Source organism: Mobula hypostoma, chromosome 5, assembly GCF_963921235.1.
Source record: "Mobula hypostoma chromosome 5, sMobHyp1.1, whole genome shotgun sequence".
Lineage (NCBI taxonomy): Eukaryota > Metazoa > Chordata > Chondrichthyes > Myliobatiformes > Myliobatidae > Mobula > Mobula hypostoma.
In genome coordinates this window covers 170,755,539-170,876,097 of record NC_086101.1, presented here as the reverse complement: position 1 = coordinate 170,876,097, position 120,559 = coordinate 170,755,539, and the positions used below count along the sequence as shown (strand labels likewise).

The 120,559-nt window shown below is 42.1% G+C and overlaps 1 protein-coding gene across 1 annotated transcript; it reads right to left on the bottom strand.

The window, feature by feature from the left end:
• Nucleotides 1–17,425: 17,425 nt before the first annotated feature.
• enpp6 (ectonucleotide pyrophosphatase/phosphodiesterase 6) lies at nucleotides 17,426–86,007 on the bottom strand. The gene is made up of 8 exons (XM_063049412.1): nucleotides 85,702–86,007; nucleotides 82,050–82,229; nucleotides 75,063–75,174; nucleotides 51,064–51,205; nucleotides 41,972–42,151; nucleotides 39,856–39,993; nucleotides 31,343–31,466; nucleotides 17,426–21,844 (listed from the first exon to the last, which is right to left on the bottom strand). Exons 1-8 carry the CDS (start codon nucleotides 85,940–85,942, stop codon nucleotides 21,639–21,641), a joined length of 1,323 nt encoding a protein of 440 aa, XP_062905482.1. The 5' UTR covers nucleotides 85,943–86,007; the 3' UTR covers nucleotides 17,426–21,638.
• Between the last annotated feature and the right edge of the window lie 34,552 nt (nucleotides 86,008–120,559).

Genomic DNA, 120,559 nt, shown 5'->3' with positions numbered 1-120,559 from the left:
GGGTGGTGAAGAAAGCTTTTGGTTTGCTGGCCTTTATTAATCAGAGCATTGAGTATAGGAGTTGGGATGTAATGTTGAATTTGTATAAGGCAATGGTAAGGCCAAATCTGGAGTATTGTGTACAGTTTTGGTCACCGAATTATAGGAAGGATGTCAATAAAATTGAGAGAGTACAGAGGAGGTTTACTAAAATGTTGCCTGGGTTTCATCTCCTAAGTTACAGAGAAAGGTTGAACAAGTTAGGTCTTTATTCTTTGGAGCGTAGAAGGTTGAGGGGAGACTTGACAGAGGTGTTTAAAATTATGAGGGGGATTGATAGAGTTGACGTGGTTAGACTTTTTCCATTGAGAGTGGGGAAGATTCAAACAAGAGAGCATGGGTTGAGAATTAGAGGACAAAAGTTTAGGGGTAATATGAGGGGGAACTTTTTTACTCAGAGAGTGGTAGCTGTGTGGAATGAGCTTCCAGTAGAAGTGGTTGAGGCAGATTCTATGTTGTCGTTTAAAGTTAAATTGGATAGATATATGGACAGGAAAGGAATGGAGGGTTATGGGCTGAGTGCAGGTTGGTGGGAATAGGATAGGGTAAGAGTTCGACATGGACTAGAAGGACCGAGATGGCCTGTTTCCGTGCTGTAATTGTTATATGGTTATATGGTTATAAATGAATATTGGGAGTCTGCAGGAATATCTCATAACCAGTGGAAATGAGGGCTGTGCAAGCATGGAAGATGTGAGGGTCATGGGCATGAAGGAATTACAAGCACAAATTGCTGGCTGCCATGAGTTTCTACTGTGAATGTCTGCAAGAAAGTAAATCTCAGTCTAGTGTATGGTGATAATAAAATTACTTTGAACTTTGGGTGGTAGTTCTTTGCTAGGCTACTTCTGAACCCTAATCTCTTTGTTGATACAAAATTCAGACCAAACCAAGGATAATAGAGGTTGCCTGGAAGACTTAAGGGATTCTTTAGATTTTATAAAAATCTGATAGTTTTAATAGCATTTTTATGATAATTTCTTTTAAAATGACACCATATTACCAATACACCATTGTAGGATTTGAATTACCATTGTTCTGATTTCCTGTCCAGTATGTAATTGTATATACTGCATCTGCCTTTGAACAGCAATGGCCAATAGTGTGAACTGTCCAAACACAATGGCCAAAACAACTCATTTATTTTATGTTATGCTGACATAAGGTAAAAATTGAGATTTTCTATACCTAGGATGTTTCCTAAAGAGGGGGAGTCTATGGTCAGAGAGCACAGTCTCAGAATACTTTTGAAACATCCTTTTGAAACAGAGATGAGGAGGAATTTCTGTAGCCAGAGGGTGGTGAATTCATTGCCACATACTGTACATCTATGGAGGCCAAGTCATTGGGTATGTTTAAAGTTGAGTTGATTAATAAGGGCATCAAAGGTTACAGGGAGAAGGCAGGAGTATGGGGTTGAGATGGATAATGAATAAGCCATGTTAGAATGGTGGAACTGACTCGATGGGTAGAATGACCTAATTCTGTTCCTATGCCTTATGGTCTTATGGCCAGTGCACAGTAAGCTTAACTTTCCTTTGTAAATCCATTGGATTTCAATTTAGGAGATAGTTGAGAGGAAAATTATAAAGACAAGACCCTCCACCCTACTTTTGGCTCGAATCCAACCTGCCACTATTTTTCTCTTCATTACCACTGATGTAACAAGTGCCCCATTCAAAGAGGGGGTCAGTGCTTGTTACATTGTCTAGTTTTTCTGCATTGCTATTCTCAGGATCAGTATTGAAAAGGGTGAGTCTGTTACCAATGTGCCATACACAAATAGTGGCCAGGTGTCCTGCTGACTCATTGAACCAGACCCCAACCACTTCCAAAGTAGAGTTTTATAAAGCTGTAACAAAGTGTTCAAAAGGCTGGGGAAGATCAGGAGAGTCCATTCTGACAGGGAGTTCACTTTTTAAAGAAGAGAAGCTGCATTTTTATATTGAACATGTTTGAACGTAGCCTTGTGAAAGCTGAAGACTTTTTTTTTGAAATTTGTTTATTATTTTAAGAACTTTGTTCAAGATTTTTGGCAGAAAGCTTTTTCACTGCCGTAGCTAAAGAATGTTTACATAAGATTGGTGATTATTAATCTTTTCTTGCGAGTGCAGAAGACAATGCTCACAGTCACGCAGAAGGTATCCCTGCTGAAACGTTGCTGTGTTTTAGCTTTTTAGGGTACAGCATCGTAGCACAGTGGTCAACAGTGGCTATTATAGCAGCAGTGACCTGGGTTCAATTTCCACCACTGTCTGTGAGGTGTTTGAACATTCGGCCTGTGAAGTACAGGTGCTCCATTTTCCTCTCACATTCCAAAGGCATGCGGGTTAGTAGGTTAATTGGTTAATTAGTTAGATAGGTGGAATTGGGCGGTGTGGGCTCGTGGGCCAGAAAGACCTGTTTTATTGTGCTGTATCTTTATGGCTTCCTCACTGAAACAGACCCTGCAACTAATATACAGTGCCTATAAAAATTATTCACCCCACTGGAAATGTTCATGTTTATTGTTTTACAACATTGAATCACAGTGGATTTAATCTGGCTTTTTTTGACACTGATCAACAGGAAAAGACTCTTTCATGTCAAAGTGATCTAAATTAATCACAAATATTTAAACACAAAATAATTGATTGCTTAACTATTCACCCCTTTTAATATGACACATCTTGACTTTTAACACTGGTTTCAGAAGTCACATTATTAGTTAAATGGGGATCAGCTGTGTGCAGTCAAGGTGTTTCAATTGATTGTAGTAAAAATACACCACAGGTCCAACTGCTGGTGAGTTAGTGTCCTGGTAAAAACTATGTCATGAAGACAAAGGAACTTTTCAAGCAACTCTGTGAAAAGATTATTAAAAAGCACAAGTCAGGAGATGGATACAAGAAAATTTCCAAGTCACTGAATATCCCTTGGTTAAACTAATGATCAGGAAATGGAAAGAATATGGCACAACTATAAATCTGCCTAAAGCAGGCTGTCCTCAAAAATTGAGTGACTGTGCAAGGAAGGAACTAGTGAGGGAGGCCACCAAAAGACCCATGAAAACTCTGGAGGAGTTACAAGCTTCAGTGGCTGAGATGGGAGAGACTGCACATACAACAACTGTTGTCCGGCTGCTTCATCAGCCGCAGCTTTATGGGAGAGTGGCAAAGAGAAAGCTACTGTTGGGGAAAAAAAAACTCACATGAAATCTCAGCTAGAGTTTGCCAGAAGGCATGTGGGAGACTCTGAAGTCAGCTGAAAGAAGGTTCTATGGTTTGATGAAACCAAAATTGAGTTTTTTGGCCATCAGACTAAACATTATGTTTGGTATAAGCCAAACTCAGCTCATCTTCAAAAACACACCAACCCCACTCAGAACATGTGTTATGTTGTGGGGATGCTTCACTTCAGGAGGCCCTGGAAGAAATGTGAAGGTAGAGGAGTGCAGAAAAATACAGAGAAATCCTGGAAGAAGACCTGATACAGTCTGCAAGAGAACTGCGACTTGGAAGATTTGTTTTCCAGCAAGACAATGACACCAAGCATAAAGCCTAAGCTATACAGGAAAGTCTTAAAAACAACAAAGTTAATGGCCTGGAGTGGCCAAGTCAGAGTCCAGACTTCAACCCAATTGAGAATTGCAAAGCTGATAGAGACCTATCCACACAGACTCAAGATTTTAATTGCTGCCAAAGTTGCATCTTCTAAATACTGACATGAAGGGGGTGAGTAATTATACAAACCATTATTTTGGGTTTCATAATTGTAATAAATGTAGATCAATATGTAGTAATTTGTTTTTACTTTGACATGAAAAGGTCTTCTCTGTTGATCAGTGTCAAAAAAGCCTAATTAAACCCATTGTGATTCAATGTTGTAAAACAATAAAACTTGAAAACTTCCAACGGGGTGAATACTCTTTATAGGCACTATATGAATTGAATGCTCTTCAATTTTAACTTCTATGTGAATTGAGTGGTCTACAGTTTAAACTTCTAAAAAGCGAAGTAACTGGTTTTGGGGTGTCAGTGAGAACCACTTGTGAAGTACTGGCAGCTCATAGAAACATAGAAAAACCTACAACACAATACAGGCCCTTCGGCCCACAAAGCTGTGCTAAACATGTCCCTACCTTAGAACTACCTGGGCTTTACGCATAGCCCTCTATTTTTCTAAGCTTCATGTAGCCATCCAGGGGTCTCTTAAAAGACCCTATTGTTTCCGCCACCGGCAGCCCATTCCACGCACTCACCACCTTCTGTGTTTTTAAAAAAAAAATAACTTGCCCCTGACATCTTCTCTGTACCTACTTCCAAGCACCTTAAAACTATGCCCTCTTGTGCTAGCCATTTCAGCCCTGAGGAAAAGCCTCTGACTATCCACACGATCAATACCTCTCATTATCTTGTACACCTCTGTCAGGTCACCTCTCATCCTCCGTTGCTCCAAGGAGAAAAGGCCAAGTTCGCTCAACCTATTCTCATAAGGCATGCTCCCCAAACCAGGCAACATCCTCGTCTCATAGTCTCTGCTTCACAGCTATAGTAACTTTCAATCCTTGTCTCAGCCGAAGTCTTTATGGAGATGACTCATTCTCCTTTTCTCCTTGTGACTGCATGGATTTCCTCCAGGTGTCCTGGTTTTCTCCAACATCCCAAATGTGCAGGTTAATTGGCTACTGTAAGTTGCTTCTAGTGTGATTGGTAGGATCTGGAGGCAGCAAATGGGAAGGGGTGATTTGGGAAAAATTAATGGGGGAATAGAATTGTTCTGTGAACTAGCATAGACTCAATGGACCAGAATGGCTTCCTTGCATTTTGTAAGGAAATATGTAAACTAACTCCTTGTCTCTGAGGTGGGCCAGTAAATGTTCCAGCAGTTTTTTTTTCTCTATAGTTCAATGTTAGGTAAATGCTGTTGCTGATTTCTTCTGAAGAAGCTGTTAAGGAATTGGATGGCACAATAACGTAGCAGTTAGCACAATCGGTGATCAGAGCTTGATTCCTACTGCTGTCTGTAAGGAGTTTGTACAAATCTCCCTGTGACTACATGGGCTTTCTTTGGGTCTCCGGTTTCCTACCACATTCTAAAGATGTACAGTTAGGGTTAAAGTTGGTGCAACGTGGGCATGCTCTGAGGCCGGATGAGTGCCGACACTGGTGGGCTGGCCCCAGTACAGTCCTCGGACCGTGCTGCTGGATGTAAAAACACATTTCATTTATATTTCACTGTTTTGATGTACATGTGACAAATGAAACAAATTTTTATCTTTGAATTAGCATTTGCAAAGTCCACTCTTCCTCTGAATATTTAGTACAGTGGGTCTGCATACCATCATCTTCTAGGGATGAGTGTTTCATAACAGAATTTTCTTAACTTTTTGAGATGTGATGCTCGCTGGAGCACCAGTAGTGTTCATGGAACTGAGAAAGCAGAGGACATTCGTAAATCAGCAGAGTCTGTACACCTGGTATTATCTCCTCATTGTTTAGTAATTGGTAATTACTTTAATGTTGTAGAATGTAGAATCTAGAGTTGTGGTTACAGAGAAAGTGCAGGTAGATGAATGAAGTCCAAGGGCCATGACGTGGTAAATTAAGAGTTCATCTTTATCATAAGAGGTCATTTAAAGTGTCTTGTAACAGTAGGATAGAAACCTATTGAGACTGGTAGTAAACACGAGGAATTCTGCAGGTGCTGGAAATTCAAGCAACACACATCGAAGTTGCTGGTGAACGCAGCAGGCCAGGCAGCATCTCTAGGAAGAGCTACAGTCGACGTTTCGGGCCGAGACCCTTCGTCAGGACTAACTGAAGGAAGAGCTAGTAAGAGATTTGAAAGTGGGAGGGGGAGGAGGAGATACAAAATGATAGGAGAAGACAGGAGGGGGATGGATGGAGCCAAGAGCTGGACAGGTGATTGGCAAAAGGGGATATGAGAGGATCATGGGACAGGAGGCCCAGGGAGAAGGAAAAGGGGGAGGGGGGGAAAACCCAGAGGATGGGCAAGGGGTATAGTCAGAGGGACAGGGGAAAAAAGAAGGAGAGAGAGAGAAAGAAAGAATGTGTGTATGTAAACAAATAATGGATGGGGTACAAGGGGGAAGTGGGGCATTAGCGGAAGTTGGAGAAGTCGCTGTTCATGCCATCAGGTTGGAGGCTACCCAGATGGAATATAAGGTGTTGTTCCTCCAACCTGAGTGTGGCTTCATCTTTACAGTAGAGGAGGCTGTGTATAGACATATCAGAATGGGAATGGGATGTGGAATTAAAATGTGTGGCCACTGGGAGATCCTGCTTTCTCTGGCGGACAGAGTGTAGGTGCTCAGCAAAGCGGTCTCCCAGTCTGTGTCGGGTCTCGCCAATATATAGAAGGCCACATCAGGAGCACCGGACGCAGTATATCACCCCAGCCGACTCAAAGGTGAAGCGTCGTCTCGCCAATTTATAGAAGGCCACATCAGGTAGACTGGTAGTACATGATCTCAAGCTCTTGTATCTCCTGCTTCTTGGGAGAAAAGAGATTGAAGAAGTTGGGAAGGGTCCTTGATTATGTTGTCTACTTTCATGAGGTAGCAGAAAGTGTAGCCATAGTCAATAGAAGGAAGGCTGGTTTTCATGACGGACTGAGCTGCATTCACAACCCTCTGCAATATTTGTGATCATGGACAGAGCAGTCGCTGTACCGAAGTGTGATACATCTGGATGATCTTCTCCAGCTGTCCAGCACTCCTGTACATGTCTAATTCTGGTTTTCTGCACTCTTCCAGATTTTAACACTCCATCATCAGAGCATAAGGACAATTCTAAATTCTGATCTTTGGAACAGATGAAGACTGCTCCAAAGATAAATTATGATGCATTGTGAGATCTAGATAAGGAAATTTATTCTTGGAATAATGTAAGATTACAGGATTGTATTCACCACAAGGACTAATGCTTGTACAAAAATAGCCATTAGTTAAAGTCCATTGCTTAACATGGTTAAAAGGGCTTCTTTTAGCAAATAGCAATGATTTACAAGTCTGATGGTTTCCATCAAAGCTCTAAGCACACTAGTAAGGTCTTTGATCACACATGCTTAATTAGTTTCCACTCCAATTGGCTATGATAATGATGTTGGGACAGCTGTTCAGTGATGCTGCACATGTGGACGACTTTAATGAACTAATTTCATCCGAAGAAGTTGACTTCACACAGCACTGCCTACCCGGTGGTTTTAGGCTTGTCTGAGCCAACAAGTGAATAGCTGTGCATCTTGGTGCTTACTCAACAAGACTGAGGCTGCAGCAAATACAGCATTTTTATGTCCCAGGGAATAGAAATTAATTTTGCCTGTTTTGCTCCTGATAAATGAACTGGATGTCCAAGCAAACAAATCTCAACCACCTCATTAACAGCAAGGATGGCAAATCCAGCAGTCTGTAAATAGGCAAGGCTGTCCCTGAGTCAGGTAAGTGGGGACAAGTACTAATGCAAAATTCAAGAGCAGGTGTCCGTAAGAGCCCAGTTTTGCCAGTTCTTGTGTGTCCTAAACAGTGGTCCATGATGAGACCACTGGAGATGTTGACAAAATCTTTAAAGAATTGTTTCCATGAAATTGCATTTCCCCAAATAAGCAGTATTGAGAGTTTACGCCAGTTTCATGTATGGGTACAGCACATAAATTTTATTGCATTCAGAGTCCAGAATTTTTTGACTGGAAGAATAGCCCAGTTAGGGACTGAATCAAGATGAGATGGAGGGGAAGTTTGAAGACATGGGGTGGAGAGAAGAACAGATGGTGGGGAGAGGATTGAGGAGACAGACCGTGGTTGGTAGGGAGGCAAAATGATCCCATAAGTGGAATCCTCATGGAGCTGAAAAGACATACAGCTGGAATCAGGCCTTTCAGACAATACACGCACACCAACCAATGGGCACCTGTCTGTGTCTCTACAGTGATAGAGACCCTATTTTCACCCCTTTCTCTGGCGGTACATTGCCAATACCATTCTTTGAATGGAAATGTCTCAATCACATCACATGATTATAAACAAGCACTTGCTATACTGCATGATGCCATCTCCAAGCAAGAAACAGTCCATCCCAATGCATTTCAAATAATAATTGGAGACTGCAACCAGCTTTGTTTGAAGAAACCCCTGCCCAGTTACCATTAGCATATAACCTGCAGCATCAACATACAGGAGCACCGTTGTACTAAGATAAGGAATGCCTACTGTTCCCTGCCTAGACTGCACTTTGGGAAATCTGATCACTTGGCTGTCCTTCTCCTACCTGCAGACAGGCAGAGGCCAAACAACAGAGCTCTAAAGATTAGGACAACAAAGAGGTGGCTGCAGGAGGCAAAGGGAGGCTACAGGATTGCTTTGAGTGAGTAGACTGAGCTGTGTTAAAGGACTCTTCTGTGGATTGGAATGAATAAACCATGGTTGTAATGGGCTTTATTAAAACAGCTGTAAATGGGTGTGTCCCCAAAAAATCATTCAGTCTTCCCAGGTATGATGTCTGGAAAGCTATCTCACAGGCGAAGTGGCAATTCCAGACCAACCTTGAATCAGCAAAGGATGCTTGACAGTTGTGATAGGGCTTGAAAACTATCATCTCTTATAAAGTTAAATCAAGCAACATAGGAGACAGTAATTATGAAGAAAGCAAGGCAGCACCTCTACTTCCTCAGGAGTTTGCAGAGATTTGGCATGACACCTAAAACACTGAGAAACTTCTATACCTGTGTAGTGGAAAGTGTATTGACTGGCTGCATCGTAGCCTGGTATGTAAACACCAATACCCTTGAATGAAAAATCCTACAAAAAAATAACAGTTACTACACCTCAGTCATCATGCTCCTGAACCAAAGGGGCTATCTTCACTGAAGTTCATGGCCCATCATTGAAATGTTCCCAATGGACTCCCTTTCAAGGACTCTTCATTCATATTCTCAGTATCTATTGTTTATTGATTTATTATTATTAATCATTTTTGCATATGCACAGTTTGTTGTCTTCTGCACTCTGGTTGAATGTCCCAGTTGGGTGGTCTTTCAATGATTCTGTTGTGGTTAAAATTCTATAGATTTATGAAGTATGTTTGCAAGAAAATTAATCTGTTATATGGTGACATGTACAGTATGTACTTTGTAATAATAATAAATATACTTTGAACATTTTCAAACCTCCTGCACTTCAGACAAAGCACACCTATCCCCTCCTGCCTCTCCTCTTGACTGAAATGTTCCATCCCATGCTGCCACCTGATGAACCTCTGCACTCTCTCTACTCTCGTGTTCCTGTGGTGTGACCAGAACTGCATGCAGAACTCCATTCTAGGTCTAACCAATGCACCTGCTCTCTGATCTTGAATTCATTGTCCCTGCTAACAAAGGCAAATGTCCCATTTGACTTATCAACCTGTGCTGACACCCTCAAAGATCTATGGTCTTGTACTCCAGTCCCTCTGTTCTTCAATACATCTTGGACTTTACCATTCGTTGAGTATATCCTAGACTTAATTATGCTCCCAAAATGCATTAACTCACATTTATCTAGCTTCATCTCCATCTGTCATTTCTCAGATCTTTTCACCAACTTATTGATATCATGTGTAGCATACGCCTACCCTCCACAATCTCAACAACTGCACCAATCTTTGTACCGTGGTGTGGTGGGGGTTCACTTACAGAAATGATTGATAGAGGAAAGAATTCTCCTATGGAACTCACTGGGGGATGGAGAGGCTGATGGGTAGAATTTAGCTTTGAAGATGAGGAGTGGGGATGAGGGAGTGGTTCAATGGTGAATGGTTGAAAGGATGAATTAGCCAGTGAAACAATGTCTGATTTATGTCAACAACCAAAATAAATATCCTATGCCATGAAAATTCAAAAAGTTACTGTATCCCATGTCAGTATCCTGTGAAAAGTCCCTTTTGTACATTCGTGCCATCACCTTTATTGCATTGAGGTTCATTAACAATATAGAGGGTCCACTAGCTGCCTTTCCAGTTGCTTGGATATATACTGGTTCTAATTGTTTTGCAGTATGTAAATGTCAAACTGATTATAATACAATCTTAAATTTCTTTCAATTGAAATTTACAGTATATCACCATTTCTGATCATTGACCTCAAATAGGGAGCACCCCTTTCCTTAAAGATCAATGAAATGCTAAGCTGTTGCTTCTACAGTACACAATCACAGAAAATTGATGGATCAGAGGTGGTCATTCATCCCATCTTGCCTGTAAAGGAACCTGCCAGCCCAATCTCACCCTGTCACATTAAGCCTGTAGCCCTGCAAATCATAATCCTTCAAATAACTTTCCAAATGTAGTGTGAGTTTCTCCCGCTACCATTCTGTCAGCCAGTGAGTTTCAGAACTCTTGCACTCCACATTTTTTTTTTCTCTTATTTTTCTTATCTTTCTGCCAGTAACTTTAAGTCTACGCTGCTGGGATCTCTCTGCCATTTACTGCACATACAATTCTCACAAGTTTTGTACTCCTTAATTAAGTCTCCCCTAAACCACCTCTGTTTGCAAAGAATAACAACTTTAGCCTAGCCTTCTTCATAGCAGTCCTGACACATTCAAAGTGAGCTGCTTCAAGTTCATGGGTGTCATCATATAAAGATCGATCCTGGACCCAACATACTGATGCAATTATGAAGAAGGCATGCCAATGTCTATATTTCATTAGAAGTTGAAGGAGATACGAAATGTTACTAAAGACTCATGCAAATTTCTACAGATTTATCATGGAGAGCATTCTAACTCATTACATCTCCAGCTGCTACAGCTGTACCAATGCACAGGATCGTAAAGAACTGCAGAGGTTTATAGATTCAACCAAGGGCACAAGATCCCCACCATCAAGGACACTTACAAAAGGGTGTCGGGAAGGATGTCAGCCCAAAGCATCAACTGTACTTCTTCCTATAGATTTTGCCTGGCCTGCTGTGTTCCACCAGCATTTTGTATGTGTTGCTCGATGTTTGAGCAACAGCTTCTTCCCCTCTGCCATCAGATTTCTGAATGACCCACGAACACTACCACATTATTTTGCCCACTTTTTGCACTACTTAGTTACTCAGTTTTTTTGCTATTTATTGTAATGTTTCAGCATACCCCTAATACCCACTCTTGTATTTTGTTGCCCAGCTGATACAGTAAAGCAGAGTACACAACCAACCGTCTTAGACCATAAGACAAAGGAGCAGAAGTCGGCCATTTGGCCCATCAAGTCTGCTCCGCCATTTTATCATGAACTGATCCATTCTCCCAATTAGTCCCACTCCCCCGCCTTCTCACCATAACCTTTGATGCCCTGGCTACTCAGATACCTATCAATCTCTGCCTTAAATACACCCAATGACTTGGCCTCCACTGCCGACCGGTGCAACAAATTCCATAGATTCGCCACCCTCTGACTGAAAAAATTTCTTCGCATTTCTGTTCTGAATGGGCGCCCTTCAATCCTTAAGTCATGCCCTCTCATACTAGACTCCCCCATCATGGGAAACAACTTTGCCACATCCATTCTGTCCATGCCTTTCAACATTCGAAATGTTTCTATGAGGTCTCCCCTCATTCTTCTAAACTCCAAGGAATACAGTCCAAGAGCAGACAAACGTTCCTCATATGTTAACCCTCTCATTCCCAGAATCATTCTAGTGAATCTTCTCTGTACCCTCTCCAACATCAGCACATCCTTTCTTAAGTAAGGAGACCAAAACTGTCCACAGTACTCCAAGTGAGGTCTCACCTGTGCCTTATAGAGCCTTAACATTACATCCCTGCTCCTATATTCTATTCCTCTAGAAATGGATGCCAACATTGCATTCGCCTTCTTCACCACCGACTCAACCTGGAGGTTAACCTTAAGGGTATCCTGTACAAGGACTCACAAGTCCCGTTGCATCTCCGAACTTTGAATCCTTTCCCCATTTAAATAATAGTCTGCCCGTTTATTTCTTCTGCCAAAGTGCATAACCATACACTTTCCAACATTGTATTTCATTTGCCACTTCTTTGCCCATTCTTCCAATCTATCCAAGTCTCTCTGCAGACTCTCTGTTTCCTCAGCACTACCAGCCTCTCCACCTATCTTCATATCATCAGTAAACTTAGCCACAAAGCCATCTATTCCATAATCCAAATCGTTGATATACAATGTAAAAAGAAGCGGCCCCAACACGGACCCCTGTCGAACACCACTGGTAACCGGCAGCCAACCAGAATAGGATCCTTTTATTCCCACTCTCTGTTTCTTGCCAATCAGCCAACGCTCCATCCACGTATGTAACTTTCCCATAATTCCATGGGCTCTTATCTTGTTAAGTAGCCTCATGTGTGGCACCTTGTCAAAGGCCTTCTGAAAATCCAAATATATAACATCCACTGCATCTCCCTTGTCTAGCCTACTTGTAATTTCCTCAAAAAATTGTAAAAGGTTTGTCAGGCAGGATTTTCCTTTAAGAAATCCATGCTGAATTCTGCCTATCTTGTCATATGCCTCCAGGTAGTCTGTAACCTCATCCTTGACAATCGACTCCAACAACTTCCCAACCACTAGTGTCAAGCTAACAGGTCTGTAATTTCCTTTTTGCTTCCTTGCCCCCTTCTTAAATAGCGGAGTGACATTTACAATCTTCCAGTCCTCTGGAACCATGCCAGAATCTATCGACTTTTGAAAGATCATTGCTAATGCCTCCGCAATCTCCACAGCTACCTCCTTCAGAACACGAGGGTGCATTCCATCTGGTCCGGGAGATTTATCTACCTTTAGACTATTCAGCTTCCTGAGTACTTGCTCTGTCGTAATTGTGACTGCGCACACTTCCCTTCCCTGCCACCCTTGAGTGTCCGGTATACTGCTGATGTCTTCCTCAGTGAAGACATGCAAAATACTCGTTCAGTTCCTCCGCCATCTTTCTCCAGCATCATTTTCTACTGGTCCTATATCTACTCTCACCTGTCTTTTACTCTTTATATACTTGAAAAAGCTTTTAGTATCCTCTTTGATATTATTACCGAACAGTCCCACTTCCTTTGTAAACTCCAAAATCAATTTGATGTTCGTTACTCAGGCAGCATCTGTAGAAAAGAAACAGAATTAACTGTTTCTTACACAACTGTCTGGAGACTTCTCAGACATCTTCCAATTTTCACAAAGTATGCTCAAACAAACAGTGAGATCAAGGGCATTTAGCTCAACTCAATAATGAGAAATTGTGGCACTCTATATTTTGCCACTTTATCATACTTTCTTTTTCCCTTCCTCATACTTCAGATTGAATTCCTTTTGCTATTCATCTGCCTCACTGACCAGGCCATCAGAGCCAGAACACAGCTGTTCATCTAATCAGCTTAATCTGTACCTAAACTATAGATGACCCCGGAAGTTCTAAACAGAATTTGAAAGTTCACAAAATTAAGAATTTGAAAGTATGACCAATCTCATCAGCAAGAATTGAAATTCCATGAAAGGAATGATTTCCATCATTTATGTTCCAATTATCTGATCTGGATTTGCACCAAATACATCTATTTCTTTTCTACTTTCCTTTATCAATGTTTTGGTGGTCCTTTGCTGAATGCTGAAGCTTTCCAATTCACAAGTTTAATTATTTGTTTAGGCAAAGTTTTAAGTCTTATCCTTTGGTTTAATACTTCATTTACCTTCTCTTGATAGCCACATCTGGGCCTATTTTATTTTTAATGTATTAAAGGAATGTATGTTAACTAGAAACAATGTGTTAGTTATTTTTTAAATTTGGCTGTTGCTGATTCAAGTACCCACCAACCAGGCCATGCTCTCTTCTCACTGCTGCCATCAGGAATGAGATACAGGAGCCTCAAGTCCCACACCACCAGGTTCAGGAGCAGTTATTACCCCTCAACCATTGGCTCCAAAACCACACAGGATAACTTCACTCACCCCAGCACTGAACTGATCCCACAATCTACGGACTCAATTTCAAGGACTCTTCATCTCATGTTCTCTATTTTGTTATTATCATTTTGATTTTTTATGTATTTGCACTGTTTGTTATCTTTTGCACATTAGTGGTTTTTTATCAATTCTATTGTGTTTCTTTGTATTTATTGTAAATACCCAAAAATATGGTAACGTACAGTAAAATAGTAAAATCGTTTGCACAGTTAGTGATAAACAGAGTAAGAGGTGGAAAATTTCTTAAATGCATTTATTTTAATGCTAGGAGTATTGTAAGAAAGGTGGATGAGCTCAAAGCATGGATTGATGCCTGGAAGTATGATGTGGTCGCTATTAGTGAAACATGGTTACAGGAGCGGTGTGATTGGCAACTAAATATTCCTGGATTTAATTGCTTCAGGTGTGATAGAATCAGAGGGACAAGAGGGGGAGGGGTTGCATTGCTTGTCATAGAAAATATTACAGCGGTGCTCTGGCAGGATAGATTAGAGGGCTCGTCTAGGGAGGCTATTTGGGTGGAATTGAGGAATGGGGAAGGTGCAGTAACACTTATGGGGGTGTATTATAGACCATCAAATGGGGGGCAAGAATTGGAGGAGCAAATTTGTAAGGAGATAGCAGATATTAGTAGTAGGCACAAGGTTGTGATTGTGAGAGATTTTAATTTTCCACAAATAGACTGGGAAGCCCATACTGTAAAAGGGCTGGATGGTTTGGTGTTTGTAAAATGTGTGCAAGATAGTTTTTTTGCAGCAATACATTGAGGTACCAACGAGAGAAGGGGTGGTGTTGGATCTCCTGTTAGGGAATGAGATAGGTCAGGTGACGGAGATTTGTGTTGGGGAGCTCTTTGGGTCCAGTGATCACAATGCTATTAGTTTCAATATAATCATGGAGAAGGATAGATCTGGACCCGGGGTTGAGATTTTTGATTGGAAAAAGGCTAACTTTCAGGAGATGTGAAAGGATTTAGGAGTGGATTGGGACAATTTGTTTTACGGGAAGGATGTAATAGAGAAATGGAGGTAATTTAAAGGTGAAATTTTGAGAGTACAGAATCTTTATGTTCCTGTTAGGTTGAAAGGAAAGGTTAAAAGTTTGAGAGAGCCATGGTTTTCAAGGGATAGTGGAAACTTGGTTTGGAAAAAAAGAGAGATCTACAATAAATATAGACAGCATGGAGTGAGTGAGGTGCTCAAGGAATATAAAGAATGTAAAAAGAATCTTAAGAAAGAAATTAGAAAAGCTAAAAGAAGATATGAGGTTGCTTTGGCAAGTAAGGTGAAAATAAATCCCAAGGGTTTCTACCATTATATAAATAGCAAAAGGATAGTGAGGGATAAAATTGGTCCCTTAGAGAATCAGAGTGGACGGCTATGTGTGGAGCCGAAAGAGATGGGGGAGATTCTTAACGATTTCTTTTCTTCGGTATTCACTAAGGAGAAGGATATTGAATTGTGAAAGATGAGGGAAACAGGTAGAGAAGTTATGGAAACTAAAGCAGAAGTAGTACTGGAGCTTTTAAGAAATATAAAAGTGGATAAGTCTCTGGGTCCTGACAGGATATTCCCTAGGACATTGAGGGAAGTTAGTGTGGAAATAGCAGAGGCTCTGACAGAAATATTTCAAATGTCATTAGAAACGGGGATGGTGCCAGAGGATTGGTGTATTGCTCATGTTGTTCCATTGTTTAAAAAGGGTTCTAAGAGTATACCTAGCAATTATCAGCCTGTGAGTTTGAAATCAATGGTGGGTAAATTGATGGAAAGTATTCTTAGAGATGGTATATATAATTATCTGGATAGACAGGCTCTGATTAGGAACAGTCAACAAGGATTTGTACGTGGAAGGTCATGTTTGACAAATCTTACTGAATTTTTTGAAGAGGGTACTAGGAATGTTGACGAGGGTAAAGCGGTGGATGTTGTCTATATGGACTTCAGTAAAACCTTTGACAAGGTCCCACACGGAAGGTTGGTTAGGAAGGTTCAATCATTAGGTATTAATACTGAAGTAATAAAATGGATTCAGCAGTGGCTGGATGGGAGATGCCAGAGAGTGGTGGTGGAAAACTGTTTGTCAGATTGGAGGCTGGTGACTAGTGGTGTACCTCAGGGATCTGAGTCCAATGTTGTTTGTCATATACATTAATGATCTGGATGATGGGGTGGTAAATTGGATGAGTAAGTATGCAGATGATATTAAGATAGGTGGAGTTGTGGATGATGAAGTAGGTTTTCAAAGCTTGCAGATAGATTTAGGCCAATTAGAAGAGTGGGCTGAAAGATGGCAGATGAAGTTTAATGCTGATAAATGTGAGGTACTACACTTTGGTAGGACTAATCAAAATAGGACATACATGGTAAATGGTAGTGCATTGAAGAATGCAGTAGAACAGAGGGATCTAGAAATAATGGTGCATAGTTCCCTGGAGGTGGAATCTCATGTGGATAGGGTGGTGAAGAAAGCTTTTGGTATGCTGGCCTTTATAAATCAGAGCATTGAGTATAGGAGTTGGGATGTAATGTTGAAATTGTACAAGGCATTGGTGAGGCCAAATTTGGAGTATTGTGTACAGTTCTGGTCACCAAATTATAGGAAAGATGTCAACAAAATAGACAGAGTACAGAGAAGGTTTACTAGAATGTTACCTGGGTTTCATCACCTAAGTTACAGAGAAAGGTTGAACAAGTTGGGTCTTTATTCTTTGGAACGTAGAAGGTTGAGGAGGGACTTGATAGAGGTATTTAAAATTGAGAGGAATAGATAGAGTTGACGTAGATGGGCTTTTTCCATTGAGAGTGAGGGAGATTCAAACAAGAGGACATGAGTTGAGAGTTGAAGGGCAAATGTTTAGGGGTAACATGAGGGGGAACTTTACTCAGAGTGGTGGCTGTGTGGAACGAGCTTCCAGCAGAAGTGGTTGAGGCAGGTTCGATGTTGTCGTTTAAAGTTAAACTGGACAGCTACTGTATATGGACAGGAAAGGAATGGAGGGGGTATGGGCTGAGTGCAGGTTGGTGGGACTAGGTGAGAGTAAGAGTTTGGCACGGACTAGAAGGGCCGAAATGGCCTGTTTCTGTGCTGTAATTGTTATATGGTTACAGTATTTGTACTTTGATAATAAATTTACTTTGAATTTTTGAACTGCCACAATGTAATTTTCAAAGAACCAAAGCCAATTATTAAATCACTTTCAACATTCTTTTAAAATTCTATTATTTTTATTCTTTAAACAACCCTTAACTACGACTCGGTCATCAGTTGACTTTTTCTCATTCTGCAACACCAGATCTAAAATATAGAAAAAAGAACACAGATTTTAAAAAAAATTGTTAGTGCGAAATATACTTGCAGTATAAAGCAGTAGAAAAGAGCGAAATCCAATTTCAAGGCTTGTGTGCCTTTTCAAAATGAAATATCAATGAAATATGAAATCAAAATTCATTGTGCAAATGTATGTGTTTAATTCAACTGAATGATACAAACATTTTATGATACATTCTGCGACAATTTATTCATTCTTTTTTAACAGCTTTTATTTTTTTAAAGTTCATTTTTCAATAGGTTAATCATGACAAAATAGCACCTTGTAAATCTTGATTGGTAATGCAGACTCAGCTGTCATGATAACAACCCAGTTCATGTATAAATTTAATTAATTTTTATCCATTTAGAGTAAAAGTAAACACATTACATATTGATAAAACAGTCTTGGATACCCTTAGTAATTCAAAACCAGAGAGGGTATTAGAGATTGGTCGAGGGAATGTAGGACCCTTCATGCCTTTTCTCAGCAACTCTTCAATTTTAGACAGATCCTTATATTAAGTGTTCAACTTAGCACCTGTTCCACCACATGTTGGAAGGAGGAGGGTTTCATCAGAGTGTAACAGTTATACTGGCATTTTGATTTCAGATGTGCCTTGTGTCTGAAACGATGGTGAGTAGATTCAATCAATGTCTATATTGCCTGTGTGTCAATCACTGATGATGGGTAAAGGTTGAAGTCTCAGTCAGTTGGTAAGTTTGAGTGACCACGTTCATTCAGAAACAGAAGACCATCCATTTACACTAATCCCATTCTATTCTTGCCACATTCCCATCAACTTCATCTGATTCTACCCACTCACCTACACCATTGTGATTATGTACAATGATCATTTAACCTGTCAGCCTGCATGGCTTTGGATATGGAAGGAAACTGGAGCACCCTGTGAAAACCCAGGCAGACACAGGGAGACTGTGCAAATTCCTCACTGGACTGAACCTGCATCACCGAATGTGTGCAGCAGCAGGTTTATCAGCTACGCTACTGTGCTCTCCCGAAACCCTTGCAGTAACAGGGCAGAAGGTGTCACTTCAATGTAGACAGCACCCGACGGCAGAACAGAATCTGGGTCTCTGGACCTGTGAGGTAGTGACTCTATCAGCTGAGATGTCACCAGAGGTGTCTCCAGGCTGAGCACCAGCAGATGTTCAGAGGACAAGACATGGCAAAGTTAGCAAGATATTACCAACTCCTGGAAGGGATGTTCTGCTTTCGATTATCAGGAGGACAGGATAATACAGAGGTAAAGAAGTCACATGCTAGTGCTGATGCTCTTCCTACAGATTCTAGACTGGGGAGGGCTCTGGAAAGCCAGTTAGGGTTTGGGCTTCTTTCAGATCAATAACAACACAATCAGTTTATAGAGTACAGGGTTAGTTAGGATTAGTAAATGCAGATATGGGTTGGGAATTGCCAGCCCAAATGCCCAAACACTGGCACTCATAACAGAAATATCTCAGCATTCTGTAGGTACAGGTAGGTATGAATGTTGGCAGCCAGATCTTGATCATGGACCAATTAGATGAGCTGAAGCAGGGCAGGGAATAGCAAGTGTAAATTGCCCTCTCTGTCCAGGCCAAATGAATACAGATGTTATAAGTTTCAACATGGCAAGGGCTATAGTTAGACCAAGAAATTTATTTTTTTTTATTTTATTTTTTGAGATGCATTGGAACCTTGTATGAGGAACCTCTCAAGCAAGGCCAAAGGGCAACAATGCTGAACAGCTCCTCAGTGTTTGGCCTGGGTAACTGAAGGCAAGCAGAACAGCCAAACCAGATGACCAGAGACACTCAAATGCCTCTTCTCTCAGTTACTGTGTATGGCGGAATTGTTCCAACAACACTGACATTCAGTTCAGAATGAAAAACTTCATGGAATTCAGCAAGAAGCCCATCAGTGCTTTGGCTGCATTCAGTCCATTTATTGTTTCGATTTCTGAGGTGTGTTCTGGAGAGTTGAAGTGAAGGAGTGAAAGACCAGGAAGGGTAATCTCCATTTTCTATTGAATAGTCTTAAAATTGAAGTATTCTTTGCTACATAAAATTCCATAAACACTTGCCATCTTCTTTAAGGTGAGTTTGATTTCTTTATGCACAGTTTACTTGAAGGGGCATAAATTAGGATTTCAGGTTTTTTCTACAAACCCCTTGCCAGGGTAACTGCAATCAGCTTCTTTGCACTTGTGATCATCAGATTGTTGAACCACCCTGAAACAGGCACACTCAAGTCAGATAGATAAAGTGGAGCAACACAGAGATAGAGTGGACGTTGTACATTTGGACTTGCAGAAGGCCTTTGACGAAGTGCCACGCATGAGGCTGCTCACCAAGGTAGAGCCCATGGTAATACAGGAAAGTTACTGGCATGGTTAGAGCATTGGCTGATTGGTAGGAGGCAGCGAGTGGGAATAAAGAAATTTATTGGGATGTTGGAAGTTCATCAAGGAAACCATGAACACATCCTTGAACTTATTTTCTGTCTGACTGGTAATCTTCTCCAATGCCAACCCAATCCCAACATATCTGAACTGAGCAGAAGGTTCATAAAGCACTTGATAGTATTGTAGAGAGACAACAGATAGCTTCTGTTTGGTGATGTTGCTCTGTGAAGATGATGCTTCTTTCCTGGTTTGCCCATTCAAAGGGTAGTGTACCTATTGTCCTTTTCCTTAAACTGACCTCCTCAGGCCGTAGCTGCACATTGGTGATGTCAATGCCGTGGGATCAGAGTACCTGGTGTTTAGGTCTGTTATTGTTGGAATTGTCCATAAAGGCTGATTTATACTTCTGCGTACACTCTACGCCATAGCCTACGCCGTTGTAAGCATTTATACTTATGCGTTGGTGTGCCTGCGTCGCTCTGCAATTCACCGCCAAAACACTGGTTGGCGGTGGGCTTTCTATGCCACTGTGTTGAGTTTGTGTACTTCAAACGATGGCGACTGAAACTGAACGCATCATGTTCAACATTTATTAGCTCCAACTCCAACAAGTTACTTTTAGTGAAATTGCTGCATCGCAGAAAAGAGAGAAGACGTCGGAGGAGATGGTGTGTACGACCATTGAACGGATTGAGGCAGAAAGAGGGTGAATTTTCTGTGCTTGTCCGGCCACTGAGTGACGTGGACGAGGAAATGCATTTCAAATACTTCTGGATGTCGGCAGGTAGATTTGACGATTTGACGAGAAGTAGCAGCTGGAAATGCGATGCTACCAAGTAGACCAATCACAGTTGTTGCGGTCTGCATCGCCGCGACACGTAGTTACATTTTTGGAGAGGTGCGCATCAGGCTACGGCATAGGGTACGTGGCTACGCCATACCTACGGCGTAGATTCGACACAGAAGTATAAATTTGCCCATAAGAGCCCTTACATACCTGGCCCTGAAGTTCCTCACTTCCCACCACACCCCTCTTTATAGCTGCTCCCTGATTTGCTGAGATCCTCCAGCATTTTGTGTGTGTTGTTCAAGATTTCCAGCATTTGCAAAAGCAGGTGTTTATGATTTGCTGCACCTTAGAGTACTGCCCTCTCTTAGCCCTGCTCTAAAGCACAGTTTTAACTTTGTCCTCAAGTCTCTGGAGTAAGATTAAACCAAGGTTAAAGGTGAGTGCATCGCACCTGAGATACAGCTGAACCATTATCATAATCGACTCCACGTGAACCGGTATCGAGGGGTGTGATCTTCTCAGCAAGTGTACTTATGGCATAATCACAATGCACATTTTCAACCTTGAAAAGGAACCCTTAAATGCAGCCACCTTCATCCCAGTAGGCAACTCAGTAATCATTTGTTATTTTCAGTAATGCCCCTTAAACAATTAGATAGGGTAAATGGAAGCATGCTTTTTCCACTAAAGTTGGGTGAGATTACAATTGGAGGTCATAGGTTAAGGGTGAAAGGTGAAATGTTTAAAGGGAACATCTGGGAGAACTTCTTGACTCAGAGGATGTGTGTGTGTGGAATGAAATTCCAATGGAAATGGTAGATGCGGGTTTGATTTCAACATTTAAGAGAAATTTAGATAAGTACATGAATGGGAGAAGCACAAAGGGCTATGATCCTGATGCAGGTCGATGGGACTAGACAGATTAATAGTTTGGCATGGATTAGGTGGGCTGAAGGACCTGCTTCCAGGCTGTGGTGTTCAATGACTGATTTTTGTACTGAAGTCTTAAAATATGCCTTTGCCCCAGAAATACAAGTGCAAAGTTTCATTACAAAATTTGATGTTAGAAACAAATTGAAGAATAACCAAATACAACAATCTTGGCCAAAATTTTAATTAAAATAACAAACACTGAAAGGACTTAAAAACATATTAGAAAAGCATCCAGGCAAGTGTTACTGTCATCATGATGATACCAGCTTCTGCTCTGAGGGTCACAATGGACTTGTTTCTCAGCATTAACTCCACTTGGGACCAGGAACCATTGTTTGGCAATGGCTCGATTCCAGCAACATGACACATGATGTTATAGACATCAACCACCCTAATCGCGGGAACCTTGCGGTTCACTCTGAAATCTGAATAAATAATACAGATTAGTTTGAAACTTATTTTGAAGTGCTGGCCATTATCAAAATATTTTATAGTACTTAAGAAAAATCTACTTTCTAGTTAAGGAGGAAATTAGAGCACAAAAAATATAAAAATAGAGCACAATTAGCCATTAGGGTCTCTGAGTTTGCTCTGACATGCTGTCATAGCTGATTCGTTATCCCTCTCAACCCCATTCTCCTACCTGCTCCCTGTAAACTTTGACCCTATTAATCAAGAACCTATGAACCTCCATTTTAAATATAACCAGTGATATTAAATATAACCTCCATGCCAAAGAATTCCAGAGAATCTGGCTGAAGAAATTCCTCCTCATCTTTGTTCAAGAGGAATGTCCTTCTATTCTGATGCTGTGTCCTTTGGTCCTAGACTCTTCCACTATAGGAAGATCTTTTCCACATTCACCCAATCTAAGTGTTTTGATTTTTCAGTGGTATTTCCCTTCCATCTCCTGACACCAAAACCATTTCTACCATCGACAGACCGTGTCAGGATCATGATTTATGTAACTCCAGCAATGCTTAAAGGAGTTTGACTCCATCCAGAAGAAAATTGTTCACTAGATTGGCACCACTCAAAATATTTGCTCCCTCCTCCATTGGCAATTCAGAGTTACGTTCCATCTACAAAATGAACTGCAGCAACACAACAAGTCTTCTGAAATAATTGTCCCAAATCGAAGGCCTCTAGCATACAGGATCTCTCCTGGTTACAGCAAAGTTCTTGTTCTTGAGGTCTGTTTGTAATCTGAACAGCCTGCAAGTTGGAAATGAGCCTGTGAGCAAAGTTCACACATGGTAGAACATGCCTGCAGAGCCGGGTCATCCCACTGGAATGGACACCCTGCAGAAGCATTTTAAATCCTTTTTTTTTTTGCTATTGTTAATAATAAAGCTGATATTAATGAATTTAGCCTGAGCATAATAATGAATTTTTTTTCTTTAAAAGACAAGGTTTTAAATACTACTGACAGTTTTTAGAAAGGATACATCTGCTGGACCAGACAGTGTGACTCTAGATAGGATTTACAAGATGGTCAAAGTGTTAACTAGAATATATTTTATAATTCAATTTGACAAATTTCCAGCTGGTGTCAAGAACAATTGCCTGCAGCTTCACAACAGCTGGCAAATCCATTCCACAGGTCCACCAAATGCTTGTAGTGCAGTAGTCAGGCATTTAGAAATGTAGAAAACCTACAACACAATACAGGCCCTTCGGCCCACAAAGCTGTGCCAAACATGTCCTTCCTTTAGAAATTACCTAGGGTTACTGACAGCCCTCTATTTTTCTAAGCTCCATGTACCTATCCAGGAATCTCTTAAAAGACCCTATCATATCCACCTCCACCACTGTCACCGGCAGCCCATTCCACACACACACCACTCTGCGTTTTTTAAAAAAGAACTTACCCCGATATCTCCCCTGTACCTGCTTCCAAGCACCTCAATACTGTGCCCTCTTGTGTTAGCCATTTCAGCCCTGGGGAAAAAGCCTCTGACTATCCACACGATCAATGCCTCTCATTATCTTATATGCCGCTATCAGGCATTTGTTTGTGGGGAGGATCTGTGTACATATACAAAGAAATCTGGTACATGGCAATATATTCCACCCTGATTTTAAATATATTGCTATCCCTTTTTGGAATCTCCTCCTCTCAACAGTACTGTGGGCACTGAAAGTGCAGTTGGTCAGAAAGGAACTCTACCTCTGCTTGTGTGGGTTTCAACTGCTACTGAAGGCAGATAATGAAGGGAAAAAGGAAAAAAAAATCACACAGGCAAAATATTGCTGGTCTCAAAGTTCAAAGTTACTATATACAACCCTGAGATTTATTTTCTCTTCTGGGGAAGGTGGGACCTGTACAGATTGGATGGGTTGCACCTGAACTCGAGGGGGAGCAATATCCTTGCAGGTAGGTTTGCTAGCATGGTTCGGGAGGGTTTAAACTAATTTGCGAGGGGGATGGGACCCAGAGCGATAGAGCAGTGAAAGAATTGCATGGAGTAAAGCCAGATCTAACATACAGAGAGGCTTTGAGGAAAGAGAAGCAGAATAAACGGCGTAAAGACAGTAAGGTAGAAGGGCTGAAATGTGTGTACCTCAATGCAAGAAGCATCAGGAACAAAGGTGATGAACTGAGAGCTTGGATACATACATGGAATTATGATGTACTGGCCATTACAGAGACTTGGCTGGCACCAGGGCAGGAATGGATTCTCAATGTTCCTGGATTTCAGTGCTTTAAAAGGGATAGAGAGGGCGGAAAAAGGGGAGGAGGGGTGGCATTACTGGTCAGGGATACTATTACAGCTACAGAAAGGGTGGGTAATGTAGCAGGATGCTCTTTTGAGTCAGTATGGGTGGAAGTCAGGAACAGGAAGGGAGCAGTTACTCTATTGCTGGTATTCTATAGGCCACCTGGTAGCAGCAGAGATGCAGAGGAGCAGATTGGGAGGCAGATTTTGGAAAGGTGCAAAAATAACAGGGTAGTTATCATGGGTGACTTTAACTTCCCTAATATTGATTGGCACCTGATTAGTTCCAAGTGTTTAGATGGGGCAGAGTTTGTTAAGTGTGTCCAGGATGGATTCCTGTCACAGTATGTGGACAGGCCGACTAGGGGGAATGCCATCCTAGATCTAGTACTAGGTAATGAACCGGGTCATGTCACAGATCTCTCAGTGGGTGAGCATCTGGGGGACAGTGATCACTGCTCCCTGGCCTTTAGCATTATCATGGAAAAGGACAGAATCGGAGAGGACAGGATCGGAGAGGACAGGAAAATTTTTAATTGGGGAAAGGCAAATTATGAGGCTATAAAGCTAGAACTTGCAGGTGTGAATTGGGATGATGTTTTTGCAGGGAAATGTACTATGGACATGTGGTCGATGTTTAGAGATCTCTTGCGGGATGTAAGGGATAAATTTGTCCCGGTGAGGAAGATAAAGAATAGTATGGTGAAGGAACCATGGGTGACAAGTGAGGTGGAAAATCTAGTCAGGTGGAAGAAGGCAGCATACATGAGGATTAGGAAGCAAGGATCAGGTGGGTCTATTGAGGAATATAGGGAAGCAAGAAAGGAGCTTAAGAAGGGGCTGAGAAGAGCAAGAGGGGGGCATGAGAAGGCCTTGGCGAGTAGGGTAAAGGAAAACCCCAAGGCATTCTTCAATTATGTGAAGAAAAAAAGGATGACAGGAGTGAAGGTAGGACCGATTAGAGATAAAGGTGGGAAGATGTGCCTGGAGGCTGTGGAAGTGAGCAAGGTCCTCAATGAATACTTCTCTTCGGTATTCACCGATGAGAGGAAACTTGATGATGGTGAGGACAATATGAGTGAGGTTGATGTTTTGGAGCATGTTGATATTAAGGGAGAGGAGGTGTTGGAGTTGTTAAAATACATTAAGACAAATAAGTCCCCGGGACCTGATGGAATATTCCCCAGGCTGCTCCACAAGGCGAGAGAAGAGATTGCTGAGCCTCTGGCTAGGATCTTTATGTCCTCATTGTCCACGGGAATGCTACCGGACGATTGGGGGGAGGCGAATGTTGTCCCCTTGTTCAAAAAAGGTAGTAGGGATAGTTCGGGTAAGTATAGACCAGTGAGCCTTGCGTCTGTGGTGGGAAAGCTGTTGGAAAAGATTCTTAGAGATAAGATCTATAGACATTTAGAGAATCATGGTCTGATCAGGGACAGTCAGCATGGCTTTGTGAAGGGCAGATCATGTCTAACAAGCCTGATAGAGTTCTTTGAGGAGGTGACCAGGCATATAGATGAGGGTAGTGCAGTGGATGTGATCTATATGGATTTTAGTAAGGCACTTGACAAGGTTCCACACGGTAGGCTTATTAAGAAAGTCAGAAGGCATGGGATCCAGGGAAGTTTGGCCAGGTGGATTCAGAATTGGCTTGCCTGCAGAAGGCAGAGGGTGGTGGTGGAGGGAGTACATTTAGATTGGAGGATTGTGACTAGTGGTGTCCCACAAGGATCTGTTCTGGGACCTCTACTTTTCATGATTTTTATTAACAACCTGGATGTGGGGGTAGAAGGGTGAGTTGGCAAATTTGCAGACGACACAAAGGTTGGTGGTGTTGTAGATAGTGTAGAGGATTGTCAAAGATTGCAGAGAGACATCGATAGGATGCAGAAGTGGGCTGAGAAGTGGCAGATGGAGTTCAACCCAGAGAAGTGTGAGGTGGTACACTTTGGAAGGAGAAACTCCAAGGCAGAGTACAAAGTAAATGGCAGGATACTTGGTAGTGTGGAGGAGCAGAGGGATCTCAGGGTACATGTCCACAGATCCCTGAAAGTTGCATCACAGGTGGATAGGGTAGTTAAGAAAGCTTATGGGGTGTTAGCTTTCATAAGTCGAGGGATAGAGTTTAAGAGTCGCGATGTAATGATGCAGCTCTATAAAACTCTGGTTAGGCCACACTTGGAGTACTGTGTCCAGTTCTGGTCACCTCACTATAGGAAGGATGCGGAAGCATTGGAAAGGGTACAGAGGAGATTTACCAGGATGCTGCCTGGTTTAGAAAGTATGCATTATGATCAGAGATTAAGGGAGCTAGGGCTTTACTCTTTGGAGAGAAGGAGGATGAGAGGAGACATGATAGAGTTGTACAAGATAATAAGAGGAATAGATAGAATGGATAGCCGGCGCCTCTTCCCCAGGGCACCACTGCTCAATACAAGAGGACATGGCTTTAAGGTAAGGGATGGGAAGTTCAAGGGGGATATTAGAGGAAGGTTTTTTACTCAGAGAGTGGTTGGTGCGTGGAATGCACTGCCTGAGTCAGTGGTGGAGGCAGATACACTAGTGAAGTTTAAGAGACTACTAGACAGATATATGGAGGAATTTAAGGTGGGGCTTATATGTGAGGCAGGGTTTGAGGGTCAGCACAACATTGTGGGCCGAAGGGCCTGTACTGTGCTGTACTATTCTATGTTCTATGTTCTTGTGGGCAACTGCATTAAATACAAGAGAAACAGTGGAATCAATGAAAGATCGCACGCAACAGGTCAGACAAACAACCAGTTTGCTAAAAAAAAACTGTGCAAATACAAACCAGAAAGAAAAATAATAATTAATAAGAAATTTTAATAATTTAATACTAATTAATAATTTATTTTAATAAGCACGTAAGCACGTGTTGGCACATGGCCAAGCGGTTAAGGCATTCATCTAGTGATTTGAAGGTCGCCAGTTCGAGCCTTGGCTGAGGCAGCGTGTGTGTCCTTGAGCAAGGCACTTAACCACACATTGCTCTGCGACAACACTGGTGCCAAGCTCTATGGGTCCTAATGTCTTTCCCTTGGACAACATCGGTGGCGTGGAGAGGGAAGACTTGCAGCATGGGCAACTGCTGGTCTTCCATAAAACCTTGTCCAGGCCTGCGCCCTGGAAATTTTCCAAGGCGCAAATCCAAGGTCTCATGAGACTAACGGATGCTTATATATACAAAAAAAATAAGCAATATACAGTATGTCAAGAACATGAGATGAAGAGTCCTTGAAAGTGAGGCCATTGGCTGCGGGTACAGTTCAGTGATGCTGCGAGTTAAGTTGAATGAAGTTATTCCCATTGGTTCAAGACCCTGATGGTTGAGGGGTAATGACAGTTCCTGAACCTGGTGGTGTGGTCCTGAAGCTCTTGTATCTGCTTCCTGATGGCAGCACCAAGAGGAGGACGCGGCCTGGATCCTTGATGATGCTGCCTTTCTGCCACAGCACTCCATGTAACTGTGCTCAATGGTGGGGAGGACTTTGCCCATGATGGATTGGGCCATATCCATTACTTTTTGTAGGCTTTTTCTATACAAGGGCATTGGTGTTTCCACACCAGGCCATGATGCAACCAGTCCTCCACTGCACATCTATAAAAGGATATCAACATTTTTGATGACTTGCCACACTTTTTCAAACTTCTAAGAAAGTAAAGGTGCTGCCATGCTTTCTTAGTAATGGCACTTGCATTCCAGACGCAGGATATATCTTCTGAAACGATAATACTGAGGAATTTAAAGTTGCTGACCCTCTCCACGTCTGATTTCCCCCAGTGAGTACTGGCTCACGCACCTCTAGTTTCCTTCTCCTGAAGTCAATAATCAGCTCCTTGGTCTTGCTGAAATTGAGAGGGAGGTTGTTGTTATGGCACCACTTAGCCAGATTTTCAATCTCCCTTCTATATGCTGATTCATCACCACTTTTGATTTGGCCAATGACGGCAGTTTCCTCAGCAAATTTCGACATGGCATTGGAGCTGTGCTTAGCTTCACAGCCATAAATATAAAATGAGTTTAGCAGGAGTTTAAGTAACACAGCCTTGTGCTGAATGAGATTGTGGAGGCACTGGTATAACTGAAGCCTTCTGTGAGCAGGTGGATAATTCTGATTGCCAAAGCGAGAGGTTAAAGTGATCAGGGAACACTCCAGCCAGTGGATCAGCTTTTAGTACTTGGCCAACTACCCCATCTGGGACAGTTTGCTTTCCCTGGGTTCACCCACCTGAAGGTTGCTCTCATGGCGACCACAGAGACTGAAATCACAGGGTCAAAAGGGGCTGTGGGAGTTTATGAAGGTGCCTCCATGTTTTGATGGACAAATCTAGCAAAAAAAAGGCACTGAGCGCATCCAGGAGCGAAGCCTTGTTGTCAGCTCTGTTGCTTGGTTTCACTTTGTAGCAGGTGACAGCTTTCAAGCCCGGGCACGACTGTTGTGCATCCTGCACTGATTCAAGTTTGGTCTGGAATTACCATTTTGCATGTGAGATGGCTTTCTGGTCCCTATTTAACTTAATCACCAGACCTGAAAGCCACTGATCTGGCCCTCAGCAGATTGCGGATCTCGTGGTTCATCCAGGGATTCTGGTTGAGGAGGACTCTGAATGACTTTGTGGGGACACACTCGTCTACGACTGTTTTAGAAAGTCCATGACAACCATGGTGTATTTGTTCATATCCCCTGATGAATCCTTGAACATTACCCAGTCAACTGACTCAAAGCAGGACCATAGCTACTCCACTGCTTCCCGTGACCACCATTGTTGTCCTCTCCTCTGGAACCTTGCTCCTTAGCCTCCGGCTAGATGCAGGATGTGGGAGGAGGAGGACAGCCAAGTGATCAGATTTCCCAAAATGTGGTGTAGGTATAGAATGGTAGTGTAACAGTGGTCGAGTGTGTTAGGACCCTCAGTGGCAGGCACTGATGATAATTGGACATTTACATCTTTGGACTGTGGGAAGAAACCAGAGCACCCAGAGGAACCCATGTGGTCACAGGGAGAAAGTACAAGCTCTTTACAGACTGAGGCAGAAGTTGAACTAGGGTCACTGGTACTAGAAAGTTTCCTGCTAACAACTATACTGTTAAGCAATATACTTAGAAGTTTTGTAAGCTGCCTGCAACACGTCGCCATGTTTCACTGGTGCCACCTTCTTGTTTTTCAGGTATTTTTGTTTCACTGAAAACAGTAATCTTCACCTCCCATTTTCTCATTTAATCCCTTCCCCACCCTCCCACTTGCCACATGCCTTTCTTCCCCTCCCCCACCATCTTATTCGGGCTTTTTCCCTCCATTTCTAACAGTCCTGATGAAGGCTGTCAGCCTGGAACATTGACCGTTGATTGCCCTGGGGGAAGATGATGCCTGGCCTGTTGAGTTCCTCCAGCATCTGCAGAATCTCCCGAGTTTATTATTTTCTCCTGATGCCATTGTTTAGCAGTTTCAAAGTGATTAATTCAGAGAATTATTTCTGGTTCTGGCTCTGTTTTTGTTTTAAACATCGACAACAGCAAGGGTGACCAAGGAGTGGAGGAGAGTAGGGTTTTCATTGGGACAAGGACATCACGAGTAGAGGCAAGGTGAGCAGATCAGTAACTGCAGCAGTTGGAGAGAAGGTTGCCTGGAGCTAATAAACCTTTCTGGGATGACATTCCATCTCAATCAGGAAAGCCCACCAACTTTTTTGAGGTGGCTGAAGAGAGCTGGGGTATGCACATCTATACTCGTGTCCTTCTACAGGTGTGAGGCTGAGAGCATTCTTACAAGCAGTGGCAGGAAGGCTCTGCAACAGGTAGTCAAAACTTCCCAACCCATTACTGGACTAACCTACCCATCACTGAGGACACGTATACAGAAAAGTGCCAGGAAAAGACTAGTAACATCATGAAAGATCCCACTCACCCTGCTCAGACAGAGTACATGGCATTTAACTGCGACGAAGGTACTCTCAACGCCGTAGAGAATGACACCATTAAGAAAGTCTTTGACTACAAGTACCTCGGGTCAAGAATGATGAGTTCGGAGAAGGACATAAAGGTACGGAAGGCGCTGGCGTGGAGGGCTATGAACGACATGAAGGAAATCTGTAAGTCAAACCTGACCAGAGGGCTTAAAAAGAGGATTTTCATAGCAGTCATAGAGTCCATTCTCACGTACGGATGTGAGACGTGGACACTCAGCAAGACGATGCGAAAGTCTCCAGATGGTTGCGATACACAAATGCTCCAGATGGCTCTTGACGTGAGTTGGTAACAGCACGACGAACATCGAGCTCTATAACAACCTACCGATGCTCTCCACTAAAATTGAGGCGAGAAGACTGAAACTAGCGGGGCACTGTCTACGCCACCCCAAGATACCTGCCAGCCTAGTCATCATCTGGGAGCCCAAGCACGGGAGGATGAACCCTGGGCGCCCTCCCAAGACTATGGTCAACACGCTCCTAGAAGACAGCGGCGCAGCTAATGTAGATGAACTGAACACACTGATGAGAGAGGGAGAAGTGAAGAGTCTGTCATCGTGCCTGACGCCGGCCCCCCTAGGCCTGAGACAACGTAGTAGTAGTAGTTGTAGCACCCTGCTCATGGACTGTTTGTCCCACTCCCAGCAGAGAAGAGGCTATTTAGAATCCTTGCCAGAACCACCAGACTTAAAAACTGTCCTTTCCCCAAGTAGCAAGGCTGATCAATACCTCCACCCACTAACCCACCGACATTACTTTATCATTTCCTGTCAGAGTCACTCTATGGGCGCGCAATCTATCTATATAAGCTATCTTATGTATTTGCATTTCTTAAGTTTTTGTTCTTTTATTATTGTGTTTTTCATCTTATCGTGTTTTTTGTGCTGCACAGGATCTGGAGAATCAATTATTTAATTTCCCTTTACATTTGTGTACTGGAAATAATATTAAACAACCTTGAATCTAACAATTCCCTTTCGAATCTCCTTTACATTGTAATCTTCAGTTCTCCGAAAGTAACCTCAAATCCTTTCTCTCGGGTCTACAGACTTCCTTCACACGCCACTCTTCCAATACATACTCGATTGTTAAAATGCATTCCATTACATCAAGGAATTTTCTGAGAATTCAAATCATTTGGCTAGATTTACATGTTTGATGTAGAGTCTGTTTTGCACACCAGATAATAATTAAACTATTGTATTCAATGTTACCTGGTCCGTATGCCAGAAAGAACCCCTTCATATCCATCAGCTCATTGTCATAGCCATGCCACCCTTTCTGCCAACGGTCTTTGATCCCTGTTCCATTCCCCCAATAAGGCAGTTTTTGTATATTCTGAAAGAAAATAAAACACCTGTGACCTTGAGTTGCTACAGATTATTTTACTGTGATTAGCATTGCATAAATACATGTATAACTGAATCTCTAATTATTTCAGCAGGCTTGAAAACTACATAAAGATGTTTTTTGTTTCCTCTCTCCAAGAAATACTAGCCTGCATTTTAGTTTGGAGGTGAGTTATGTGCAAAAGGTGGGTGTCAGATTGGAAAAGTCCTGAAGTAATGTGTGTCTCTCTCTCTCTCCCCTCTCCCCTCTCCCCTCCCTCCTCCCTCCTCCCTCTCTCCTCTCCCCCCCCCCCCCGCCACTCTGCTGGAGGAACTCAGATGAATAAACATCGACTGGTAATTCATTTCCACAGATGCGGCTTGAACTGCTGAGTTCCTCCAGCATTGTGTGTGTGTGTCTCCAGATTCCTCTGCAGAATCTCCTGCGTTTATAAAGTGTAGAAGTTTTCTGAAATGTCTGCCGAAAGTTCCCAATTACTCGGGCTGGACACCTTTTGGGATGGAAAGTTGCTTAAAGATCAGAGATAAAGATTAGCTTTATTTGTCACATGTATATTGAAACATAAAGTGAAATGCATCACTTGCATTGTGCTGGACAGTCCACAAGTATCGCCACATGTGGTGCCATTGTAGGATGCCCACAACTTACTAACTCTAACCATACGACCTTGGAATGTGGGAGGAAACCAGAACACCATGGAGGAACCCCACAGGGTCATGTGGAGAATGTACAAACTCCTTAAAGACAGCAGCGGGATACAAATCCCAATGTTACAGTGATGCACTAACCATTATGCTACTGTAAGACCATAAGATATAGGAGCAGAAGTAGGCCATTCAGCCCATCAAGTCTGTTCTGCCATTCAGTCCTGGGGTGATCCAATTCTTCCAGTCATCCCCACTCCCCTGCCTTCTCCCATACTCTTTGATGCCCTGGCTGATCAAGAACCCATCTATCTCTGCCTTAAATACACCCAATGACTTGGCAACCAATGACTCATGGCAACAAATTCCACAGATTTACCACCCTCTGACTAAAGTAATTTCTCTGCATCTGTTCTAAATGGATGTCCTTCAATCCTGAAGTCATGTCCTCTTGTCCTAGGCTCCCCTACCATGGGAAATAACTTTGCCATACCTAATCTATTAACAAGGCCTTTTAACATTCGGAATGTTTCTATGGGATCCCCCTCATTCTCCTGAACTCCAGGGAATACAGCCCAAGAGCTGCCAGATGTTCTTCATACAGTAACCCTTTCATTCTGGGAATCATTCTCATGAATCTTCTCTGAACCCTCTCCAATGATAGTATATCCTTTCTAAAATAAGGACCCCAAAATTGCACACATTACTCCAAATGTGGTCTCACCGGTGCCTTATAGAGCCTCAACATCACATCCCTGCTCTTATATTCTATACCTTTAGGAATGAATGCCAACATTGCATTTGCCTTCTTCAACACTGACTCAACCTGGAGGTTAACCTTTAGGGTATCCTGCACAAGGTCTCCCAAGTCCCTTTACATCTCTGCATTTTGAATTCTCTCTCCATCTAAATAATAGTCTGCCCGTTTATTTCTTCCACCAAAGTACATGACCATACACTTTCAAACATTGTATTTCATTTGCCATTTCTTTGCCCATTCTCCTTCTAAGTCTCTCTGCAGGCTCTCTGTTTCCTCAGCACTACCTGCTCCTCCACCTATCTTTGTATCATCGGCAAATTTAGCTACAAATCCATTAATCCCATAGTCCAAATCATAGACGTACATTGTAAAAAGCAGCAGTCCCAACACTGACCCCTGTGGAACTCCACTGGTAACCGGCAGCCAGCCAGAATAGGATCCCTTTATTCCCACTCTCTGATTTCTGCTGATCAGCCAATACTCCACCATGTTGATGTTATGGCTTACTAAAGTCTCCTTCAATTGCGTAAAATACGGTAATACTTTGATATGCATATGCGGACATGCATGAACAAACAACATTGTGAACTTAGGCGAGCTGAGTGTGGTTGAAAGAGCTTTACATTGTGGATTTAGGACAGGTAGAAAATGTAGATAAAGCTACACTGAACCACAAAATGAAGACTGTCCTATCAGACGTGTCATGTCACTCTCAGTTGTATATACATTCCTGAATGATAAACATAAAGCAATTCAGTGCTACTAGCAAACTCAAACACACACACAAAAAAAAAAGAGTCTCATGAGAGCAGGGAACTAGGATCTTGAAAAAGGACGAGTGCACACACAAAGTATGCTCTCTCACGACAAGATTCCGAGGTAGGAGAAACCTGGTCATGTAGGTTTACCCTCTGCACCTGGACAACTGAGTAAGTGGATGGAAGTAATTTAATACTTGACAGGAAGATTTACCAGCCCATAAAATACAGGTTATAAAAGACATATTTGATAAATACACAGAAAGGAGAACTAAAGATGTAACACACAGAATGGTGGAGGATCCCAGCAGGTCAGGCAGCATCTAAGGAGAAGAACAAACAATCAACATTACGGGTTGAGAATATAGAGATCTCAATCCTGAGAAGGGTCTCAACCCAAAACGCCAACTGTTTATTCCTTTCCACAGATGCAGCCTGACCTGATGAGTTTCTCCAGCATTTTACATAAATTACTCTGGACTTCAGCATCTGCAGAATGTCTTGTAGTTATCAAGAACCAAATGAATTTGGCCACAGGCAATCATTCAAGGGATCCATTAAATTTTACAACTGGCAATCCTTTCTGCCATCAAGAATTCTATCTGCAGAATGACTGCAGAAAATCTGCAGCTCTCCTTTTTGCTCAAAGTCGATCAAGACTGTTTAGACTTGGCAAGTCAATGGCAACTGCATTGCTATCTGAGTTAGTGCATTGAGTATGTGCACAGGCTGGTTAAAAGCTGAGCATTACATACTGGAAAATACTTGGGAACATGAAGTATGACTGACAGTTTCTAAGTGCCCTTCGTATTCTGTATCCAGCCACCCAAAGTCAATTTGTCTATAGCTACATGAATCTAAATTATTGATCCTTCTTAATTCTACACTATTGTACAAAAGTCTTGGCTTTAAATACATTAGCTAGGTCTTAAGGTGGATAAGTCACCTGAACCAGATGGACTTCACTCTAGTGTCCTGAAAGACAGACTTCATTCTAGAGTCCTGAAAGAGGTTACTGAAGAGAATTGGTCATGATCTTTCAAGAATCACTTGATTCTGGCATGGTCCCGGAGCACTAGAAAATTGTAAATGTCACTCCACTCTTTAAGGGAGGAAGACAAAAGTGAGGAAATAATAGGCCAGTTTGCCTAACCTTAGTGGTTGGGAAAGTGTTAGAGTCCATTATTAAGAATGGGGTTTTGGGGTACTTGGAGACTAATGATAAAATAAGTCAAAGTCAGCATGGTTTCTGTAAAGGGAAATCTTGTCTGACAATTCTGTTAGAGTTCTTTGAGGAACTAACAAGCAGGGTGGACAAAGGAGAGGCAGTGGATATCATTTAACTTAGATTTTCAGAAGGTATTTGATAAGGTGCCTCAGAAGAGGCTGCTTAACAAGATAAAATCCTATGGCGTTACAGGAAATGGCTGACAGGCAGCGAATGGAAATAAAGGGGGCCTTTTCTGGTTGGCTGTCAGTGACTAGTGGTGTGCCTCGGGGGTCAAAATTGAGACCACTACTTTTCACATTATTTGTCAGTGATTTAGATAATGGAATTGATGGATTTGTGGTAAGGTTTGGGGATGATATGATGATAGGTGGAGGGGTAGGTAGTGTTGAGAAAGCAATGTAATTGCAGCAGGACTTAAACAATCTGGAAGAAAGGGCAAAAAAGTGGCAGATGAAATACAGTGTTGGGAAATGTATGACATTGCATTTTGGTAAAAGGAACAATAGTAAGGACAATTATCTAAATGGGGAGAAGGTTCAAGCTTCAGAGGTGCAGAGGGACTTGGGAGTCCTCATGCAAGACTCCCAGAAGATTAATTCATAGGTTGAGTCTGTGGTAAAGAAGGCAAAAGCATTGTTGGCATTTATTTCAAGGGAAATTGAATATAAAAGCAAGGAGATAATGCTGAGGCTTTATAAGACACTGGTTAGGCTGCACTTAGAGTATTGTCAAGTTTTGGGCCCCTTATCTCAGAAAGGATGTATTGTCATTGGTGAGAGTCCGGAGGTGGTGCATGAGGATGATTATGGGAATAAATGGGTTAACATATGAGAGTTTGGCAGCTTTGAGCCTGTACTCACTGGAACTTAGAAGAATGGGTGGGGGGAACAGTCTCATTGAAACCTACCGAATGTTGAAAAACTAGATGTGGAGAGGATGTTTCCTTTGGTGGTGGTATTTAGAACTAGAGGACGCAGCCTCAAAATTGAGGGGCGACCTTTTAGAGCACAAGTATAGAAGAATTTTTTTATTAGCCAGAGTGGTGAATCTGTGGAATGCTCTGCTACAGACTATGGTGGAGGTCAAGTCCATGGGTATATTTAAAGTGGAAGTTGGTAGATTCCTGATTGGTCAGGGCATCGAGGGATATGGTGAGAAGGCAGGTGTATGGGGTTGAACGGGACCCGGGATCAGCCACGATGGAATGGTGAAGTGGACTTGATAGGTGGAATGGCCTAATTCTACTCCTATGTCTTATGGTCTTGTATGTGCCTTAGACTTTTGCACAGTACTGTTTGTGTCAATGTGGAACAGAGTGCAAGTTTGTAAATCTGGTGGGAGCAAGGACTGTTGGGAATGGTGAGGGTGGAGCGCCATGGGAGGGGTGTGGGACAGGTGGCTGAGGTGTGCCGGGGTGGGAGTGGTGTGAGTGCAGACATTCCCAGCCTGGAGACACCAGACAAGTTCATTGGATTCCAAACAAATGGATTACAGACCGTCTCTCTGGCGCTTCCCACTCCCTCCTCTTTCCATTCCCCTTTTCCCAACAAAGATTCCTCACTCCCTGCCCCCTTCTTAGTCTCAGTCCACAATAGAGACCCATATCAGAATCAGGTCTATCATTCACATGCATCATGACTTTTTTTGTGTGGCAGCAGTACAGGGCAATACATAAAATTGCTAGAGTACTATACAAAAGTCTTACGCACCCTAGCTATGATATATGTGCTTAAGACTTCGGCACAACACTATATTCTCCTCTTTATGCCCTGTCTCATAGTTACAATGATACAGAAGGGCATTCAATACAGTAGGTTCATGCAAGCACTTAACGATCCCCATCACTCCCCTTCTTTTCCTGCGACCAGCCACAGTCTCTCTCACACATGTCCATCCACCACCTTTTGATTTTTCTTCCCAGAAATAGTGGCAAGCTTCCATAGCCAATTAAATACGAGCAATTCTTTGGCGTATGGGAGGAAACCCATGCATTCCAGGGAAATTCATGTGCTTCCAGAGAAAATGTACAGAATCCACTCAGGTAGCACGCAAGTCAGGCTGTTTCTCGGGACCTGAAACTGTTAGGAAAAGCACTAGCTGTTGAATCACTGTGCAGACCTTCATATGTATCCATATGAAGATGGAACTTTAATATGTTGAACCAGTATAACTTAATCTAACTATGGAAAAGCTAACATGCATCAAAAATACCTCTGCTTACAGTAAATCTGATATAGTTTTGTGACTAAGCTAGGTGGACATCTCCAACAAATGGTAAGAGCCTAATAAACTATTGACATAAATTCTCTTTTTTATGAAAGTTGCATATTGTTACATACCTCATGGATATCTTATGGCCGTGGTGTAATTGAGTATCTTATGAGCATGAGGTAATGGGCATGTGCTGGTGGGGTGATGTAATTTTCTCACCAGTGTGACGTCACGTGATGATATGTTCACCATGGGTATAAAAGGGAGACCCCTGGGGTGACGCAGTTAGTTTTAAGTTTAGTTCGTTATTTAATTCGTCAGATACTCAATTATGCTGCGTATTTGTCTTATGATGCAGTTTTGCTTTAAAGTGCAGTTCTACTTTCTATTGTAAGTAGTATTGGAGAGTGAAGACCTTACCAAAGTATAGGAATTCACCAAGTCGAGTAAAGCTGATATTGTTTGGCGGTTTCTGAGAGGATCGACCTTTATTGAATCTTCGTTCAAGAAAAAGTGTTCTGCATCTGAGATATCCTCTGCTAAAGCAGGAAGGATTGTGCAGTGTCTGTTCTCCAGAGGAAAAGGTCAGTTCATTTAAACCATTTTATTCCTGTCGCCATGAAGCCTGCGGCCAAGGCAGGTTCCGGCTAGGATCAGCAGTAACGTGACGTCTTCGAGGAATTATTTACTTCAGGAAAGTCTCTCCTAATTGACTGTGTAAATCTCTTGGGCTTTCAAATTTGCCATTCTAAGAACTGTGTTTCGAATTTACCACTTTAAGATCTGTTTTCTTATTTACCCTTTAAGAACTGTTCCAGAGTTGCCGTATAGCAGTTAACTTCTGGTTAAGTTAGTCGTTTAAATACATTTCACTATTTTTGAGTAAGAGTTTAATAAATATTTGTTTTTATAAAACCTGACTCAATTCTATATTCATTATTGCTGGTCAAGTGACAATATGATCACAAATAATACCAACGTGCTGGGTGCTTCTGGCATTGTCTATTTTTGCTTTAGATTTCTAAACTCTGCAGTTTCCTAAGGCAATGATTCTTGTCCTCACTTACATCTTCACTTCTGTTAATACAGGCTCTTACTGTTTGACATGGTAGTGGCAATATCAGCTGAAGGAATGCCCCACATCTGATGATAGATGAAACCTCTTGCAAGGTAATGAATTCTATAAATTAATTTTGAAGACAGTTCTGATACAGAAACACAAATTAATTTACTAATTACAAACATTTCATATGCTCACAGAATGAACAAACACAGAGCATTCAAGCTCTATTTGCCTGCCAGTATATTTGATGCTTTTATCAGGAAGGAGGCACAGGAACCTTGGGTCCCACACCACGAGGTTCAGGAACAGTCATTACCCTTCAACCATCAGCCTCCTGAACCAGTGTGGAAAACGTCACTTGCCTCAACACTGAATTGATTCCACAACCCATGAACTCACTTCCAAGGACTCAACAACTCATGTTCTCAGTATTAAATATTTACTTGCACAGTTTGTCTTTTGCACATTGGTTATTTGTGCGTAGTAGTTCATTGATTCTGTTGTGAATACCTGCCAGAAAATGAATCACAGGAAAGTGTACAGACTTTGAACTTGGAAAAAGATTCTGACTCTGCTGTTCTGAAAGATCCCCAACTGTATTAGTTTTCTGATTTCCTTTGGAGCATCACTATTGAAATCTGCATCTTCTGTTCTTTCAGCCAAGGCATACTGGATCTAAAAAAGTTTTTTTTTCCCCAGATTGCTCATCAAAAACTTCAAGAAAGCTATGATACTGCATTTTTAATGCTCCAAGGAAAATAATCCAAATAGGTTATTTTTACAGACCAAATGCAAATCTGTCAGTTTACTATAGAAGTACAATAATAAACATTATTTTGCCTTCATCATGGAGTGTTTAAGTTACTGGACTAAATGCCAGAGCTCCAGCCTAGAGATATAGAGACAGGAGATTAAATTCCCCCAAGTATCATGGTGACATATACAAAGTCATGTAATAAAATGAAGTGGAATTTTTAAAGAAGCCAGCTTGGTGTTAGAAACCATGAATCAACTATTGTTTTCAAGAGCAGTGTATATCGCCAGATGGGACACACAGAGGTGCACCCATTTGGGTTACCTAGAGAAATCGGCAGTAGCAGAACATTGCATTCACAATGGCCATAGGATTAACTTTACTGCGCTGCGCCATCGACTTTTGGGACTGCCTGGTGAAGAAAGCCATTGAAATAAAACTAGAGGAAAGTAATTTTAATGAAGATAAAGGTCTCACTCAATGTAAGAACTGGAATTCGATTGTAAAAGTAATTTTAATGAAGATAAAGGTCTCACTCAATGTAAGAACTGGAATTCGATTGTAAACAAGACGGCAGAGCAGAAATCTGATTGGATAAGGACTAACCAATCAGGAGGGATGGAGTACGGGGGTATAAATACCACCAGACTAGACATGCCCAGGTATCATCCCTGATGAAGATGGCAGAGTTTGTCATTAAAACATTGGTTATAATCGATACCTGTACCCAGCTGGAAGCCTGAGAAGAGTTTATTCCTCATATACACCGGGAAAGCACAAGATCCTTTTTCAACTGTTGTTTTGTCATAAAACCATCTGGCGCACTCATGTCCTTCAGGAAGAAACAATCTGCCTTTCTTCCTAAACTAGGCTTTAACTGGCCCCAGACCAACAATAAGGTTCACTCTTAACTGCCTCTGATGATCATATCCTGTGAATGAATAAAATAATAATACCTCACTAATAAACCATCCTGGTTGAGCGACTAGAGTAAGTGGTGCTACAAATTTTCCTCCTTTATAATGGTATCGGTCTGGAATTTCCTCTTTCTTGTACACGCTCATTTCCTTGACTTTTTTCAGGCCGTTGTACACCTGGTGAGATCAAAGAAATGATACTGATCATATAAAGTTGGTTAACTTTGGTTCACTTTATCATGTCTTTTTAAAAAAAAAAGGTAACAAAATTAACAGTTTCAATTCAAAACTTTTCTAGATGTGGGGCAATTCATTTTCAGTTATAAGAATTAGTACCTGCTGGAGGAACTATTTACAGATTTGGTTTCCTTAAGGAAGAATGTATTTGTCTTGGAGAGGATTCAACAAGTTCTACTAAGTTGATTACAGCATGTAGCTGTACCTGCAGTAGGAGCACATCTAAAATAAAGGAAGGATTAAAGAACAACACACACAAAATGCTGAAGGTCAAACTGCATCTATGGAGGGAAATAAACAGTCAATGATTTGGGCTGAGACTAGTCTTGATGAAGGATTGTTCATCAGGATGAGTCAATTGTTCATTTTCCTCCATAGACGCTGCTTGACTGGCTGAGTACCTGCAGTATGTGTGTCAGCTGATCCTGGTATCCAGCATCAGCGTCTCCGAGTACTTGAAGGGTAAGAAAGATTTTTAACCAACATTTCATAACAGCAATGTAAACAAGATGGCCATCACTCTAATCTGACCATGCAATCATATTTTATGTTGGTTACCTGGTCCCATCACCAAGTCTCTACAGTGTGGCTGTCCACAAGACACAAACTGCTGGAGAATTAACAACCAGGAGACATCAAATCCCCATAGTCTATAAATGTGTTAGTGCTCAGATTATTGAGCACTAAGGTTCTAAGGTTTCAAGGTTGTCAAGCTGAGGAGTGGTAGTGAGGATAAGCTCCCACGACCTAGAAGTGCTCCTCATGGCATGCGCCTCAAATAACCTCTGACAACCAAGTCCAACTCCTGGCCTTCTCGTGTGGCTTAGCCTTCAAGCCCGACGGAACTGTTTCTACTGACAGGAAAAGGAGAGAAGGCAGGTCCTGGCACCTTAAAACTAATGCTTTGGGTAGATGGAGCTCGTCAGCCTGGGAAGGCAGTCCATCTAAGAAGGGGAAGACTCTGATTTCAAACCTCTGCTGCTTTGTGGCCATACCCACTTATGGGAAAGGCTTTGGGAGTAAACCCTGAGGACAAATCCAGAGCTGGAGTCCCTAAGGCAGTCCGACGTTGCTTTCAACCTCGCTCTGGCAACTCCTGCGACGTCACTGGTGCCAAGCTGTATTAGCCCTTGCCCTTCCCTTGGACAACATTGGTGGAGTGGAGAGGGGAGACTTGCTGCTTAGGCAACTGCTGGTCTTCCATACAACCTTGCCCAGGCCTGCGCCCTGGAGAGACTGAAGCAAGAGTTTCAGGGCGCAGATCCATGGTCTCGCGAGACTAACGGATGCCATCCATCAGATTATTGCAGGAATGTAATACTACTAATATTTCAAAATATTGAAAAACCCAGAACCATTCTTATCAAAGTATACTTGTACAATCATGGCCAAAACAGCAAATAGGATGACAGGGCAACAGGCGAATCCACTGAGATAGGATGAAGATTTCATATACTTACAATTAATAGACAAGATCAACATAAAGACAAAACCTGGGAGGATTGCTTCAATCAAATTGCCAAGGACAATTTGGAAGGAGCCATACATGACAAGTCAATGTATTGGTTCCATAATATTATAGCAATTCCAGTGTATTTCCCTTGCAAACATTAGATTGACAAACTTACCCAGCATGCATCAAAGTTGCAGGTGAACGCAGCAGGCCAAGCAGCATCTATAGGAAGAGGTGCAGTCGACGTTTTAGGCCGAGACCCTTCATCAGGACTTACGAAGGGTCTCGGCCTGAAACGTCGACTGCACCTCTTCCTATAGATGCTGCTTGGCCTGCTGCGTTCACCAGCAACTTTGATGTATGTTGCTTGAATTTCCAGCATCTGCAGAATTCCTGTTGTATGCATCAAATTGACTAGTATTCAAATTTATCCTCAAGTGCATTGTGCAATTGTTTAATACCCACCTTGTTTAATTTTCCTTTTTGAGGCCATATGCTCACCACAGTTCCTCGATCCATCATGACCAATATATCTGTCATGTTTACATGTTTGTCGAGTTCGATAACCTTCTTCAGCCAGAAAATGTCTGTCATTCCATGATCCGAAAACAGAATAACATTCAAGTCGTCCTGGAGTCCTACTTCCTGTTAAGTATTTAAAGAGCAAGTTTTAGATTCAGCTCAACTTTCCACACATTACAAGGAAATTTAAAAGTTATTTGGTTTATAATTGTCACATGTAGCGAGGTACAGTGAAAAACTGTTTTGCATGCCATTCATATGGATTATTTCATCACATCAGTGCATAGAGTGAAAAATATTAACAGAATGACACAGGATAAAGTGTTAAAGTTACAGTGAAAGTGTAACTTTCTACACGGGCACAACTGAGAGCATCCTGACTATCTGCATCTCTGCCTGGTATGGGCCTGATACCTCCCTTAACTACAGGACTCTGCAGAGAGTGGTGTGGACAGCCCAGCTCATCTGTAGATGTGAACTTCCCGCTATTCAGGACACTTACAAAGACAGGTGTGTAAAAAGGGCCAAAGGATCACTGGGGACCCGAGTCACCCCAACCAGAAACTGTTCCAGCTGCTACCATCTGGGAAATGGTACCACAGTATAAAAGCCAGACCAACAGGCTCTGGGACAGCTTCTTCCACCAGACCTTCAGACTGATTAATTCACACTGATACAATTGCATTTCTATGCTACATTTACAGTCCTGTTGTACATGCTATTTATTATTAATTACTATAAACTGCACATTGCACATTTGGATGGAGACATAACAAAGATTTTTACTCCTCATGTATGTGAAGGATGTAAGTAATAAAGTCAATTCAATTCAATGCATTAAGACAATTAGGTGCAAGACAACAACAAGAAAGACTGTGGGAACAAGGTTCCATTATATCATACTAGAGGTCTGGTTAAGAGGCTAATAAGTCGGGTAGAAGTTGTCCTTGAGCTTGGTGGTACATACTTTCAGGGTTTTGTATCTTCTACGTGATTTGAGTGGGGGTGGGGGAGGAAAGAAGAGACAATACAATTCTTCCTTTGGTCCTTCATCATAAAATATTGGAGTAAAGCTGTGGGAAGCACTGGATTCAGGCTCTCGTTCACCCTTTACTTCTGAGTTATCAACTCAAGATGTGACATTTCATTTAGCAGAATTTGATACGTGCTCAAGATGATGGAGAAATTTCAGCAGGTACTCAAAATAAAACATGCTCAAGCACAAAAGTACCTTGGTTTTAACATTTACTCTCACCAGGTGAACTTTCATTTGAAAGGTGAATAGTAATATTCCCCAGGTACTAGAAAAAGGACCATTACTCTTTTTTTTCCCCTCATTCAAAAGCCATAGTTTCCAAATTTGCAGATGATATAAAACTTGACATTAATGCTAACAGTGAAGAGAATAACAATAGATTTTAGCCGGATACAAACCGTCTAGTGGAATTCATAGCAGATGTAGTTTAATGAGAGGTAATGTGAGGTGCTGCCTTTTGCTGGAAAGATTGCTGCTGTAAAAAAGCTGTAGGAGCAGAAAGACCCAGCACATGTATGCAAAAATCACGGATACTGGAAGGGCAGATTGAAAAAGCAGTTAATAAGACATATAAAACTCTTAACTTCATTAATGAAAACCTATAGTACAAAAGCAGAGAAGTCATGCTAAACCTTTATAAAGTAGTAGTCCAGTCCTCAATTAAAGTATTCATTTCTGGTCACAGATTCATTTCTGATCCAGAATTAAAAATAAGGAGAATGGATTCTGGAATGGGGTCTACATTTACAAACATAGATTAGCATGTCCGAGTCTGTTTTCTCTGGAGGAGAAGGCCAAGGGCATAATTCTGAGAACTCTATCAGCCTATCAGAAGTCAGGAAGGATTGGATAATGAAAGCCTGTTCCCCTTGGTGGTGCAGTCAAGAATTAAGAGGTCACAAGTATAAAATAAAGAGGACGAGAATTAAGAGTGTCATGAAAATTAAACAGAACTTTGTCAGAATCTAGAAGGTATTGTCTGCAGGTATGGTGGAAGATGTTTCACCTGTAGACCTCAAGAAGGAATGAGATAAATGCAAGGAGGGGGCCAACTTGAAAAACTATAGAGAAGGGCCAGTGGATGAGCCAACATATGCAAGACAGGTTGAATGGCCTCCTGCATTGTAACATTTCTCTCATTCAATGATTCTACCACTACAGCCGTTCACACAGTTGTGTTACAGAATAATGTGTCGCTTTCAGTGGAAGCATTTTAATACCATGTTGAGCAATACTCTGGAAACTATAGTCACAAATATAAATATTGCAAGAGATGTGTGAAAAAGCAAGAGCTCAAGTCATACTAATTTTTGCCTCTCAACAATAGTTACAGTCTCAAACAAGAGAAATTCTGCAGATGCTGGAAATCCAAGCAACACACAAAATGCTGGAGGAACTCAGCAGGTCAGGCAGCATCTATGGAAAGGAATACAGTCGACGTTTCAGGCCGAGACCCTTCAGCAGGATTGGAGAAAAAGAAAAGATGAGGGGTAGATTTAAAAGGTGGGAGGAGGGGAGAGAGAAACACAAGGTGATAGGTGAAACTGGGAGGGGAGGGATGAAGTAAAGAGCTGGAAAGTTGATTGGGGAAAGAGATACAGGGCTGGAGAAGGGGGAAATCTAATAGAGGACAGAAGGCCATGGAAGAAAGAGGGGGAGGAGAACCAGAGGGAGATGATGGGTTGGCAAGGAGATAAAGTGAGAAAGGGAAAAGGGGAAGGGGAATGGTAAAGGGTGGGGGGCATTACCAGAAGTCTGAGAAATCGATGTTCATGCCATCAGGTTGGAGGCTACCCAGATAGAATACAAGGTGTTGTTCCTCCAACCCGAGTATGGCCTCATTACGACAGTGGAGGAGGCCATGGATTGACATATCGGAATGGGAATGGGAAGTGTACTTAAAATGGACGGCCACTGGAAGTTCCCACTTCTTCTGGTGAATGGAGTGTAGGTGCTCAGTGAAGCTGTCTCCCAATCTATGTCAGGTCTCACCGATATACAGGAGGCCACATTGGGAGCATCAGACAGAGTATGTGACCCCAACAGACTCATAGGTGAAGTGTCTCTTCACCTGGAAGGACTATTTGGGGCCCTGAATGGTAGTGAGGGAGGAGGTGTAGGGGTGGTGGCGGGGGGGGGGTTGCAGAGAGGGAAAGATGTGTTTGGTGGTGGGATCCCACTGGAGATGGCAGAATTATGGAAAATTATGTGCTGGACACAGAGGCTGTTGGGGTGGTAAGTGAGGACAAGAGGAATCCTATCCCTGGTGGGGTGGCAGGAGGATGGGGTGTGAACAGACAGGCATGAAATGGAAGAGATGTGTTTGAGGACAGCATTGATAGCGGAGGAAGGGAAGCCCCTTTCTTTGAAAGAGGACATCTCCTTCTCCTCCATTCTGCTGACTTTCACCAATAACAAACCATTTCTCTAACTAAAACAATCAGTGTGACACAAGTTCAAAAATTTAGTTCTAGGTAATCACTGGTTCAAAATCTATCATCAGTGCAGTGGCAAAAAAAAATTCCATCATCTTGATCTCATATTGGAATAAATGAACTGATATTATTCTCAACAATTTCTCACTTTAACATAAAACAGATCACAAGGTCCTTCACAAAATTTACACACTATGTACTGGAAAGGTCTAGAAACATAGGAAACTTACAGCACAATACAGGCCCTTTGGCCCACAAAGTTGTGCCGAACATGTCCCTACCTTAGAAACTACAAGACTTCCCCATAGCCCTCTATTTTTCTAAGCTACAGGTACCTATCCAGAAGTCTCTTAAAAGACCCTATTGTATCCGTCTCCACCACTGTAGCCAGCAGCCCATTCCAAGCACTGACCACTCTCTGAGTAAAAAAATTACCCCTGACATCACCTCTGTACCTACTCCCCAACACCTTAAACCTGTGTCCTCTCATGGCAACCATCTCAGCCCTGGGAAAAAGCCTCTTCAATACCTCTCATCATCTTATACTCCTCTATCAGGTCACCTCTCATCCTCTGTCACTCCAAGGAGAAAAGGCCGAATTCACTCAACCTGTTTTCATAAGGCATGCTCCCCAATCCAGGCAACATCCTTGTAAATCTCCTCTGCACACTTTCTATGGTTTCCACATCCTTCCTGTAGTGAGGCAACCAGAACGGAGCACAGTACTCCAAGTGGGGTCTGACCAGGGTCCTATATAGCTGCAACATTACCTCTCGACTCCTAAATTCAATTCCAAAATTAATGAAGGCCAATACACCGTATGCCTTCTTAACCACAGCATCAAGCTGCGCAGCGGCTTTGAGCATCCTATGGATTCACAACCCAACATCCCTCTGATCCTCCACACTGCCAAGATTCTTACCATTAATACTATATTCTGCCATCATATTTGACCTACCAAAATGAACCACTTCACGCTTATCTGGGTTGAACTCCATCTGCCACTTCTCAGCCCAGTTTTGCATCCTATCAATGTCCTGCTGTAACCTTTGACAGCCCTCCACACTATCCACAACACCTCCAACCTTTGTGTCATCAGAAAACTTAACCCAACACTCCACTTCCTAATCCAGGTCTGATCTTTCAGTGATGATAGACAGGACTTGAGAGATTTTTTGTTTAAATGAAGTAGAGAGAAAAGTATGCAGAAATATTAGAGAGTAGGGAAAAGTCAGCTTTGCCTCAAGTTCAGTCTAAGAGATTAACAGTAAGCAACGGGTAGGTGATGGAAGTATTAACTAAGAGTTGAGGTGATGATGCAAACAAGGGATAAATTCCCAACAATTTGGAAGCTTAAGTAATATTGTAATCAAAATTTCTGGACAAATGAGAAGGTGGTGGGATGGAAATGGAGAACAGTATGGGGCGGGGGGGGGGGATGCAGTATCATTAGTAAAGAAGGGAAAATGGTGGAATTGTTGAATTCTCTTAAAATTGAAATTGCTAATTTTAAATTTGAGATGGATAGAATTATGTTAACTGAAGTCCTAAGAAATACAGGAAAATATATCAGTTTTTCATGCTCTGCTGCTGTAGCTTATCCACTTCAAGGTTTGTCGTGTTGTGCATTCAGAGATGCTCTTCTGCACACCACTGTTGAAACGTGTGGTTATCTGAGTTTCTGTCGCCTTCCTGTCAGCTTGAACCAGTCTGGCCATTCTCCTTTGACCTCTCATTAACAAGGCATTTCTGCCCACATAACTGCTATCACTGGACTTTTTTGTTTGTTTTTCACACCACTCTCTTTAAACTCTAGAGATCGTTGTGCACAAAAATCCCAGGAGATCAATAGTATCTCAGACACTCAAACTACTTTGTCTGGCACAAACAAACATTCCTCAGTTAAAGTCACTTAGATCACATTTCTTCCCCATTCTGATGTTTGGTCTGAACATCAACCATGTTCAGAGAATGTCTGTAGGCTTTTATGTATTGAGCTGCTGCCACACGATTGGATGATTAAATATTTTCATCAACGAGGTGTACAGCTATGCCTAACAAAGTGACCTCTGAATGTAGTTAATTCACAGGCCAGCCAAGATTTTACACACATATTTGCAAATTACTCAGCCCTTTCAGTCTGTTCTATCATTTAATAAGGTCATGGATAAGCTGATCAGTACCACCTACCCCTAGTAACCTTTCACTCCCGTGCTCATCAGGAATCTATCCAAACATCCATTAAAACAACCGAGGATTCTCCTTCCACTGTGCTTCAAAGAGCACAGACTAAGGTGAAAAAAATCCTCCTCTCTCTGCCTCTGTTTTTAACAGCAGTCCCTAGTTCTAGATTCTTCCACAAGAGAAATCATCTTCTCGACCGCTAAACAATCAAGAACCCTTAGAATTTTATATGCTACATTCAAGTTCTCTTTCGCTCTTCTGAACTCCTGTAGGTACAAGCCTAAATTATCCAGCTATCCTCTCATAAGGCAGCTTGTCCATTCCAAGTGTCTCTAAACTGCTTGCAAAACATTTCTTCTCAGGGCAGATCAGAGTCAAGAAACTGAAGATGCACCTTTCTGATCCCGTGTCCCAAAGGGGTAGGTTGTGAACAAAACCCACAGAGATGGAGGATTCTGGGATGAATGTGTTGGAGACGGGGAGCCAAGTGTACATTCCCCTCCCCCTACCTTCTTTTCCAGTTCTGATGAGGGTCTCAGCCCAAACTGCTTATTCCTCTCCAAAGATGCTGCCTGACCTGCTGAGATCCCCAGCATCTCCAGACTTCCACCATCTGCACAATCTCTTGTGCTTATGTTAGGTTGTGTTTGATTTAGGCAGGTAGTATGCTATGGGGGCTTCACCAAGTTCGAGTCAGAGTAATTTAATTTGGATATTACTCAGGAACATGTCAATAATTTAACAGTGGTAGGTTGAATGTGAACAATAGAATAGAAGTAGAAGTAGGTGATTTTAAATCTCAGCACAGGTTTAAAAAAAAGCTTCATTTTCCGAAATAATACAGTACTATATTCATGGCAAGGATTAGCATTAACTTCCAAAAACAAAATTCTTCTCAACCATCTCTGAAGGTGGTCTGGATCTATATGGATTCACACTATTAGGAAGGAGATTTACTGTTGCTGTCTGTTCTCCCACATTCACTGTCCAACTAAATATTAATCAGGTGGCAGAAATCCTGCAGTGCAACTCTTCACAAAGGAACTGCAGTAGCATCAACAACATGTGCACAACACGCAGGCTTTGCATTGAATGACATTGTCACACTGACAGCACATTGTATTTAGGTAACCAGTGTGAGGCCACATTCAGCACCAGCATCACACAGCTTCAACTCTCTGCTGGCAGTGGTACAACCGCAAATGACACAAAGCAAAATTTAAACAGTTCTCCTTCAGCTCTTTTCTGGCACTGATAACGCAATTCACATTTCAACTTAAGTATAGACCCATCACTGCTTGGCCATAGGACAATTGGGCACTGAGATTATCAGGGTCAATAGATATTACTTTGCTTTATGGGGCTGTCTCAGAATTATCTCAGCAGTATAACAGAAGGCTTGAATCATTATTTCATTGCTGAGGGACCAACTTAGTTTTGTTTCCAATGACCAAAATCAGTACAATTCAAAGACAGAGTCTGCAGATGCCGGAAATCCAGAGCCCCACATACACACATGCACAAAGTGCTGGAGGATCTCAGCGGGTCAGTGAGCATCTATGGAAAGAAATAAAGGGTCGATATTTCAGGCTGAGTTCCTCCAACATGTTGGTGCAATTCAATGTGTGATAGAATTATGGAATTATTATAGTAGACAACAAGACCATTCAACCAACTGAGTCGATGCCAGAACTAACAGAACATTCCTATCAGTCCCATACTCCCTGCTCTTTCTCCATGGCTCTGCAAATTATTCTCTCTCAGTTCCCTACCCAATTCCTGTCCAGAGACAAGAACTGATTCTGTTTTCAGAATATGGGCAGAATATTCCTGACTGCTAGCTACAAACTTATTTCATGCACAACTCCCTAGTCAAAATTTCAAAATTGGTGCCACAAATCCTTGAATCATTAGGAACAATATTGTGCCTATCAAAACTTGCCATGATCTTGAACACCTTTCGACCATTCCTCCAAGAGAACAACTCCAACTTCTCCAGTTTAAACTTGCAGCTGAGATCTCTCACTACTAGAATCATTTGAGCAATTCTGTTTCTGTCCTCATGGGCAGTATATTCCTCTCTACACTTTTACGGACATTTCTTCTCTGCACCTTTTCAAGCTCCTTTTACATCATTCCTAAAATTATACTGGCAAATAATTATCCACCCTAATTAACAAATGTGCAATAGAGGTTGAGGCTGTAAATTTATAATCACCTGTTGAAAGTTCATCAATCTGACACGTTCTCAATTTTCACACTCCACAGATGCCATCTGACCTGCTGAGTAAATTTTTGTGCCTAAGACTTTTGCACAGTGCTGTAGTAATCAATATGGAGCAAACAGCAAGTTTGCAAATCTGGTGGGAGCAAAGGATGTTGGGAATGGCAAGGTTGGAATGCCTTGGGAAGGGTGTGGGACAGGTGGCAGACACACCCAGCTCTGAGACACCAGGCAAGGTCATTTGATTCCAAACAATTGGCATATTGATCATTACAGAATGTCTCTCTGGTGCTTCCCGCTCCTTCCCCTCTCCCTTCCTCTTTCACAATCATGTCTCCCCTCTCCTTGCCTCCTTCCCACTCTCAGTCTGCAGTAGAGACCCATATCAGAATCAGGCTTATTATCACTCACATATGTCATGAAATTTGTTTTTTTTATGTACACTAACAAGGAAGACAAGAGAAAACCTAATAAATAACAGTGTAATTTGAAGTGCATGTCCACAGGTCCCTGAATAACAGCAGATAGACTGATAAGAAGGTACAAGGTATTCTCTCCTAATGATAGGAGGCATAAAATCAACCTAGTACTGTGGACAACCCTGCTCACCACATCAGGGAAGGATATGACAACACTAGGGAAAGTGCAGAAGGGAACTATAAGGATTTTGCAAAGGCTGGAAAATTATGCAATGAGCAAAGACCGTCTAGGCTGAGCTGAGCTGATTTAATTGGAACAAGAAATTTGGTGAGAGGAACAATTGATCAGCATAGATGAGTTGGGCAGAAGCACCTGACTCTATTGAGATGTGCAAAATTATAACAGGCCTAGACGGTGAGTAGATATCATTACTCCAGGGCAGAGAGGATTCTAAATGGGTGGGACGGGACTGATGTATTGGCAAAGAGCATACGAGGAAAATTAAATTCATTAAATGTGTGATGGAGGTCTGAAATGCCACAGGTAAAGACAAAGCTCTCATTACATTAAAAAGTAAAAGGCTGAGTACTTAAAAAGTCATAAATTGTATAAATCAATGATACACAAAATCAACATTATCTACAAGCAATCTGAAATTGAGTGATGCTTTTACTGATGAAGAAATGAGTCTCACAAGAAGGACACAGTTAATGAAGCAGCCACATATTTTCCTCACCTTAATTTTCATGTTCATTTTTCTTAAAGTCTCATCCAGTACTTTGGTGGCTTCCATCCTCTGCTTTGACCAGGGGCCAAAATGGTGACCTTCAACATCGTTCCGTTCATAGTATACTGCAGCCATATCTGCTTTCCCACTCCTAATCAAACAACAAATTACCATTCAGTAAAGGCAGCCTCCTTTATAGCATGTACGATTCATTTTCCAAGATCACGTATCGTGCCAATTTGCCACAGTCTTAAAATTTTAAATGTTAATTTTGGCAATGCTTCAAGAACGGGAAGATGCACCACTTCCTGTTGTTGCATGCTACAACAAAAAAAATTATGACAGTGCAGCAATCTGATCTGAATAGAAAATTTTATTCTGCAGAAAGAGGCACCAAGTTGATCTCTCTATGACTCGTTTGTAATTATGATGCCAAAAATAAGGGAAATGACAAAAATCACATATAAATGACCAAGAACCAAACCCTTCATAAACCTGGCTTAATTTTGTGAACTTGGTCACTGTGATATTGGAATTTGATTTAGAATTAGATTAGATTATGAGGACACTCAGTCCTCGTTTATTGTCATTTAGAAATGCATGCATTAGGAAATGATACAACATTCCTCCAGTATGATATCACAGAAAACACAGGACAGAACAAGACTAAAACTGACAAAAAACACATAATTATAACATATAGTTACAACAGTGCAAAGCAATACTGTAATTTGAGAAAGAGCAGACCATGGGCACGGTAAAAAAAAGTCTCAAAGTCCCGATAGCCCATCATCTCACGCAGACGGTAGAAGGGAGAAACTCTCCCTGCCATGAACCTCCAGCGCCGCAAACTTGCTGATGCAGCACCCTGGAAGCACCCGACCACAGCCGACTCTGAGTCCGTCTGAAAACTTCGAGCCTCCAACCAGCCGTCCGTCACCGAGCACCATCTCTGCCGAGCGCTTCAACCCCACCCCGGCCGCCAAGCAACAAGCGAAGCTGAGGACTCGGGGCCTTCCCCTCCGGAGATTCTGGATCACACAGTAGCAGCGGCAGTGAAACAGGCATTTCAGAAGTTTCACCAGATGTTCCTCCGTGCTCTCACGTCTGCCTCCATCAAATCTGGACTGTGCACAGCACCCTACTTGACAGGTAACAGATATTCACCACCGGAGTGGCCGCTGCGCGCTGTGTCGCACCGCCATCTTCTCCTCTCTTAATTATTCTCATCCTGTTTACATGACTACTAAAATTCTGCTACAACAGGTCACTTTCCTGTACCTTCCAAATCTTGTTCAGTAGGTCCATCAGAGAAACGTATATAATACACATCATGAAATTCTTTTCTTCGCAGACATCCATGAAAAGAGAAGTGCTCCAAAGAATGGGTGACAGTTAAAACGTTAGAACCACAGAGCCCCCCCTTACTGCCCCCCACGCACAAGCAGCAAAGCAGCAACCCTCCACCACCCCCACAAAAAACATCAACACCTTCCACCCACTGTGCAAGAGAAAAGCCCCCCATAAAGACCGCGATCTGCAGTGGACCTAAAACAAATCGTTCCACCGACACTTCAACAACACGCACACACAAACAAACAAAAACACGGAAAAAAGAGGTGTCCCCTTTCACAGAAAGAGGGGAGACAACAAAACAGCTCTCTGGTTTACGGTGTTAAAAGTTATCCCACTGTTAACATTGACAGTGTTCCCTTCTGTGGCTGAACAAGGGAAGAACAAAATTACCAAGGCTTCTTACTGTAGTGTGCTGTTGTAAGGAGCCTTGGTAATTTTATGTGTGTGTACGCATCAATATGTTGGGTCCAGGTCCGATCCTCAGAGATGTAGACACCTCTTTGATGACTGGTGCGTGTGTGCATGTTTTCCCTGTCTTACCCTTTCCACAGTCTTTGTTCTTTGGTCTTTCTGACATTGCGTGCAAGGTTATTGCTACCACTCCACTCCACCAGCTGATATATCTCACTCCTATATGCCCTCTCATGACCATCTGAAATTCTGCCAGCAATGATTGTATCGTCAGCAAATTTATAGATGGTGTTTGAGCTATGCCTAGCCACAAAGGGTGTAGAGGGAGTAGAGCTGCAGGTTAAGCACACATCCCTGAGGTGTGCCAGTGTTATCAATGAGGTGGAGATGCTGCTTCCAATCTGCCGACAATTCGATGGATTGTGGTCTACAAAATTAGGAAGAACATTTCAAACCAGGCTACAAAATAATGACTTTCTTGCTATCAAAATGCAACATAATAATTGTGAATAGGATTAATTTCAAGTTGTATGAATATCTATAAGAATAATCTGTAACATTTCACTGAGGAGGGAAGAATGTAATAGCAGCCTCTTATGGCTGGAGGAATTAAGCTCTGTGCAAACTCTAATCTTCCTTAACAGTTCCTAAGGGCCAAGTCTGCACTGTGTTCTGAAGTGACTGATAAGGCATAAATTTGACTGCAGATTGGCAGAGGGGGTAGCTGACAGGAGGGAAGGGTGGCAGTTTGTGACATGGTGCACTCTTCCTGCAATTTACACAGGACTGCTGCGTGCTCCCAATGCATGGACTCAAGGACTGGGAGCATAGCCTTAAATCATCGAATCAAATATGGCAATAGTTTACAGTTATGGCTTAGCCAACATGCAGACTACCCATCAGTGGATTCCTAGCAAATAAAGAGTTACAGTGAAAGTTTGGTAAATATCGCAAGTTGATCTAGGGCCTGGGTATAGTGGGAGCCTCTCCTTTGTACAAGGGTTCAGAGCTTGCAGTGCAAAGCAGCACAAACCGACAGAGTCCTTTGAACATGGGCCAATCATGGCTTTTTGGATGAGCTTAGCATCATTTCCATGTCCCTCCACATAGATTTGACAAGGCCTCCCCTTCTTGTGGTACTCAGCAAAAAGAACAATGATCCGCATTAAGCTATAGAATTCTGAAAATCAGTGGGAAAGCTGTGCAGATGACTACTGCTCGCTGTGAGCTAACTGGTGCACAATTAGCCATTTGTGTGCATGGCAAGAGCTTGCCAGCTGAGGAGAGAAACAGACAAAGGCTGTTGCTGATGACCAGAGCAGAATTGCAGGGCTTTTGAGTCCAGTAATGCAATCCAGCACTCATTGGTTACATTCAAACCAAAGTTTTCCAAGGGTGCTTGGCAGTACAATTCTCTGAATTTTTTTATATATATACAAAAGGAAAACCAAAACCAATAATTAACTGTTAAAACAGTGCTTTTGAGAAAGCTATCAGCTACAGCTGGACAATGATTTTTAAAAGGCCTACATTGGGAAACAAGAAGACACTGTGCATATGTTACAGGTGGCTTGCTCGTACACCAGAGCATAGTTCAATGTGAAAAGCATCTGTGAGAACAGAAAGGTTTTGGCAATCCAAATAGAGTCCAATGATATTAGCTGTCCCAAAGGCATATGACTCATACTAACAAAAATGCATTGCTAACTCCAGCATCTTAATCAGTTCTGTCATATTAATGCAAGTCAGAAATCTTGTCCTCACTCACCCTTACAATAGGACTTTCCACTGAAGGATCACCAGATCACAGTAGAGTAGTGGTTAGCATGGCATTCTTACAGGTCAGGACATCGGAGTTTGGAGTTCAATTCTGGTGCCATCTGTAAGGAGTTTGTACATTCTCTCTGTGATCGCGTGGGTTTCCTTCCACAGTTCAGGGACATACTGACCAGTAGATTAACTGCTCATTGTAAATGGTGCTGCAATTAGGCTAGGGTTATACAGGTGAGTTGCTGGGCAACACGTCTTGTTGGGCTGGAAGGGCCTGTTACGTGCTGTATCTCTAAATGATAATTTTAAAAATCATGAGCAGGAGCAGAACTCCTGCCTAATTCTCCACTTGTGGCTAGAGTACTCTGGGCAAGTTATTGATTCTGACCACTGTCCCTAACCAGAGCTTTGATTAGATGATAATACCATCTAAGACATCCTACTCCCTCTTTGTGCTGTCTCTGCATGGACCCAACCACAGAAATATTGTACTTAATAGAACAAGATGCAGGCTGAGTAGTCTATACAAGTGGCTCACCTGCTCGCTTCCAAGACTTCTCAACTCTCTGTCAAAGAACAAGATAGACAATGGGACAGAACACAATCCATTATCTGAATAGGACCAGTACAACAGGACAAAAATTCCACAACAAAGTGACACCTCATTTATCAGCTGAAGTTTTCATTTCTTCCATCACAGGTAGAATGTGACTACAGTTTGTAATAATTAACTTTTCATTTGATGTCCATACCCTGAGTATAATTAAGTGAAAATAAAACACATGAGTGGTCAGGTACTCTATGATACAGCTTGACTTGAAACCAAAAGATTTCATTTGCTCATAACATTTAATATAATATCAGATTGGAAAAGCAATATGCTAAGGAAAACTGCCCTATTCTCCCATATTTTAAAGCTGTACAAAAAAGGGGCTGGGATTTTATAGTGGTGTTACTTATCTTGTGAGCCTGATGTAGTTATCTTGTGAGCATTATGTCATTATCTCGTGATGGGCATGATGTAATTGTCTCATGATAGCGGGGTGATGTGATGTCACATGACGGCATGTTATAAAAGAAAAGGCCGTCACAGTGACGCAGTTCTCATTTTTATTTTGATTGCAACATTGTTGTTGCCGGTTGGTTGTTTTGGAGACGCCACGGGTTTGGTTTGTTACACGTTTACTTTCCCCTTACAGTCCAGTATCGGTGAGTGAAAACATTACCAGCGTTATCCGAACCCAAAGGATTGGGTAAAGTTAATGTCGGTCGGCATCTTGGGAATGATCAACCTTTTTGAATTTTCGTTCGGGGATTGTGGCATGCACATTTGAATTAAACCCCTGCAAGGCCAGGAAGGTTTGTGCAGTGACCACCCTCCAGCCAAAAGGTCAGTTGCTTTAGGACACTTTATTTCTTCGGACAAGGCATCTCTTGGCTGTGATCGGCAGATTCGTCATTACTTCGAAGGGATCGTTGTTTTGGAGAAGTCTCTCTTTAATGACTGTATAAATCACTTGGACTTTTGAATTTATCACTAAGTCTGTGCTTGGATGAGAACTGGTTAAGAACAGTTTATAAGATTGACTGTTCGATATAGTCGCCTAACTGTTAACTTCCGGTTAGGTTAATCATTTGTTTACTTTTCAATGTTTTTGAGCAGAGGTTAATAAATCTCGTGGTTTGTTTATAAACCTTGTCTCAGTATTGTTGCTGGTTCATAACAGTGGTTAAATGATGGAACTGGTAATCCAGTGGTTTGAATCAACTTCATGTCCACTACAACTGGGAAATTTAATTTCAGTTAATTCACTTCTGAAACTGTTGGTTTGTTAAAAAATCCAAACGATTCACGAACATCCTCAAGGGAGAAAAGAATTGTGGTGCCCTTAAACATTCTGGCTTCATTTGATTCCAAACCCAAAGTAATATTTCACTCTTTAAAATGGCCAAAATTCCACACTCTACTGTGAGATCACATTGAGGGTATTCAATAGTACCGTGTAAGTAAAGTTCAAAGTTTAAAGTAGATTTATTATCGAAGTATATATGATCACCTTATACAACCCTGAGATTCATTTTCTTGTTGGCATGCTCAACAAATCTATGGAATAATATCTGTAACAGGATCAATGAAAGACCGCCAAACTCGGGCATTCAACCAGCGCACAGAAGAAAACAAACCGTGCAAATATATGAAGATATAAAGAAATAAATAATGAGAACCTTAGATGAAGAGTTATTGAAAGCAAGTCCATTGGTTGCCGGAACATTTCAATGATGGGGCAAGTGAAGTTATCCCCAGTGGTTCAAGAGCCTGATAGTGAGGGGTAGTAATTTTTCTTCAACATAGTGGTGCGAGTCCCCCAAGTGTCTTGTATCTTCTACTTTACTTTACTTCCTGAGAAAACTAAAGAAATTTGGCCTGTCCCCTAAAACCCTCACTAATTTTTTATAGATGCACCGTAGAAAGCATTCTTCCAGGGTGCATCACAACCTGGTATGGAAGTTGTCCTGTCCAAGACCAGAGGAAGCTGCAGAAGATCGTGAACACGGTGCAGCACATCACACAAACCAATCTTCCATCCTTGGACTCACTTTACACCGCACGCTGTTGGAGCAGTGCTGCCAGGATAATCGAGGACACGACCCACCCAGCCAACACACTTTTCGTCCCTCTTCCCTCCGGGAGAAGGCTCAGGAGCTTGAAGACTCACACGGCCAGATTTGGGAACAGCTTCTTTCCAACTGTGATAAGACTGCTGAACGGATCCTGACCCGGATCTGGGCCGTACCCTCCAAATATCCGGACCTGCATCTCGGTTTTTTTTGCACTACCTTACTTTCCCTTTTCTATTTTCTATTTATGATTTATAATTTAAATTTTTAATATTTATTATCGATTTGTACTCTAGGGAATGCGAAGCGCAGAATCAAATATCGCTGTGATGATTGTATGCTCTAGTATCAATTGTTTGGCGACAATAATATAAAGTAATGGCAGCAAGACAGCATGATATGATGGATGCTGCATTCCTACAACAGCACTCTGGGTACATGTGCTCAATGGGGGAGGGCTTTACCTGTGATGTATTGGGCCAAATCCATACTTTTTGCCGGATTTTCCTTCAAGGGGATTGGCAATTCCATGCAGCCAGTCAATATGCTCTTCACTACACATCTATAGAAGTTTGTCAAAGTCTTGGTTGTCACGCTGCATCTCCGCCAACTCCTGAGGAAGTAGAGGTGCTGCCATGCTTTCTTTGTAACCGCACTTACGTGCTGGGCCCAGGCCAGGTCCTCTGAAATAGTAACACCTAGGAACTTAAAGTTGCTGACCCCCCTCCACCTCTGATCCTCCGATGAGTACTGGCTCATGGACCTCCGGTTTCCCTCTCCTGAAGTCTACAATCTGTTCCTTGATCTTGCTGACATTGAGAGAGAGGTAGCTGTTATGACACCATTGAATCAGATTTCCAATCTCCTTCTTGTATACTGATTCATCCCCACCTTCGGTACAGCCCACAACAGTGGTGTCATCAGCAAGCTTGAATATGGTTTTAGAGCTGCGCTTAGCCACAGTCATAAGTGTAAAGTGAGTAAAACGGGGGCTAAGCAGACAGCGCGTGGTGCACCTGTGCCAATTGAGATTGTGAGAGGAGCTGTTATTGCCAATCTGAACTGACGGGGGTCTGCATGTGTGGAAACTGAGGATCCATGTGCAGAAGGTGGCATTGAGGCCAAGGTCTAGGAGCTTATAGATTAGTTCTGAGGGGATGATGGCATTGAATGCTGAGCTGTAGTCCATAAAGAGCATCCTGATGTATGCATCTTTGCTGTCCAGATGTTCCAGGGTTGAGTGAAGAGTCAATGAGATGGCATCTGTTATGGACCTGTTGCTCCGGGAGGCAAATTGGAGCGTTCATATGGAGTTCATAAGTAGGTTCACTTGGAGTGCTAACATGATACGACCACATAGGGGCAATAAGGGAAATGGTTTTGCTGATATCCTGTACTGTATATTAAATTTTAAAAACGACAGCATTCAGCAACGCCAAAAACATAAGAGATTCTGCAGATGTTGGAAATTCTCTCTCACACACACACACACACACACACACAAAATGCTGGAGGAACTCAGAAAGTCAGGCAGCATCCATGAAGTGGGACTGAACAGCCCAAGACACTTAAACCTCTTCAGGGTAGGCCTCCCTGGAAGATACTGTGAAGAGGTTTAAATCTTCCATTTGTTGGGAGTTCAACGAAACCCACTCTCACAGTTCCCCCTCTGTGATCTCCTATCAGATTTCCGCTTCCCCAGTCTTGTATCTCTTTCACTAAACAACTTCCCAGCTCTTTACTTCACCCCTCCAACCCACACCCCCCAATTTCACTTCTCACCTTGAGGTTCTTCCTCCCCTCTCCCCCACTTTCTCACTCTGACTCATCTTTTTTTTCCAGTCCTGGTGAAGGGTCTCGGCCTGAAACGTCAACTGTTTACTCTTTTCCAGAGATGCTGCCTGGTCTGCTGAGTTCCTCCAGCATTTTGTGTGTGTTGCTTGGATTTCTAGCTTTTGCAGATTTTCTCTTGTAGGCGACAGGTAAACCCAGGTGAGGGTGAAGATGGGTGGGTGGGGGAGGGGAGATAAAGACGCTGTGGAAGTGATAGTAAGAGATAAACAGCTAAAGCAGGAGGAATCCAAGAAGAGGACAATGGACCATGGAAGTAAGGGAGAGGAGCACCAGAGAGGTGATGGGCAAGTGAGGGTCAAATCACCAGTTTATTCCCTCCACGGATATGCAGTTCTTTCAGCATTTTGCGTGTGATGCAGAAAATCCAGCTCTCTCTGGTGGGCATTAGATTTTGAAGCAATATTTCTTGTGCCTGGATGCAAACACCAGCAGTCAAATACAAATCAAATTTTCAAAAGATGATTATATAAGTGGATTTTGGGAGCTAAAGCTAGAAGTTAAATAATGTTGAATTCTCCAACTCGCAACTCCAGTGCAATTGCAGTATGCTACTTCTGAATATGTGTATATGAAGGAAATGTCAATTTCTCAATTTTTGGAACACAAATTGCATTTCTACAGCTGTTTTAGATTGACTGCTGTCAGAATTCAATCTCATTGAGCTGAGCTGCCCAAGTCTTGAAGCAAGCAAATCCCAAACCAGGTCATCACACAGCACTATATTAATCATCTGCACAATGTACAGATGTTTCCAAGACATTACGTAATTTCCCTGATGGCTTCTTCTAATTGCTATTTATGCCTTGCATTCATAGCATCTCCTTTCACACCATATCAATTTTTGTATATGATTTAAAAAAACTGATTCCATTTCAGCTTTAACATCTGGTAGACTGCAAACATGCCATCCCTGTGCTGAGCTGACAAACTTCAGCATGGAAATGGAGACAACATTTTCAATTTCACCATGCAGCTGCAATATTCCCTGACCTTTCCCCTGCCACTGTTGTAAAATCATTATGCCATTCCAAACTGGAAAATGATAAGCCCTTGTCATTCATTGGGGTTCACAATCTGGAGTCCATGGACCCCTTGCTTAATGGTATTGGTCCAAGGCATAAAAAGAGTTTTGGAATCCCTGTATTTGACAGACCCTGTTACATGATGTAGAATAAGTGGCTGCTTTCTTTATCATGACACCCAGACCACTGGGCATGCTCAGAACTAGGCACTCTTAAATCAGCCATGATGGAATGACAGGGCAGACTTGATAGAGCAGAATTCAACAATTAGATTTTAGATTATGAAGACACGCAGACCTCTTTTATTGTCATTTAGTAATGCATGCATTAAGAAATGATACAATATTCCTCTGGTGTGATATCACAAAACACAGGACAAACCAAGACTGAAAAAACTAATAAAACCACATAATTATAACATATAGTTACAACAGTGCAACAATACCATAACTTGATGAAGAACAGTCTATGACACAGTAAAAGAGTTCAAAGTCTCTCAAGTGTCCCACATCTCACGCAGACAGGAGAAGGAAGAAAAACTCTCCCTGCCATGCCCGACCACAGTCCAACTCTGAGTCATCCGAAAACTTCGAGCCTCCGATCAGCTCTCCAACACCGAGTACTGAGCACCATCTCTATCTGAATGATTCGACCTCAATCTTGGTCGCCAGCAGCAGGCAAAGCCGGGGATTTTGGGACCTTCCCTCCAGAAGTTTTCTCGATCGCGCAGTAACAACAGCAGCGAACTGGCATTTCAGAAATTTCTCCAGCTGTTCCTCTGTGCTTTCACGTCTGTCTCCATCAAATCAGAATTGTCTATGGCCTCCTATTTAACGGATACAATATCATTTTCACCGGAGGGCTGCGCGCACATGGCGCACTGCTATCTCTCCTCCCGCCAATTGGCCCATGTCTTACGGTCTTACAAATTAAATACACTAAACTTAGCACAGCAATAACCAAAATGCAGGCTTTGCCTTTGCAGGATTTGCATTACCTTATTCGTTATATCAATTTGTCACAAAATCCGTCCAATATGAAAAATGTTTTTGCTTACGTGATAAATAGCAACAAAGGTTTTCAGGATACAAAGCCACTAGCTGTTGCATCAACTGAAGACATTTAGTTTCTACTTCTGTCTTGATGTTATCCATTTCAGATTCATTAACAGTGGGTGACATTATCACAGTTGAATGGCAGTCCATTATCCATCCGGAGAAGTGTGAGGTGGTACACTTTGGAAGGACAAACTCCAAGGCAGAGTACAAAGTCAATGGCAGGATACTTGGTAGTGTGGAGGAGCAGAGGGATCTCAGGGTACATGTCCACAGATCCCTGAAAGTTGCCTCACAGGTAGATAGGGTAGTTAAGAAAGCTTATGCGGTGTTAGCTTTCATAAGTCAAGGGATAAAGTTTAAGAGTCGCGATGTAATGATGTAGCTCTATAAAACTCTGGTTAGGCCACACTTGGAGTACTGTGTCCAGTTCTGGTCGCCTCACTATAGGAAGGATGTGGAAGCATTGGAAAGGGTACAGAGGAGATTTACCAGAATGCTGCCTGGTTTAGAGAGTATGCATTATGATCAGAGATTAAGGGAGCTAGGGCTTTACTCTTTGGAGAGGAGGAGGATGAGAGGAGACATGATAGAGGTGTACAATAAGAGGAATAGATAGAATGGATAGCCAGCACCTCTTCCTCAGGGCACCACTGCTCAATACAAGAGGACATGGCTTTAAGGTAAGGGGTGGGAAGTTCAAGGGGATATTAGAGGAAGGTTTTTTACTCAGAATGTGGTTGGTGTGTGGAATGCACTACCTGAGTCAGTGGTGGAGGCAGATCCACTGGTGAAATTTAAGAGACTGCTAGACAGGTATATGGAGGAATCTAAGGTGGGGGCTTGTATGAGAGGCAGGATTTGAGGCTCGGCACAACATTGTGGGCCGAAGGGCCTGTACTGTGCTGTACTATTCTATGTTCTATGTTCTCATTATTTTCAGTCAGGCCAAAGGACCTGTTTCCATGGCTTTATGTCTCTAAATGCAACATTGGCCATCATCACAAAACAAAAACAGAAAAGCATACAAAAAGTAGTGGATACAGCTCAGCCCATCACAGGAAAATACCCCACCATCATTAAGCACATCTACAAGGAGTGCTACCACAAGAAATTAGTGAGGACACCCACTATTCAGGCCATGCTCTCTCCTCACCGCTGCCATTAGGAATGAGGTACAGGAGCCTCAGGAACAGTTATTGCCCTTCAACCACCAGGCCCCAGAAACTGCATGGCTAACTTCACTCACCTCAACAATAAACTGATACCGCAACCTATAGATTCATTATCAGGACTCTATAACTCATGTTATCAGTATTATTTATCCACTTTTTTTTTCTGTATTTGCACAGTTCATCTTCTTTAACACATTGGTTGTTTGTCAGTCTGTGTTTAATTTTTCATTGAAAATATTGTATTTCATCATTCTACTGTGAAACCTGCATGAATCCAAGGGTAACATATGGTACTTTGATAATAAATTTGCTTCAAACTTTTGAACTTTGAAAACAAACGATGGAACCTCCGTACAAATGCACAAGGTGCTAGGGAGACCACACCTGACTACTGTGAGTCTAAGGAATGATAAGTCACCAAATAGGCTCCTGTGTTTAAGGAACTGTCTTATGATCATAGCTTGAATAGTTTGGGCCTATGGTCATTGCAGGGTTGAGAGTCATTTGTTGAGGGAGCTTAACAAGACAGGCAATGAAAGAAGGTTTCCCCTTGTTGGGCAATCTAGAACCTGGGGTCACAGTTTCTAAATATAAAGTCTACTTTATAAGACTGAGAAGAGTACAAATTTCTTTTCTCAAAGAATCACGAGAGTTGTGGAGGCCAAACATACTCAGGAGTCAAGATGGACACATTTTTGGTTCAGTGGGGAGCCAAGGCATGAAGTTCAGAGCTTGTTCAGGACAGTCATGACCACATTGAATGGCAGAGCAGGGTTACAGAGCATATTCCACTTACTATTTTGTGCATTCCACAAAGCCATGACTCCTCCCTTAATGCATATTTTTCACAACTTCATGATGACATTTTTGAACAATGTCTGTAGCACTTTCCATTACTGCAGTGGAAGGGTAAGGTAATTACATTATAGGTGCTAGACTGGTGAAGACATGGAGTTAGTGCAGACGAGCACAAGTGATGGCATGGACATGGGCTGAAGGACCTAACCCTGGGTATGACTCAATGACATACAGAGGTTGTATGTCAATGTTAATCAGATATTATTATTATACATAACACACAAGCTTAAAAATGACCCATTAATTCACAAGTAGTAATCAAACAGATACCATCACTTGAGAGATATACTTTAGAAACTTGACACGGTCTCTTCTATTGACACTTGAACAAAGATGCTTTTCATACAATGTAGTATCCACTTATAGGTGAAGGTCATTGAAACCAACCACTGTATGTTGCACGCTGGGTTTGCACCATTATAAACTAAGTAAGGGAATATAACAAGTGAATATTTGTTAAATAGCCCCACATTGAAACTGCCAGAATGAGATCAGGGGCGGGTTCAGTGATCATCCTGTCACTTAACACACAGTTAAAGACAGATTTGTTCTGTCAATTGATATTTGGGGTGTCTTATATCTAGGGAGCCATCTGTCAAAACACTGATAAAAATGTTTTTATGGATAACGAGCTCAGGAGTTTTCAGATTATCTCAGCTGTTTGAAGTCATCATGTCATTTAAGATGTACTCCCATTGTAAATATATACTTCTACAAAGTTACTTTTAGACACCCAAAATGTTGAGGTAAACCATGTAATTAGAACTATAAACACAATATTTAATCACCAGCTGTTATCTTTGTGCCTAAAAACTAAAAGAGCCTCATTATAGTTTGAGCTCGTCTTAAGACGGATTCTCCAGAATGCCTTCTTGCCCTGTTTAATAAAGCCCTTTTGTATCTACAAGTGGCTCATTGACTGTCACAGCAACCCACCGTGGATCAATAACCTCATAGCATTAGACCAGAAGTAGGCACAATTGTGAGTTTGTTGCAGACTTCATTCAAATCATGCAGTATGTGTGTGACATCACTAGAAGGTGCATATTATATAACCAGTTGCCATCTTTTGTGACTTTGCTGTTACACACAAGTATCGAACATTTTGCTTCACTATAACTTCATTTTGCCTTGGACATATCCACCTTCACATAAATCATATGCTATTCTTTACTCTCTGACAATTTGGTCTGTCACAAGTACCGTACATGTGATCCCTATGTCGTAACTGTGATTCTGTAAATTGAGTATCATAGTTACTGCAATTACATACAATGCTGTCAACATTTAGGTTTGATTTGCAATTAAACCCAAATATTAATTGTCAAAGGTGTGCACTCCATAAGAAAAAAATTTGGTGTTTCTTAAAAGTAGGACAACCACCCATGGCCAATTGCTCTGATAAATGCAGGGAGCAACAAGTGCATAGTGATGATTAACAGAATTGTTGTTAACTGGCTTCAATAATCACTAACTACATAATGTGGTCTATGTGGTGAAGTCGAATGCACCGAGATTAAACTGCCAGTTTTTCAGTCTTGGTTTGTCTTGTGTTTCTGTGATATCACACTGGAGGAACATTGTATCATCTCTTAATGCATGCATTACTAAACGACAATAAAAGAGGACTGCGTGCCCTCATAATCTAATCTAAAAGATGGTTTAATTTTCCAAACTACTTGTACCATTTCAATTTACCAGGTCATTCTGCATTGCAAGGATAGCAGTCAACTACAAATCAGCACAGTCCCCAGTTCTGTGTTTCTCAAAGTGCTTCTCTGTGGATAGGTTCAGGCAATAGGTTCTGCCATGTAAATATAGTCTAACTCCCAAGTGTATTTTGTGGCCTTTCTTTCATCTCTGAAATCAACACTGATCTCCCTAACCAAAGCAACTTGAAGCAGTTTGATATGCTTTTCAGAGGCTCTTTGAAGTTGTTTTGATATGGATCTTTTAATAATCTTTACTCTCAGCTCTTAAAACACATCTGTCTCAAAAGCACACTCAGCCATGGAGTGCTATGTGCAGAGCAGCTTTTGTTTCTTTAGTTATTTTGATTGGTATGCTAGATAATCATGGCTTAGAATAACATAGTATAACCCAAATGTTTTCCTTCTTGCACAGTCTCTAATTCCAGATTCTGTCACTGACATTTCCAACTTGCAGATACACTTTTCCCCAATGGTCCCTGATCCAGGATGACCCAGTGTGCACGTCCAAAGGCACAGAGTTAGACATCACTGTAGTCATCTGAACAATATGCAAATAAGCAGCTTTGGTCCACAAGATACATTTTCAATATTATTCCGCTTGCACACACCAAGTAATTAGATTAAGCTTTGGAATTCACTGCCTATTCACTAGCTGAAGCCTTAACCTACAAATCAATTACAAAGCAAGCAGCAAGAAATATAACTCACTGAACTAAAATCAGCAGCAACTGTACACTGAGTGGTACACAAATCAGCAAATGCACTGCCAGATTGTTTATCCTGGTCACCAGTTTAAATTGCAATGTTATTTGTATGATGAATAATAGAATTTCACTACTCCATGACATAGAATAATCGGTTATTTTCATTATTATCATACCAAATATACAGTCTGAGTCAATGAGAAAGCAGCCTCAAAGAGAAAATGCACACAGTATTTGTAAGACGTACGAAGAGAGCATTATCATTAGATCAAACAGTGTAAATTATTCATTTCACAAGATTTCAATTTTTATCCACTATTCAGAAACCGTATTACTGCTGGATATTTTTAGCGGGATCTCCACTACTCCATATATACCATGGCTTCTTTGGTGGCTCTGCGTAACTCACAAGTAAAGCCTGTTCTTTAGGGTTCAGCCATTGGCCTTAGAAACTGCAAGAGCAAAACGCAGGCTCCATTTGGACTCACCTTCCTCCATGCCTGCCATAGCCTCCTTTCCTTTTCACTGTGGTCTGCATGGAGAAGCATGGATTACCTTGTTCTAGTGAACTGCTATATCTGTTTGTTTTAAGATTTGTGGGATTCCTCTGTCATAAAATAAATTTTACTGAAAAATATTTGAAATATAGATTCATAGTACCCTACAGCACAGAAACAGGCACTTCAGCCCATCTAGTCTGGGCCAAATGATTAATCTGCATTGAACCATCAATCTGCCTAGTCTCATCAACCTGCAGCTGGACCATAGCCCTCCTTACCAGTCTCATCCACATACCTATCCAAATACCTCTTGAATGGTGAAATCAACCCTGAATCTACCACTTGTGCTGGCAGCTCATTCCACATACTCTTCACCCTCTGAATGAAGTTTTCCCTCATGTTCCCCTTAAACATTTCACTACTTACCCTTAACTCATTACATCTAGTTATAGTGTCACCCAACCTCAGTGAGAAAAACCTCATATACCTCTATCAAATCTCTGCTCCATCTTCTACATTCTAGGGAATAAAGTCCTTACCTAATCAAACTTTCTCAATAACTCAGGTCCTCAAGTATCGTCAACATCCTTGTAAAATTTTCTCTGTACTGTTTCAATCTTATTGGCATCTTTCCTGCAGGTAGGTGACCAAAATTGCACACAACACTCCATATTAGGCCTTGCCAACATCTTACACAACTTCAACATAACATTCCAACTCTTGTACTCAGTACTTTGATTTATGAAGGCCAATGGGCCAAAACTTACTCTACAACCCTATCTACCTGTGACTTCCCTTTTGCAGAATTATGGATCTATATTCCCAGATCCCTCTGTGCTACTGCACTCCTCAGTACCCTACTAGTCACCGGGTAATACCCACCTGGTTGGTCCTCCCAATGTGCTACACTTTGCACTGTCTGCATCAAATTCCATCTGCCATTTCTCAGCCTGTTTTTTTCCAGCTGGTCAAGATCCTGCTGCAAGCTTTGATAGTCCTCCACACTGTCAACTGCACCCCTAATCTTGGTGTCATTCACAAATTGTTGATCCAGTTTAACACATTAGCATCCAGATCATTGATCTAGATGACAAACAACAATGGACCCAGCACAGATCCTTTCAGCACATCAGAATTCACAGGCCTCCAGTCAGCAATTCAACCATCTCCAACTACTCTCTGGTTTATTCTGTGAAGTCAATGTCTAATCCAATTAACTACCACATCTTATATGCCAAGCGACTGAAACTTCTTGACCAACCTCCTATGGAAGACCTTGTCAAAGGCCTCGCTAAAGCCCATGTAGACAAAATCCACTGCATTTCCTTCTTCAACTTGGTTAGCTATGATTTACCATGCACAAAGCCACGTTGGCTATCCCTAATCAGTCCCGGTCTATCCAAATACTTATATATCCAGTCCGTTATAATATCTTCCATTAAATTTTCCACTATTGATAACAGACTCACTGGCCTACGACTTCCTGACATATTCATAGAACCTTTCTTAAACACTGGAACAGTATTAGTTAACTGCCAGTTCTCCGGCACCTCGCCCGTGACTAAGGTTGTTTTAAATATCTCTGCTAGGACACCTGCTATTCCTGCACTAGCCTCCCACAGCGTCCAAGGGAACACTTTGTCAGGCTCTGGGGATTTAGTCACCCAAAATTGCCTCAAGACAGCAAACGCTTCCTCCTCTGTAAACTGTACAGGATCTATGACCTCACTGCTGCATTTCCTCATATCTGTAGTCTGTCCGTCTCCCAAGAAAATACAGAAGCAAAGAATCCATTTAAGATCTCCCCCATTTCTTTCAGCTCCATGCTTAGATTACCACTCTGACCTTCCAGAGGATCAATTTTGTCCCCTGCTATCCTTTTGCTCTTACTATATCTGTAGAGGCTCTGAGGAATCTCCTTCGCCTTGTCCACCAGAGCAAAATCTTCTTTTAGCCCTCCTTAAAGTGTCCTCTTGCATTTCTTACTCAAGTACCTCGATTGCTCTTGCCTGCCTATACCTGCTATGCACCTCCTTTTTTCTTAACCAGGGTCTCAATATCTCTGAAAAAAAAAGTCCGTAAACCTGTTGTACTTGCCTTTTATTCTGACAAGAACACACAAACTCTATACACTCAAAATTTCACTCTTGAAAGCCTCCACTTACAAAGTACACCTTTGCCAGAAAACAACATCTCAATCCACATTTGCCAGATCCTTTATGAAAATTAGCCTTTCTCCAATATAGAACCTCAACCCAAGGAGCAGACTTATCCTTTTCCATAATTACCTTGAAACTAATGGCATTATGATCAGTAGATGCAAGGCGTTCCCCTACACAAACTACTGTTACCTGCCATGTTTCATTCCCTAATAGGAGATCTGGTATCACACTCTCTTTAGCTGGATCTCTATGTACCGATTAAGGAAATTTTCCTGAACACACTTGACAAACTCTTTCTCATCCAGCCCTTTTACAGTATGGGAGTCCCAGTCAATATGTGGCAAGATAAAACAACCTTTTGCTTCTTGTAACAGTCTGAGATTTCTCTACAAATTTGCTCCACTAAATCTCAGACTGTAGGATGGTCTATAACGTAATCTCATTAACACGATCATACTTTTCTTGTACCTCAGTTCTTCACATAAAGCCTCACTAGACGAGCTCTCCAGTTTGTCCTGACTGAGCACTCACGAGACATTTTCTGACTAATAATGCTACCCCTCCCCTTTAAATCTTCCCATTCTATCACGCTAAAACAACAGAACCTCAAAACATTGAGCTACCGGTCCTGCCCCTAAGTCTCACTAATAGCTGCAGTGTCATAATTCCACATGCTGACCCGTGCCTAGGCTCAACCGCCTTCTTTCCTACAACACTCCTTACATTAAAATATACAGTGCTCAGAACATTAGTCCTACCATACTCAACCTTTTGATTCCTGGCCTTGTATGTAGGCTTAACAACTAGTTCCCATTCCCTTGCAACTCAAGTTTAAATAGCTCCATGCAGCACTAGCAAACCTTCCCATTAAGATATTGGTCCCACTTCCAGTTCGTATGCAAACTATCCCTTCTGTACGGGTCCCACCTTCCACGGGAGAGAAGCTAATGATCTAAAAATCTGAAGGCCTCCCTCCTGCACCAATGCCTCATACAGTTAAGCTGTATGAGCTTCCCATTTCTGGCCTCACTAGCTCGTGGCATGGTGTTGAGACCACAGCTCTGGAGGTCCTGTTCTTTAACTTAGCACCTCGCCCCCAAAATTCACTTTGCAGGCCTTCATCACTCACCCTACCTGTGTCATTGGTACCAATGTGGACCACAACCTGCAGCTGCTCAACCTCCCTTTTAAGAACACTGTGGACTCATTCTGCGATGTCCCTGACCTTAACACCCAGGAGGCAACCAATCATGCGGAAATCTTGTTGCCATCCACAGACCTCCTTTCTGTTCCCCAACCAATAAATCCCTTATTGTTACATCTAACTTCTTCTTCCCCCCCCCCACCCGCCCCACACCTTCCCTTCTGAGCCACAGAGCCAGACTCACTGCCAGAGACTTGACAACAGTGGCCTTCCCCTGTTAGATCATTTCTCCTCCTCCCCCCCCCACCCCACTCCCAACAGAATCCAAAGCTGAATTACTGTCCTTGAGGAAAAAAGCCACAGGACTACTCAGCACATGTTGCCTATTCCCCTTCCCTCTCCTGTCCATCACCTAGCTACCTGCCTCCTACAACTTAGGGGTAACTACCTCCTGGTAGTTCCTATCTATCACCCCCTCATTCCCCCATGAGAGCTGAAGGCCATTGAGCTGCAGCCCCAGCTCCTTAGCATGGTGTCTAAGGAGCAATAGCTCAGTGTACTTTGTGCTGATGTAGTAATCAGGAAGACTGGAGGTCTCCCGAAGTTCCCATATTCACACAATGAACACACCACTAACTCTAGGCCCATTCTCAGCACACTAGCTATATACCAACAGTAAAAAAAAAACAAACAACTTACTGGAAACTTACTTAGAGACTGCATCTGTACTTGCCCAAATCTGTTGAGCTAAAGCCGGACCACTCTAACACTGCTCCACTCAAACAATGGCCACTCCAGTTACACCTCCTTTTTCTTTATATCTCTATACAAGTTCCAATTTATATACACATTGAAAAGGAATTACTACAAGGATTTTTCTCCTGTGCTTTGAGTACTCGACATGGGTTCATGTTCTTTAAGCATAAATCATAACAGCTTTAATATAATAATTTTATTCTACATTATCATTAACTGAAAAGATGGCAACATAGTGTTTAAATTAACGGGTTCAAATTCAGAAGCCTAAACCATTCATCCAGAGACAATTCCAATTTTCTCTTCAGCAAGTGTAGAAATTATGTTCAAGTAATTAAATAAACCAGTAGCGGGGAATAAAAATTCTGCAATTCTTGTCTGCTCCATACGTGACTCTACACCCACCAGTGTGGCTGACCCTTCAGTTCACGGTAATTTGTGGTAGACGTTAAATACTGGCATTGCCCACAGTGTCCTCTTCCCATTAATAAGTACGTATATCAACCATGTTATATACAGTAACAGAGGAACATAATATGGTACAGAATATGCTGTGGTAGCAATTCCCATGCCAATGTTCCTTGAATCCTCACCTATGTGAAGGATTCAAAAAGAACTCAAGTTGTCAAAAGACAATAGCAAGTTTTGGTTTTACATTCATAAAAATCTAGGTCTTAGGATCACAAATCCAGTAATGTAATCACAACACCTTACTCTCCAAACAGGGATGTCTAATCTAATGGAAGTGGTACTGGAAGTCCATTAAAACTGAATGTTTCAGGGTTTTGGATCAAAATGGAAAAACAAGGAAATCACCATTCCCCTCCTAAAGAAGAGTAGTCCTTCGTTTCAGGAGAGCTAGAGACACAAATAGCAATGTGGATTACAAAATGAAACATCTGCTAGCAAGAGCGGTTCAATAGTACCATTTCTGACCAAAACAACTGAGCCATCAAGGACATGTTGAACCTCTCTCAGATCATGAGATAATCTATAGACCATAGGACATAGGAGCAAAATTAGACCATTTGGCCCATCGAGTCTGCTCCGCCATTTAATCATGGCTGATCTTTTTTTTTCTCCTCCTCAACCCCAGTTCCCCGCCTGCTCCCTGTAACCTTTGATGCCATGTCCGATCAAGAACCTATAATCTCTGCCTTAAATACACCCGGTGACCTGGGCTCCACAGCTGCTTGTGGTAGTAAACTCTGCAAATTCACCACCCTCTGGCTAAAGAAATTTCTCTGCATCTCTGTTTTAAACGGATGCCCCCTCTATCCTGACGCTGTGTCCTCTTGCTCTAGATTCCCCCACCATGGGAAACATCCTTTCCACATCTACTCTGTCTAGGCCATTCAACATTTGAAAGGTTTCAATGAGAATCCTCCACCCTACCACATCCTTCTAAATTCCAGTGAGTACAGATCCAAAGCCATCAATCAATCCTCGTATGATAGCCCTTTCATTCTCCGAATCATCCTTGTGAACCTCCTCTGGATCCTCTCCAATGCCAGCACATCTTTTCTTACATGAGGAACCCAAAACTGTTCACAATACTCAAGGTGAGGCCTCACCAGTGCCTTATAAAACCTCAGCATCACGTCCCTGCTCTTGTATTCTAGACCTCTTGAAATGAATGCTAACATTGCATTTCCCTTCATCACCACCAACTCTGCCCGCATTAACCTGTAGGGTGCTCAGCACAAGATTTATCTCAAATCTTTGGATTTTCTCCCCATTTAGAAAATAGTCTGCACATTTATTTCTACTACTAAACTGCTTGACCATGCATTTTCCAACATTGTATTTCATTTGCCACTCTCTTGCTCATTCTCCTGATCTGCTTAAGTCCTTCTGCAGCCCATCTGTTTCCTCAATACTACCTGCCCCTCCACCAATCTGCAAACTTGACCACAAAGCCATCTATTCCATCATCTAAATCATTAATATACAGCTTAAAAAGCAGTTCCAACACCATCCTCTGCGGAACACCACTACTCACTGGCAACCAACCAGAAAAGGATCCTGTTATTCCCACTCGCTGCCTCCTACCAATCAACCAATGCTGTAACCATGCCAATAACTTTCCTGTAATACTATGGCCTCTTAACTTGGTAAGCAGCCTCATGTGTGGCACCTTGTCAAAGGCCTTATGAAAGTCCAAGTATGCAACATCCACTGCATCCCTTTATCTATCCTACTTGTAATCTCCTCAAAGAATTCCAACAGGTTCATCAAGCAAGATGTTCCCTTAAATGACTCAGTTTATAATGAGATAATCTGAAGCCTTGTCCTTATTAACTCACCTATTATTGAGAAGCACTTCCAAGATAGAACAGCTTGAAATGTCAATAGTGCAGGTCCATTGGCCTGCTCATTGCAAGAGCACGTTTAGCGCATGGGCTCAAATTCTGATTTAATCAGGAGTAATTGATTTTTTAGGAGGTTTGGGTGCATTGGTATAGCCATACAAGGTTCTCTGGCATTACCTGGAGAAATCATGCAGTACAAGACTCCAAAAATGGGAAAGACAATCTTCATAGCATGGAGATTGTTATACAGTACTGCCTGTGTTACTACGTACCCCGTAACTGGGTTGCCAAACCAGCAGAAATGGATCACTCAGTTGGAGTCTGGATTACTAGAACTAAAGAAGTTTTATTAAAGAAACAAGCAACACAGTACTCTAATCAAAAGGATAATGAATGCAACAGTTCAGCAATGATAAACATACATGTACACAGAATTAAGATAACAGGATCAATCAAGCTCTATCGTTGTCTAGGGGCAAATGACCAGTTTCAAAGTGACGCAAAGTTCAGTTCAGTTCGCAGTAATCGCTGCCGTGGCGATGGACAGTGGGGGGAAGGAGAGAGAGAGCAAAACGAATGAATATTCAAAACAGCTTCCACACACAGACCTTCGCAGTCAGCTTTCGGGCGAGCCCTTTGTGATGTCATCTGAGGTCACCGACCGTGACCCCTCCGTTTCCAATACGACCGTTTCTCTGCACTGAACCTGGCACCCAGGCCAGGGTGGACACACACCAGGTTCCCGCCGATCGTGCCTTTCCACCCTGAGCATCTAAGGCTTGATCCCGCGATCAACCATCCAAAAGCTTCCCACCGACTTGTGAGAGGCGCACCGCTTCCAGGGTCTCGTTACCTCAGGTGTCGTGTGTGTCCTGCCTTAGCGAACCTGTCCCTTTTTATCCCCCTGCTGGGGTATCGCCTGTCCATCACTTCAAACAGTTCAGGGTTCAAAGGGGGAGCCACTCTTGACAGCTCTCCTTCCCCTTCATTACGCATCTCCAAATGCTGCTCCATTGTTTTCCTTATCTCTCTCTCTCCTGAAGACAGGTGGCAGACCAACTGCTGATCACACAGGACAGCTAACATCTTAGTCTATGTGTATTCTTGTCACACCTGTACCAAAGGAATCCACCTTGTGGCTCATGAAATGTGTACAGCATGGTGGGCTACCTGCTGCCTGGAATAAGTCAATCCACCTTTTAAATCAAATGTCAACAAGAAATCAATGACTGGCAGGAGCAAAGTACATTTTCCAAAGTTATTATCAACATTAAGGATGAGCACATTTCACAGCGTAAATACAAGCTGTTGTGATTGGCAACACAAGAGACTGCAGGTGCTCAAATCTGAAGCAAAAAAATAAATCTGCTGAAGAAATTCAGTGTGGCCCAAGCAGCATGTGGGGAGAGAAAGTCCTAGGTCGAAGCTTGTCTTTTCCCCTCCATGTGAAGAAGAGGCCTGACCCTTATGCCTGGGGCCAGCCTCAATGAACTGTGAAGTGGTGGCTATATGACCAAAAGGTTTGTTGGTTTACTGTGGTGGCTGTCCACCGTAACTGACAATGGCAGGGAAACCCTGTGTAGCACTGTTTTTAAACTTCCTTGGTTGCAGCGGATGATCGTGACTTCGTCTGTGCCCCTTCATGCCTTTTGCTCTCCGTGTAGCGTTGCAAAACCACCTTCCTGGCCACTGGATCTCACTGTAGAGCTCAACTGCCCAGTCCACCAGAGCTAACTTCACATGCTAGGACAGGCATATTCCTATCTTGCTGGGGTATGAGGCCCACCAGCTACCCTCACCTGTCGAAGCAGTGTACTGGGGTGTGGCTGCTCTCTAGTGCAAATAGCTACTTGGAGACACATGTGAGAGCTGAGTACCTGTCGCGGACCAAAGGGCTGCCCCAGACTGGTCATGACAAGCCCCTTCGCCAGAGGTGCTAACCCTCCCTGGACACCCCATACACCCCAGGATGGGGTAGCACCTCTGGTGAAGGGTGCACTGTATTACCATCACAAAACAACAACTTTCACGACTGATGTCAGCGACCATAAAACAGATGCTGAAAAAAGAATTGTTGATGCTGTTTTGGGTCAAAATCCTGCATCAGGACTGATTTACTTGCCTGTGCTCCTTCAGTAACTCCATCTGCCTTTCCACCAGCAGATTGCTTCTTCTTGTGATTGAAAACATGGAATGAAAAGACAGCACAAGAACCAGACCAAAAATGTGTGTGTGACTGAAGCATTCGGAAGTGGTAAAATAAACCCCATGGAATAGTGGGAAAACTTGTACTTTTAGTCATCAGTGGCCATTCAAGTCCACATTCACTTCCCTCAGCACCAAGTAGATATCCTGTATGCACAGACGACAGGCAGTTCAATACAAATGGAGCAGAAATGATAAAATATTAAGCTTCATGATGTAACTATATTAGCACTATGGGGGGAGCATATTTGGCAGAACTAACTTCAGAGGTGATAAAACACAGGGAAGGATGCTCTCTAAACCCGTCATCCAGAAGACCCCACCCAAAATAGGATGGCAAAAAATAAATAAACCAAAGAAACGATTCTCAAGTGCTATTTCAAGATGTCTTACCTCAACATATCAACAGCATCTGAAACAGCAGTCTCAAAGTCTTGGTCAGATGGGCAGTAGTAGTAATTTTCACAGTGCGTTGGCCTCACACCCCGGATCCTAACCTCGCAACCTGATAGAGAGAAAACAATTATTCTGTAGGCTTCCTTTTTTACTTTAGCTTTAGAAAGTCACTCCTGTCCATCAGAGTTGTTTTAATTAGAAGTAACATGTCACAACAATGAATGTTTTGGTCACAGGCCCAGCACTTTAAAATTCAGTGGTGCTGAGCTCTAGGGGATGGCGCCATGGTGCAGAGGAAGACAGGCAGGCCTAGGCCTAGGGCTTAGTTGGGGTAATAGTAGGGGAAAGGGGGATGAATTGGATATAGTAGCTGGGAAATTTTGACAAAAGCCAAAAGCGATTTGGGGCTCAGATGTCAGGCAATGTGAAGTGCGGATGTTTACTGGGTGTAGGTGGTAGGCAGTGTGAAAAAGAAAATTAATTCAAGTGATCGGAGCTGTCTTGGGCTCAACACATTTATGCAATTATGTTGCAGGAACACTGGCAATATACTTCATCAGGAGATTGAGGAGAATTGGTATGTCAAAAAAGACTCCAGCAAATTTCGACAGATGTACCATGGAGAGCATTCTGACCAACTACATCATTGTTTGGTACTTTGGCACCAATGCACAGAATCATAGGAGGCTGCAGAGGGTTGTAGACACTGGCAGCTCAATCCTGGGCACAAACTTCCCCACCAAAGAACATTCTGAAAGGCTGGTGCCTCAAGGTGGCATTCATCGTGCAGGAGCCTCACTAGTCGGAACATGCCTTCTCATTACTACCATCAGGGAAGAGGTACAAGAGCCTGAAGACTCATGATCAATGCTTTAGGAACAGCTTCTTCCCCTCTGCCATCAGATTTCTGAATGGTTCATGAAAACTACTACACTCCTTATTTATTATTGTAATTTACAGCGATTTGGTATGCCAGCAATACTGCTGCTCAAAGCAACAAATATCATTACGTTCATCTGTGACAACAAATCTGATTCTGATACCAATTCTACTAAAAAAAAATTGATTTAGGCAAATTTCTCACCCTTGCTCCCTATATTTAACCAATTTCCCTTGGGATCAATAAAGTATGGCTATGACTATATAAGAAAACATTCGGACATATTCAACAAAACTCAGCTCCCAGCAGTGAGACAGACATTGGAGGTAGAACTATAGTTCAGAAGCCCTTATATGATACTGATTCAGTGAGCTAGGAGCCCTGTTCATGTTGTATGACTCTTGTGACTCACTACAACCCTGAGTTACCAATCAGCCAACAATAAATTCTTTGAGGTACAATTAGATGAAAAGTCGGATCATTATTTTAAATTATTGCATAAAATATACACTGGCATGAAAGTAGATTACCTATTGAATGAAACAAAAGATTTCAATAGGGCATGTAAGAACCAGTGTGAAAGGACTTGAATCTCCAGAAAAAATATATATTTTCATGATGTGGTATCCAGGGATCAAAGGCACAAGAGGAGGTTGTGTGCTCAGACCAGTTAAGCCTAGTGGCTATTTCTGGACTGACAATTTTATGGTCATTCATCTCAGCTAATGTTACCATGTTCACCACTAAACCCACAAAGAAAAGGTTCAAAGGATTGCATTGCTTGTTTGTAAATTAACTATTTTTCTTGGTGAAATTTAGGCTCAAGACACCTATTGGATGAAAAGGCAACCAAATTGGTTGTTGTGAGAGTCACCCTCAAGTACATGATGTGACTGTTTGCCAGGTATATATAGAAGAGGTAAATTGCGACTCCAGTTGGCATGCAATAACAATCTGATGCCAGCGTGGCAAGTTATAGACTGCAACTAACTAGCTAATACCTACTCCTAAATTCAGGTAGCTAAACTTGCTCCTGTAACCAGAGGATTCTCACAAACAGTAGGACAGAGAAGATCTGCTCACAACTCCTAACTCAGAAAGGAGCAAGTAGAAATAAATGAGGGACTGGAGTAGAAGAAATGCAAGAGAACTCTTAAGGAAATCAGGGAGGGCAAAAGAAGGCATGATGTAGCAAACAAGGTGAAGATCATCTCAAGAGCTTCTATAGATACATTAAGAGCAAAAGATTAGCAAGGGACAAAAATTGGTGCTCTGGAAGATCAGGGTGATCTACTGTGCCTGGAACTGAAAGAGATGGGGGAGATCTCAAATGGATTTTTTGCATCTGCATTTACTCGGGAGATGGACACAAAGTCTCTAGAAGTGAAGCAAAGCAGTCATGGACTGTATACAGATTACAGAGGAGGTGGGTGTTTGGTGTCTTGAGGAAAATTAGGGTGGATTAATTCCCAGGGCCTGAGAAGGTGTTCCTTTAGACCCTGTGGGAGGCTAGTGCAGAAATTGCAGGAACTGTAGCAGGGAGCAGAGATACTTAAAAAAGTCCTTAGCCGCTGGTGAGATGCTGGAGGATTGGAGGATGGCTAATGTTGTTCCATTGTTTCAGAGAGGCTCCAAGAATAAACTTGGAAGTTTTAGGCTAGTGAACCTGAAACCAGTAGTGGGTATGTTATTGGAAGGTATTCTAAGGGGCCAGATATAAAAGCACAAGAAATTTTGTAGATGCTAGAAATCCAAAGCAACACACACAAAAGGCTGGAGGAACTCAGCAGGTCAGGCAGCATCCATGGAAATGAACAGTCAAAATTTCAAGCCAAGACCCTTCTTCAGTACTGGAAAAAAAGTGGGAAGATGACATAATTAAAAAGGTTGGGGGAAGGGGAAGGAGGATAACTAGAAGGTGATAGGTGGGAAAGATAAGGGCTGGAGGGGAAGGAACCTGTTAGAAGAGGATCGGTTCCTTTTAATTCTTTCCTCTCTCACCTTAAACCTAAGACCTCAAGTTTTAGACTTCCCTACCCTGGGAATCCACCTTATCTATGCTCCTCTATAAAGTCACACCTCAGCCTCCTACATTCCAGGGGAAAAAAAACATCCCAGTCCATCCAGTCTCTCCTTATAGCTCAAGACCTGAAGAAGCACTAACAATCTAAGGAATCTTTCCAGCTTATTGGCATCCTTCCTATCCCCAGGTAACCAGAACTGTACACATTATTCAAGTGTAGTCATAGAGCAATACAGCACAGATACATTGCCTTTGGCTGAATAAGTTGACCACAGTGCTCTCCTAACTAATCCTGATTTCCTGTATTCATCCCATGCTTCTCCAAAAGCGCCTCCCTACCATGTATCTATCAAAGTGTTTCTTAAGTGATATCATTATACCTGCCTCATCCACATTTTCTGGTAGCTCATTCCATACACTCACTACCCTCTACATGAAAATGATTCCCTCTGGTCCCTTTTAAATCCTTCCCCTCTCACTCAATGCCCCTAGTTTTGGACTCTCCTACCCTGAAGAAAAAATTGTTACCATCCACATTACCTATGCCTCATTTCTACAAGGTCACTCCTCATTCACCTACAAGGAATAAATACCTAGCTTGGCTACCCTCTCCCTATAACTCATGACTTCTAATTCTGGCAACATCCTTGTAAACTTTTTCCATTTTAACCGCATCTTTCCTATAACAGGATGGCCAAAAGTACTATGTACAGTTTAGGTGCGGCCTTACCAATGACTTATACAACTGCAACGTAACATTCTAACTCCTCTACTCAATGCCATGACTGAAGGCCAGTATTCTAAACACCTTTTTTCACCACCACCTTCATGTGACATACCTTTCAATGAACTATGCACGTGAACTCCTAGGCCCCCCTATTCCATTAAACTCGCTGGTGTCCTACTATTCACAGTACAAGTCCTACACTGATTTAACTTTCCAAAGTGCATCACCTTACATTTAACTGTATTGAAATACAGTTATCATTCCTTGGCCCACTTCTATAACTGATCAAATATCTCATTGTAATTTATGATCATCTTCACTATCAACACCACCACCTAACTTAATAATCAAGCCTAATCCTACTAATCAAATCATTTATATAAGTAACAAATAACAAGGTTCCCAACATCTACCCATGCAGCACACCACTAGCCACTGGTCTCTAATCAGACTCTATCTAAGCTTGTTCCTCAGAATTCCCTCCATTAACTTCCCAATTACTGATGTCAGGCTGGCTGGCCTGAAGTTCCTCGATTTGTCCTTGCTACCCTAATTAAACAACATCTCCTCAAGGGGCTCAGCCATTTCTCCTCCAGCCTCCTACAAAGTCCAAGGATGCACTTGGTCAAGTCCTGGGGTTTTATCCACTTTAGTGCACTGTAAGGCTACAAATACCTCCTCCCTGGTAACACGAATGTCCTCCACAACATCTCCACTTATTATCTTTATCTCTTGAAGTGCTTCTCAGTAAATTCCAAGGAGCTTCCCCCCCCCCACCCCCCAACAAATTCAACAGGGAACTTGGACATTTCACCAGTGACCGCACATCCTGGGCCCAAAGGATCATGAGCAAAACTGATGGCTCAGGAGTTACTCTGAATGTGCAGAGATGCAAGCCTCGTACGTCAGGACAACCTTAGCTAAGTAGTAGTGGAGTTGTCACCCAATCCACCACAATTTCTCCTCAGGATACCAAATGGATGGAACTCACAGACATACCTTTAGCACAGATCTGACATCTAAACACCCTAACCTTTCAAACTTTTAAGTAAGGTAATGGTGACTACATTACCAATTATCCATAATCCCTCTGTTTTCAGTTTAGACAGGATAATGAAACTTCAGAATCCATTTGGCAAACAGATTTCCAGGTCTTTTCCATCAACATGTTTGAGGCAAGGTCATATAATATTATTTTACCAACACATTTTTCATAGTCTGCTAACCTCTACCATTAATCAGTCACCCCTTTCCTCAGAGGCATACTTGCACTTAAAGAGTCTTCATCCCGCAAAATTCTTCTTGACGTTTTCCTGGAGTGATTTGGAACAGGAAGCTTAAATTTAACGTTAATCTGATGCACTGTTTTTCTAATGAGCTGTTCAACTTACTGCCTGGAGAATTTTAGTTTTCTTTCCATTTCTCAGAGCAAGGTTTGGACCATTTGGGAAATTACAATTTTGTTTCACAAGATTTAATGGCCTAGTGATTTTGAAAATGCTGCCTGGCCCGAATATTCCTTTCTCTGTTAGCTCCACAAGGTCAAAAGTGGAGTTGTATCGTGCAAGTCTCAAGACAAGGAGAACTGCAACATGAACTTAACATCTTTACTGATCACATCAAGTACCTGACTGTAATCCTCCCTGGCGCAATTTGAAAAGCCTTGACTCTGTCTACAATAATGAGTCAAATGCTCTTCTTGCCAGCAATGCATGTTCTACACCCAGTAAACCTAAGCTCTTCTATACCCATGTTGTTGATATCACACTATTTATCGTATTTATTTATTACATGCACATCAAAACATATAGTGATATGCTTAATATTTCCTTAATATCGAAGCACTGCTTGTGTTGATAGCCAACATACCCAAGGATATGCTGAGGGACAGCTCGCAAGTGTTGCCACGTATTCCAGCCCCAAGATAGCCCACAGCATACAACACACGACAACTAAACCCTAACCTGACCCCCAGCTCCCCACACACTGTCCAAAACCTAAAAATCAACTGAGCCACGACATTGTTGCATATTGCAGCTCAGTACCATCTTGACCAGAAGACTACACTATATTCATGCTGCACCGTACTGATCCTCTGTTCAATGTGATCTCAAATGTTTAAATACACTATATCTCAATTTTCTGTACATATTTTACAATTCATGCTCTTGACGTTCAACCCCCCCCCCCCCCCAAAAAAGTCTTGTCTTTATCTCTACAGGTACTTTCTGTCTTGCGCGTTATTGCTGTCTCTCAGTTCTCTCATTCCCAAGTTTAATCCTTATGGTGGAAAGGGAATTCTGAAGGCTGAAGAGAATGAGCAGGTGAAAATAAATCTATCTAGGTACTGTATGGGAACATAAACATCAAGAAACAGGAGTAGTCCATGCCATTTCTTATTCTTGCTCCACACTCAATCGCAGCTGATCAGCACCACTTTCCTGTCCTAACGCATATCCCTCATTCCCTTAATATCTATTTTTAATATATTGAGTAACTGAGCCTCCACAACACCTCTTGGATAATGGATTCTGAAGAGCTACCACCATCCAGGTGAAGGAAATTTTTCTTCATTTCTCTTCTGAAAATCTTCACTTTGAGCCTGATGCTGGTTCAAAACATCCCACCCATCAGCACCTTCTGTTCATTTAAATGAAATAATTTCTCATTCTTCTGAATTCTGAAAGCGAGTGCCAAATGTACTGCATCCCACTGTCTCACACTACCCAGTTCCTACACTCCGCAACCTATCTGCAGCTCATCTCCAGTCTGTTTATTCTCTCTTCATACAACCATCATGCCGTTCCAGGAATCAGTTTGGGGAAACTTCTCCGCATTCCCTCTGTTGCAAGCCTATCCTTCCTTAGAAATGGAGACCAGTTTGTCCAAGGCAAGTTCTTTACACAGAGAGTGGTGGGCATGTGGCCCAGTCAGGTGTGGTGGTACAGACAGACAGATTAGGGGCTGTTAAAAAAACTCTTCGATATGGACATAGATAATAGAAAAATATAGAGGGTTAGGCAGGAGGGAAGGGTTAGATTGATCGTAGATTAGGTTAAAAAGTTGGCACAACGTCGCAGGCCAGAGGCCTGTACTGTGCTGTAATGTTCTATTTATTTAGCCCTTGAAATCACTACAACTTCCTCAACCCCGTAACTACCCAAGTGTGTGCCATCAGTAAATTTGGATTTACTGTACTGATTAGCTTTTCTAAATCACTAATAAAAATTGTAAAGCACCTATATTCAGCACTTCAATACCTTAGTCAGTTGTTGGAACAATTCGGTGTACATTGGCTCTGCTAAATTACCCATGAAGATGGGTGGAAAGGCTGATGTGATCTGAAGTACTAACCTGGCCAGTAATACATGTAAACATTTCTGTTATTCTTCATCATGGAAACCCAGATGGGTTCCGACGCATCCCACCACATGGGGAGCCGGCTGTCTTCATTCTCACCGATCAGGAAGGACTTGTTTGTTTTCTCATCCCACATGTAATTTCCAACCATCTGGTGCACTTCACAGTGATGTCCTGCAAGGTGCACACACAAAGCATAATAAGCAGGAAGTATTCTTAATGTACAGTTCACTAGACTGTAATATGTCCATCAACTTCTGTTTATCCAAGAGCAATAATAAAAAAAAATAAACAAGAGAAAATCTGCAGATGCTGGAAATCCAAGTAACACACACAAAATGCTGGAGGAACTCAGCAGGCCAGGCAGCATCTATGGAAAAGAGTACAGTGGGCATTTCAGGCCGAAACCCTTTGGCAGGACTGGAGAAAAAGAAAAGCTGAGGAGTAAATTTAAAAGGAGGGTGGGGGTGGTGGAGAGAGGAAAGTGAATCACAAGGTGAAAGGTGAAACCTGAAGGGCAAGGTGATGAAGTAAAGTGCTGGGAAGTAAATTGGTGAAAGAGACAGGAGATCATAGAAGAAAGAAGACGGGGAGGAACATCAGAGAGAGGGAAAGGGGATGGGCAAATGGTAAAGGAGAGGGGAGGGGGCATTACTGGAAGTTCGAGAGATCGACATTCATGCATTCAGGTCGGAGGCTACCCTTCAACCTAAGTTTGGCCTCATCACAACAGTGGAGGAGGCCATGGATAGACATATCGAAATGGGAACGGGAAGTGGAATTAAAATGGGTGGCCACTGGGAGATCCCACTTTTTCTGGCAAATGATCAGCAAATAAATAATAAGCAAATTTACTGATTGTAGCTTTATGTAATCTGTGTCTTCGTTAGCATATCTTTTAACTGATCAATTTTCAATGTGTAAAAATACAAATGTATAAAAAGTAATTTTTCACACCATTCTCTGTAAATTCTAGAAACTGTTGTGCTTGAAAATCCCAGATCAGCAGTTTCTGAGATACTCAAGCCACCCTTTCTGGCACCAACAATCATTCCACGGTCAAGGTCACTTAGATCACATTTTTTCCTCTTTCTGATAGTTGGTCTGAACAATGACTGAACCTTTTGACCGTGTCTGCACGCTTTTATGCATTGAGTTGCTGCCACACGACTGGCTGATTAGATATTTCTATTAACGGGCAGGTGTATAGGTGTACCCAATAAAGTGGCCACTGTATGTATGTCAATTTGTAATGTGTAAAAATATAAAGGTATTTTTCCAACATCATCACTGATCAGTGAATCTGAAGTATATTCTAATAGACACAGAAAAATTGATCCTTTGCTGTGAGGGTTAGTAAAGTAAATGAAAATAATTATTTACAAAAGTTTTCGCAATTAAACACCTTTTGCTGAACTCACCAACTTTTGTTGAAGTCAATTGTGGAATTTTATTATGATCCTGACAACAATCAGCTAACTCAGCACTGTTCAGGAATCAAACCTGTGGACTCTGTAAATTAGCAACTACACACAACTAATTTCCTCCTTTCATCCCAGGAGCCTTGCAGATATTTAATAATTTTACTTTCTACACAACCCATCTTTTATTCATTTCCACTTAACCTGTTAGCCTTATCTAGAAGTTGTTAAATTAATGGGCGTCAGCTGTGGCTCAGTTGGCAAAGCTCGTGGGTTCAAGCTGCATGCCGAAAATTTGAAAGGCAAATAAAATCATACAGTTGTGAGAACGCTACACAGACAGAGGTGCTACTTTTAAAAAAAATATGTAAAGCTGGGTATTTTCTCAGGTATGTGCAAAAGATCTATACTGAGGGAGAGCAGGAGGGTGTTCACTCCTGTCTGGGCCAATAACTACCTTTAAAACCAAAACAGTAAGAGATTATTTGATCATTATCATAATATGCTCACTGTATTTGACATTCACATTTCAAATGAACTTAACTGGATGTAAAATTATCTGGAATATAACGGTCATGAATAATACTGTATAAATTGTTCATTTCTTTTAAACTTAATGCTAGTGGAAAGAATCCACTGAACATTTCAGCAGTTTAGGCTTCTAGCTGGATCGTCTTCTTTAGAAGGGAGTGTCTGAAAATGTATGTTGGGTTTACCAGCATCTGAGTTCCCATTCCACAGCGTTCTGGAACAGCAACTTTCCTGTAACCATCAGGTTGTTAAACCTACCAGCACAACAACATTCTTACTTCAGCAATGGAACATTGTAGACCCCATCTTTCATTGCCAATCATGGGTTCAATCACGTCTTTTTTATTGTTTGAACAATTTAAATTTATATTTTGTGCATTATCTACATCTACCTGGCTGTGATGGTGTTCATTGCACCCCTACCTCATCATATGTGTATCCATGATAATAAATTTGACTTGATGAAAGAAAGACCAACTGATGCATCTCTGATAGGGCAGGAGTGTCCGAATCAGTATCTAGACGTTATTTTAAATTTACGCTTGTAGGGGCAGAATATAACAGATGGATGTTTAGTTTATGAAGATGCTTACATTAGCGTCTTTTTGCCTGCATTCCACCCATATCCAAAACTCTTCCTATCTACGTACCAGCTCGACCGGCTACTGAACATTGTAATTGTTCACAAGTTCATCACTTTTTCTGACTTCTTCTTACCACCACGCTTCGTATGAAAATCTTGCCCCCTTTAACCCTTTCCCCTTAAACCTATGCCCTCCAACGTTAAGACTTCCCTTCGGAAAAATAATGTTAGACTAGGGGGAAAAGCCTGTGGCCATCCGCCTCATCTATGCCCCACGCATTGTATAAGGTCACCCGTCAGCTTCCAACATTAGTGAGGGATGCGCGGATGGTGTTTGTTGGTAAAATCACCGAGGTGAAGGTTCCGCCATAAACTTGGATGATTTGCATAACGGGCTTTGAGTGCCAAATAGCCTCCTCCTGTTCCAATTTTTAATGTATTTTGCTTCACCCTCAAGTCTCTTTGTCCACTGGGACAAAGTCAACACCCATCTCCTGTGTTCTGAACCCTGATATCTTCTCGTAATTCATTCGGCATTTGAGGGACTAAAAGCGAGAAAATGTTTGCGTAATTAAACCTCACAGAAACCTATTCCCACAGCAATTGCTTCTTTCACAACAATTGGGACGAACGGACGCCAGTTCCTTAATATCCCCTCTGGAGAGGCTTCGTATAATTCAAAAATTGTCGACGACGCCTACAATGATCCCCATTCAACGCTATCGGAAAAGGAAACAACCCCCAGCAAGATTCCCAATCAGGGTAAAGCGAATTCAACATGTGGTCATTTTAATCAGGTTACTTTGGCTAAAATAACCAGTTATATATAAGTTGGCAGGGTGCGTAAATATTCAACACAAATCCACGTTTATAAATAAGACATTTATAAATTATCAATGAGTACAATATTAAAGTGTAATTAAATCTATGCTACATATTATTCAACATTTAAAAGTCAATATACCATTTTACAGTTTTTAAAAAACTAATTGTATAATTTTTTTTGTTTTTCACAGATCAAACGATGGTAATCTAATATTTTTGTTTTGATGTCCCGAGCGTGTTTCCCTGTACAAAAATTAACGCCACCTCCTTTCTGCAAATCACTTACCAGTCATGAGAGAGTAGTAATTAGGATACGAATTGCTGGGAAAGTCTGGAGTTAAGTACTGGGCTTTGACGCCCATTTCTATGATATCTCGGAACCCCGGCAAACTCTCCAGCTCCTTCTCATTGATATAATCATGGCGAAAGCCATCAATCAGGAAAACGAGCAGTTTTCGGCCCGCGAGACATGGAGTGGAGAGAAAGACGATCAAAACGATGACGCTGAGAGCCGTATGCCTGCCCATGGTAATCCCAGGCTATGCCGCAGTGATGTTGGCACTGGGCAGATGCAAACTACAGGCTGATAATGAAGAGTTGATAGTTCAGCTATCTATAAAGGGAGGCGACGTGAAGCATTCCAGAGTACAGATAAAGGGGGAAAAAAAGGTTACGTGCACACTAATTTTATCCAAATTTTAATTCTATTTTAATCCAAAATTCATTAGAAAATGGGTTAACTTCTAGTGAATAAAAGAGTACATTTATATTATAGTGCAATTAAACTATTGGTCTAGTATTCCAGTGTTAGAAAAGTGGAAACAATTATTTTGGATGTCGTATTTTCTACCCAAAAAGCACAATGACATTTCATTTTTCTCTACCGAACCAAGAATAAATAGTTCAGGTGCCTGAACTCAAAAAATCTGCTAGGTCACGTGATATAGTTAAATTCTCTTAATTAATTTGGAATCCGTAATACTGACCATGTTACTAATACCCCATTTAAAAGTGCGCATCTGATTCACCACTGTCTCTTAAAGGAGGAAATCTGGTGTCACGTGCCTGGTGCTGACTTGTTTAATGATTCCCAAACTCCGACCTGGATAGTGTGCCTTGCAATCTATTCCTTTCATAGTCATAGAACACTACAGCACAGAAACAGGCCCTTCGGCCCATCCATGACAAACTATTATTCTGCCTAGCTTTTAACCAAAGCTTTATCAGGCATTAATCAGACTGCACTTCAAGTGTTTGCAGATTGTGTTTGTCTATTATTGTGACTTAGATGAAGATCAGACCACATTTTGTGAGTGATTAATGTAGAAAACCAGGTAACTGCAAAGGGTTCACAAACTTTTTCTTGCAACTTTATGTAATAGAATACGATGTAAATCATTGTCCTGAATGTAAGAATCAAAGGTATTGCAGAGTTTATTCCTGAAATTAACTTTTAATTATGAATGAAGTTTGTAGATAATAAAAAATATACCTCTCTGTACTTGAAGACCCAGCAATACCCATGACTGTGTCATCACCCACAGCTCCAATCTGCTAATTAAATTTGCTGACGATACTACATTGATAACGAGGCAGCCTACAGAGAAGAAGACATCACCCTGACACACTGGTGTCAAGAAATCAAGATCTCCCTAAATGTGGCAAAAACAAAGGAGCTGGTTGTGGACTACGGGAGGACGGAGGCAGGCTAAGCCCTATTGACATCAATGGATGTGGGGATGAGAGGGTGAACAGCTTTAAGTTCCTCGGCATACACATCATCAAGGATCTCACGTGGTCTGTACATACCGACTGTGTGGTGGAAAAAAGCACAACAGAGCCTCTTTCACCTCAGACAGTTGAAATAGTTTATGAGTCCCCAAATCCTAAATCCTAAATCCTAAGGACTTTCTACAGGGGCACAGTTGAGAGCATCCTGGCTGGCTGTATCACTGCCTTGTATGGGAACTCTATTTCCCTCAATCACCGGACTCTGCAGAGAGTGGTGCAGACAGCCCAGTGCATCTGTAGATGTGAACTTCCCACTATTCAGGATATTCACAGAGACAGGTGCGAAAAAAGAGCCCAAAGCATCATTGGAGACCTGAGTCACCCCAACCACAAACTGTTCCAGCTGCTATCACCCGAGAAACAGTACCACAGCATAAAAGCCAGGACCAACAGGCGCTGGGACAGCTTCTCCCACCAGGACATCAGACTGATTAATTCACGCTGATACAATTGTATTTCTACGCTAAATTAACTGTCCTGATGTACATACTATTCATTACAAATCGCTATAAATTGTACATTGCACAATTAGACAGAGATGCAACGTAAAGATTTTTACTCCTCATGTACGTGAAAGACGTAAGAAATAAAGTCAATTCAATTCAATCTGTCACAAACCCCTGTCCTCCACCGGAGAGCAATGAAACAATGGTGCGTCACTCACTGTGAGACAATGAACGGAGGTTTGCTGCAGTGGGAGGTGGTTTGCAGATTAGACTGAGTGGGCAGGTCACTCAGCACTGAAATACTGGGTTCAGGATTGTAACCCAGCTAGCATAGTGTGAGTGTGAGTTACTTCTGGGGACTGTCCATGGCTACTCCTTGTACAAGATTGCACTGCAGTTGCCATGGATAAATCTCCAGGCTGGGGAGATCTGTGAAAGCAAACTGATGCAAGGACAATGGCTTTCATTATTAATGAGATGAGGTGTCAAGAAAATGGTGGACAGAGGAACTGTGACAGAAACAATCCCTATTTTGAGGCTTCATAAAACATTGTTCAGACCACACTTCTGTGAGCAGTTTTACGCCTCTTATCTAAAGAAGTAAGTGCTGGCATTGGAAGGGTCCAGAGGAAGTTCACAAGAGTGATCCCAGCAATGAAAGGGTCTGTACTGACTGGAGTTTAGAAGAATGCGGGGGGGATTCTCATTGAAACCTATCAAATATTGAAAGGCCTAGATAAAGTGGACGTGGAGAGTTTGTTTCCTATAGTGGGGGAGCCTAGGATGAGGGGACGCAGCTGCAGAATAGCAGGATGTATATTTAGAACAGATGAGGAGGAATTTCTTAAGTCGGAGGGTGGTGAAACTACGGAATTCGTTGCCACAGAGAGCTGCGGAGGCATTCGGTATACTTAATGTGGAGGCTGATAGGTTGTTGTTTAGGAAGGGTGTCAAAGATTATGGTGAAAAGGCAGGAGAGTGGGGTTGAGAAGAATAATAAATCAGCCGTGATATAATGGTGCAGCAGACTTGATGGGCTGAGTGGCCCGATTCTGCTTCCGTATCTTATGCTCTAATGTTCTAATAACCCTTTGGAGCTCTGATTCTTCTTGCTGGGAATGCAGCCCGAGTGCCAGGCCAGGTTTCAGTGAAATGATTATTACTTGCGTTCATAAGCTTGCAGGTAACCCATCAGCAACTGACTTTGGTGCTATGTAAAGGCCCAGATTCAATGGAACAAGAATCCCTGGTCACTTTTCACCCCAGCCCAGCAGTACATTCCAGTGACTCTGCTTATATGTTGCCACAGTCCATTCCCTGAGCATGGCTGTCCTTGCCTCCTTAGGAACCAAGGTGAAATTTGGAATTCCTGGAATTCTCTGCAATAATGACTGAGTAAACCCACTGGAATACATAGTATGATAACTATTGCAGCTGAGCTGCTTTTCATTATAAAGAGTCTAAGATAATTTTGACTTGTTTATAGTCCATCTCACACAGCTGCTGATAGACTCAGCAGATGGCTTTTCGGATTTACTTTACAATGGCCCAGAATTTTCAGAATATACTGCACAGAATCAGGCCATTCTGAATAGCAGCCTCTTGGTAGTTTTGTTCTGTATGAATGTCCTCCCATCCTACTTCATCTAATCCTGGAACATAATTTGTGATTTAGTTTTATACTGACCCAGATCTTCCACCTAGGGGTGAGCTTACCAGCCCCTGCAGACCTAGAAAAACCTGCTCTTATCTGAAGTGGACCCTCTGGATGTAAGCCCCTCCATGTAAGCCGAGTTCTCAGCTGATTGGCCAGGACACCAGCAGCACCCTTATGGAAAGTGAGGTTTAGAGTACCTCAAATCAAAGTTGCTGGTGAACACAGCAGGCCAGGCAGCATCTCTAGGAAGAGGTACAGTCCTGACGAAGGGTCTCGGCCTGAAACGTCGACTGTACCTCTTCCTAGAGATGCTGCCTGGCCTGCTGCATTCACCAGCAACTTTGATGTGTGTTGCTTGAATTTCCAGCAACTGCAGAATTCCTGTTGTTTAGTGTACCTCCCTGCGTTACAAACACCCAGCTCATGGACAACCCATACGTAGGAGCATGTGTTTGGGAGAACAGCAGGACAGATGTGGATGTGGTAGGACTGAGGTCACCTTGTGCTAGATTGGAAGGGGTATTTCCATCTGCCTTCTCTCCCCAGTTCCCCACCAAGCCACAGCAATCAGGATCTGGGTCAAACTGACCAGAGCTGGGAGTACTGAGTCAGTGAGGTCGACAGGCAGTCACTTTTCCTGCCTCTACTCACTCTCCTGCCATAGGGTCATACAGCACTAAGCACAGAAGCAGGCCGTTCAGCCCATCTAGTCAATGCAGGTCAGCCTTTTGCCTAGTCCCATCTACCTGCAGCTGAACCATAGCCCTCTCTCACCCACATAGCTAACCAAACTTCTCTTGAACGTCAGGATCGATCGAACCTGCAACCACCAAATATTAGAAGTGATCCAGCATCCACCACCTCAACTGGCAGCTCGTTCCACACTCACACCACCCTCTGAGTGAAGAACTTCTCCATCAGATTCCCCTTAAATATTGTACCTTTTACCCAAAACCTATGACCTCTCTGGTTCTCATCCCACCCAATCTGAGAGGAAAAGAACCTGCACACATTCACCCTCTACTGTATATAATTTTGTATACCTCTGTAGCAGGGTTTCCCAAAATTTTTTATGCCCTGGGCCCCTACCATTAACCGAGGGGTCCATGGACCCCAAGTTGGGAATCCCTGCTCTATAGGATCTCCCCATTCTCCTGTGCTCCACTGAATGAAGTCTGTTTCTGTGATTCTCCCCCACACACTGCTTTTGTTCATTTCTGACATGAGCAGTTCTCAGCATGGAACTCCGTCATTACATGTGTACTGTCTGTATTGTTAGATGCTTATGCCACAGCTGGCTTCTCTGGTTGCCAAAATTTTAAGAGAGATTGAATGACTCTGACAGAGATTCAAGTTTTATCAGACGTTAAATATTAATTCAAAGATAAACCAATATTTGCAGGAATCCCAAACTTACATACATTTACAGAGTTGTACTTTGTCACTTTCTCATGGATCACTGTTTCAACATATGGGTCAGTGTTCACTCTCAAACGGCATTATCTCTCACAGATCCAGTCAGTAAACCAATTATGCGGGCAGCATCATTATATCAAAGTAACTAAGATATACTTATGTGGAGATTTTGAAGTTATTTAATATTGGGTTACATACAAATGGACACCAGATACTGACTAAAATGCATATATGTTGACATATGTGAACTTTGTTCATAAATTTACTTCAAACTTTTTTTTGTGATAAGTTAATTTTCAGCTGTAATAGCCAATAGAGACAGCTTATCTATTGTCATTTTTTTTTAGAAGTAGGCAAGGTAAATGCAATTGATTTCCAATGGACCTTTGATAAAGTACCATATTAATTAAAGGCATCCGTTAGTCTTGCGAGACCATGGATCTGCGCCTGGAAAGTCTTCACTCTCCAGGGCGCAGGCCTGGGCAAGGTTGTATGGAAGACCAGCAGTTGCCCATGCTGCAAGTCTCTCCTCTCCACAACACCAATGTTGTCCAAGGGAAGGGCATTAGGACCCATACAGCTTGGCACCAGTGTCGTCACAGAGCAATGTGTGATTAAGTACCTTGCTCAAGGACACAACACGTTGCCTCGGCTGGGGCTCGAACTCACAACCTTCAGGTCGCTAGTCCAATGCCTTAACCACTTGGCCACGTGCCCACACTCCAAAGTACCATATTACATCCAGTAAATCTGGTGAGACTCTATAAAATCAGGTGATGCTTATTTTATTTAGAGATACAGCACGGAACAGGCCCTTCTAACCCAATGAGCTACGCTGCCCAGCAACCCACCTATTTAACCCTAGTCTAATCGCAGGACACTTTACATTTATCAATTAACCTTACAACCGGTGCATTTTTGGTTTGTGGGAGGAAAACAGGAGCAGCTGAAGGAAACCCACGGGGTCAGGGGGAGAACGTGCAAACTCCGTACAGACAGTGGCGGAATTGAATTCTGAACTCTGACACCCCAAGCTGTAATAGCACCGTGCAAACTGCTAGGCTATCATGGTGTCCTATTTTTATTTTATATGTAGCAATACGGATAGCTAGCCGGTTTCAAGAGAAATTGCAGAGAATAAGGGGAAGGGTTGCTATTTAGTATGGTGTAGATGGGAAATGGAGTCTCTTGAGAGACAATTTTTATTCACAATTTATATGAATGATTTTGGAATGTATTGTAATACTAATTAATGCTAATGATGTAAGGTTAATGTTAAACATTTCCTTTATAAGAAGAATGTCTATGTAAATTTATGTGTATCCTGAGTAACATCTGAGCATATCTGTTGTCTCAGGTGTTGCATATAAAAAACATTGTTTTGCATAGAAATTACATAAGAAGAAAAGTCAACTCATTGACAGTTTTCATTGGCAACAAGGCTGAAGGACCTGTGATTTTAATTGCTGTCAGCTTGAACATGTGTGTGGGTACCACCCAAAATGAACTTTTACTGCCTTCCTTTTTCAATTCAGTGTATATTATTTCTTGCAGCTGTGTCTTTAACCTATCACTTAACTCTGCAGCTGCCAAGGACACAACGTTTTGCACTTAATTGCATTAAATTAAGTCTCTGTAAGTCAGCCAGCACTTAGAAAATCCATTTAAATTAACAGCAATTCTCAGTACTTACTCTTCACCTATACGGCATTCATAAACTGCAACGACATTAAGAATCATGTCTAAACTCATGCAATTTGATGTGCATTCTGAACCATCCCCAGCCTTATCCTATGGAGAAAAATGGATTTGCAGGTAAAACAGGACTTGGATTCACAGATAATGTCAGGAAAAAAAACATTCTTGTTCATCAGTAATGGTGAAGAATTATAGGCAATGTATAATCATCTACAATGAATGATTACATAGGAATAAAAACCTGTTTCAGAAAGTGGTATGACACAATTGTGTTCTATTGCTCAAAGCAAGAAGAAAACGGTCAATATTATGCATGGCTGAAGCAGCTTGCTCTAAATTGCTCTATGTTAGTTTTGCATGAGAGCCGAAAAAGTAGACTATTGATGGATGGATACAACTGACTTCAATGAAAAGCCCCTTAAAGGACTAACAAACTCGCCAAGCTGAGAAAGAAACATCCTGTCACTTTCACAGAGCAGAGCAGTTGATTCTAATAGGCCTCAAGACACCACAATGAACAGAGACAGAGAAGAACTTCTTTCTGTTTAAACTGTCAAAAGAGGACAATTGCCAGCATCAGTGCCATTTCAAAACTCTTCAACTTTTTTCTCACGATTAACATATGTGGTCCAGGCCTCATTATGGCTGAGGAATGCACTCAGGATGTAGGCTTGCAGCACCGTGTTCTCCACAAAGTTCATACTCTCTTGCTTAATTTGGATTTAACATCTGCAGCTCCGCAATGGATGTGTTGAATTCAGCATCAAGTTACACACTGCTATTGATTACTGAGCCAAGATTTGAAACAACCAGCAAACTGCAGTAAAAGACATATGGGAACACATTCTGTAATGTTTTATTTCTTAACCCATCCCTCACTTGCTTGATTCATACACTTCATTTTTCCTATTAACTTTATTTCTTGTTTCCTTGAAAGCATGGGACGGCCTCCTAATTACCACCCTGTCATTGCTCAAGGGAATATTGCACAGTCAAACCGTCAAAAAAATGTCATAAGTAAATTCATTATCAGATTACGTATCTGTCACCATATGCTACCTTGAGATTCATTTCCTTGCAAGCATTTACATGAAAGTAAAAAAATACAATAGAATTTATGAAAAGGTTACACATAAACAAGGACTGACAACCAATGTGCAAAAGAAGACAAATTGTGCAAATAAAAAACAAATATAAATAAATAAATGCAGAGGAGAGAAGATAAATGAGCAGATTCACGATGTTAGCAAATAAAGAAAGCCAAGTATGGAAAAACATGTTCCATTTCAACAAAACTTTTATAATTCTGAAATGGGTTTGACAGCTATCAGTGAGGATATCCTGGTCTTATCCTAGGCATACATTTTGTCGTATTGATGTTGATTGTCAATCCAGACCGTTCACACGCAAAAGAAATACTGTTGGAGGAATTCAGCAAATCAGGCAGCATTGATGAAGGCAAAAGAATAATTGATATTTTGGGTCAAGACCCTACACCAGGGCTGAGAGTATAGACAATAGACAATAGGTGCAGGAGTAGGCCATTCAGCCCTTCAAGCCAGCACCGCCATTCACTGTGATCATGGCTGATCATCCACAATCAGTACCCTTTTCCTGCTTTCTCCCCATATCCCTTGACTCCGCTATCTTTAAGAGCTCTTTCTTGAAAGAATCCAGAGAATTGGCCTCCACTGCCTTCTGAGGCAGAGCATTCCACAGAACCACAACCCTCTGTGTGAAGAAGTTTTCCCTCAACTCCGTTCTAAATGGTCTACCCCTTATTCTTAAACTGTGGCCCCTGGTTCTGGACTCCCCCAACATCGGGAACATGTTTCCTGCTTCTAGTGTGTCCAATCCCTTAATAATCTTATAGGTTTCAATCAGATCCCCTCTCATCCTTCGAAATTCCAGTGTATACAAGCCCAGTTGCTCCAATCTTTCAACATATGACAGTCCCGCCATCCCAGGAATTAACCTCGTGAACCTATGCTGCACTCCCTCAATAGCAAGAATGTCCTTCCTCAAATTTGGAGACCAAAACTGTACACAATACTCCAGGTGTGGTCTCACCAGGGCCCTGTACAACTGCAGAAGGACCTCTTTGCTCTTTGTATAGAGTGAGATAACCAGAATGGGAAATGGAAAATGAGAGAAGAAGTTTGGGGGAGGGAGAGGAAATTACCAGAAGTTAGAGAATTGATGTTCATGCCATCAGGTTGAAGGCTACCCAGAGTGAATATAAGGTATTGCTCCTCCAACTTGAGTTTGACCTTATCCTGGCAGTTGAGAAGGCAAGGCGATGGACAGACATATCAGAATGCGAATGGAAAGTTGAATTGAAATGGGTAGGCACTGACAGATCTTGCCTTTGGAGGCAGAAAGAATGAAGAAGCTCAACAAAGCAGTCCCCTATTCTGCATCAGGTTTCACTGATGTAGGCGAGGCCACCCCTTCTCCCCGCTCCCCCCAATCTGTGTCAAATCTCACTGTACCTTCGCCATTGGATTTAAAAAGATGATCCCTTCTGTAGGCTGACTATGTTTAATATATGTTCATATGATTTTTTTATTTGATCTTCCTAGAAAATTAATGATTGAACCGAGTTTAGAACATTTTTGTGTTCTCTTTCATCTCCTTCCATCCACTTCTCTTCAACACAGATTAACTGTAATTTATAAGCCTTTACCATCCTCTCTCAGTCAGCATCACTTCTCTGTTCTCTCACAGGGATTTCCTTTTATTTCTCCCATTCCGGCAATGTAACAGATTGTCTTTTCTTGAGTTTTCCTGGTACTCATGAGAGTTCATTGAGCTGAAATGCTAACTGCTTCTCTCCCCTCATACGCTACCCGATCTGCTGAGTTGTTTCCAGCATTTTCTGGTTTTGCAGATGATTTCAGCCCTCTGCAGTTGTTTGTTATTCAAGTGTCAATCCATTTTCAGTTATATTTTCTGAGCCCTGATATCTGATGTAAGTTGTCAAAGTTTCAAACCCTGGCCCTCACTCTTGAGCTGAAGTCCCGTACCAGGTAGAGATGTCCTGTCGTAGAGATTTCACATACAATAATGTCAAATTCTTCAGCATCTTATATCCGTGTTTGAGCATCACACGGGGCCACAGAGTTGAACAGACCCTGTTTGGGTTAAGAGAGGGATAGAAATAACTTAATGTGTAATGTTGATCCACTTCCAGCAAGTATTGTGCCTGGTAAGCAAAGTACGGCAATATTCAGCCTATCAAGCCATCCCCAGAGCAAAATCAAATAACCAAGAGAGCAGGTGCCGATCCCATGAGTTGAGCTGATTGCAGGTGCAATATTGTTGAATTATGTGCTTTAATGGTGCCTTTTGTGAGTGTGTGCTTGTGTCAATTAAATAATGATGCTTATATCTATTGATGATGATGATAATTATGAAGACACGTAGTCCTCTTTTATTGTCATTTAGTAATGCATGCATTAAGAAATGATACATTATTTCCTCCGGTGTGATATCACAGAACACAGGACAAACCAAGACTGAAAAAACTGACAAAACCACATAATTATAACATATCATTACAAACAGTGTAACAATACCATAACTTGATGAAGAAGTCCGTGAGCACAGTAAAGTTCAAAGTTTCTCAAATGTCCCACATCTCACGCAGATGGGAGAAGGAAGAAAAACTCTCCCTGCCATGCTGACCACAATCCGACTCTGAGTCATCCAAAAACTTCGAGCTCTGATCGGCTCTCCGACACAGAGTACTGAGCGCCATCTCTGTCCGAACGATTCGACCTCCTTCTCGGTCACCAAAAGCAGGCAAGGTCGGAGATTTTGAGGCCTACCCTCCGAAAGGAAGATGAGGAGAGATAAATGCAGTAATGCATGAGGCCAAGCAGTTCTGTATTTATATAGTTCCAGAGATGTCTTGAGTGCCTGTTTGTAAACAGCAAAAAGATTAGTAAAATTCTCTGAATTTACTCTATGATAAATAAAAAATAATTTCTCTTCCCAACAAATCTTGACCAGGCCTATAATTAGAGATGCTGATGAACTTATTCTGCAGCTGGATCTTCAACTTCCTCACAGACAGGACCCAGGCTGTAAAAATAGGGGACAAGCTCTCCTCTACAATCACTCTGAGCACCGGTGCCCCACAAGGCTGTGTACTCAGCCCCCTGCTGTATTCACTGTACACCCATGATTCCCTGCTGTACTCACTGTACACCCATGATTATGTAGCCAAGTTTCCATCAAACTCAATATATAAGTTTGCTGATGACACCACAATTGTGGGCCATATCTCGGGTAATGATGAGTTTGAGTACAGAGAGGAAATTAAGAACTGGGTGGTATGGTGCGAAGACAATAACCTATCCCCCAATGTCAGCAAGACGAAGGAATTGGTTGTTGACTTCAGAAGGAGTAGCGGACCGCACTACCCAATTTATATCGGTGGTGCGCAAGTGGAACAGGTCAAAAGCTTTAAATTTCTCGGGGTCAATATCACAAATGACCTGACTTGGTCGAACCAAGCAGAGTTCACTGCCAAGAAGGCCCACCAGCGCCTTTACTTCCTGAGAAAATTAAAGACATTTGGCCTGTCCCCCAAAACCCTCACTAATTTTTATAGATGCACCGTAGAAAGCATTCTTTTAGGGTGCATCACAACCTGGTATAGAAGTTGTCCTGTCCAAGACCGAAAGAAGCTGCAGAAGATCATGAACACAGACCAGCACATCACACAAACCAATCTCCCGTCCTTGGACTCACTTTACACAGCACGCTGTCGGAGCAGTGCTGCCAGGATAATCAAGGACACGACCCACCCAGCCAACATACTTTTCGTCCCTCTTCCCTCCGGGAGAAGGTTCAGGAGCTTGAAGACTCGTACGACCAGATTTGGGAACAGCTTCTTTCCAACTGTGATAAGACTACTGAACGGATCCCGACCCATACCCTCCAGATATCCGGACCTGCCTCTCGGTTTTTTTGCACTACCTTACTTTCCCTTTTCTATTTTCTATTTACGATTTATAATCTAAATTTTTACTATTTACTATCGATTTGTACTCCGGGAGCGTGAAGCGCAGAATCAAATATCGCTGTGATGATTGTACGCTCTAGTATCAATTTTTTGGCGACAATAAAGTAAAGTAAAGATACTCTCTGAAAAGAGATCTGTAGCTAAGATGACAATGATCTCAACACTGACAAGAACAAAGTGTTACAGAAAATGAGTAAGAAAGAGGAGCCAAGAGAATCAAGAGAAGACAAAGGGGAAAACAAAACAGTCATGCTTCTCTCCTACTCTGGATAGAGAACAAAATTCCAGTGATAGCAACTAACCTATAAAATACCCAGATTCAAGAGGCGCGACACCTGCTACTGAAAACTAAGAGGCATCTAGAAAAATACAAAAGCAACTGTGCTGTAATTGGTGGAAAATTGACTGAACAAATGCTTGTATATGGGTAATTATGTAAAAATACAAGCAAGTATAGAGAAGTTAAACTTCATAAAAATACAAGGAAAATAACAATTCTACTCCCCAATACAATAGCATGAAGCTGTTTAATGGAACCCCTTTGAGCTTTAACCCCTACTGTCCCAGGGTGAGTTTATCAGGATCAGACTCAGGTGTATTTGAGAAAAACAGATACATTTCAATGTCAGCATAGTAGGTGGAGCATATTCAAAGATTCAAGTACATTTATTATCAAAATATGGAGGTGATCTTACAAATGCTCACATGTAATTGGTGTCCTTGCATTCCTTGCCAGAGGTTGCATGCACAGTTCTATGCAAAAGGCATTGGCACGTATACTTATATTCCTAGGGTGCCTAAAGAATTATGCACAGTACTGTATTTGTCAACGTGGAGCTGAGAGAGAGTTAGTAAATTTGGCAGGAACAAAGGATGTTGGAAAAAGCAAGGGTGGAGCACTGCAGGAGGGGTGTGGGACAGGTGGCAGAGAAGGAGTGCCAGGGCAGGAGTGGCTCAGATGCAGACACACCCAGCCCTGAGACACCAGGCAAGGTCATTTGTTTCCAAACAACTGGTTTATTGATGTCTCTCTGGTGGTCCCCACTCGCTGCCCTCTTCCTTCCTCTTTTTGCAACTTTGATTCCCCTCTCCCTGCTCTCTGTCTATAATTGAGACCCATATAATTAAGAAGATGGCGGCACGACGGCAGCACGTACAGCCACTTCGCTGGTGGTGATGCCTGTTATCTGTCAAGTAGGGGACCGTGCACAATTTTGACTTGATGGAGACAGACGTGAGAGTGCGGAGGAACATTTGGAAAACTTCTGAAATGCCCGCTTCGCTGCCGCTCCTACTGTGTGGTAACCGGAATCTCCGGAGCAGAAGGCCCCGAAATCCTCGGCTTTGCTTGTTTCAGCGGCCGGGCAGAGGTCGAAGGCTCTCGGCAGAGGATGGCGCTCAGGAGGCTGTATCAGAGAGGCTGGTCGGAAGCTCAAAGTTTTCAGACGGATAGACTCAGTGTCGGCTGCGGTCGGCTGCTTCCAAGGCATCGGCAAGTTAACGGTGCCTGGAGGTTTATGGCAGAGAGTTTCTCCCTTTTGCCGCCTGTTATCGGGGACTCGGGAGTCGATCGACTCGGGGACTTTTGAGACTTTATTTACCGTGCCCATGGTTTGTTCTTCATCAAATTATGGTATTGTTTTGCACTGCTGTAACTATACGTTATAATTATGTGGTTCTGTCAGTGTTAGTCTTTGGTTTGTCCTGTTTTCCGTGATATCACTCTGGAGAAACATTGTATTATTTCTAATGCATATATGCATTTCTAAATGACAATAAAAAGAGGACTGAGTGTTCTCATAATCTAAAAAAAAACATTAGAATCAGGTTTATTATCACTTATATATGTCACAGAATTTGTCTATTTTTGACAGCAGCACAGTGCAATGCATAGAATTACTACAGTACTGTGCAAAAGTCTTAGGCACCCTATCTATATATGTGTGTGTGTGTGTGTGTGTGTGTGTGTGTGTGTGTGTGTGTATAACTCAGGTGCCTAGCTATATGGTATGTGCTCTGAATGAAATCTTGGCAGCTTGAAACAGTGGTGCAGACCCTAGCCATATGCTGAAATGGTGGAGTGAATGAATGCTTATGGCGGAGTCTAGGCAGTAATTCTCAGGTTACTTTGTCCTAATAGGTGTCAAGTTTCTTGAGTGCTATTGGAGCTGAGCTCATCCAGCAGAATTTTCCATCAAGCTACTGATGTGACATGTAACTCCCCAGAGCTATGAAAAATTGCTGTTGAATTGTCAATATCTAACCGAAACTTGTAGGCAAAATATTTAACCTGGCTTCTAAAATTAAACTATTTGTTAGAATATTAATGGCAAAGGTTTCCCAGTCTACATCAGTTTGGCGCGGTACAATCATTCAAGTTGCAGATGGCCGTCACCTCACACATATGGTTAAATAGCACTGATCACAAGGGATTTTGCAGATGCTGGTAATCCAAAGCAACGTACTCAAAATACTGAAGGAACTCAGCGGGTCAGGCAATAGAGGGAAATAAGCAGTTGACATTTCAGGCCAAGGCACTTCATCAGGACTACAAATGGACTGCTTCATTCCTTAAAGAGGAACAGATAGGTAAAAATCTAATTGAACAATATGAGGCCTTTAAATCTGCCGTCTACTTTCATTTCCTTGAAGGAGAAATTAAACCCAGAGCTCCATGATTGACCAAAAAGATGAGTAAAACAGGGTGAGAAAAAAGAGAATGTATCACACAGGGCCAGATTTAAAAGAAATGAGAACAAGGCAGATTAAAAATTCAGGAGAAATAAATAAAATAACAGGGGCAAGAGAAAAGACTGGTAGCAAACATAAAAGTGAGCCCCAAAATTTTCAGTAGGCATGTAAAAAGGGAATGGGGTGTAACTAGATCTTTTCAGTGACCAGAAAAGAAATATATTCATGGTGGGTGAGTGTTTGGCTGAGGTACCAAAAGGAGATATTTCTAGAGTCACAGAAAGGGGAAGTATAATTGGGATTCTGGAGGGCTAAAATCAATACAATATATACAAGAAAGTTATCACTGAAGTGAATAAATTGTCGGGTCCTGCTGGGGTGCAGTTAATGTTGCAGAAAGTCACAAAGAAAAAAAAATGCTCTAGCCATAATCTTCCAGACATACTGTTCATAGATTCAGAGGACATGTACAAAATTCAGAAAATTAGAAATATTACACCATCACTCATAAAAAGGACTAAGTATAAAACCAGTAACTAGATCCCAGTCAATTTAACCTCGGTGGTGGAGAAAGTTTCAGAAACAATAATCAACTACATAATTAACTGTCTATTAGACAAGTGTGGATTGATTAGAAAAAGCCACCATGGATTTGTTAAATATAGGTTGTGTCTAACTGATTTGATAGAGTTTTTGATGCAATAACAGAGAGGTATAATGAAGGAAATGAGATGATGTATTATATATGGACTCTAGGAGACATTCGATAAGCTGCTATGTAATAGGCTTGTCATCAAGATTGAAGGGCAAAGCATAAAAAGATCTATAGCAGGATGGATAGAAAAATGCCTGCGTGGAAAGAAATACAGAGTAGTGGTGAAAGGTTCTTTATTGGATGGGATGGAAGTTACCGGGAGTCAGGACCAGAACTACTGTGTTGCTTAGTATATATTAATAATTTGAACTTGGGTGTGTGTATAAGATACAATTCCTAATCTGCAGATGATGCTAAACCTGGGGGCCTGTGAAGTGTAAAGATATTAATAGATTTCAAAAAGATTTAGATAGGCTGATGGAATAGGTAGAAAGATGGAATTTAATGGTAAGAAATATGAGGCGTTATTTTTTATTAGGATTATTTTTGTAGGAAGAATGAGAAGAGAAGGTATAAACTAGAGGCATAATTCTAAAAAAGACACCACAAGAATAAAGAGAACTAAAGCTTAATTCAATAAAATTAGTGGGAGGGGTTGGGAAAATGGTTAAAAGAGCTGATAGAATTCTGGACACAGTACTGCAGAAGGGAAATCATGACGAGCATTTATAAAATACTACTTCAGTCATAAATGGAATATTGCATCCATTTCTGGGGGCCACACACTTGAACAGATGTAAAACTTTAGGAAATTGTTTATAAACCTACCAATTCCCATGGTTATCTTGACTATACCTCTTCCCACCCTGTCTCCTGTAAAAATGCTATTCCCTTTGCTCAGTTCCTTTGTCTCCACCACATCTGATCCCAGGACATTAGAGATTACCTCCTTCTTCAAAAGAATGGGGTTTCTCTTCCTCCACCATTGATGCTGCCCACACCCACATCTCCATTTCCCAGACATCTGTGCTCAGCCCACCTTCCCACTGCCTTAACAGTGATAGAGTTCCTCTTGTCCTTTCCTACCACCCCATGAGCTTTCACATCCAACATATCATCCTCGCCATCTCCAAAGGAAGGATGAGATTGATCACTTTTGATGGGCTGAAAGGCCTTTCTCTGAACCATAAACATAGAGTGATACCCGATTAATCTTCCATGTGCTCAGCTTTCTGTCTGTGTACTCAGTTCTCTCTCAGTGTGGTCTGCACTCCCTCAATGAGCTCAGTGCTCTGTCTGGATGACAGCACTTCCTTCAGTCAGCTCAGAGCTCCCTCCATGTGCTCATTGCTTCCTCAATATACTTAGTGCTCCATCTAGATGATCACATCTCTCTCAGTCCACTTGGAGTTCTCTGGGTGTGGTCTGTGCCCCTTCATTGTAGTCCATGCTCCCTCAGTGTGAACTGTGCTCCCTCTGTGTGCTCAAAGCTCCCTCCACGTGTTCAGAGCTCCATTCATGAGCTCGTGGTCTCTCTGGGTAACCACACCTCCCTTAACCTGTTGAGGGCTCCCTCGGTGTGCTCTGGGCACTCTCAGGGTGCTCAGTGACTGGTGTGCTCCCTTCTCAAATCTGCACCAACTTCATCCCGTATTTGTAAGCTGCAGATGGTGTAAATATTCACCCTTTCCCTGCATAGCTCCACTCTTAGACCCCATTGTTTGACTTGTTTCCATTAGAAAGCCAAGACCAGAGCCAGCAGTGACTGTGAGCATGAGAGCAGATATAGAAGTGAGACCACCTCACCAACTTCAATGTCCACAGACTTCTCTTGGATAGTCAGACCTCATCTACAGTGGACTTAGTCTAGAGGCATTATCTCCCTATAGAGATGGACTAAGCCCTGTAAAATGGTAGATCAACAAATATAAGGCTACAGCTGAATTCAGCTCCAGACTATTCAGATGAGGACTTCAATAGGCACGCCAGAGAGAAAGGCATTTGAGAGAAAGGCAGAAGTATGCGGTAACCAGCATGATCGATTGGCAGAATTGCTGACAATGGGCTCAAGTCTATTGTAGATAGTAATATCAATATTTTAATTTGAAACTGTAAATAAAGTGTTTTATGGAGTCTTGAATGCTGCATAATGGTGTCTTGTGATATTAGAGCAGAGAACATAGAACACAGCACAGGAACGGGCTCTTTGGCCCACAATGTTGTGCCAAAACAAATAAATCAATCATCAAAAGGCCAACTAGACTAATCCCTCATGCTCATATCCTTTCACTCTCCTCACATTCATGTTCCTATCAATAGAGGTCTTTTAAAAGTCCTTAATGTATCTCCCTCTACTACCACCTGAGGCAGTGCATTCCAGGTACCCACCACTCTATGTAAAATACATATTCTTTGAAATTACCCCCTCTCACCTTAAATGCATGCCCTCTGCCTTAGACATTCGACTCTGGGGATAAACATACTGACTGTCTATTCTATCTATGCCTCCCATAATCTTATAAACCTCTACCCGATCTCCCATCAGCCTCCACCGCTCCAGAGAAAACAACCCAAGTTTGTTCAACCTCTCATTGTAACACGCCTTCTAATCCAGGCAGCATCCTGGTAAACTTACTCTACACCCTCTCCAAAGCCTTGATATCCTTCTTATAATGGGGCAACCAGAACTGTATGCGATACTGGAGATATAGCCGTACTAGAATTTTATAAAGCTGTAACATAACTTCCTGACTTTTGAACTTGAGGACCCAACTAATAAAGGCAAACATGCCATATACCTTCGTAACATCCCTATCAAACTGTGCAGTCACTTTCAGGGAGCTGTGAGCTTGGACCGCAAGATCGCTTGCTCGGATCATTTACTCTTGACCTACCAAGGTGCAACACTTCACATCTGGCTGGGTTAAATTCCATCTGCCATTTCTCAGCCCATATCTGCAACTGATCTATATCTTGCTGTATTCATTGCCAGTCTTCTACGCGATCTACAACACCACCAATTTTCATATCATCTGCAAACTTACTAACTTACCCATCTACATTTTCATCCAGGTCATTTATGTACATGACAAATAGCAGAGGTCCCAGTAGAGATCTTTGCAGAACATCACTAATCACAGAACTCAAGTTAGAATAAGTCCTTTGCACCACTATTCTCCCTTTTCTACGAGCAAGCTGGTTCTGAATCCAAACAGTGAATTCATTATTGATTGTATGCATTTTATTCTTCTGGATGAGCCTCCCATGAGGGACCTTGTGAAAAACCTTACTAAAATCCGTGTAGACAACATCCACAACTCTACCTTCATCAATCACCTGTGTCACCTCATTAAAAAAACTCAATCAAATTAGTAAGACATGACTTAGCCCAGCGTGCCCCAACCACTGGGCTGCGGACCAGTACCGGTCTGCAAAGCATGTGCTACCGGGCCATGAGGAAACGATATGATTTGGCGATACGAGTCAGCTGCACCTTTCCTCATTCCCTGTCATGCACTGCTGAGCTTGAACGCACACGAGGTCATTACCCGCGCAACATCCATGTCAGGGCAGGAAGGAGATCAACTCCTCAAGCTTGCAGATGACAGCGGGCTGAAAAGTACGTTTGACATAACATCTCTGCCGGCATTCTGGATTAAAGTCAAGGCTAAGTTTCCTGAGATAGCCACAAATCACTGAAAACGTTGCTTCCATTTCCAACATATCTCTGCAATCAATGCAATGAAAACTAAATTGCGGAATAGATCAGACTTAAGGAACCCCCTTCGAGTATCGCTGTCCTCCTCGATGGCACCATCTCATTGCAGGAAAGCAAGCCCAGGGCTCCCACTGATTCAGCGATATTGATGTGTTGCAATGATTTTATATGTTCATACGGGAAAAATATGTGCTGTGTGTTTAATATTCAAACATTACTTAAAATGTTATGATGCTATTGACTTATATAACCATATAACCATATAACAATTACAGCACGGAAACAGACCATCTGTGCCCTTCTAGTCCGTGCCGAACGCTACTCTCACCTAGTCCCACCAACCTGCACTCAGCCCATAACCCTCCATTCCTTTCCTGTCCATATCCCTATCCAATTTTTCTTTAAATGATAATATCGAACCTGCCTCTACCACTTCTACTGGAAGTTCGTTCAACACTTACTTCAATCTCCCCCGTCCTCCCCTGATAATTGACTTATCACTATATTCATGTGAGGAAAATATGCGCTGTGTGTTTAATATTAAATTCATTAGATAAACCCTTTTAGAAACAAAATTGAGTGTATTAGCCACTTATTACCTGTATTCCGGTCATGATTAACACCCCGCCCCCAAACAGAATCGCCAAAAACGAATTGTAGAAAAAAATGGGCACGTACACGTATGCAGAAGTCACATATGCGCACACAGGTGCCCGCGCAAGGCTTCATGGTCATGGTAGTCTTTCTCTGGGTAAACACAACGTATTTGACTGCTACTCTTGTCCGTTGGCAACCCCACCCCCACCCCCCGGGTCGGCCGGTCCGCAAGAATATTGTCAATAATAAACCGGTCCGCAGTGCAAAAAAAGTTGGGGTCCCCTGACTTACCCTGTACAGAGCAGTGCTGGCTCTCCTTAATTAGCCATGGTTTTCCAAATGCTTATAAATCCTATCCCTAAGAAGCCTCTCCAGTGACTCCCCTATGACTGAGATGATATTCACCAGTTTATCATTTCCAGGGTTATCCCTGGTTCCCTTTTCGAATAATGGAACAACATTAGCTACTCGCCAGTCCTCTGGGAACTCACATCTGGCTAGGGTGGACACAAAGATTTTGGTTGAGGACCTAGCAAACTTGCTTTGCTTGATTTTGGTCAAGGACCCAGCAAACTTGCTTTGCTCAATAACCTGAGGTACATCCCATCAGGCCCTGGGGACTTATCCACCTTAATGCTCTTTAAGGGACCCAATACTATCTTCTCCTTTACTTCAAAATGGCCTAGCATATTAATACACTCAGTAATGATCTCCCTATCCTCCACATCCTTCTCCTTGATAGATACTCATGTAAAGTACTCATTAAGGACCTCACCCAAATACTTTGCATCCAAGCAAATGTCCCCCCCCCCCGCCTTTATCCTTGAGTGGCCCCACTCTCTCACTAGTTATCCTCTTGCTCCTGACATATTTCTGAGTGCCTTGGGATTCTCTTTAATCTTACTTGCTGAGGACTTTTCATGGCCCCTGCTGGCTTTCCTAATTCCCTTCTTGAGTTCTTTTCTGGCTTTTTTATAACCCTCGAGTGTTCACTTTGATTCCAACTTCTTAAGCTTTACATACTTGTGTGTTTTATTCTTGACTAAATTCATCACATCCCTCCTACCTCTAAGGTTCTCTTACCTTGCCGTCCTTGTCCTTCCCTCCAACTGGAACATACCTGTCCTGTTCTCTGTGCAGTTGGTCTTTAAACACCCTACATATGTCAAACGTGGAGGCTCAAAAACAGCTGTTCCCAATGAACTCTCCCTAGTACCTGCCCTGCTCCAGTCTATCCTCATCAACTAAGCCCATACTTATCCTTTTCCTATTGCTTTCTTAACCTCTCACTCACTGAAAGGTTACTCACCTGGCCATGCTCATTATCCAACACCAGGCCCAGTACAGCCTTTCCTCATTTTAGACAACATACACATTGATTTAAGAAGCCCTCCTGGATGCACTTAACATATTCTGCCCCATATAAACCTCTTACACTAAGGATGTCCCAGTTTAGATTTGGGAAGTTGAAGTCCCCCATGACAACGACCTTACTGCTTTTACACCTTCCCTTAATCTGTCTGCATATCTGTTCCTCAGTGACCTGTTGGCTATTTGGGGAGGGGCCGGGTGTCTGTAGTACAACTCCATCAGAGTGATTGCACCCATCCTACCCATTTAGACTCAGTGGACGAGCCCTCCATTACTTACCCTCTGAGTGCAGCTGCAATATCGGAGTCATTTGAATAAGCTTTTGTGTATATAAAAAAAGGAATGCTGGTAAGCCTAACAGAAGTTAACAAGTAGGTGAGAATCAAGTAGCAGACTTGCACGTGGCTCAAAGTGAAGTTTAGTCCCTGTCATTTCCAAGACAGAAGTGGGTGCTCATATCTACTGTCCCTATCTATCAAGTGACCTTTTAGAGGATAATGGTATTTAAACAATCTCAAAGTTCAAAATTTATTATCAGTGTACATGCACGTCACCACATACAACTTGCATACTTACCACATGCATACTTACAAATCTATAGAATAGTAGCTGTAAACAGGATCAATGGACAAAAAACTGTGCAATTGCAAATATAAATAAATAGCAATAAATAGCATGAAATGAAAGAGCATGACATAACAGGATAAAGAGTTCTTGAAGTGAGACTGTCGACTATGAGAACACTAGAAGTAGAATGAGTGTCGTTATCCCCTTTTGTTCAATAGTTTGATGGTTGAGGTGTAGTAACTGTTCTTGAACCTGATGGTTATGAGTCCCGAGGCCCCTGTACCTTCTACCTGATGGCAGCGGTGAGAAAAGAGCATGGCCTGGGTGGTGAGGATCTTTGATGATGGATGCTGCTTTTATATGGCAACGTTTCAGGTAGATGTGCTCTATGGTTGGGAGAGCTTTACTCGTGATGTACTGGGCCAAACCCATTAAATTTTGTAGGATTTTCCGCACAGTGGCATTGATGTTCCCATACCAGGCCACAATGCAGCCAGTCAGCATAGTTTCCACCACACATCTATAGAGGTTTGCCAAGGTTTTTGATGACTTGCTGAATCTCCACAGACTCCTGAGGAAGCAGGTGCATTGTTGTGTTTTCTTTGCAATTATATTAATACGATTGGTCCAGGACAGGTCCTCTGATATAGTGACACCCAGGAATTTAAAGTTACTGACCATCTCCCCCTCTGAAAGGCTGTTTTTGGACAAACAGCCAGCATTTTTGTCCACCTATCTGAATGGAAATCAATTAAAGATAGGCTTTATTTGCTATACGTATATCAAAACATGCAGTGAAATGTGAAACAGTAAAAGGGGCTTATGACTCAGTTTGTGATTAACCTACGCATTCAATTCCCTCCTTTCACTCTGCAGCTTGAAAAATGATGTGTATTGAAAACAACTTTTCTTTCTCATCAACAGACAAATTACCGGAAGAACTCAGTGGGTCAGACAGCATCTATGGAGGGAAATAGACCGTTGAAGTTTTGGGTCAAGAACCTCCGTTCGGACTGAAAGATCGAGGGGAGATAACCAATATAAAAAGGTGGAGGGGAAGGGATAGAGTAAGAGCCGGCAAGTGATAGGAGGATCCAGGTGAAGGAGGTTAAAAGGCAAATCGAGGAGGAAGGAGTAGAAATAGTGACAAAAGCTGAGGTGGGGGCAGATGGTGGAATCTAATAGGAAAGGATGGTATAGCATGGAATCAAATAAAGAGGCTAGGGATGGCAATGCGGACAATGGGGTGGAGGGGAGCCATTGGAAGGAGTATGTGGGTGATGGACAGATGGAATAAATGGATGAAGTTTTCTTCCAGTCCAGCTTGCCTGCAATGAACTTGTGCCACTGGTACAAAGTGGTTTTTGAACCAATCAGAAAACATTTCTCAGGTTACTCACGCTTTCTTGTTTGCATAATAATGCACAGGTAAATTGCGAACACCTTTCAGACATCTCGGATGTTATCGGATATCTTACACCATATTCTTCAGTAAGACGACGCACAGATAGACAATGATCAAGCTCCTGCAATAACCCCACTTTCTGCGTTATTGATAATGATAGATGCTCCCTTCTCTTTTTCTCATTGTTACCCATAGGGGTATCTGCAGTTCTTTTTGACATTTTCACAGTGAAATTAAACACGAAGTCAACAGTGAACACAAAGTATCAGCGAACAGCAAATGCACGTGTAACCAGTACAAGCGCTGAGCCACAACTGACGTCTGGCAGCCTCTGCTAGTGCTGCCACGTCACACCTGAGTGACGTCAGCTGTTGGCGCGCCAAACAAGCCTTGTTACGACACGCTCCACACTTCACGAAAAAAAATTCGGTTTTTGGAACTTTTCGGATTTCAGAATTTCGGATAAGGGATTGTGGACCTGTACAACTTTAACATAATATCCCAACCCCTGTACTCAATACTTTGACTTATGAAGGCCAACGTGCCAAAAGATCTCTTTACAACCCTATCTACCTGTGATGCCACTTTCAAGCAATTATGGATCTGTATTCCTAATCCCTGTTCTACCACATTCCTTAGTGTGCTACCATTCACTGTGTTAAGTCCTAACCCGGTTTGACAGGGAGCTGGAGAGGGAAGGGAGTTGGGTATGTGTAGGCAGAACTAGATAGAACAGGAGAAGGGAGAAAGGGATGAAAAAGGAGTAGATGACCTGAAACTGGAGCATTCAGCTGTCGCAGTCAGGTCAGCCATGACCTTATGTGGGAGTAGGCTCAAAGGACTGGGAGGTCTAACCCTGTTCCTATTTCATATGTTTAAAAGTAACTCTGTCACATCACTTTACAAAAAGATTCAGTTCCTTTTTTTTTGGCAAAAATAACTTTTCAAGCATTATATACATTTTTCTCAAGCAGGTACCACTCTATTCAGTCAGGCTGTTCTCTCTAATGTGCCCATGGAATGTGGTCCCCCCCTTATGTGATTTGTATCCTGCTTTGTAGAAATGTGGCTGTTGGAATGGTGGAGATTTATATTTCTCCATCCAGGAGGCACAGCTGGTAAATGTTTTCAGCTAGGCAGCTGTCACTACCGCTGCGACTTGAGCCAAAACCAGCAGGACTCATGTAACTGAAACAATATTTTCCTTCACTTTAACCAGCATCCTTGTATTTTATTCTTTTAATGAAAATTCTATGAATTCTGCGTCATCCTTCAAACTTTCATTGTGCAGAACAGGCATTATCCAATTTACATCAAAATTTTGAGGCTTTTTTTTGATAAACGTTTGACCCAAAATGACAGACTCTATTAAAACCACATGACATAAAGAATTGTTTTAGATGCACTATTTTTTTCTTTGTAATTTACAACCAAGTACTTTCTTATATTTCTCTGCATTTAGCCCCTCTAAGTGGAACCCATCGTTTTCCATTAGCACTCCAACAGAAAGTTCTCCATTTGACAAGTGGAAGTCCAGAGAAGAGGTTCTTTATGGTTGTGGTACATAAAACATTACAATTCGCTGCCACTTCTAGCTCATTTCTTATATCTCAGTCCATTCCTATCACCCTGAAGCATAAGTCCCTCCTTCCACACAGTCCACCAACCTTCATGCCATCCACAAGCTTACTGATTATGCTTGCTCTATCCACCTCCGAGCCATTCACAAGTATTATAGAAAGCAAGAACACCAACACCGTCCTCTGTGAAACACTGTTCACTATCCAACTGTCGAAACAACCCTCTATCATTCACCCTCTGTCTCCTGTTGCTATGGGTAGTCTACATTTCAGGTTGGGACCCTGCATTTTTTATTTTATGCCTCATATGCTGACATGGAGAAAGGATAATATGGGGTGGAGATCACTCAACATCAAGATAGACAGTGAATGTAGGGGTGACAAAATTGTTCCTAGCAAGGTCAACCTTGCAAAGTGCTCACAATCATCTATGCCGTGCAAACTCAAATAGTAAAGCCTCCCCAAAGACTATTCAAGCAAAAGTGTGACGTCATCTTACTGATAGGTTCATACCATACAGGCTATATGATAGGCTCCCTCATTACAATGGCTGGTAGGCTTTTCTTTGGGATTCCCCAGCACTGAGGACTCTACGAAGTCTGATGTCATGTGGTCAATACAAGGAAGAAGGCTTCCTACTGTCTTCATTCAGCTGATGAATTGGTGTTTCTCCATGTTGAACACCACTTGCAAGAAGTAATGGAAGTAGCAAGGGCTCTGAAATACTCCCACTTGAAGACTTACAATGTCTATTTTCAAGAGCAGCTTGGTCCCACCACCAGCACCCGAGCTGGCTAAATCCTGAAGCACAGTTCTGTGCAAAAGTCTTAGGCACATATGTAAGACCATAAGATATAGGAGCAGAAGTAGACCATTCAGCCCATCAAGTCTGCTCTGCCATTCTATCGTCGCTGATCCCAGATCCCACTCAACCCCATACACCTGCCTACTCCCCATAACTTTTGATGCCCTGGCCAATCAGGAAACTATCAATTTTCACTTTAAATATACCCACGGTCTTAACCTCCACAGCTGTATGTGGCAGAGCATTCCACAGATTCCCTATTCCCTGGCCAAAACCATTCCTCCTAACCTCTGCTCTAAAAGGTCAGCCCTCAACCTTGAGGCTGTGCCTTCTAGTTCTGGTCACCCCCACCACAGGAAACATCCTCTCCACATCCATCTGATCTAACCCTTTCAACATTCAGTAGGTTTCAATGAGATCCTCCACATTCTTCTAAATTCCAGTAAGTACAGGCCCAAAGCTGCCAAACACTTCTCAATTGTTAACCCCTTCGTTCCCAGAATCATCCCAGTGAACCTCCTCTGGACTTTCTCCAATGACAACACATCCTTTCTGAGATATGGGGCCCAAAACTGTTGATGATACTCCAAGTGTGGCCTGACTAATTCTATGTAGCTAGGGTGCTCAAGGATTTTTCACAGTACTATATTTGTCAACATGGAGCAGAGCACGAGTTTGTAAATCTGGTGGGAGAAAAGGATATTACAAGGGCAAGGGTGGAGGACAGCGGGAGGGGAGTGGGACAGGTGGCAGAGGAGTGACGGGGCACGGGGTGGTATGGGTGTAGACCAGGCAATGTCATTTGATTCCATTAAAGTTAAAGTCTGTCCTGAGCCTTGTGGCCCATCAGGCCGGTGCTTACGCCTGTTTCTGTGGCGTGAAGCGACTGAGAGTAAGAGACTCACCCCCCCCCCCCGCCGGATAGGACACCAGTCTATCGCGAGGTTAACCCCCAGCATTTACCAGTACCCATTTTCAGCTGGGTGGACTGGAGCATTGTGTGGTTAAGTGCCTTGCTCAAGGACACACACGCTGCCTTGGCAGAGACTTGAACCCATGACCTTCGTGAGCCCAACGCCCTAGCCACTTGGCCACGCACCACACACCATTTGATTCCGGACAATTGGTTTATTGATCACTACAGAACGTCTCTCTGGTTCTACCCACTCCTTCCCCTCTCCCTTCCCCTTTTCCCAACTATGATTCCCCTCTCATTCTCAATCCACAATAGAGACCCATATCAAATTCAGGCTTATCATCACTTGCATATGTCGTAAAATTAGTTTTTTTGTTTGTGGCAGCAGTACAGTGCAATGCATAAAATTACTACAGTACCGTGCAAACAATGAACTAGCTCATGAACACTACCTCACCATTGTTGGCTTTCATTTTGCACTACTTATTGAAATTAATTTTAATTTATAGTATTTTTAATAAATTGCACTATATTGCTGCCACAGAACAGCAAATTTCATGACGTATTAAACCTGAATCTGATTCTCCTTTGCTTATCAACACATACTTACCTCTTCCTTAAAAATATCCAAAGACTCTGCTTCTACTGCCCTTTGACAGCGCTCTGAAAGAAAGTTCATCTGATCGCCATCTTAAATGGTGACCCATACTTTGAACCATTAAACCCTGTCTTATACTCTTCCCAAAGGGAAAACATTCTGCATAGAATCACATCACTGAGAAACAAGCCTTTCAACTCAGTATGTCCACGCCATCCATCAACCCATTGGATCAATGCCAACCATCAACTTATTAAGTCCATGCTAGCTATCAACCCATTATATCTATACTAATCATCAACCTATTATGTCTATACTAACCATCAAGCATCCATCTGCACTAACCCCATTTATTCCCTTTCATGCCCTAACAACTTTACACCCCACTACTTGCCTCCCCCTACCTTTGCAAACCCAACTATACTGCAAGCAACTTACAACATCCCATTAACCTACCAATCTTTGTCATGTGCAAGAAAATCAAAGAATTGTAGAGTAATTAAGCAAAGCAGCGCAAATCAAGCCCTTCAGCCCAACCAGTTCTGCCAAACATGATGCTTACCCATCTAGACCCAATTTCCTGAATTTATCCCATATCCCTCCATGCAAGTGTTTTCAAATGATACTATTGTACCTGCCTCAACCACTCCCCTGGCACAGGAGCCCCTAACCTTTTTTATTCACCTACCATTAATTGAGGAGTCCGTCGATAGCAGGTCAGGAACCCCTGCTATGCTGGCTCATTCCACATGCTCACCACCCTCCATGTGAAAATATTGCCCCCCAGGTCCCTTTAAATCTTTCTCCTTTCACCCTCAATCTGTGCCCCATTGTTCATTGATCATGGAGTTATACATCATGTAAATGTGTCCTTCATCCCAGTGTCCATTTACTTCAATCCCATTTTATTCTCTCTATATTCTTTAAACCCTTTCCCACCCTAGATCCCACAACTCACCTATACAAGGGGCAATATACAAAGGGCAATTAATCAATCAACCTGCATGTCTTTGGGAAGTGGGTGGAAACAAGAGAAAAATAGGCTTTAATAAGGGAAGATCCTGTCTGGGCAATCTGATAGATTTTTTTTGTGTCACGTGATCAGCAACAATGAATATCAGTCAAGTCAGGCTTTATAAAAATATTCAAACATTTATTAAACTCTGCTCAATATTAAAAAAAATAATCAACCAAAAATCTTAACCGGAAGTAAACTGCTATGCGGCCATTTAACAAACCGTCACTCAGTACTAGTTCTTAAAGCGATAAATGCGAAAACAGTTCTTAGAATGGTAAATTCAAAAGTCCAAGAGATTTATACAGTTAATTAGGAGAGACTTTCCTGAAGTAAAGGATTCCTCGAAGACACGGCGTCACTGCCGATCCCAGCCGGAACGTGCCTTGTCCGCAGGATTCATGACAACGGAAATAAAACAGTTTAAAGGCACTGACCTTTTTCTCTGTAGAATAAACTAGATACTGCACAGCCTTTTCTGCTGCTTTTAGCAGAGGCTGTCTCATGCAGATCATTCTTTCTTGAACGAATTCAATAATGGTCGATTCTCTCCAAAACTGCCCAACGACTCCTTCAGGTTCCCGTCTTCACTCTCCAATATTACTGAAAAGATACATCAACAAACCTGGCAGCGATTGGTGAAACTACTGGCCCAACACTTTTGTACCTTACAATAGAACGTAAAACTCTGTTTTAAATCAAAACTGTGTCATAAGGCAAATACGCAGCGGAGTAAAATATCTTGCTGATGTTCTAACTGGAAAACTAACTATGTCACCCCAGGGGTCTCCTTTTATACCCGTGGTGAACATGTCATCACATGACCTCACATCGGCGGCAAAATTACATCAGGTGACCTCCAAAAGACCATTACATCATGTTCGTAAGACAGTCACAAGGTATCCATGAGGTATGTAACATTTGGAGGTAACAAAGTTTATCGGTGAGGGATAAATGGTGGATGTTGGTTATATGGACTTCAGTAAGGCCTACAACAAAGTTCCCAGAAGGAGACTTCTCTGAAAGTTACTGCCCATGGAATCCATTCTGCTGGAAAATTACACATAGACTGTAAACACTGACTTTTTAACATTCCAGTTTGGGAAATATCATCCTTGCTTCTACCCCATCAAATCCCCAAGCTTTTGGTATATTTCACTTTCAACTTTGGAGGCATAAGAGTCCGCAGATACTGGAAACTGTATCAACAATAGCAAACTGCAGGAGGATCTCCATGATTCAAGCAATATCTGTGGAGGAAAAGGTGAACATTGGTGGTTGCTATTGCAGTGGTATTGTCCTGTGTTTTATGTTTGGCACTGAACCATAATTAATTCCAGTATGTTTCATACACTGGCAAAAAAGTGATTCTGATTCTGATTCCATCAGGGAGACACTGTAAGTCCACACCACCAGGAACACAAGTCGTCTCCAAAGCTTATTTCCTGTAGCTACCCAGTTTCTCAAAAACTCACGCAGGCATGACACCCTAGCTGTCCCTGCACGACATCCATTAAATGGTCTTTCCAGCTCTCCTTGTTCTGTTGATAATTATTTAATCTGTTTATATGTTCACATTTATTTAAGATTGTTTATTGAAGTTTGGGCATGTGACAATTCTGCTAATTGTTGATTGCTCATGGTTGTTTGCACTATTGTCTTGTAAAATGTTCGTTGCTATTGAGTTGACTATTATGGTATTGTCATGTTTTTTTATGCTCGGCACTGAACCACTATCAACTCTAGTATGTTTCCCATAATGGCAATAAAATGATTCTGATTCTGAGTGGTTGACGTTTCAGGATGCAGGACCACGTCCCAAAACATCAATCATCCCTTTACCTCCACAGATGTTGCTCAACCCACGGATCTCTTACAGCAGCTTGTTACCGGCTCATCTTTACCTTTGATGCTCTAATATCCATTAAAATACAACTCTTTCACATTGTACGATAGCATAGCAGTTAATACAACATTTTACAGCAAAAGCTGTAAGATCGACGTCTGATTCCCACCGCCGTCTATAAGGAGTTTGTACATTATCCCCATGATCACGTGAGTTTCAAAGGGAAGCAGTCTTGAGCAAGTGTATTGATAGCTGGCTTAGATGTCCCCACAGTTCCAGCATCTTTTGTATGTAGAAGAGTTACCAAACTTCACTCCTGAAAAGCCAGACACTAGATTTAGAGCTATGTACCCATGCCTTCAAAGTTCCAAGTAAATTTATCATCAAAATACACATATGTCACCATATATAACCCTGAGATTCCTAGTCATGGAACACTACAGCACAGAAACAGGCCATTCAGCTCATATAGTCCATGAAAAGCTATTAATCTGCCAAGTTCCATCGACCTGAACCTGGACCATGGCGTTCCATTCCACTCCCACCCTCTCCCATTCATGTACCTATCCAAATTTCTCTTAAGTGTTGAAATCAAACCTGTACCAACCACATGCACTGGCAGCTTGTTCCACACTTTCACCACCCATCTGAATGAAGAAGATCCTGCTCATGTTCTCCTTAAACATTTCACCTTTCATCCTTAACCCATGATCTCTAGTCTCACCCAACCTCAGGAGAAAAAGCCTGCTTGCATTTACCCTATCTATACCCCTAGTAATTTTGTACACCTCTATCAAACCTCCCCTCAAACTTCTACGTACCAGGGAATGAAGTCCAAACCTATTCAATCTTTTCCTATTACTCAGGTCCTCAAGTCCCAGCAACATCTCTGCATTCTTTCAATATCATTTACATCTTTCCTATAGGTAGGTGACCTAAACTGCAAACAATACTCCAAATTAGGTCTCACAAACATCGTATACAATTTCAACATAACATCCCAACTCCTGTACTCAATACATTGACTAATGAAGGCCAACATGCTTTCTTTATGAACCTATCTACCTGTGACACGTCGTTTAAGGAATTATGGATCTTATTTCCAGCTCCCTCTGTTCTACCACACTCCTCAGTGCCCAACAAATCACCATATAAGACCTGCGTTGGTTGGTTCTCCCAAAGTGCAACACCTCACACTTATCTGCATTAAAGTACATCTGGCATTTTCAGCCTCTTTTTCCAGCTGGTCCAGATTCCACTGCAAGCTTTGATAGTCTTCCTTGCTGTTCACTACACCCCCAGTCTTGGTGTGATCCACAAATTTGTTGATCCAGTTTACTAACAACAGACCTAGCACTGATCCCTGCAGCGCACCACTAGTCACAGGCTTCCAGTCAGAGAGGCAGCCACCTACTACCACTGTCTGGCTTCTTCTGCAGACCCGAAGTCTAAACCGATTTACCATCTCATATTGAATACCCAGCGACTGAATCTTCTTGACCTACCTCCTATGAAGGATCTTGTCAAAGGCCTCGCTAAGGTCCATGTAGATAATTTCCAGTGCCTTGCCTTCATCAGCTTTCCTGCTCACTTCCTTGAAAAACTCTATGACTGGTTAGACATGACCTACCATGCACAAAGCCATACTGACTATCCCTGATTAGTCCCTGTCTGTCCAAATACTTATATATCCGGTCCCTTAGAATACCTTCAAATAACTTTCCCACTACTGACGTCAGGCTCATCGGCTTATAATTTCCAGACTTCTTGGACCTCTTCTTAAACAATGGAACAACATTAACTACTCTCCAATCCAACAGCACTTCACCCTTGGTCCTAGTTAAGATGAGATGAAACTTTATTTATCCCGAAGGAAATGATTGTTGCAAGGGTGCTCAGTCAGAAATATATATTTTAAAATACAAATGCAAGCATTGAGATATGAAAAGAAATACAAAATATGCATTAAAAAGCTATAGTGCAAAATACATACGTGCAATGAAACCATATACTTATAAAGGATAAGGAGTTGTAGCGTCTTATAGCCACAGGGAGAAAGGATTTCCTGTGGCGTTCAGTGGTGCAACTTGGTGAAGTCAGTCTGTTACTAAATGTGTTCCTCGGTTAATGTTATAAATATATCTGCTAGGGCCTCTGCAATTTCTGCACTACCCCATACAGGGTCACAGGGAACACCTTGTCAACCTTAATTTGCATCAAGACAGCGAACATTTCACTCTCTGTAAACTGCTGAGTTCACTACTACATTTCCTCACATCTATTGTCTCTGTGTCCATCTCCCAAGTAAATACTGATGCAGAAAATCCATTTACAATCTCCACCATCTTTTTCGTCTCTACGCTTAGATTACCACTCCGATCTTCCAGAGGACCAGTTTTGTCCCTTGTTGTCCTTTTGCTCTTAATATATCTGTAGAAGCCCCTGGGATGCTCCTTCACCTTGCCTGCTTGAGCAACCTCATCTTAGCTCTCTTGATTTCTTTCTTAAGTGTTCTCCTGCCTTTTTCTACTCCTCAGTTACCTCATTTGTTCCTATCTGCCTATGTCTGTTATGCACCTCCTTTTTTTTCTTAACTAGGGCCTCAATATCTCTTGTAAACCAAAGTTCCCTAAATCTGTCTCTAGCTGGGACTTCATTATACTGATAAAGGAAACTTTCCTGAATACATTTGACAAACTCTTTCCAGGCCTTTTACAGTATGGGAGTTCCAGTCAATATGTGGAAAGTTAAAATCATCTACTATCACAAACAAACCTAAACAAGTCCTGTTGAAGGGTCTTGGCCCGAAACGTCAACTGTACTTTTTTCCATAGATGCTGCCTGGCCTGCTGAGTTCCTCCAGCATTTTGTGTGTGTTACTAGCACAAAGTTTGTTTCTTGCAACAGTCCGTGATATCTCTACCAACTTGTTCCTCTAAATCATGCCAATTGTTGAGTGGTCTATAATATAATCTCATTAACGTGGTCATACCTTTCTTATACTTCAGTCCTACTCATAAAGCTTCACTAGAAGAGCTCTCCAGTCTGTCCTGACTGAGCACTGTGTGACATTTTCCCTGACTATTAATAACATCCTTCCCGATCAATCGCATCTAAAAAAAATGGAACCTCGGAACATTCCTGCCCCTCTGGCAACTAAATCTCACTAATGGCTACAATGTCATAAATCCATGTGTTGATCCATGACTAAACTCATCCACTTTCTCTACAATTATCCTTGCATTGAAATATAGGCAACTCAGAACACTAGTCCCACCGTGTTCAACCTTTTGATTCCTGACTTAACAGCAGCTTTCTCCACAACCACTCCATTATCTGTTCTGATGCTGCAGTTCCAATACCCCTGCAACTCGAGTTTAACCCATCCCATGCAGCAACCACATACTCGTCCTCCCCTAGTTCAGGTGTAAACCATCCCATCTGTCCAGGTCCCACCTTCTCTGGAAGAGAGCCCACTCCTGTAGAAGTTTGTCAAAGTAATAGATGATCTGTTGAGAATGTCACCTTGCAATCTTCTAAGAAAATAGAGGTGCTGCCATGCTTCCCTTGTAATGACAATTACATTCTTGACCCAGGACAGTTACTCTGAAATGATAGCATCGAGGAATTTAAAGTTGCTGACACTCTCCACCTCGAATCCTCCCAATGAGAACTGGCTCAAAGACCTCTGGCTTCCTCCTCCTGAAGTCAATTGGTCTTGCTGACATTTAGTGAGAGGTTATTGTTGTGGCACCACTCAGCCAGATTTTCAATCTCCCTCCTCTTTGCTGATTTGTTTATTTGGCCAACGACAGTGGTGTCTTCAGCAAATTTAAATATGGGGTCGGGCTGTGGCTAGCCTCACAGCAATAAGTATAAATCAAGTAGAATAGGGGGCTAAACTCACAGCCCTGTGGTGCACCTGTGCTGATGGAGATTATTGAGGAGATGCTGTTGCCAATCCAAACAGACTGGGGTCTGCAAGTGAGGAAATCAAAAATCCAATGCATAGTGAGGTATTAAGGCCAAGGTCATGAAGTTTATTGATTAATTTTGAGAGGAAGATAGATTGAATGACAAATTGTAGTCAATGAAGAGCATCCAGCTGCATGCATCTTTGCTGTCCAGATGATCCAGGGTTGAGTGAAGAGCTAATGAAATGGCATTTGCTGTTGACCTGTTGTGACGGTAGGCAAATTTGACTGGATCCAAGTCACTTTTCACACAGGAGACCTCAGTCAAATCAATCTTCAATGAATAGTGAAAGGCCTAGGTATAGTGTTTCATGCAGGTGGGGCTTGTCAGCCTTGGACAGCAACCCGCCTAGGAGAAGGAAAACTCTGATTTTCAACCTCCGCTGCCTTGCGCCGTACCCACCCATGGGAAAGGCTTCGGGAGTAAACCCCGAGGAAGAAATCCAGAGCCGGGATCCCTAAGAAAGTTTGATGTTGTTTACAACTTCACTCTGGCAACCTCTGCAACAACACTGGTGCCAGGCTGTATCGGCGCTTGCCCTTTCCTTGGACTACATCAGTGATGTGGAGAGGGGGACCCCGCTGCATGGGAAACAGCCAGTTCTTCAAATCTTCCCGCCCAGGATTGTGCCCAGAGAGGACACAGTCCACCAGAGGCACAAACGCATGATCCCCTGGGATCGACGGCTGCCTTCTAGATATAGTGTAAGTGCAGAGGATGTTTCCTATAGTGGGGAAGTCGACGACCAGAAGGCACAGCATCGGAATATAAGGATGACCCTTTAGAACAAAGATGAAGAGGAACTTCTTTAGCTAGGGAATATTGAATCTGTTTCGTTCATTGCCACAGACATCTGGGTATACTTAAAGTGGATGTTGATAAGTACTTTATTAGTAACAACATCAAAAGCTTCTGGGAGAAAGCAGGAGGGTGGGGCTGAGAGTGAAAATAAATCAGCCATGACTGAATGGCAGAGGATACTCGATGGCCTGATTGGCTAATTGTGCTCCTGTTCCTTATGGTCTTTACACTTAAAGAGAATAACCTTAACCAAGAGAAGAGAAGTTCACAATTAAAGGAGTTAGGGTAAATAGCATTCATATACTTAAGTGAAAGCCAGATGAGTACGAGGAAGGGAGGAATCATGGGATGTGCTTCATGTTTGAGTAAAAATGGATAGCAATTGGTTACTGTGGTGCATAAATAGTAGCACAGATTAGTTGGACTGAAATTTCTTGCAGTTCTACGTGTCTTATATTTGGAATAGATGAACCATTTGTGTTCTCCAGCACCCTCTAGTGAAGTCTTAGTGATTTGTTAAAAAATTGACAGTAAAAGACGGGGGTTCCCAACTTTTTTTCATATCATGGGCCAATACCATTGAGCAGGGGGTCTGTGGACTCCACGTTGGGAGCCTTGCCGAAA

Coding starts and splice junctions, on each gene's coding strand:
- enpp6 (XM_063049412.1), bottom strand. CDS start 85,942: ATGGGCAGGCATACGGCTCTCAGCGTCATCGTTTTGATCGTCTTTCTC. Junction 82,230..85,701: donor TTACTACTCTCTCATGACTG/GTAAGTGATTTG, acceptor TGCACCTTGCAG/GACATCACTGTGAAGTGCAC. Junction 21,845..31,342: donor CTTTCTGGCATACGGACCAG/GTAACATTGAAT, acceptor TTATTTATTCAG/ATTTCAGAGTGAACCGCAAG.